At 40.5% G+C, this 130514-nt stretch overlaps 10 protein-coding genes across 17 annotated transcripts in view; 9 read left to right on the forward strand and 1 right to left on the reverse strand.

Moving 5' to 3' along the window:
• Positions 1 to 40703, forward strand: part of dlg1a (discs large MAGUK scaffold protein 1a) — a 135385-nt gene extending 94682 nt beyond the window's left edge. For 4 of the 7 annotated variants that reach the window (XM_050054917.1, XM_050054919.1, XM_050054922.1 and 1 more), the window contains 12 exons: positions 323 to 425; positions 14465 to 14579; positions 23775 to 23957; positions 28600 to 28663; positions 30096 to 30111; positions 31731 to 31772; positions 32270 to 32320; positions 32566 to 32667; positions 33465 to 33637; positions 33729 to 33838; positions 34696 to 34787; positions 35892 to 40703. In XM_050054917.1, coding sequence (XP_049910874.1) covers positions 323 to 425; positions 14465 to 14579; positions 23775 to 23957; positions 28600 to 28663; positions 30096 to 30111; positions 31731 to 31772; positions 32270 to 32320; positions 32566 to 32667; positions 33465 to 33637; positions 33729 to 33838; positions 34696 to 34787; positions 35892 to 35998 — 1158 coding nt within the window. In that variant the 3' untranslated portion in view covers positions 35999 to 40703. Of the gene's footprint in view, positions 1 to 322; positions 426 to 9622; positions 10034 to 14464; positions 14584 to 23774; positions 23958 to 28599; positions 28664 to 30095; positions 30112 to 31730; positions 31773 to 32269; positions 32321 to 32565; positions 32668 to 33464; positions 33638 to 33728; positions 33839 to 34695; positions 34788 to 35891 lie in introns of those variants that run through there. The other 3 variants (XM_050054923.1, XM_050054918.1, XM_050054920.1) reach the window with 3 other exon arrangements.
• A 6595-nt stretch (positions 40704 to 47298) lies between these two features.
• On the forward strand, positions 47299 to 61190 carry meltf (melanotransferrin). Its single transcript, XM_050054806.1, has 16 exons — positions 47299 to 47539; positions 48221 to 48375; positions 50164 to 50263; positions 51159 to 51344; positions 51434 to 51590; positions 51857 to 51924; positions 52045 to 52229; positions 52375 to 52540; positions 52705 to 52847; positions 53660 to 53756; positions 53859 to 54053; positions 55127 to 55280; positions 55643 to 55710; positions 55805 to 55992; positions 56749 to 56941; positions 58779 to 61190. Exons 1-16 carry the CDS (start codon positions 47491 to 47493, stop codon positions 58844 to 58846), a joined length of 2172 nt encoding a protein of 723 aa, XP_049910763.1. The 5' UTR covers positions 47299 to 47490; the 3' UTR covers positions 58847 to 61190.
• Positions 61191 to 62988: 1798 nt separating this feature from the next.
• LOC126396553 (protein NCBP2AS2-like) lies at positions 62989 to 63986 on the reverse strand. Its single transcript, XM_050054737.1, has 2 exons — positions 63835 to 63986; positions 62989 to 63710 (listed from the first exon to the last, which is right to left on the reverse strand). The coding sequence occupies exon 2, from the start codon at positions 63624 to 63626 to the stop codon at positions 63321 to 63323; it is 306 nt and encodes a 101-aa protein (XP_049910694.1). The 5' UTR covers positions 63627 to 63710; positions 63835 to 63986; the 3' UTR covers positions 62989 to 63320.
• A 2603-nt stretch (positions 63987 to 66589) lies between these two features.
• On the forward strand, positions 66590 to 68609 carry fkbp2 (FKBP prolyl isomerase 2). Its single transcript, XM_050055621.1, has 2 exons — positions 66590 to 67185; positions 68153 to 68609. The coding sequence occupies exon 1, from the start codon at positions 66733 to 66735 to the stop codon at positions 67147 to 67149; it is 417 nt and encodes a 138-aa protein (XP_049911578.1). The 5' UTR covers positions 66590 to 66732; the 3' UTR covers positions 67150 to 67185; positions 68153 to 68609.
• Positions 68610 to 69012: 403 nt separating this feature from the next.
• On the forward strand, positions 69013 to 71748 carry ncbp2 (nuclear cap binding protein subunit 2). The gene is made up of 5 exons (XM_050054733.1): positions 69013 to 69388; positions 70063 to 70149; positions 70533 to 70627; positions 70813 to 70951; positions 71115 to 71748. Exons 1-5 carry the CDS (start codon positions 69314 to 69316, stop codon positions 71211 to 71213), a joined length of 495 nt encoding a protein of 164 aa, XP_049910690.1. The 5' UTR covers positions 69013 to 69313; the 3' UTR covers positions 71214 to 71748.
• Positions 71749 to 72685: 937 nt separating this feature from the next.
• dohh (deoxyhypusine hydroxylase/monooxygenase) lies at positions 72686 to 80223 on the forward strand. Its single transcript, XM_050055086.1, has 6 exons — positions 72686 to 72801; positions 74773 to 74882; positions 75050 to 75217; positions 77096 to 77172; positions 78353 to 78608; positions 78918 to 80223. Exons 2-6 carry the CDS (start codon positions 74777 to 74779, stop codon positions 79226 to 79228), a joined length of 918 nt encoding a protein of 305 aa, XP_049911043.1. The 5' UTR covers positions 72686 to 72801; positions 74773 to 74776; the 3' UTR covers positions 79229 to 80223.
• Positions 80224 to 80360: 137 nt separating this feature from the next.
• On the forward strand, positions 80361 to 85656 carry rsph4a (radial spoke head component 4A). The gene is made up of 7 exons (XM_050055085.1): positions 80361 to 81140; positions 82699 to 82921; positions 83107 to 83376; positions 83631 to 84080; positions 84179 to 84323; positions 85074 to 85191; positions 85298 to 85656. Exons 1-7 carry the CDS (start codon positions 81034 to 81036, stop codon positions 85527 to 85529), a joined length of 1545 nt encoding a protein of 514 aa, XP_049911042.1. The 5' UTR covers positions 80361 to 81033; the 3' UTR covers positions 85530 to 85656.
• Positions 85657 to 87684: 2028 nt separating this feature from the next.
• On the forward strand, positions 87685 to 105182 carry lonp1 (lon peptidase 1, mitochondrial). The gene is made up of 21 exons (XM_050055379.1): positions 87685 to 88233; positions 89246 to 89334; positions 89785 to 89904; positions 90044 to 90212; positions 90763 to 90876; positions 91036 to 91097; positions 92532 to 92661; positions 93182 to 93265; positions 93357 to 93425; positions 94871 to 95022; positions 96338 to 96476; positions 96641 to 96819; positions 97112 to 97199; positions 98019 to 98141; positions 98289 to 98405; positions 98700 to 98840; positions 101180 to 101345; positions 101471 to 101557; positions 101692 to 101819; positions 102066 to 102230; positions 104489 to 105182. The coding sequence occupies exons 1-21, from the start codon at positions 87733 to 87735 to the stop codon at positions 104642 to 104644; spliced, it is 2979 nt and encodes a 992-aa protein (XP_049911336.1). The 5' UTR covers positions 87685 to 87732; the 3' UTR covers positions 104645 to 105182.
• Positions 105183 to 106680: 1498 nt separating this feature from the next.
• LOC126396628 (leucine-rich repeat-containing protein 24-like) lies at positions 106681 to 121462 on the forward strand. Of its 2 annotated transcripts, none has more exons than XM_050054855.1 (8): positions 106681 to 107075; positions 111114 to 111298; positions 111436 to 111522; positions 112411 to 112602; positions 112722 to 112890; positions 113336 to 113598; positions 116134 to 116709; positions 119230 to 121462. In XM_050054855.1, exons 2-8 carry the CDS (start codon positions 111131 to 111133, stop codon positions 119638 to 119640), a joined length of 1866 nt encoding a protein of 621 aa, XP_049910812.1. In that variant the 5' UTR covers positions 106681 to 107075; positions 111114 to 111130; the 3' UTR covers positions 119641 to 121462. The 2 variants fall into 2 exon arrangements, with proteins under 2 accessions (XP_049910812.1, XP_049910813.1); XM_050054856.1 differs by having other exon boundaries at positions 119287 to 121462.
• Positions 121463 to 125994: 4532 nt separating this feature from the next.
• On the forward strand, positions 125995 to 130423 carry ahsg1 (alpha-2-HS-glycoprotein 1). Its single transcript, XM_050055936.1, has 6 exons — positions 125995 to 126227; positions 126958 to 127068; positions 127235 to 127319; positions 128569 to 128738; positions 129039 to 129155; positions 130181 to 130423. Exons 1-6 carry the CDS (start codon positions 126027 to 126029, stop codon positions 130406 to 130408), a joined length of 912 nt encoding a protein of 303 aa, XP_049911893.1. The 5' UTR covers positions 125995 to 126026; the 3' UTR covers positions 130409 to 130423.
• Positions 130424 to 130514: the final 91 nt, after the last annotated feature.

Below are 130514 nucleotides of genomic sequence, written 5' to 3' on the forward strand. Positions count from 1 at the left end.
TATGGCTTTAATTTTCTTCAGACAGGATTCAAACAGGATTTAGTCCTCAGACTGTAGAAGCACCAATAATCCCTGCAGAATGACTTTGAGTGTATTATGATGAAAGCTCTGGCATGGAACGATTTTATGCATCAAACAAGCCCTCACAAAGTACACACATACAACACATGTGCACAGTTTACACGACTGGTCACCTGTGAGTTATTGACCCAGCAGGATGTACAGTGTTCTTCATGGCGTGCTCATTTCACTTTACATTTATTACTATTGATCCAAGGCATGGGCTCTAATGTTCTGTGTGTGTGTTTGTGTTTGTGTGTAGGTGAACGGTGTGGATCTGTCCAGTGCAACACATGAGCAGGCAGCAGCAGCTCTGAAGAACGCAGGACAGACCGTTACCATAGTAGCGCAGTACAGACCTGAGGGTGAGTACTGCAGATGAACACAGCACATTAGCATCGATCTCATGTACAGATTAATGCTTGGAACGTCTGGATGGCATTGCTACAGAACAGAACAGAAGTTTTAAATCAAACAGTGAATGACCGCCCCCAGAAAATCTTGTATTTACTGACCTCTAGTGGTTTATTTTTTTACCTTGCTGCAGTGATGTACAGGTGTATTTCAGGACCCTGTGACATCACTGTTAGGTGTGGTTAAAGGTGCAAGGGGTACACCTCTGACCATACTCATCAGTATAGCTGGGTGTTGTTGGAGCTGAAACAGGCCCCTTTAAACAGAGGGGGCAGCAAAACAGTCTGGTGTTAAAGGAAGACGTCACCCACAAAATGACCATTCGTGTATCAATTGCTCACTCCGTGTTACCTTGAATTTGTGACAAAAATTTTGTTTTTCTTGCATGCTCTACGGTGAAAGAAGAATCCAAAAACAGCAAAGGTTCTTGATTAATTGAAGTAAATGGGGGCCACTTCTACCATCAGTAAAACTATACCAAAATAGAGGTTACAAACTCTCATACAACACGTACAGTGCAATCAGTTCTTCACTTTGATTCGTTGTCAAGGAATGCAAGACAAAAAAGTTTTCTTCACAAATTCAGTGTAACGAGGGGTGCGTTATTGATATAGAGATGATCAGTTTGTGGGTGGAGTATTCCTGTAAGACATGTTTTAATGATGATGTTGTGGCCTTACCTGTTTTAATTTCTGGCAGTGTACTGTAGACACAGCAACCAGTGTGTCGCTGCCACACACAGTTACAGCTCCCAGCTGTGCAGAAAAACCCAAAAGTTAATAAAATGTGTTTATTTTTAATAGATGTTGACAAAACAAGCTTTGTGGGCATGAGAAGAAATAATAATGCGAACATAAATGCATTTTAAATGTAAGGCAGTGATAACGTATCATAGTAAACAAGATTTTATTTTTAGTTATATACTGCAGTTTGGAAATTCACTATTTGTATAATATAAAAACACACACAGACACACACAGAGTGAGGTTTCCCAACAAGCACCATCCTGGATATATATGTCTGCTGGGAGTGACTGAGAAGGCTGTAACCTAGGAAACCAGGTTATAACTGCTGATTGGCTCATCTAATGGGATGCTGTCATGTTGGGGGACCTCAGTATAACACCTACACAAACACACACGCACATACACACACACTAACAGTAGCATCAGGTCCCCTGGTCCCTTTCTGGTTATCAGCCATGTATTATTCACTCAGAGAGGTGTTCCAGGAGCAAGTTGTTATCGGCAGGTCCAGAGTATAACACACAGGTCCTTTACAGGTCTCAGGAGAAATTAATTTAAACTCATAAAATGAATTTAATTTCCAGCCTTAGAGAACGACTGAATACTCCTGCATATGTTTAGTATGTTTTTTAATCGTGTTGATTTAAATTCTGGGGAGCATAGTATAACATTTTGAAATCCTGTAGATACTCTGCATATACTGTATGTATGGATTCTTATCTTCAGAGGCCAGTTGATGCGTTTCAAGTTTGTTTGAAAAGTTAGAAACATGCCAGGGTACCCACTAGTATCCAGGTATTATGTAGTCATGGCAGGACTGGGCTTCAGCTGAGGACCAGTAAGAGGACCTGGGGGAGGTCAGACTGCTAAAGGGGAAAATATAAATGCTATCACTGATGAAACAGTTAGCATGTAATTGGAAGGGTTTGGAGATCATGTAAAAAAAACAAACAGGCTTCCTAGGATATACAAATCCAGTCAACAATTGGGATTTTACTGGAACATTTGAGGAGGGAAGTGCTACCATCAACACAAGACTTTTATTTTAGTGGATCTGTAGAGAGCAAGAATATTTTGGGGCAAACAGTTGAGGAGTTTAAGCTAGAAATATCACCTAGAAATGGGACAGAGTAATTAGAGTTTAGGTAAATGGATCGTAGGAAGGTCTTCCCAGATATGGATGCAAATGGATGTTAGCCCAACTCATTAAGATGTGGAAGGCACTGTCAGAGCATAATGAGGTTTCCCAGCAGCCACAGAATGCAAATGTATTGGAAGCTTATGGAAATAGCATGGAGATATAAGCCATACATCAAGCTGAAAACCACGATGTATGGATTATGAATTCTGAAACGTTGTACAAGCATGATATATGGACTATGAATTCCAATTTGAAAAGAGAAAGTACGTTTAAATAAAGTTCCTCAATAAAGTTTGAGGCTGCAGAGGTTAAACTTATACTGCAAAAATGCAGTAGGTCCATTGGTTTTCAGTTATGATCTGACATTTAAGCAAAAAAGGGAGTTTTTTCCGGCCCCACTAGAGATTAAATAGCTCCAACCAGTTCATGAAAGCTTGTTGCTGTTCTCAACAGTAACTTCAGAGCTTTGCAGTTAAAATATGATGCAACAGTAGACTGAAAATGAACCACTGAGGAGAACATGTTAAGATGGTAAACTGTCCCTTTTTCCACTTGTCACTGGGAAAGTGTTCGGTTTTATGAAGGACATCTGTGAGTTAAAAAGCCGTCAAAAGTTTGGAATTCACTTCAGTCTTAGCTGTGAGTGTAACCACAGACAAGGAGGACCCAAGGGCATAAGATAATAAGCTAGACAGACATTTGAAAACTGACTGCATAAACTTGACACACTGCTATTTTAAACTCAGGGGAAGTTCACTGGTGTTGTCTCTCCAGCAGCGATTCTCAAAACTAAGCAGTCTGTAGAGAGCACAGCGCTTCTGTTGGGTGCACACAGGTGGATTATGGTGATATGTCATGTTAGCCTGGTGTTAGGTTGTACCTGGTTACTCCTTTGGCAGAAATACCAGCAAGAACATCAAATCATTTCATAGGAGTTTGTTTGTGTCCGCTCTAGAATGTCAAGTCAGATCAGCACCACGGACAGCGCCCTCAGCTCTTAAAGGGGTACCTCACCACAAATCTTTTAAGTATCATAAACTCACAGCCTCGAGGCTTCAAAGTCCAACTGAAGTCACATTTTGTTATATCTTTCTTCAGTTGTTGTGTTTTGTTAATGTGTTGTTGATTCATTATTAAAAGGATGAAAGGTCTTTTGGGAGATATCAGAAATGTTCCTTTTCATCTCAGCAGTGTTTCTGTGTTTGATTGGCAGTAGCTAGCAGGCTAACCTCTGGCAGGAAAACAAAAGACAAAGTAAACAAACTTTCAGTGTAGTCAACAAGTCGTGGGTAGACAGCATGTTGTCAGCGATTTTGAAGAGTAAGGACCAAACCAGCATGTAACCAAACTTTATATGCTGATGAATGTCAGCTCAGCCGCTAATTAGCGATCTAATCTGCAAACTGATGCTAGCATTGTCCTTTTTCCTGGTGAATATTTGTATTGTTGCTTATTCAACAAGCAGGACAAGATGTGTGTTTATGTCTGAAAGGTAGATAAGAAGAGGACTTTTGCAGGAAACCTAATATGAACATTAACATTACTTTATAATCTTTATGCAAAGATTTGATTGACTCCTTAGATGCAGACAATAACCTAATGGTATTCTGACAAATTAATGCAAAACAAGGGAGCAACATCATGAAACCCAAAACATATTAAATTCAAATTCCTCCGGTTAGGTCCGTGATTTCTTTGTCTTTGTTTTTTTAAATGAGATCACAGGACATTTGATGGACAGGGAAGATATGTTTGCTGTAGCAGACAAAAATGAAATGCTGTTTACAGGGTTCCCAAAGTTCCTGGAAACCCTTGAAAATTTGTGAATTTGATGAATTGTTGAAAATAGACATAAATAAACATGGACCATTAAAGGTGCTTGAATCAATATTTTTGTGCAAGAATAGAAATTAAAGTTTTGTGGGGGGGGTTTTGACTGTCTGCCATCACTGTGACACAGCACAATTGAAAAGTTTTGACACATTGAAGCATCACTCTCTTTTTTTATTCATTGCTCTTTCTACTTATGAAAATTCTTAGTGTTGTAACATTAATTAACCTTTGACAAGTACCTTGTCAAGTCCTTAAATTTGAGGGAATTGGACCTGGAAAGTCCTTGAAAAGTCATTGAATTGTCTTTGATGGAGTTGAGTACCAAAACCCTGTAGGAGTAGTACCTACCGGACCAAATCATGACATGGATTTCAGTGCCTTATTTTGGAGAGAGATAGAGAGTGTGTGTATGAAGTTGACATATGACAGTGAAGCTGCTGTGAGTGGAGCAAGGAGTATGAAGTTAAACGTTGCAGTGCAGTGTGTATACAGTTTAGACTATTTGTCAGTGAATAAATGATGCAACTCCTCAAGACCCAAGACAAGTTACTATGTTTTGCTGGCCACCTGCTGATAAAAGTGATGGGGGTTAGCCCTGAAGTTAGCGAGCAAAGTCAGCCTCACAATAGAAACTGACTAGGTTGTTCTGAGGTGGACTGTTATAAGGCATATCAGCTATTCTCAGTAGTGACAATCTCAGCCACTCCTAAACAGATAATGGCGAAATGTCTGGCTGCTGAGTCTCAACTGAGACAGGAAGTGAATTGCTGATCCTAACTCAAACCTTATTTTACTGTTATTAGTACTGTAACTGTTATTTAGTGTTAGATTATTGTTTTTATTTATTATATGATTGTGTTAGGTAAATTTGTGTATAGTTTATTGTATTAATTCATATTCATATATCTAAGTGAACCAGTTCAAACAAGGCTGTTCTTTCAAGTGGCAGACTGTCGTTCGGTGTTATATTTTGAAAAAAAGTATCAGTTTAGGCACCATTTAGGCACTGGTACTGTATTAAAAGTATTGTTTTGGCACCGTTATCAGAAAAACCCCAACGATAGGCAGCCCTAGTCTTTGAAATGTTTAAGGTGTGGGAACCCTGCATTTCATTTTAGTTGTACTCCTCTCAGATGTTGGCCACTGTAGTCAGCTTGGATTGATAGCAATAACAGCTGATGCTGAATGTGAAGCAGAGAAACAGCTGCAAAATGTGTCAAAACAAAAACAATCGAAACAACTGTGTAAATGTAACTCTAACCCCTCACTTCAGGGGTGTAATCCATTTCTCTGCTATTGATCTGTATGTTCAGTATGTTCGAGACTGACATATTAATCAGGTATTAGCCTTTTTCAGTCCACCTTTTAAGACTATCTTTCACTTATGTTCACGATTTTTTGTGTTATTCATTTGAAAAACTGTCCTTTGAAGTCCTGCTGATCGCCTGATAAAGTGTCAGAGTGGTTCGACAGTCTGCTGGTTTGGCATAGTTTGGTGTTACAGTATATTGGGCAACTTACAGTGTCAACACTCAGCAGGTATCAGAGGTGGTCCAGCTGGCCTCACTAAGAGCCGACTGTGCTGTAGCCTGATTTTAAAGGTTTTTCCTGCTCAACAGGCAAGAAACTAGGTGAACGTTAACGTTTAATGATTTAGCTCACGCTGGCCCCTTAAAAATGATAGGTTAGTCTAAGATCTGTGTGTGTGTGTGTGTGTGTGTGTGTGTGTGTGTGCGTGTGCGTGTGTGTGTGTCAGTGTGTCGTGACTCTTGTTAGTGACTGCTGAATGAACTTTATATCAAACCTTCTGTCCATGCTGGGCTTTGGTCAGCATTGTGGGCGTATGTGTGTGTGTGTGTGTGTGTGTGTTTATCCGAGGTCCATGTTTGTCCCATTCCCGTGGCGATAGCATGCGGTAACCAGCAGTGCTCCCTCTGTTTCACACACACACTTCCTGCCAATGTGAGAGGAACTCATAATGACCTCCACCAGGAGTGGAAAAGTGTCTCTCTCACCGTGTGTGCGCAGGTCTCCTCCTGTTATTTATATTAAATATGGTACCCGGTGTACCCAAACACAACACAGCTCTGTGTGTGCGTGTGCGTGTGCGTGCTAGCTTGGGCAGAGACACGGCTGATTTAAGCTGATGCAGCAGATATAGATCTGTGTTTATTTGAAGAACAGCAGATGGAGAGTGTTTGTCTGTGAAAAGTCCTCATGCTGCATTAGTTCTGCTGACATCCCCCATCACTTTTCAGGCTATTTTAAGCCAATTTTATGTATCAGACCAGTGGCTCCAAAATGTGTTGTACCCCAAATTCATACCCATTTTGCCAGGCAAAGCTGCTTGACTGGATACTCACCCAAGATCTCCATCTGTAGGATTTTTTATAAGATATTATTGGGTGCAGAATACACTTCACTTGGATTGCACTGCTGAGGATAGGGAGCAGTTTATGAGCATATTAGATTGACATATTAAGATTTCTTACAAAACAATCATCAGATAACCACGAAAAAAATACTTTTTCGTAAACATTGGCCCTCATTTATGAAACCAACGTACAACAGAAAATTGGGCGTACAGACATTTTCGTGCAAAGCTCAACATTTATCAATGTGGATGTGAGAGGAGGCAACGATCGAATCTCACGTCAGGTCTTAATATATGAAAGAAGTTTTGCTGCTTCAATTCCCAGTTCTCAAGTACGTGATACAGCTGATCGGAAACATTTCCAGATGTCCATTTAAAAAACAAAAACAAACTTGACCTTTTAACATGATCTCCCCCCGTGCCTTAAGTTTCCTGATGTGGGACTGGTAATGCTTGCAGGTTGACAGCAGTATTAGTCACCAGGATTACACACAACTGTCACAAACACACTGTCACACTCATACTGTACACACACATGACACACACACAGAGGCGGTGTCTGTCAGCAGTAATACTGAGGTGATGCAGAGAGGATTATCTTCACTTCTGTTAGCCTGCTTATTACACTTTGTGTGCATGTGAGTGTGCGTGTGTGTGTGGTGCACCAGTTGTTAAGTAGAAGATTAACAGCGGCTCTATATCCCAGCTTTCAGACACAAAGTTGTGGGAATATTATGTGCTGAATATGTACAGTAGGCTGCTCTCCTTTCTTTTCCTACATCACTTTATCGCTGTTCCTTCTTTTCTGCTCACTTTCCTCCCTCTCCTTTGTCCCTCTCCTTCCTTCCCACCTGTCAGCGCCCCCTCCTCTCCTTCCCAGTGTTACTGGTGTCTGTGGTAATGGTCTGACTCACCACTCACACAGTGTGGTTTGGGGGATTGGAGGCGTCACTTGTAACAGGAAGGTGACTGATATGAGATTTGCAGCGTGCCGCAGCGTCACCATCATGCTGAGGCTTTTATTAGCTGCCAGAGATGAAACACATTTTTCAGTCTTGACATTTTAACTTCAGTTTGGTACATCAGTATAAGACATCTCTCTCTCTTTTTTATTTTCCCTTTCCTGGTCTCTCCTCTCATCTCGTCTGCAATCTGATCTGGTAATCAATACCAGTATAGATTACTGTACTGAATCATATTAATTATAGATGAGCCTCCTCCAGCAATGCTATTTTTAGAGCCAGAGCCTCATTCAATCGATTCTGGTATGCTTTAAAAACAGACTTACCAGATGAAGGATTATATTGCATTAATCTGATGTGATATAAGAGGTATGCATGTACAAACGCAAGAAGGATGTTTCACAAGAAGATTTTGATGACTTGCCTGCTCCTTTTAATACATCTCGTGTCTTGTAGTCTATCCACTAAATAATTAAAATCTAAGTATAGCCCACATAATGTCTTGGAAATGTAGATAATTAAACTTAATTCATCCCCTTGGAGGAATTAGATATTTGCAGCAGCAGAAGTAAAATGATGCACACAGGAAAAATATAATAAAAATATAAAAATACTTTAAGTTAAAGGTGCACTCTGGCGTTCTCTTGCAAACAAAGTTAGTATTACTCACATCATCTGCAACATCTGCAAACCTGATTACAAACCCACATTGCTATACTTTACTGAATGTTACCGCCACCAACTGTCCATCAGTGGAATAGCAGGAAAACAGGGGTTAAAAAAACCCCACATGGTACCTTTAAATGTAACATAAGCAATAAAAAGTGAAACATGTTAAAGCAATAATGACATGAAATAGGACATAAAAGCCATGCTCTTTCCTGCAGTAAAGTAGATAGCAGGACAGACCTTTGATTATTTACAGTACATATATGCTTCTACAAATAGAGCTCTGATTCAATATTAGAAAGGGTGATCCGAAAGGAAAACATTGGTGCAATGCACACAGCCCTAAAGACGGGAACTGCCCGTCTCCAGCGGTTCTCTGTTGGATAGCACTGAAGCTGCACAATGCAGAGAAGGTCTCTGCCAGCTGCTGAATGGAGGAACAATGCTCCTCTGGGGAGCGGAGAGGAGAGGTAAATGAAGGAAAGAGGGAATATGAGCCCCAGAGCCATTAGTCTCTGTCACCACCCCTCCCCCCACCTCTTCCTCTCTGTATCCTCTCCTCCTCCTCCTCCTCCTCTCCTCTCTGTCTCCCTCTCCATTATGTCTTGTTTCCTCCCTCCATCTCTCTCTCCCTGTGTCTCCTTAATCTAATAATGCTGCATTGAGGTGATGTGTTTTGACAGAGACAGTTAGATGCTGATCACGCAGAACTTCATGTGTGGTGATTTCGGTGTGTTCTTGGGGAGTTCGATGTCCAGAGAGAGAGGCAGAGAAGTGTGTGTTTGCTTGATGAAACTATGGATGCCTTTAGCATAACCTGCTGAATTTGACATGATAAAAAAGTCACTTCTTTCATACATATGTAGACAAAGTTTCTTATAACCCTGGTAAAAATGAAATACAGATAGAGAAAAAACATTCAAAAATAGAGAGACAGAAAGTGGAGATAGAGGGAGAATAAGAGACAGATGGAGACACAGACAGACATAAATCATGCAGAGCAGAAAGAGTTCTTATACGTACGAAGGCAGATGCTAGTCTTTTTTTTGCCGTTTCCATATAAAGCGAATGGCAAAATCAATTTAAGGAAAATGAATTGCGCTTTTAATTAAGCTTCCCAAAAATCAATATTCAAAATGCTTGGTCAAGCTTTACCGTGTGTGTGTGTTGCGTGTAGACCGATTCCCTGGGCCAAAGTAGGGCAGGAGAGCCTGGCAACGACTCAGCTTCCTGCATGAGTGACCTGAGGAAACAGTGTGTGTGTGTGTCGGAAACAGTGTGTGTGTGTGTCTTTTAGTCAGTGTGTGTGTGGGTGCGTGCATGTGTGTGTGTGTGTGTCTCCGCCCTACAGCAAGCTGCTGTCAAAGAGGGGGAGGAGCAAAACGAACGCAACCAGCGGACGAGAGATAGAGAAAGAGAGGAGTGTAGTAGAGAGAGAGTTAGCATCTGTTGTTTCCGTGGCAGCTGAGCAACACTGGACTGATTTTAAACACACTCACACACACACATCATCTGTGTGCCACACAGTGCTGCATACCTACACACAATTCTTTTCACACAAACACACACATTCACATCTTTCTGCTCCGGCTCGCTCACATGCTGGATCCAATGTGGAGCTGGCGTTAGATTTTTTTATTATCACACACACACACACACACACACACACAGGCACACACATCTGCTCTCTCTCTGTTTTTCCATCTCATTCACATCCCGGGACTGTAAGCAGTAAAACCTCACTCTCACACGCACACACGCACTCAACCGAAAGCCACCATACCAGCATTGTATCGTGCGGACGTTGTTGAGCCTGCCTGTCTGCCAGCAGCACGTGAGTACAGCTGAGCAGGAGTTGGGAGAGACGGACCTGAACTGATTTACTTGTTAACATCCTGCCTCGACTAACACCCTGGCATCACTGTTGATGGGTAACACTGTCAGAGAATGTTTTGGGGAATGATGTTAAAAGTAATATTGGACTTAAAAAGACAGATGATGTGGTGACACTGTTATCCCTCTGATGACCAGTGATGCTGCATTAAAATGTTGGCTCCTACGCTGTCTTTGGTCTAATGACTGTCACAGTGTAAGAAATTATCAGTGATGTAGAAACATTGGTGGCTTAGTAAAAGTCTTTTTTGTCTTATTTTCTCTCATACTTCAACTGAAAATGCTGAATATAGTTTTTAAGAAGACGATCAAAGCTGCTGCTCTGACTTCTCAGCAGTGGCTTTGGTCATGATCAGAGCTGCAGCTTTGACCGTGCTGGTTTTGTCTTTCTCCTCAGGACTCAGGACTCTAATATCGTAGCTCTAACACTGCCTATAGATCACACTACTGTCTTTGTCTCTGTTTTTTCAACACTTCCTCTCTTAGGTAAACTTTTTCCTGTATTCTTTATCCCACTGTATCAGATGTAATTTTGCTGCAATACATCCGAGCTCAGTCACAGTCAGTCTGCTCCCTCTCCTCCTCTTCATTCTGTCTCGTTGTATCTCTTCCTCTCTGTCTCTCTCTCCACCTCTTAATCCCATGATGCTGCACTGAGGCGATGTATGTTGACAGAGACAGTTAAAGGTGATAATGCCGGTGAAAGTTCATACAGTATCTGGTGATGTCGGTGTGTGTGATCACTCTGTGGTGTACTCCAGTGAGACGAACAGGAATAGAAGTGTTAATCCGTCAATTTGTAATGGATTACAGCTGAGATTGAAAATGCCGTACCGGGGTCAGCGATGAAAATATTTAAGGTTAAAGCAAGAAATTAAAATTCTCAGAAAAAGGGTATTTCAATCCTGAGATTGGAGGCAGTTGTGCTTGCACGTGAAGTGTTGCCTTGTTGTCTGCATCTATAATTTAGCAGTACATGTAGCTATAGTTAAATACTGAGAACATCAATCTTCTTGTCAACAAATCCATTTAAGTTGTTTTTTCAGAACATCAGTGTCTAAAAAAGCACGAGAGATCACGTTACTTCAGTATTTCAGTGATTTCAGATGTGTGTAGCTTTGAGCGGTTTTAGTACAGTTCAGTTGTTTGCGTCTGTGAGCATCAATGTGTCAGATTAATGGACGCCTGGGGGGAAATCAGAGTTGAGATCTGGGTGTTGTAGGCTGGTTCTTGACAATGTTGAGAAGCAGAGTGTGTATGCAGAGAGGTAAACAAGGAAATGAAAACAGAAATGGGGAGAAATACTGGAAAAGTCGGGAGATACTGCAGATTCTGTGTGTGTGTGTGTGTGTGTGTGTGTGTGTGTGTTTTTGTGTATGTGTGTGACCGTGTGTACCTCGAGTATGATTGAATTACTCAGGGTTAATTAGATTCTGTAGTCCACAGTAATGGTTCAGACACACACACATACACACACATGCGCACACACACAGACAGCGACATCCTTCAGAAGGGCTTTTGCAGGCTTATTGCCAGCGGCGTTGTCATCCGTGTGTTAGTTCAGAGGTTTCTGGGAAACTGTGTGGTTTTAAGGAGACCAGAGGACAGTCAGTAAGGATTTATTACAGACTTATTTGCTGTTTGTTCAGCCGCTTTGAATCAAAACAATCTCAATTTACAGTCATTTAGAGACAGCAAACTGCTGGTTAAAAGTTTTTTTGTTTTTTTACTTCAGTTTTCCTGTTGGAAGGATCCCCTAAAAGCCACGAATGCACATTCAAGAATGCATAATCTCATTTGTTTTTCCACTCTGTGCATTTCCATAAATAATGTACATTTATAATTAAAGAGGCACAATGACATTTTTATGACCACTTGAAAACAAAAATGGGTCAGAAACTAAAGTGTTTTTGCTGCATGTAGCAGGAGGATACTAAAGCTCAGGGCTGCTCAGCTGAGTGTGTGAGCAAATCATTGCACTTTGCATTGATTGGCCAACCGGTTGCTCTCTCGCAATTTACTACTTGTCATTCAAGTGAGACGGGGAAACAGTTGTTCCTGGCAATAAAAACTGAAAGTTCTGTTGGAAAATTCATTGTTGTATTTGTGTAACACCAGCAAATACATTATGAAAGTAGAATTAAGACAGGTTTGAGGGAAATAAATCGATTAGCATGTGTAGGTAGAAGTGTGACAGTTGCTGTGTTTTGATTCCAGCTTTGTGTGTTCCCAGTGGGTTAGTTTCATTCCAGTCAATGAGCAAATATGAGCTTACTGACTAATAACTGCTGCTCCAATGATGCCATGTCACACCACCGCTGAGCCACTTGAACGTCACTGTGTGAACTCAGTTGCATGTATAATGTGACACTTGTGTTCAGAGCAGACTCCCATGTTTCCCACCTACAGCACAACATGTATGACGGATTTACATGGGTTAACGGTATGTATCTGGTATTGAGCCCATTGACATCAGGTAGGACAGACACAGGCACGGTTCCTGCCTGTTCTGACCCAAGTAGTTTTGTGCACCTGGCTTCTTTGTTTCAGGAAGCTCCCAGTCAACTAAACTATGTAAAAAAGTAGATGTAGCCTTCGGGTGTAAAAAATGACTCCATGCGGAAGTGCCTTAAACCGGCATTGTTTCTAATAGCCAGCTGGGGGTGACTCCACTGGTTGCCAAAACAAGTCAGAATGTGTAGAAGTCATTTAGCAAATGATCCTACTTCCTGCTTAATTTATTACCTCAGTAGACATTTTCCTAATGAATCTATGGTCTCAATTTCTAGTTTTATTGTCCTAGATATTCATGTTGTAAATAAAATCCCATGTAGAGTAAAGCAGACCATAAAGCAGGGTATGATTTAAGGTGTGGCTACCTTGTAACTGACAAGCTGCTATGGCAACCTGTCAGAACAGAGGCTAGCAAAGCTCCACCCTCTCGTTCAAATGCGGTCACTTCTGGCTCCAAAAAGACAAGATGGTAACAACCAAAATTCCAAACTTGAGACTTCAGAACGGTAGCCAACAAACCAATGGGTGACATCACAGTGGCTACACCCGTTAATCCAGACAGCCCGCACAAGAGTTGCAGTAGTGAAGCCGGTATACCGTGGTATGAAAATCAAAGGTTATACAGTGTACATCTCTCACACATGTCTTTTCCTGTTGAAAAAATGGTTTCAGTGAAGTGTTTGTTAAACCAAAAAAACCCTGTTTTCATTCCTTTAAGGGTCATTATATACTGATATAGCTGTATAATACAGTGCACAGTGAGTCTTTTCTGAGACAGTTAATGCATCGTGAAAATCTACCTACACAATTGCAACCTCAGTCTATGCTAATTCCTCCTATCCAATTAGTGACACCTGATCCACTTATAAAAGACCATATTTCCATGGACACTGCAGGATGAATCTATCTTAATAAATTAAAAAATAAATAAAAATGTAATACCTGTATTTATGCATAACAAAACATCCAGCATGAAGAGATTTGTAAACACAGATTTTAAAAGTTTAGGTAATGTATCTGAGTCAGACTGGCTGTGTGTGTGTGTGTGTGTGTGTGTGTGTGTGTGTGTGTGTGTGTGTGTGCGTGTGTGTGTGTGTGTGTTTATGATGATATTGACATGGACCGCGTCTGATGTAACAGGAGTTAATATTCAGATCAAACAGACTATTAGATTATGGCTGTAGAGAATCTGTCGGCAGCTCAGTGCTTTCGTCTGCACCTCTGTGAGTTTGTGTGTGTCTGTAGCAAAGCAGGAGAGTCCAGCTAGGGCGATGTATTGGCAAGAATCTGACACGAATCACAATACAGGGGTTACGATTCAATATATTGCGATGTGCAGCGATACTGTAAGCAAGTTGATATATTGCGATATTTTACATCTATTTCTTCACAGTATCCACAGAACATAATATTGCAATACTCAGGAGTATCGATATTTTCTTACACCCATGAGTCAGACACTTAGAGAATCCTTTCTGCACTTGAGCATGGAAAACAAACTTCTTGCAAATTTAACCACATCTCAGAATGCATCTTGTACTTGTTGCACTAAAGCCATTTGTAGGAAATGAGGTTAACACAGCGTATAAACCCTCCACCACCATTAAAGCCGTGTTTGTTCATGCATCTGCTCCTCTCTTTGATCTACGAACTGAAATGTGGTTTCTGAACTACTGAGCAAAGATGATTGAAGCATAAAAAATCAGTATGGCTCAGCTGCCTCTGATGTGGAGTAACAGGTAGCTTGTAAATTAGATTCTCTATAGACATTCCAATTATTTGTTCAAGCATTATTTCTTAAACTGTCACCTGAAGTCTGCTGGGTCTAACAACATGTGTTGTCTTTGTGTGTGTGTAGAGTACAGTCGTTTCGAGGCGAAGATCCATGACCTGAGGGAACAGATGATGACCAGCAGTGTCAGCTCCAGCTCCACGTCGCTCCGCTCCACACAGAAACGCACACTTTACGTCAGGTAACACACACGCAGCAGTCAGAGGTGACTGATTGTCTAGTGTCCTTCAGTGTGGCACAACTATTATAAAGTCTTATCTCAGCTGTCTGCTCCACGTTTTGTGTGCGTGATATGCTGAAAGAGAGGTTATCACATTTGAAATCACAGTTAGATTTGTCTGGAGAGTACTGTCGAACACACAAACACAAACACATCCATCGCCCTGTCAACTCTCTCCATTTTCTCTGCGTGTGTTTGTGTGTTCCTCTGTCCTCTTGTCCTTGCCTGTCCTGGTTGTTTAGTCTTCTCTGAATCACCCCATCCATCCTTGCTTTCTTCTGCAGAGCCACGAACGAGTGTCAGTCCTAATCTAATACACTTTCAAGAGCCTTTCTTCACAAGAATCAAAGCATTTGAAATATTGATTAAACGCTCGGTCGCTGGGTCCAGATGAGTCACATTGGAGCTCTTGGGAGATCAATACAATGGAAAACAAAGACGAGAAAAGCAGCCCTAATGATCACATTAATGAATACATCCACCGGTTTGGCTTCAAGGAGAATATCAGCTGCAGTTTCTGTCAGTAATTTGAATTAAATTTGTATTCATATTAGTATTTCACTCGTAGAGGAAAAAAGTTTTTTTGTTATTCAAAAGATAACATGAGCAGTCAAAGAGAGAGAAGGTACGAATACAGGCAGACTGTGGGAGGTGTGTGAAGGGTTAAACCTTTAACATTGTTTGGGACGACATGTAATTGAATCCTCATTGAACTACAATCAATACATGATTCAGAAACACAAAGCCCTACAATTATATCGGTGTAAAACACATGAGCATCCCACTATCCCTCTGACAACAGTTACATACAAAACAGAGTAGTTTTAAAGAAAGGCTGAGGAGAAATCTTACATTTTTACTATGTTAGATTCTCTGTAGGTTTGCGCCATTATCATTTTGAGTAATTCTGACTATTTGGTCGTGAACTCAATAGAGTGCCCTTTGCGGGGGGCGCGCACAGCAGGGGGGCTGCAGGCTGGAATCGAGCCCACAGCCACTGCAGCAAGGTTATTGCCTTTGTACATGGGACTCCTGCTCCACCCACTGAGCTACTGGATGCCCCCCAGTGTCTTTTTTGATGATGCTACATTAACAGATGAATGCCTACACAGCTAATATGCTTGAACAAGATGTCACCGTATCAGTGTGGTGATAAAAGCAAAACACTCTGCTCCCACGAATGAGCTGTCTCTGTAATGACAGTTTTTGTCCAACATACCACATATCTCAAAAAAACACGGCCAGAACAAGCTTCTCGTCCGTTTTCTTGATAACAAAGGTGACAAGTCCCGCCCTCTGTGATTGGTTTCCTGAAAAGGAGCGACAATGATGAGACCAGTGCCTTTCTGAAAAACTTAAAAGAGATTTTCAGCTTGAAGCGCTCGGAGCGGCAGTCAAAAAAAAAGTGGAGTGCTGGGTGCAGCACCTTTTCTGGAGGTGGCCGCAGCTGCATACACTCTCTCCTTGTTGGGAACAGTTGAAAAACGACTGGCACTCAGAAAGAGATGCTCTGTAGACACAGGCCCTTAGATGTTTTGATGAGATGATTTCATGATATTTAATTTTTCATATAAGTCATTATATTATCTATGTATACTAAATAGTAAACAACTTGACAGGAGCAAACTATAAAGAGTGTCTCAGCCATGACTAATAAACCTAAGCTGGCACTCGGTAGACGTTATGACTCCTGTGCTGGTAACATCACCTTAGGTTTGAGACATGAGCACCTAAACATGTAGCGTTTCACTTTCTTCCATGTTTGTTTTCCTATCTGGTCAAAAAAGACTAAAAATACAAAGCTCAGAGGAAACTACAGCTGACAAGTTCTGTGCACGAAAGGAACATCTGACCTGAACTGTGCAAGTGGCCTGGAAGGAAAAGGCAGCAGCAGCAGCAGCAGCAGCAGCAGCCGGAACAGAGTCACCTTGAACTACTCGCACTCTCTCACACACTGACTCACACACAGAGCAGGGCTGGGGTCAGACTATGTACAGGCAGCTAGAGGCCAAAGGTCACATTGAGCCCTCTGGGAGCTGTAGTCCAACAAGTGTCAGAGATTTATCAGACTGACTGAGAAACACCACGATTGATTAACTCAGACTCGCTGATTTATTTAATACATGACAGAAATGTGATTTTAGTTTTTATATCCACAATGCAATGCTGGTAAAACCTTGAATGACCTACTTGGCTTACCCACAATTAAAACAAATGATCCTGTTTGTGAACTGTAGATTTAATAGGAAAATATGAGGAAACATGACATTGCAGCTGCTTGGCGTCACCCTTGTTAAATCTTTAAGTAGTCACCCATGGGCATGACTATCATTAGCATAAATTAACTGTGCACTCACTGTCTGAAAGTGAGGAGAAACGGCCTGTCCACTGCTCATTTGATTAAATCCGAAGATTAGCATTAGCATGTTTATGCATGGGTTGTTTTGATGTCCTGAAATGCTTCAAATTTATTAGTTAATATTTAGAGATGCAACTTCCTGCAAAAAGAGGAGGGTCATAGTACAGTGTTTTAAAACTAATTACTGGAAGCCACAATGTCCCAATGGGTGGTGGTGTTTTCATCTTGTGAACGTGTTTGTGTCATCAAGGCAAGATGACCTGGCTTAGAGAGCAGCTGCAGACACATGGTTGCAGAAAAATATTTAACGGAACATTAAGCAAAACACAATCAATGTCAAATATCATAACAGACCAGAACAAAATGGACTCCTTATTGAGACTCCTGCATGCACTTTTAAGCTGTAAATCCTTTTGCAGCTAGTTTCATAGACAGCCAGCAGAGTGCATGAAGGCAGTTTTTTAATTCAGTCCTAACCAAACAGATAATAACAGGAATAAAAGTCTATAGCCACACTAACATCTGTGAGTTCATCCACTCTGTGGCACAGCAGGGCTTTGAGTTAAACGCTAACCTGCTTACAGTGACAATGCTAACATGCTGATGTTACGCAATCAGAACGTTTACCAGTGATTAATGTGATGCAGATGCCTACACTGTCATCTCTTGAGCTTTCCTGCTAGCGTTTTTTAATTTAATAAAACAGAGGCCGCTGTGCTCGACTGTATAATTGTAGATTTAATAAGGAAATATGCATGTGTCAGACAATCATCATGACACCCCCATGTGAGTTAATCAGTTTACATGATGAATTTTAATGATGTTCCCCCAAATCCAGGCCAGGCTCATTTCAAGGTTACAGAATATTGTAGTAACCCCCCCAACAACCCACATCATAAATCACTGTCACATAAGTACTTCCTGTATCTGGTTATTGCACATAAATGACCAGTCAGCATCAAATATTAAAAAGGAGCGCTCACACTGGCAACTGATTGGTTGAAGTGAGGCTGTCGGTGCGTGACAGACTGGGGGTGTCTGGTGCTCTGGGCTGCTGTGTGTGTTCATGCATCTACATACATTATGTGTGTATGTGTGTGTGTGTGTGTGTGTGTGTGTGTGTGTGTGTGTGTGCGTGCAGAGGGGTGTTTGGAGTATATGGTGTGTATAACGAGTAAGAAGAATAACCTTTTCTCAGAGGAAATGTCACTGAAGCAAGGTGACATATGTACGACTGTCCTTTGTGTGGGAAGGGGTGTGTGTGAGTGTGTGTGTGTGTGTGTGTGTGTGCGTCCGTCCGTCCTCATCTCTTCTCATTTTACACCCTAAATGTCCTATTTTAAACCCACCGTATGGCTCGATACCTTGACATTGTAATTGTATTCAGACTGTGCAAAGATCAAACTGAAAAGGCAGGAATAGCTACAACGTAATGATAACAAAATAAAGTCTTTTTATTATTGAGGAGCGGTTAATCTTACATGTCAGGATTTCTTTGCTATCAGAGCAGTGGAATATAAAGATTCAAAGTGCTAACGGGTACATTTTTATGGTCTATGAGGATTTGTTCAATGAATTTCTAACAGAACACTGATGCATTGATTGGGGTTCGAGGGCCGTATGAAGGCGTAGACTGGTGTCTCCCGAGCACTGAAAAATGATACCAATCCCTTCTGTTCTCTGGTGCAGATATCAGTTTCGAAGCATTTTAGTAACCTAAATTCTCAGGGAAATTTGCTCCTTGAAACTGAACATTATATTATGGTTTCATATTGTTCGCAGGCTTTTATGAGTAATTGTATGACTGACTTTTATTCTGAGAATATATCATATTTTATCAACTCTACAGTTTGGTAATAGCAAAAGAACATTTAAGAAATTCCTGCATATTAATCACTTACTGTTTTGAAGAGATGGGACCGAGACATTGTTTCAGTCTCAGGTCTTTCCAGTCAAGTCCCAAGTCAAGACTGACAAGTCATAATGAGCTCTTTACCAAATGTCGTTACATTCGCTATTTTAATAACAGAGTAATCATACATTAAATGTACAAAACTCATGAATACTTTTAAAATTTGCACTTATTTTTGCCAAAGTTGTTGCGTCACTATCTGTAATTTTCAGCCCACGTTTTGTATACTGTGTGAATTGTTTTTCTAGTCTTCCAACCACTCAAAGCACTTTTACACTGCATGTCACATTCACCCATACACACACAGTCACACACTGGTGGCCGTGGCTACCATACATGTTGCCACCTGCTACTCACTAACCAATAACACACACACTGGAAGCAATTACAATTAAATACTTTCACATGCAGACTGGAGAAGCCAGGGATCTAGCTGCCGGTTTAACGATAAGTGGACAACCCGCTCTACCTCTGAGCCACAGTCACCCCGACTTAAGTCCACACCTCTGCTGCTATTCGGCAGCACTATCACACAGTCCTATTCCAGTGAATCACCCTGCATATTCACCTCTGGACTAAAGTGCATGTATGCAGTAATCTTATATGAGTATTCAGTGAAAAGTTAAACCGCTTGGACAATAGGTTGCTGGCTGTGCAGAAAAAAACGAACATAGTGTTGAAAATTTCCTCGGCACTCAGTGGGACAAGGTGTGAAAGATGAACAGGTGTTCCTGTTACACTCTGCAGTAATTACTGTGTGTTCCTTCACTCGGGTAATTGGATTTCTGGGGTTCCCACTATGGAATTAAAGCGACTGTAATACTGGGAGCTGGTAATTGATTTAGAGTCACACCAACATGTGGCCGTAATAATAAATAACCTGCTTGTTAAAAAATCTATTTGGGATTTGCGGAACTCTTTTTTCTTACTGTACGTTATATTTCTTTCTTGATGAAATAATGAAGGAAGGAAAGTTATTCATGTGCTTTCAGCTGACAGCTGCCCTTTACTGTATGTGTGCATCCACTAATGTAAATACAGCCCTGCCCCTCATGCTTACAGTATTTCTTGTAACCTTACACATGCTGCCTTTTTAGAGCATTTCACATTATTGTACATACATAATAAATCTTTATGAATTCAAAGGGCAAAGGTAAATTGCAGTACACTTTGGCTGTCGGTTGTGCAAACACAGCAAACATATATGATATAAATTACCACAGGTATATTTCCACAGGTTAACACACACAAAGGGATAAGACCCATTCAAACAATCACACTGCAGCACATGCTGTGTGTTCGTTCACTTGAGTAATTACATTTTAGAAGTTCCCACATAGGAATTAAACTGACTGTAGTACTGAGAGCAGGTAATTGATTTAGAGTCACATTTAAATAGCTGTGGCCCTAATAATACTACACACCATCCATCAGTGTAACCTGGTTGCTGCAAAATCATTTGGTATGTGTGGAATTCTCAAAATGAGAGCAGTTTGTTTTTTATTCTATATTTTCTGCTATAAGGTTATTTATACACTCACATGTGACAGCTGCCCTTTACTTACTGTTGCATGCGTCTGTGGACCCACTAATGCAAATGCGATCCTGCACTTCACATGTCCAGTATATCCCGTAACCTTTCACATGCCGTCTCCCTCTCTGATGTCCATTACTATTTTAAATCATTTTAATTTCTTATGATGGTATGGAAACATCTCTAAATGTCTCAGTAAGTTGTGCAGCTGCTATAGAGCTACCACTGTTACCATTTGATATTCTAGCTCATGGCAGAATACATTTTCTTTTTACACATTTTCACTCATATATTATATTTATAAATTTTAAGAAGCCACGACAATTGTAGATTAAGATTCAATTTATTTTGTTAACACTAATTAATTTCCAAATAATTTTCCCAGAAGCTTCCTGGATAGATGCATGTACTCTGCAGTGTTGTAACTATAGTAGTTACATTCATTAAAGTAAATTACAAAATAAATGTAATTGTTGTTACAGTTACTGAGAGAAAAAAAGTGATTAAATTACAGTTACCAGTTAAAATATTGGTTACTACAAAGGGGTTAAATTAAAAGATGTTCTTTTTGGTACAATGTTGATATAACATTCATTCTGTTTCTTTCAGTCATGCAGGAACACCTTTTTTTTTGGCTATTTCTGGGAATATTTCAGGTTTAAAGTTTAAAACATTTGTTAAAAAAATCAGAAAGCAATCAGATATAAAAATGTACATTACTTTGATTAAGTTATTAAGTAATGGTTGTATGACTTATTCAATTTTTAACAGAAGGCCCGCCTCTCAAATCATCTGATTGGACAATGGGAAAATGAGATGAGAAAAAAGACAATGGATGGGGCACTCTTTCACTGTTTGTTGAAGTTTTTTCAACTGGAGGAGTTCAAAAATGCCAGGTGCCTAGAGTGTAGAAATTCCAGGTGTGTCGCAACACAAAAACCACAAGCAAAAAGCTTAATTCTCATTAAAAACAATTACAGAAAGCCACCTCCAGCTGCTAAATTGCTTTCTGTGTGATCGGGGCCTAAATTGTAATATGTAACCTATTACATTTCAAAACTCTACTCAACTCAACTCAACTTTATTTATATAGCACTTAACACACAACACCGTTGATCCAAAGGGCTCAACATCATACACAGAGGAAAACAAAAAGTAAAGGAAGAGAACAAACAAGAGAAAAATAATATTATAATCGAAGATAATAGTACAGTTAGAATAAGGTGCAATAAAAACCTGATAAGGATAATAGTATTAATAAAAGCACAAATAAGGCACAGACTTCAGTTTAAAAACTTGGGGTGGTTGGCTTAGGCACAATCAAAGGCGGCGGAATACAGGTAAGTTTTTAAATGACTTTTAAAAATCTCAATGGTGGGGGAGAACCAGATGGGAGGAGGAGGAGAATTCCACAATTTTGAGGCAGCGATAGAGAAACTCCTGTCCTAGATCTCGGGACTGATAAATACCTTTGATCGGAGCATCTTAGCTCTCTGGCTGTAGGAGGGGGCGAGACCCCTAAAGTAACCCTCCAAGTGCTGGTTATTTGGTACTAATAGAGACTTAGCTCACAGTACCTTAAGACTTTTTGCCAGAGGACAGCGGGGATACTGAACATGGAAAATGTGTCTACAAGCAAACATACAATTTAAACAGATGTAAAGAAGTTCCCAATGATGAATTATTGATTAATGAATATTTACTTGGATATAAAAAGAGCATTTCTTTCAAGGAAATTTCTCTTAAAAATCAATTTTAAACTCAACACAACTAACTTAAGTACAGTCTGCAGTTTCATAACTTTCAGCAAGTTTCAGCAAGTGCCCCAAAACAGAATATGTTCATGTTTAAGTGACAAAATCGAAGTTTGGCAATATCACCAAGCATGTCTCAAAGGGCTGTACAAATAATAATTTTAATTTTAAATTCAAATTCCAATAACACAAATCACAATTTGCTTCAGAGGGCTTTAAAACACATGACGTATAGAGGGAAGTCTGTGTTCAGTTCAGAGTTGATAGATGGGTAAACAAAACACAGGACTTCATGGAAACCACTGTTTGTTTCCTGTTTCCAACCAATGGTCAGTGTTGTTTTTAAGCAAGCAAGACCACAATCATTCCATAACCTTGACTACAAGGTTTTTATTGTTACCATGACAACAAAGCTCCCCAAACCTCGGGGAAGTCGTCAGTTTCGCCCAAACCACAATCTTACCCTAACCCTATACCAAGTTGTTTTTCTGTCCAAACCAAATCTTAACCACAGTGGTGTCACATTCAACAGTGATGTGTGACGGTTTTGAAAGGCACAGATAAACAAACATCATATTTTGTTGTGAAATTTTGAGAACTTGTTGCTATTATTTCCATGTAATTAGTTCCAAATACATTTTTTCCAGCAATCTTTAAAGGAATTATAGGAAACAATATCCCTGTAAAATAAATGTTGCCATGGTGGTCCTGGTGCTACATGCAAATACGTCAGATGAGTTTCCACCACTTTGAAAGTAACATTTTAGCAGCCAGCTAAATATATAATGCCGTGTGTGGAAGTCTTTGTTTTATCATCTTAAATCTAACATCAATAAAACATGTGGTGGTGTTTTTTGGTTCTGATGTTAGACTCTGCGTCTACCTCTCTGTCTGATTTTCTCTCAGTTTCTCCTTCACTGTCTATGTTCTGTTTTATTGATGAAGGCAGTAGGGACTTTAGGGGATGCCGGTTATTTCAGCTCTAGTTCCTTTGCACACACACACACACACACACACACACACTCACACTTTGCTGGCCTACTTTCCCAGGTCTTTTCCCTCTGGACGGATTTGGAACTCTGTGGTCACCGTTCAGACACACACACACAACATACACACACAAATAGACTGACATGCATGCAGACAGATGTGTACGATTGCACACACACACACACACACACACAGGCAGGCACAGACAAGGTCATAAATGAATAGTGGAGAAAAGCAGTCCTCAGCTGTTTTGGCTCTTATTTACTACAACTGTCTGTCTGTCTGTCTGTCTCTTTGTCTTGTTTTGTCAGTTTAGTGTGTTTGTTGTGTGGATGCCGAGCTCTTGTCAAAAGTATTTTTTTTTTCTAAATTGGAATGAAGAACAAATTTTAGGGAGAATATTTTATTATTTCTAACTGCAAAATGTGTGTTAGTTTCATATTTAAGAGAATGCAAAATAAGAAGCATTTAATCATCCGTGTCACTAAATGAATGACTCATCAGTCTGATTCTGTCCCCTCTAGCAGATCGTAATATAACACTGTAATTGTGTTTTTAACTAAATGTTTGTAAAATGAAATTGTTTCTGTTCTCTGTCCGTCTGCAGAGCGTTGTTCGACTACGATGGAAGTGCATCAGATCTGAGCGCGCCCAATCAGGCCCTGCCATTTCATTTCGGGGATGTCCTGCATGTTAGCAGCGCCGGCGAAGAGGAATGGTGGCCCGCCCGTCACCTCAGCCCCCCGCCTCCAAACTGCCCTGAAGTCGGAGTCATCCCCAGCCGTAGGAGGTCAGACTTCAAAGGGTTTGGGTCGGGAGTGGGCAGCTCATTTTATTGATTGGAGTCTGTGAAGCTAGTTCAGTCAGTCGACTCCAGCCTGACTCCTCTCACTGCATCAAAGAGTTTACCTGCTGTACCTGTTAATCATGACTGAGGCTGTCATGGCGCTGCTTACTGTCACTCACCGCTACTGCTGCTGCTCTTCATAAAGTTTATTAAGTAGCTCCACCTCCACCCTAGAACCCACCTGTAGGGCAGTTTACTATCCTTCTTCCTCACTTCCTGCCATCCTGAGCTCAGTGAGGGATCAACAAGGTCAGAGCCTCGATGCCAAACATCAGTGCTGTACATTCTCTTTAGTCACATGATTAATTTTACACGAGTTGCTCTTCATCTCCTCCAGTTAATCTTTCCCTTTTCATCCTTTTCCTCCTTCTCTCCTCCTTGTGTCCCTTTCTTCACCTCCTCTCCCCTACTCCCCTCCTCTCATCCTCATCCACTCCCAATTTTTCTGCTCCTTCACTTTCTCTACTTCTCCTCATCTCTTCCTGTCTTTCCTCCTTGTCTAGTCTTCCTTTTTCTCTTCCTCTTTCTGTTTCACCTGCTCCTCCTGACCCGTCTCTACTCTTCACTCCTCGTTACATTCTTCTCCCTCTCTTCTTTTTGTCTTCTCCTGTTCTTGCCTCCTCGTCCCCTTTTTCCTCTCCTTCCCTCATGCCCATCCTGTCTTCTCCTTGTTCTCTCTTCTCCTCGTATCTCCCTGTCCTCTCCTCATCATCTTCCTTCTTGACCTTCTCTTCATTTTACCTGCCCCCCCACTCCCTTTCTCTTCTCCTTGTACTCTCCTTCATCTTTTTTTCTCTTCTTGTCATCTTCACCTGTCCTTGCCTCCTCGTCCCTTCTTCCTTCTCCTCTCTTCAATGGTTTCACCTGCGCCTCTTACTCTCCTTCCCTCATCCCCATCCTCTCCTCTCATAATTTTCTCTTCTCCTTTTCTCCTCTTTATACTTGTTTCCTCCTGTCCTCTCCTCCTTATCTCCTCTTATCTCCTCCTCCTTTTTCTCTTTCTGTTTCACCTGTCCCTCCTCCCCCTCCTCTACACCTTTTCTCTCCTCCATGTGTCATCTCCTCCTTTCCTCATCTTCGCCTGTCCTTATCTGCTCATCCCTTTTCCCTTCTCCTCTGCTCCTGTTCCTCTCCTTCCCTCATCCTCTCCTCTCCTTATCTTCTCTTCTCCTTCTTTTCTCTTCTTCTTTTCCTCTTCCTTTCATATCCTCCTGCCCTCTTTTCCTGGTCCCCTCGTCCTCCTCTCTCTGTTTCACCAGCCTTTCCTCCTCTCCTTCCCTCCTCCCCCTCCTCTACTCTCTTTCTCCCTCCTTGTACTCTTCTCCCTTTACTCACCTCATGTCCTCCTGTTCTTGCGTCCTTGTCCCCTCTTCCTTCTCCTCCCTCTCCCCCCTGCTGTCTCATCCATCCCTCACGCCCACCCTCTTCTTTTTTCCTGTTTTCTCCCCCTCTTCGTGTTTCTTCCCATCTTCTCTTCCTCTTTCTTCTTCTCTCCTTGTCTCCCCTGTCCTCTCACCTTCTCTCCTCTTCCTTTATCTCCTTTTTCTCCTGTTTCACCTGCTCCTCCTCCTCTCCTTCCATCCTCTCCCTCCTCTGCTCCCGTTTTGTCATCTTTGTTCTCTTCCTCCTCTTCTCTTCATCTCCTCCTCCTTCTTCTCTGTCTGTTTCACCTGCCCCTCCTCCCCTTGCCTCCTGCCCTCCCTCTGCTCCTCTTTTTCCAGTCCAGCACAGCTATCAGCAGTGGAGAGTTTCATATTGGTTTCAGCTTACGTCGGTGTGTCATTTTGCTGCTGGCTCATAACACTGCAAACATCATCATTATGTAGAATCTGCTGAATGTAAACCTGTGGGCCAAACTCCTTCCTCTCGCCTCCTCTTTGTCTCCCAGTGGAGGAGGTGGCAGACAGATGTTGATAGGTTTCCAAGGTGGGAAGGGGAGACAATATAGAAGTCTTGTTACCATCTCTGACAGAGCGAGAGAGGTGACGAGGATGGAGGGGTGTGGGAAGTGAGGGAGTGTTAAGATGACAGTGAATGAGTGAAAGAGGGATTAGGGCTGTAAGGATGAGTGGGAGTGAGCAAATGAAACATAGGATGGATGGATGTAGAGATTGTCACACAGCTTTAGATGGTGGGGTATTAATAGTTGCAGGTGTTAGAATAGAGGCTGGGTGTTAGAGGCTGGTGCATTAGGGGTAATAGAATAACTGAGTTGTAGAGAAAAACTAATCTAACTTTACTTATCACAGAAAAGTATTAAAGAGGATTTTCGAGTGCAGCCACCAGAGGTTTGGATATTAGTAGAGGGAGCATTAAATACAGAATATTATAATATAGGTTTGAAAGTTGTGGGAGGAGAGTGTTGATCAATTATTGATTTTTAGAGGCTGGTGTGATATGAGGTCTAATATGTGAAGTTAATTAGGATAAGAAGCAGCTTTTTTGATAAGGGCTGTCGTCTGATCTCAACACGTGTCCTGTCTGGCCCTCCTCCTCCTCGTCCTGTCCTCCTTCTTCCTTGCCTTCTCCCCCTTTTCTCCTCTCATAATCTCCTCCCGTGTATCCTCTCCTCCTCCTTTCTCCCTCAGTCTCACTGCCTTCTTCTTCTGCTACTCTTTCTGGTCCACCTACTCCTCTTCCTCTCCACCGTTTCTCTGCCTCCTCTCTCACTCCACCACTTCTCTATTCCTTCTCTGCCTCTCCCCCACCTTTACTCCTTCCTCTTTCTCTCTTCTTCCTCTCCTCCTCTCCCACACCTTTTATCCCTCCTCTCCCTCTCTCTTCTGCCTCTCTTCATCTCCTCTTTTCTCCTCTCCTCATCATCTACTCTTTCTCTCCTCCTCCTTTCTCCCCCCGCCTCCTCTCTTGTCTCACAGTTGTTTTCTCCCCTGTCCTCCACTTATTCTAATCCTCCCATTCCCCTTCTTTCTTCTCTCCTCATCTTCTCTTCCTCTCTTCCTCCTTTCTCCTCCCACTCCTCTTCGTCTCACAGTTGCCTTCTCCCCTATCTGCTCCTCCTCCTAATCCTCTCATGGCCTTCTTCATTCCTCTCCTCCTTTTCTCCTCTTCCTCTCCTTCTCCTCCCCCTCTGCTCTCCTCTACTACTCTCTCGGTTGCCTTCTCCCCCATCCTCTTCTTCTCCTAATCTTCCTTCTCCCCCTTTTTCTTGTCCTTTCCCTTCTTTTCTTTCTCACTCACCTGCTCCTCGTATTTTCCTTCCCACTTCTTCCTTCTCTCCTCTCCTCCGCTCACCTCACCTCCCCTCCCCTCCCCTCTCCTGTCCTTCTCAAGTAATACCCACTGAGTTTTGCTGTAAAATCACATTGTAATCATGTTATTTGAAGAAATAAAAAAAGAGGAGAGAGAGGAGGAGACTATAGAAACACAGCTCATGTGCCAATGTACTAATGTAAACATGCTCACGTGAAGTTATTGTTGGGTGTTAAGGCCTTTCAGAGCCGAGCTGTCATCAAGGATTAAAACCGAAGAAAAGCCTGCGGTCTAACATTGTTCCTTTAGTTGTTATTGTAATTTCTGCTGAGGACCTTGATGCTGCTGGTCTGTTTTCGATGACGGTTCTTTGGCTGTTTACAGACATTAGGAGGGTAAAAGCTGCATTATTCAAGATGTTGTATAAAAACACATCTGGCTCTTCAGCCTAAATTATAAAAATGAGGCTTCAACAGAGAAACAGGTCCCTGAGCTGAGACGCTGGAGGTTCACCTTATTTGAAATTCTAGTGTTGAATGTGATCACCAGCAGGAAATGGCCCTGCACAGGAAGTGACAAATCTAAATTTAAACTAAGCAGACAAAAAGTGTCTCAGCAAGCAGAACCTCTATGAGGAGAAAGTGTCTTTTCTTCCCCGAAACTGAAGTATTTTGGTTTTGTCTTACTCTTATCCTTTTGTATTTGTTATAAGGTAATCACTTTCAGATCAGTGCACATGAAGCTATCTTCTTTTTACTATCAAGTTACATAATACCTGGATGTTAAAGTCAACACAATTCAATCTGCTCACTACTATTCAAAAATCCCATAATCTCATAGTGCTGCACAAACAAGATACATCCAAAAATACTTGAAATATAGTAATCTACCAAACTAACTTTTTAAAAAATGAATGCATTCATTGTGTAAGTTCTAAATGTGAAAAGATCTGAGTGCGATATTAAAGTGATTCTACAGTTTCAGGGTAGTGTGAAGATGATGATACTGTGATAACAGGTTTGATCTCCCAGACATGAGAGGAGATCAAATAGAGTTCACATTCTTTTGGTTAAAGCTTCATTATTTCACCCTGAACAATTACTATTTATTAGGCTGTATCTCACTAAATGCAATGAAGTAATAAATACTGTCTGACATGCTGGAAGAAAGTCTCATAATTGATGCCTGATTTGTTTCTGAAATATCCTTCACAAGGAATCTTTCCCTGTTTCCCTACTAAACACCATCTCCTGTGTGAAAGAATATATTTTTAAACTTAGTCTGAAAAGAGAGAGATTCAAACCGAGGGTACAGAAAGTCCTGTCCTCTCTCAGCATTTCACTTAATGTTTTTCCCCTGTCCTTCAATCTCACAGGGCAGAGAAGAAGGAGAGGTCGAGGTTAAAGACGGTCAGAGTGACAAGGTCTCAGGACAGATCGGTGAGTAGCAACAGTTTTTATATAAAGTATATATGTTTGGTACATAAAAACGTAATCTTGGTGTTGATGCACTAACCACCATTAGGTTCATTATTAAAGGTTGTTGCCGAGATTAAACTATTTATAAGAGATGCTCCTATTCCCCTGTGTGTCAGACATTCTCTAAAACAGCAATATAACAATATAAAGCATGAACACAGTGTGAAACTCTTAAAAACAGCTTTCCAATGAGCTCCAGTCCTCAAATATAAACTCAAATGACAATGTGTTGAGTTGCTGTTGGACCAGGTGCTGAACAAGTTTTGACTTTGTGTTATTCGAGGAGCAAAGTGTTTTTCCACCTGTCCACTCAATTGTGTATATTTGTGCTGTTAATAAAATCGGATTAGAAACAATACTTCCACACAGAAATGTTAAACCTGTTTACCATTTATTATCTAACTGACAAAACAACTAAAGAAGTGGAAAATTAATTTAACAGGTTTAAAAGAAACTTACATTTCAATAGTTGGGTAAGGCAACATTACTGTATATCACATTTCATATGTAGGTGAGTGCTTTGTGTAAGTCATTGAGACTAAATATTGAAAAAATTGACTAAAAATTGATGAGTCAAAGAAAGAGTCGACCTAATATGTTTTGTCAGTGACAGCCAGAACACCTGTTAATAAGAAAAGCGTAGACAGGTTAACTATCAATTAGAGGCTAATTAAAAGTACACAAACTAGCTTCGTAGTTTGATATTTGTGATTTAGAAAGTTTGCAGTCTGAGTTCACAGGCAAGACCACGACGAGACTTTAATCACACTTCACACAGCGTGATGATGAGGGCTGACACACGAGTCTAACACAAGCTATTGATATCACTGTGTTGTCAGCTCGCTCTCTGTTTTCCTCGCACTGTGTGAATCAGCAAGTCTGCACGGTGAAGAGCTGATAATTAAAAATGTTCACACAAACACACACACATACTGTATCCCCTGGCTTCATGCTTTGAAAAAGACTGCAAATTAGTCTTGCGTGTGGCGTCGGTGGCTTAGTGGTAGAGCAGGTGCCCCATGTACAAGGCTGTTGCCGCAGTGGCCCGGGTTCGACTCCAGCCTGTGGCCCTTTGCTGCATGTCACTCCCACTCTTTCTCTCTCTCCCCCTTTCACACGTGTCTGTAAAGGCTAAAAAATGCCCCAAAAAATATCTTTAAAAAAAAAATTTGTCTTGCGTACTCAAACTGTGTGTGTGTGTGTGTGTGTGTGTGTATGTGTATGTACATGTATTAATCATGTTGTGGGGACATAAATCTGTTTACACAGCCACATTGTGGGGACTTGCATTCCTTATGGGGACAAAAGGTTGGGGCTCCTGCTGATAAGCCAAGATACTGTTATGATCATCTTCAGTATGAATAATGGTCTGTCTTTCTCTTTCTCTCTGCAGGATCAGGATGATAAAGGTAGGTATTCTCTCCATCAGTGACACCTGCTGGTCAGTATATGTAACTTCAGCTTAGACGCTACTGTACCTTTCACTTCCAGAGTGAGAAAACAGGGGTTTTGAAATGGACAGTAACATTATTTGAATCCATAAGGCAAGTAAAGTTATAATACCATAGTTTAAAAATACTTTGTTACGTAAAAGTCCTGTATTAGCAACTGGAGGTGTGGAGTTTATATAAGTAGGCATTTACATGGGTGTTGGTTCAACAAAAGTCAAGGTATGGCAATGTCACATTACCTCATGGAATTATGGTGCTACTGAAAAATGTTTTAAACACCCAGATAGCTCTCTCTGATATCCACAATGCAAAATGTTTGCATGTAATGTGAGAGTTAGAGAGAGTAGTGAAAACACCTTTGTTCGTATCTTTTCTTGCACATATTCCAGCACCATGGACAGAGAACGGAGATGTTATTATCATTAGAAATGCATTGAATTGCGTGCTTATTTTTTGTAGGCAACTAAGGGGTGTTCAAACCATAGCAGAACCTAAGGCTAATTTGGCACAAAATAGACAAATTAATTACAGTTTTAAAGTATAGGACCTGACTACATTTGAATTAATTGGTTAAAGAAAAGAAAAAAAAATCGCAGACATCATTAGTATAGGCTGTTGGGTACTTATCTAAAGCAGCTGGGAAGGTTTTATTCCATCACACAACTTCATAAATTACATGGAACCAACATTATTCACTGACACTTATTTTCACTATTATCAACCTATCAGAGATCTATAGACAAATAGTCCGCATTAGTGTGCATATAGTAGATTGTACTAATACATGCACACAATGACCATAACGAACACATAATGTGATCACAACCACACACACACATTCAAACACTCAAAACTTGTAATAGGCTATGTGTCTTAATTTACCCACTTTACAATAAAATTAGTTTCTTATTTTATTTGATTTATTTATTTATTTATTTATTTTTAAACGTGATACCAGGGTAAGGCAGCTGCCATGTCTTGCCATACACAGTTGAAGCTTGTGGGAATGTAGGAGGCAAGAGGTCTAATGAGAGATCGTATTTAGATACATTATGGTACCTGTGCTGCTTTGATTTTGACCATACTGTTTTCTCTCACAAGTCCCCAAACTCAGTTTAATAGGAAATTAGTGAAGTAACCCTTCAAAATTTCTCCTTTATTTATTTTAGGAAAATAATATTTCAAGCCCAAATGGGCTGTATTTCAGAGGAATTCTCTTGACTTTGCTTTACCATTATTAATGTGAGTACACTGAAAATTTAAAGGTAGCTACATTTAACTGTGTTGTCGTTTGGAAGCTGTTATTTTCAGGTGTCTGCATACTTTTGGCCATGCCCTGTAGGATTTGCTAGAGATTGTATAATGCTGGTATAGGCTCCGGCCTGCTGCTCACCCCAACAGGATAAGCAAATATAGAAAATGGATGGATAGAATGATACCGTGTGGCGGATGGTTTCTGTTATAAGTGAAGGTGTGTCGTCGGTTGTTTGACATTGAAACTTTGCAAGTTTGTGTGTGTGTGCGTGTGTGTTTGTATGTGTGTGTGTTGCTGACTCTGACCTGTCTTGTCCTTCCAGAGCTGGTAACCTCTGGCACCAGCGATAGTGAGAGTAGTTCCTGTAAGTCTAGACCCTCCTCTGTCTCTTTCTCTCTGTCCTTCCTTCTTTCTTTCGTTCTCTCTCCAACAGTCTTTTTACTCTCTCTCTCTCTCTCTCTCTCTGTCTCTCTCTCTCTCTCTCTGTCTCTCTCTCTCTCTTTCGCTCTCTCTCTCTCTCTCTCCTTTCTTTGCTCGTTCTTGTTCAGTTTTATTTTGATTTGTGTGAGTGTGTTTCTCTGTGTGTGCTTGTGTTTTTGTGTGTTGTGATTCTCGTGTTCGTATGTGCACGTGAGTGTTTGTGTGTGTGTGTGCGTGCGTGCGTGCGTGCGTGCGTGCGTGCGTGCGTGCGTGTGTGTGAGTGAGTGTACAAGTTACCTTTCTCTGCTTCTCCAGCCTGCTTTTCCAGAGCTGTTGAAGAAGTTAAGCCCAAAAGTAGAAAAGGGTTGGTTGTGTTTTGTTGTCAGTAATCCCACCCGCTGTGCCTCTAAACGTGTCCATCATTTCTCTTTGTGCGATCAGCTGGCCAAGAGGAGACCCTCCTCACCTACCAACCTGTCATGCAGCAGGAAGGTCAGTGCTTAACGTCATGTCATCTTTTAATTCTAGTTTCCTCAAGGTTCATTCATTTTCTTTTTTATGTCATTTTGTCTTGTGAAATTTGGTTATTGGAGGTATTCATCAGCATAAACACAAATTATTAGTTTAATATAAGTTTTGTAATTTGTATTATTTTCAAGTTTAGGCAATGCATAATTGAAATTACTTAGTGTGTCTTGTGTGTTTGTATCAACCTGGTTCTGTTTGTTATATCCCAGTTAATTACACGCGGCCAGTCATTGTGCTTGGACCAATGAAAGATCGGGTCAATGATGACCTCATCTCAGAGTTCCCTGACAAGTTTGGCTCCTGTGTCCCACGTGAGTGTTTTAATTTTGTGATAAATCTCACCAGGGTCCTCTTAAATAATAATTAGATAATGGAACTTTGTACACAAGGCAAAAACAGATTATGAAAATTATAAATTATCATGTTAATGATCCTGTCAAAGCTGCCATAAAATAAAGTGTACATTTTTTTGTAATATACTTTTCACTACATTTTTATGTACTCACTAGAGAAAGTTAACTAAAACTAAATGTTACAGTTGGTTATGCAGGGCAACAAGTATAGGACCCAAACACAGACAGAGGAGGTAGCTGAATGACTTTGTTGATTTTATTGGTGAATTAACTTACAAGCATATAAGTTAGACAAGCAAGTAACAGGCACACAGGTAGGTACAGGTAAACATACAGATAATAGATGCTTGAACTTAAAAACGCAAAGCAGGAAACCAACAGAACAACTAGGATGCAAGGGGTGAATGAAAATGGGCTGGTTAAATATCAAATAGTTTGAATCCTCAAAACTGGTTTGACCTCAAATGTTCTTTCATCCAATCTGCAAAAAAAATCTAAGGTGTAAATATGTAATAAAACATGTACTTGATGTGGCTATAAAGTTGTATGTTTGGTTCAAATACCTCAACATTTAAAGCCTAACCTAATTTTTGACCCTTATCAATAAATGGATCTTTTGCAAATCCATACAGCTTGACACATACATAACAGCAAATGCAAAATGTTATAAAACAAACTAACAAAAGGGACCTGATCATGTGCAATTATTTATTATTAAATAATACCTTAATCTGTGTAAAATCTATGACCCTCAGACACAACACGGCCGCGGCGAGACTACGAGGTAGACGGCAGAGATTACCACTTCATGTCCTCCAGAGAACTCATGGAGCGAGAGATTCAGGAACATAAGTTCATAGAGGCTGGACAGTACAACAACCACCTGTATGGAACCAGCATACAGTCTGTCAAAGAAGTCGCTGACAAGGTGAGTTAAAAAAAAAAAAGAGCGATAGAAGAGAGGAGATAAGGTACAAAGGACACAGGACACAGAAACAACTCTTATGTCTCTCTTGCAGGGTAAACACTGTATACTGGATGTATCAGGGAATGCGATAAAGCGTCTCCAGTTGGCAGGCCTCCATCCCATCGCTATCTTCATTAGACCACGCAACGTTGACAACATCCTGTAAGTGACGTAAATATTACCTCACCAAAATGTTGGCTGTGTTGCTTGTTTTTAAGCTTTTGACCATATCGCATGTTCCTATGAGCCTAATTCAGTTAACATGGAACTGGAGATGTTCAAATACTCCGGTCCTCTGAGCACTTTTAAGAGCACTCCGTCATGTTGGCCTAAATGTTGAGCATTAACGTTCTTTCTTGTCAAAAACAGTCTGACCACATAGTCCATTTACTAGCCTGTTTTGAAGCTTTTGGCCGTATCACATGGTCCTCGTCAGTCGCTTGGCTCTTGAGCTTAACTTTGCAGCACAACATGGATGACAGATCCTAAAAGGGCTCAGGGAATGAACACCTCTAGTTTCATTACAACTGAACAGGCTCCTATCTGCTGATCGGGACAATGTCATATGGTTGAAAGCTCCATAACAAGCTACTAAATGGACCTTGTGGTGAGATTGTTTTGTCAACTGCTGTTTCAAGCTCAAAATTCTGTATGTGATATTGAAAATATCCTTTAAATGATATATTATCATGCACTTTAAGCATTATCCTGTAAGCATTATTGGCAGTAGCATTAACAATGTTCTATAAGTATAATGCAAATCTGTTTTGAAGATGGATAATATACATTAAGATCACTAGTTCATACACTGTGGTGAATAAATGAGAATAAACTCATTTATTCACCACAGTGTTGGTGCAGTTACAGTGTAATATAAGCTTCTTATCATCATGTCATTTGATCACCACTGAATTTAACAGTGAGGTCAAAGAGGCTGCTGAGGGTTTCATTTCATGTAAAAGATGTTTTAAATTTTTGTAAAGTATCTTGATATTTGAAACTTTTGTCGGTCTCTCCAGAGAGATGAACAAGCGTTTCACTGAGGAGCAGGCGAGGAAGACCTTCGACAGAGCTGTCAAACTGGAGCAGGAGTTCACAGAGTTCTTTACCGGTTAGTTACCAGCACACAAACACATATGTTTGGAGGGTATTTTTAGCCTTTATTTGACAGTCGAGGTGTTGAGAGAGATGTGAAACAGGAGAGACAGAGTTTGGCAACAAAGGTCCCCCAGCTGTAATCAAACTGTGATGTTACAGTTATGTAATATACGCCTTAACCATTAGGCTATCTTGTGTGTTTAATCCATAGAAAAGCAAAAATTTAAACAAATTGCAGTTTTATGTGGAGTTATGTGCTGTGACTCTTGGCAAACAACGGCTAGGCACAGTGACTTCCTGGAGCCTTGTTGTCACAGTGAGACAACCAGCAGAGATGCTGCATTGAAGTCGTGGGCGGGTGGAGGTACTGTTGTTTCTTAAGAAACAGTTGCAGCAGGGAGCTTCTTCCAAACTTTGAACAGAAAAATAAAACATATTAATCATAAGGGGTGTAACAATATCGATCTGAATCAGTATATTTATGCAATGATCAATAATCCAATGTCACTGATAAAAAGTGAAAACGTTGATACATAGCATCATCTTTAAAGGTCCAGTGTGTAGGATTTAGGGGGATATATTGGCAGAAGTGGAATATAATATAATAGGTGTTTTCTTCAGTTTATAATCAGCTGAAAATAAGAATCGTGTTTTTGTTACCCTAGAATGAGCTGTTTATATCTACATAGGGAGCAAGTCAACTTCCACAGAGATCACCATGTTGCACCATGTTTATGCAGTAGCCTAGAACTGACAGACCAAACACTGGCTCTAGATAGAGCCATTCGCGTTTTTGTTTTGGCCACCGTAGTTCGCAGCTCCTCCACAACAAGCCAAACAGTGTCGGAAAAACACTGATCTTTAACATGAAACTTTTATTCAGTGTTTCTATTGGTTTAAATCACTGGGGTCCATTTGTTTTGGATCATCACTTTTTTCCCATATAGGAAGCCTGTGTGTAAAGAACAAACACACACTCTAATATACAGGAGTTGACCTTTAAAGGTTACTTCTTCTTTAATGGAGATTTTAATTGCACACACGGTGGGGTAGTGGTGATACTTTTTAGTAAATGTTGTGTTAGGATATTAATTTTTTGCTCCCTCTCTGTTTGCAGCTATCGTCCAAGGCTCGTCTCTAGAGGAAGTGTACTCGCAGGTGAAGCAGATCATTGAGGAGCAGTCTGGTCCTTACATCTGGGTGCCCACCAAAGAGCGACTCTGAATAAACATACTACATGATCACACACATCACTCCTTCAACACTTCCTACATCTCTAATTTTCTATTATCAGCCTGCTTCCTCTTTCTCTTGTACACACATTACCACACACACACACACACACACTCACACACGCACACACACACATTTACACAAGCACATAAAGTCGGACGAGGCTGGGACTATCTGGGACTGCGACTTCCTGAAGTGGGAGGGGCTAATGTCTGTCCAGCAGCCTATTGGTGGATCTTCCTACAGCTCAGTTCCTTAATGTTTAAGGAGGTGGTTCAAATCAAGGCGACACGTACCATTATCTGATTTGATTTCATTATTGTTCTTCTTATTGTTGTTGTCGTTGTTGTTTTCATATTAACGAAGGGTAATGCATTCATGTATGGGTTTGTAATGATAGTATTGTCACCAAGAGGCAGACTTTTGCACGCTGTAGCTTTAAGAGCATGTTTTTGGGACAAAATCTTGATCTCCCTCCCGGTCTGTCTGTCTGTCTGTCTTTCCTCACGGCATTGCTCCCGTTTAGTCTTTTTCTATCTTTCTCTCATATCTCATCCTTTCCTCCTCCTTTCCCATTTAGACTACAGACTATAGGTATGAGGTGAAAACTTAACGTGCCCCAGCATTTTGGTATCAAGGGCCAAAATTAAACAATTACTGTTGAGAGACGTAGCACCAAAATAGTCATATGTAAGACGGGAATTCTATGATTGAGACTCTTGTTGATATTATTTGTAACAAGCAGAAATTCTCAATCAGAACTCAAGTAGAAATCTAAATTAGATAGCTTTAAAATAAATAAAGTACAAAGCCTCATAAAGTTTTTGAGTCCATTTGGAGCCCTGAGCCTGTATTTCTCAAATTTCTGAAAATAATGCTAGGTTCTTTGCAAAAGGTAAAGTTTAAGACATCATTATCAAGCGTCTCACTCTTATTTACAGCAAAGCAAAGAGCAGCTATCAAGTGATCATATGATTAAATAGACATATGCTCAAAGTCTTAACAGCCAATCAGAGATAAGGATTTGCCGAACAGCTTCCCTATTCATTGTTTTTAAAAAATACTTGCATTTCAGTCATTGGTATGTTATTCTCCAGGAACTTGTCATTTTAATTATGAAAAGGTTATTTTTATTTGTGTGAAATCCTCAATATATCCAGGTGAAATGAACAGCAATCAATTAAGGGATGAGAATCAAGAACTGGTTCCAATTAAGGACCAGTTCCAACTTGTCTGATCCATCAGAATCGTAAGCCTTTGAGCTTATTAATTCAGTGCCGGCATGTTTTTCATCAATCTTGTGTCTGCGTTGCTGGAAACATGCAACAAAGAGGAGTCATGGCGGAGAGAGAGAAACAGTCCAAAATGTGGCTTCATTTCACAAAGACAGACGACAACAGTGCTGCTATAATTTCTGTAGTTTATTATTATTATTTCAAGGAAATAAAGGGTGGAAACACCTGCAGCATGCTGAAACATCTGTCTACATAACATGGGATTAAATTCCAGAAATGCAATGTATTTGAGACTCTACACACAAGTGCCACTGGTTCCCAACCAAGAAACACGTCTGTTACTGAGTGTAATCAATAAAAAATCAGCAGAATTGATAATGGTGTTGCTATTAATAGAATTGTATCAATTCCCATCCCTAAATCAGTACATTTAGAATGTATGAATATTCAAATATGGATTAAATAACTGGCTAAAATGTAAACAAAAGGAAAACCAAACAGGAGCAGGAAAGACATTTTGCTGTTGGTACACCAGAGATAACAAGTGTAATTTAGTGCCACGTTGACAAGTACAGATAATGAGGATGCATGGAAGGTAACTGCAAACAAAATCAGTGACAGGTTTATCTTTGTTGTTTGCACCCTAATAAACACAGAAACAAAGAGAAGAAAACATGGCGTAGAATTCTATTACATGTTTAAATCCAATGCAGATAATACATGTAAATTCCCCAGTTGAGGAGTATTATATGTCAAAGGAAATTGATAATAGTTTTCATAACTGAAAAAAGTGAAGGTTTTCAAGTCTAATATTTTATTTTAAGCTGTTTGATAAATACGGGCTCAGATCCTCCGTTTAAAAAAAAAAAAATCTATTACGCAAGTCTTTGTCCAACATGGGCTTCTCTGCCTCCTCTCCCCCTCTTCTTCCTCTTCGTCCTCTCTGTCTCATGCCTTCATCTCTCTCCTCCTCTCGTTCTCCACATTCACAGTGTGACATTAGTCGAGCACTCCGGCATCGAACAGTGTATCATCTTCTTCATCAACACTATCATCGCAATCATAATCATCAGCATCATCGTTATAGCTTTCCTTCTTACTGTAGTTGCACTAATGAGGGCTGGTTTCTTAAAAGCATCTTAGCGTGACAGAATGGATCCCAGTGTTTCGGGTATTTGGATGTGTGATATACTTACTTTTCTTTAAGCTGTCAGTGATTATTATACTGGTTTCAGAGAGGTCCGGGAACTCTTTATGGTCATATGCGGTATGTCATGCTACTGTTGCATAGGTAAAGACATCAGGTGAACTCCTCTGGTAAATGCTATTGTAAAGACTAACTAATCAACAACATTAGCTCTTTTTCTTACAGTTTTTTTTTTTGTCATGCTGGATTTACAAGTTTGAGCCTTTAGTCCCAGTGTGCATGAATAACACCTGAAACTGCTCCATTTGTGACCTTAGTGCTCCGGACGCCACTCCATAGATACAGGCACATGGTGGACAATCAAAGCGTTATATTTTTACCTGTTATCCAGCAGTGGGTGTGTTGTAAATGATGATGCAGGTGTCTACAGTCTGCCCAGAGAAATCCAATTTACTATTCTTTATTTCTTTATTTTGGAGGCACCATTTCTGGCTTTATAGGCAACACAGCATGCAACTTTACAGTGCTGTCTCTTGCTTTGCACATCTGTTGACTGAGGTGAACAGAAGTCACAGAATATTTTAAGCTTTACTTGAACAGAACATAAAAGAGAGAAAACAAATCCCATCGTATTGTGTGAAGGAAAGCACAGGCCTGGGTTAAAACCTAGCTTGAAAATGACTTTTATTCTCTTTTTCAGCACTGCAGCTGTTTTGTTGTCCTGTTCTTCTTTATCAGGCCAATTTACATGTGCTTAACTGTTTTAGTAGCCTGAATATTACTGTGTGTTTTTTCAAGTGGGCCCCTGTTTAGTTTGTACCATGCATGAGCACAAGGGCAGCATTATTCACATTTTGCCACACTGTGCTATGGCACTGATTGTCTGTGGGAAAAAAAACATTTAAAGGTCGAGCGTGTAGGATTTATGGGCATCTAAAGGCTGAGGTTGCAGATTGCAACCAACTGTAACCAGTGTCCCAAGCATGTAGGAGAACAAGGTGGCCGATGCAAACAATGCGAACCTATCTAGAGCCAGTGGTTTGTCCATTCTGGACTACTGTAGAAACATGACGGTGCAACATGAGCGGATTTCATGGACAAGGACCTGCTCCTTATGGCTCATTAGTTAGTTCAAGCTAATTAAAAGGTATTTTCAGGTGATTATACACTTTTCTGCCACTGTATTCCCCTAAATCCTACACACTGGACCTTTAAATGTTGGTTTAGCTGTGGGCAAACATTTTAACTTTATGGGCAGATAGCTAAAATATGTTGCATCACAAAAATACCATTGAAATCTCAACTGTCAGCTGGATAGCAGGTAAAAAATAACAATTTGGCTTTCCCCTTAAAGCAACTATATTCAATATTTTTATAACAATGTATGAAATGACAATGTGAAAACAATGTGACAATGTGAACAGAGAATTATCAGCCAAATCTACAGCTCACCTCGGCTTTACAGAGCTTTATACCAAGTTTTCAGTTCATTGCTTAGCTGGTTTACTCTCAGCACTAACAGTGTTGGTTTTGGCTGCAGCAGGCAGCTGTTTTCAGTTTAAAAAGTTATAAAATCCCACTGTACGCTGCCTGCTCAGCCTGCTCAGAAATAGTGAGCGACTAACTGGTAAATATAGTGGAGCATTTAGCAGCTAAAGAGCCAGATGTTTTGTTCAGGTGTTGGTGGAGACCAAGAACAGAGCTAGAAGAGTGAAGTCACAAATAGGGCTTACCTGAAACATGACCTCTGGTGTCGAGTGTGACATTTGAAATATCGAGATGCTTTTGGTAACACAGCCCCTGTATGGACCTTGTCAGCCACCCACTTCCCATCTCCATCCTCAACCCCCGAGGCGAATCCTCCAAGCTGACTGGAGACCAGAGACACACAGAAAGACCGTTCTGTCAACAGAGTAGCTCTTAGATCCAAATAATAAATAGTTTTGACCATACGTGTTTTGAAAGCTTTAATATTTCCTCACAGAATGTCCAGCTAAATTATTTCTTTCCATCTATAATCCTCTATGAATCCTGTAAACCAGTGTTGTTGTCAGTTAACAGAACCGGACTCTCTGTGTGACTCTGGCTGTGTGTTTTAGCCAGGGGACCATGCCACTGTCTGTTAGAGTAAAGCACCGATGCAAAGAATCTATTACAGAGATGGATCTACAGTATATCTAACATATTATAATATTTATCCCTGCTCTAACTGCCTATTTTGGTACAAAAAAAATAAAAGTCTTTATTGAGATTTACTGAAATCCCTCGACCGATGACCACAGATGATGATTATTTTTGCATTGTGGAATGTGTATGAATGTGAATATGATATAATACCTGCAAATATGAATATATTTTCCTTTATTTCACCTCTACTGCAGGTTTGTAATGGTCTATTGATGTCTTCAGCTTCTTGGTTGGGAAGGTGAAGCATCTGCTGACTCTTTAATGATTTTAAAAATGTCGCTTTATTTTTTTCTCTGCTATGCAATTCATTTTTTGACAATCCTTAGCTAGATAGCAGACAACATTTTTTCCATGAGTACAGCATGCTAACACTCTCAGCTAGTACCTTTTCACTCTCTGCTAATAGCTTCTTGCATATGACATCATACATTGGTGCATTGTCCAGATGGAGGGCAGGCACCTGAAGGAAGAGACGACCAACACTGCACAAATGCTCATGATTTTTTACGGCTGTTCCAGTTGACCATATTGGGAAAAACAAAGACCACCTTAAACTTTAAATTGTATGGCATAAAGGGGAGAAATAAAAGATTAAAATAAAGAAAAATCTCACTGAAAAATAGCAGCACATGTGGATCAAAAGCCTCCATTTTCAGTCTGGATGGGCAGAGTAGACTAACATCAAACATAAACAGTAAAGCGTCTCTAGAGCACAAATGTCTTGTGTTTATTTGAACTAACAACAATCCTTTCCACACCTGGTATATCACCCAAGTTGTGGGAAAATAATTATTATTATTATTATTTTTCATTTTGTGCAGCTCACATCCAACATGAGTTTCAGTGATCTGAAGATACCTTCTGCCTGCAGGCTCATCCAGCCATTTTATGTTGTCACTTTGCTCTGTATCCAGTACACACACATGGATTTATCACTTCCTGCCCTCCATCTGAATTTTCATCGCCATAATAGTCGGGTATTTGCAAACAAGCTATTAGCATTAAACACAAAGTACAGCTGAGGCTGATGTGAATGTCATTAGTTTTGCAGGTGTTTGGTCAAAAAAGTTTGGACAAATTTTGACCTGATGATGGTGCTGGAGGAAAAGTCAGATGACCACCAGAGTTTTTACAATTTATCTTTAAGGGGAAGATGAATATCTGTTCCAGATTTTATGGGAATCCATCCATGAGGTTTGTCACATTTCATTGAAAACCACAAATAAGGACCTCATGGTGGCGCAGGAGGTTAAGTCAGATCATCAAGTCATTAGGGTTCATTCTCTGAGGAACATGAATATCTGTAAAGAATGTCATAGCAATCCATTAGTGGATATTTCTCTCTGGAACAAAGTGCTGGACCAACTAAGCAGTGTCTCCATTCCTGGAGCCAAACCTGCAGCATGGCTAAACATGGCTCCTGACCACTGTAGTGGTTTTGGTTTTAATTCTCAGAAGGATCTGTCAATTTACTATTTAAAGTGACTTTCCAAAGATCCTCATCCACTAAATAGAGTGTTATTCATAAGTGCCAGATTTAACACACAGATCTTTTATGTATTCATATATTCAACTGTCTCTCTCTTCTCAATTCTTTGCCCTTTTTCACAGATTCTCTCTCTCATACATAACACACTCTCACTCACAGTTGCTCAACTTAATCAGTCACTATGCTGCAACAGTTTGTCGGTCAGTTTCTGGGAAAGCGGTCACACCTGATAGCAGTGGCGTAAAAAAGAGATGACATCATGTTCGACGTCTTGTGCTGTACTCAGTCTTACTAAGTTCATGCTAGTGGAGAAACAAAAAGTTTCACTTGTATTTAACTTTAAAATGGTAAAGAAATTTAAAATATTACAAGTAATCCTTTGTTGATTCTATAACATAATAATAACAAGAGTTTTTCATGATCAAAAAATATCAATGCAGTCAAATCGTGTAATGGGTTTCCTAGAAAGAACTTATTTGGTATTACTTATGAAGAAAATATGTACTGTAAGAAAAGCCCCATTTAAACCCAACTAAATATTTATTCATTTATGATAGAAAACTGTATTATATGTTGATTCATGTGTAAACAAATATAATATTTTTGCATGTTCAGCTTGACCTGCCGAGAAGTTTACACTCTCTTGGTTTCCCTGGCACATGATCCAAAGTGTATCTTTATTTTTCATCTAATAAGTACTAAATTACATAGGTCTTTCCAGGAAAGAAAATTATTATTAGAAATTATTAGGAAATTACAGGTCTGTAAAAAAATAAATAAATAATAAGCACAGAAGTTGTCCCAACTGTAGAGATTAAAACAATAATAAAGCAAAAGGAAAGGGGCATAAATAAAAGGCAAAGATTATAGAAAGGTAACATTTTGAGAGGAACATGCTGCTGAAGTGATTTGCTGGATGTCAAGATGTTTTAGTTGTTTTAAGAAAATTATGATCAAGGTCTTTTCTCCAATATATCTATTCATAATCATCTTTACAGATCTCACTTGAAGCTTTCCTCGTTCAAAAGCAGGAGGTCTAAAGTTCACAGTTTCACTCTCCTTGAGTTCATCCGGTCCTTTGGTACAAGTAGCCATAATCTGGTAATCAGGGTTTAATTTCCTGCAGTAAACTACAGAGTGAACAGAGATATAAGTCATCATGAATTATAAAACTGTGTTCACAGGTACTTTGGATGCACGCAGAGCCGGCTGTACGTGAATATAAGAAGACCTCAGTTTTATTGTGAAACACGTGAGAGACAGCGAGATCTGCTGTGCTTAAAAAAAGGATTCTTTGCATGTCAATTATGTAGCGTGAAACAGCTCATAAATGTTCTATTTAAGAGAGAAAGTCTTGACAGCATATTCTCAGGTCAGCTGACGTTAGGTGCCTGTCACCCCCGTGTCATCCTCACTTTGTCACATTGTGTCTTATGNGAGATCTGCTGTGCTTAAAAAAAGGATTCTTTGCATGTCAATTATGTAGCGTGAAACAGCTCATAAATGTTCTATTTAAGAGAGAAAATCTTGACAGCAGATTCTCAGGTCAGCTGACGTTAGGTGCTGAAGGTTGGAAAGGAAAAATAGCAGCGTACTGACACATGACTCAGCCTGTCACCCCCGTGTCATCCTCACTTTGTCACATTGTGTCTTATGAATGTAGCGGTGACATACACGTAATCGGACTCCCCAAATAACTGTAGTGTCAGTTTCTGCAGTCAAATTTACAGTAACCTAACAATAACTGCAACACTGTTCCAACCTGTAACCACTGGATGTGTCCACTTTATGCTTTACTTTAGAGATATTAGCTGATATTGCTGCCTTTATTCATTATACATCATTTTTTAAGCATTGCTATTCCTATCAGCTATGTTTTAGTGATGTTGTTTGTTGGCCTGCGACCAGAGTATGACCACAGCGGAACAATCAGAGCAATTACAGATTTTTATGATTAGGCTGCCTTCCTGTGTTTGACCAGATGTTGGCAGAAAAATTTTATTATGATAACATAATGTCCTCCAAGCTGGCTTTGGCTTTTATTTGCCAGCTTCATAGTTTGCAGAAAGGGACAGAACCTGTTGAAGCTGTGATTGAGGTAGCCAAAACACTTCAACTGCATTGTCTTATCAAACAAGGGAAAAGGGAGCTCAGGTCCCAAATGCCATAAAGCTGTTGTGTCTAGTAACACTCACCCTGTTTTCTTTGTCTATAACTCTCCTGGAACTAATTTAATTTGAAGCAGCTACTTGCTACAAATACACTCCCATCTTTACTGAGGAGAGTCAGAGATTTAATTTTGATCTATGACACTCCCGCAAACTCTTTGGCCTCAAAGTAATTAAGATTTAATGACATTTATAGAGAGTCAGTTAGCCTTGCACATGAGACCTTTTTTAATTAGGAAAGAAGCAGCGGTGGAAGAAGTATTCAGATCCTTTAATGAAAGTAGCAATACCACAATGTAAAGTTATTCCATTACACAGCAAAGTCAGCATATTAACTTTGATTTCAACACTTTTGAAGTGTCTATATGGGTCCACACCACAAAGAGTTAATCGTTTTGGAGAGCTGGTACCTTAACACTAACCAAGTGTAATTATTAACTCTTTTTGGAGTTAAAATGTAACACTTCTTAACACTACCCAGTGTTAGTTTTTCTCAATACTTGTATTTAGTGTTGAGAAATTGTTTGTTTACGATATAAGTATAACCTCCATATTAACACTGTAAGGTGTAAAAATAGCTCTTCTAAATAACTAAAAAATGACGCTTGCTAAAATAAAGAGGTCTTGTTTGGTTCAACCACATTTATTTTAAAACATCTACACCATAAACATGTTAAAATATATAGTAATATGAAACAATGTATGCTCTTACTCTCATTGCTTGTTTTTTTCCTCTATACACTATGCATGAAAATGTTCATCAAAGTACAGTGTGTCAACAGCACAACCTGTTGTGAAAGCATTGCAGATCCCCTTGAACACAGGTACGTTGTTGGATGTTCCAGTGCATATAAATAGATCAATCTGGTACTTAGTGCCATCATTTCTGACCCAATTTGTAGTTGAAACATCAGCACACGAATCTAAATTTCATGTTTGACATAGTAATTTTCCATCTATTAATTGTTTTAATTTTAAGAGGACTAACCTAAAACTTATTAAAACAATAATTTTCATAGTATAAGCCAGTTGACACTGATGTTGCCCTACTAGAGATTTTGTAAGGTTTTTGAAATTTTTTACAGACTTTTTAAAAAAATTGCGTCTTGCTTCGAATTGCATACATCACATATGAATATGACGGCCATGTTTTTTAAAAATACATCTTGGACAGTGTATCATTAGGTAGTGTTTGAGAATTATTTTTTTCAACATGTTATGGTGGTCACAGATCAAGTGTTTTTGGAAACATATCAAGCCATCAGTAAGGATAGGGGAAAAACAATATATTAATAATCTGTACAAGAGGAGCACAAAGTTCCAGTGATTATTGTCCTACTTTTGTCCTATTGTTTTACTCGTGACAAGTAAAAGTAAACAACAAGTAAGTAACGAGTCAGATTTTCAATTGTCTTTGTAAAGCCCAATCACAATTTGCCTAAGAGGGCTTTACACCCTCTGTCCCTCCCTGGATCCTCAATAAGAACACCTCCTGCCCCCCTAATAATAGAAATATGAATACTTATAGTAGTACATGATAGTATATATATATATATATGACAATAATAGCCTACTCATATGTGAATAATAATTGTAGAACTATGACTAATAATAATAGGCATCAGGCAAGACCAAGGCAGTAGCACACCTGTGACTTGCAATCTAGGCGCAACCCCAATCCATGCAAACCTGCAACGTGGGAAAGCACAAAAGCCAAGGGGGGAAGAAGCCAAGTTAGTAACATGCATTAATGAGACATTAATGTTTGCAGATGGAGAGAGAGGACAGAGGAGCTCTGTGTATCATAGGAAGTCCCCCGGCACTCTAGGCCGATATCAACCTAACTAGGGGCTGGTCCAAGGCGGGCCTGAGCCAGCCCTAACTATAGGCTTTATCAAAGAGGAAAGTCATAGGCTGACTCTTAAATGTGGAGACGGTGTCAGCCTCGTGGACCAATAAAAAGTACTCAATGTGGAAAAATGGTTCAGGTTAATCTTATAACTGATATTTTTAGATTATTATTGTTGATGCATTAATGTGTAAGCAGCATTTTTATTTTGATTTTTGAAGCTAACAATTTTATGTACTCCATCCATCCATTTTCGTAACCGCTTATCCTCTTGAGGGTCGCGGGGGGCTGGAGTCCCAGCTGACATTTGGCAAAGAGGCACCCTCGACAGACAACCATTCACACTCACATTCACACCTACAGACAATTTAGAGTCACCAATTAACCTGTTCCCAACCTGCATGTCTTTGGACTGTGGGAGTACCTGGAGAAAACCCACAGAGAGAACATACAAACTCCACACAGAAGGGCTCCCTCCTGGGATTGAACCAGGAACCCTCTTGCTGTGAGGCGACAGTGCTAACCACTATACTACTGTGCCGCCCGTCATATGTTATTATGTAAGCTCTTTAAAGTGATTAGCCATCAAATAAATGTAGTGGAGTTAAAAATGCATTAAAATGGAAATACTTGAATGAAGTACAAGTACCTCAAATTTGTATTTCAGTACTACATGAGTAAATTTATGTCATTGCGTTCCACCCCTGGTAATAACTGATTTTGTTTATAATTTTGGAGCAGGATGACATACCAGGCCCCAGCCCAGATCAGACCCAGAACATCAGCAGTGGAGCACATGTGCATCATTAGCCCCCTGAGCCACCAGAGAACCCACGTCATGGTCAAAGCCTCAGTTCACAGTGTCTGCAATTTGGAATAATTGACTTTCTCTGCATATTCTGCACAGGATAAACTTCTAAAACTCAGAGACAAGGTCAAAGTTAGCAACCAAGGCAGGTAAACAGACTCTTTGTCTCCATGTTGTTCCTCTCAGTGACCAGAGTAGTGAGTCAGTGACCAATCCCTTCTTTCCTTTTTCCCAACAGTGGAAAAGCACCACGCAGAAAAAGCAAAGGAGGGGTTTACTGTAAAAAGACCTCTCTGTGCAGACTTTGGCCTGCAGCCAAGCAGCAGCAGCAGCAGAGACGTGTCAGGCCAGGTATACCAGAGAGGCGCACTTCATAAACTCCACACTACTCGAACTGATAGTCTTGTGACTCCTAAATGACATGTTGATGTAGAGTTGTAAATCACTAAATACAGCCTCCTCTGAGCTTTCTTCGTGGACTTTAAGCTAGGTCTTGAAGATAGAGGCTGAACTTTGACTCAGGAGTCATCGTATATAAAATAGAGGAGAAGGTAAAAGAGGTTGTTTTACCTACCGGAGAGAGGAAGAGAGGACGAGGCCATGGCCATGTGGAGGACAGCGGGAGCTCTACTGCTAATACTACAAACTGGTAAAACTATATACACTAAAAACTACTTTTAAAACTATATGCACTTTAAAGTTACATACAATGTCATAGTTACATATAATGTTTGAATAATTAAAGATTTTGTGTCTTATTCTGTGCCATATTGTGATGCCATGCAAAACCAATTGTCTTAGAGGTTAACTAAAATGAATTTAACATGGTTTGATGATTTGATGTTTTGCTGGTTGTGCCAGAGGTGAAGATACACACAACGATAAATGCTTTAAAGGCAAGAGTGAGGCAACAATTCCAACATAAAGTATCCTTAATCTGAAACAGAAAGAGTAGATATATTGTTTGCTATTCATCAGACACTGGTTCATAACCTTTATTGCTTGACTAGCAACATCTACTCATGATCCCTCGTCACAGGTTGCATATGAGCTTTAAGCACTTCAACCAAGAAGTGATTTTGAGTAAAATCAGAAAGCACAATTTCAACCTATTTCTCACATCTTATTATTCATCAAATTGATAGTGTGGTCCTTTGAAGGATCCTAGTTGGGAAGCTGTCCTGTACTGCTGCAAAGATGCAGTGATAAAGGCATAATATAATCATAGTTGTTGGATAGTTGAGATCACAAGATGTCTTTATGAATCATTTGGTGGAATAGCTTAATAAAAGAATGATGAGTGGTCTCTGTGTGTCTCTTTCTCTCTCAGTGTCTGGCCAGAGCAACATCAGATGGTGCACCATCTCAGACGCAGAGCAGAGGAAATGTCAGGCCATGTCGCAGTCTTTCGCCGCCGTCTCCATCCGTCCGACCCTAGACTGCGTCAAAGGACTGACGGTTGAGGGCTGCGTTCAGAAACTACAGGTCGGTTTTTGAATGAACTCAGCATGTTTAAATAACTTGCGATTACAGTTGTTACTTTATAATCATACAGTCTCCTGTATTGTAAAACATCTTATTAATATCATCATCTATTCATTTATCAATCAGGACATCAGATGACTTATTAAGAGCTAATAAAATTTTGAATGGCAGAACACACAATCAGGCATCAGATAACAAGATAGGAACAAGGCCTGCGTGGAAGGTTGCAGTAAACTTGTTCATGGGCAATAGGTTACAGTTATCAGGCAGCACAAAGCACACTGGGTTTATGACACCCACAAAGATTTCAGAATCAGGATGTCCTATATATCAGAAGCTGAACTATGGGTGAAACACAAGAGTGGTAAATTACAGGGGAGACCGGGGATGGTTGGCACACTTTTCACTATCTGCTAAACCTTTCTGGCATGAGTTACGTAGAATATTCTGACCAGCAGCAAATTAAGGCCTCAGCTATAAATACATGTGTTTTAATGTACACAAATGTTTTCTAAATTAGTAGAAACAATTCGACCATTTGCTTCAAAGAAGAACCAGAAAACATCAACATTTAATAGAATATCTGCCCAATTTCAAACTTTTTAGGAAACTCATCAGTGGGAATGTGTAATTACTTTTGCCAATGGCCATTCAAAATGCTAATAATTAACTAACAATATAAACATTGCTTAAAACTCACAAAATAGTTTTAATCTCTCAAAATACAGTCACAGTTAAGACTAGTGCATTTTTAAATTTTCAGTTGCCAACCAACCCTACTCACATTTGACCCAACTCTGTGATGAAATTATGTCAGCCAGCTACCATCATTGTTAAATCTTGTATCAAAATGTAGATGATTCATTTGTCTATTAACCATAAGTTACACATTTACAATATCTCTAACAGAGATTTATTATACATTCAGTCCATAGACCACTTTTTTTAACAGATTTATTTATTCATCTTATAAGTACAGTACACTGAAATTAAGTGAACATAGATAACATTTTTTTCCCCTTTTTCTTTTACACAACTCCCCCACCCCCACCCCGCAGGTCCTGCAAAAAATAAAAAATAAATGAATAAATAAAGATAAAGAAAATAAGTAAATAGATAAATCTTTTTTAAATAAAATAAATTTAAATAAAAATAAATATGAATTTTTTTTAATTTAATAAAATAAAATAAAAATAAATAAACAAAATTAAGTTACATTAAATTAAAAAATAAGAATACACACACACCTTCTTCCGTCTTGACATTATGGTTAAATCTGTGACAATATAGAGGGAAATGTAAATGGAAAGTAATCCGAAACAATTTCTAGGTAGATAAAATGTCAACAAGTATTGATAGACCACTTTTTTTACTTTCAATATTATAAATGTAATCCTCACCAAAAGTAGGGCTTAGTGGGGCTCAGTGGCTTTCAGGGGTTTTAACAAAGGAGATGAGTGCAGGTGATGAAAGCAAACATTTTGATGATACATTTTTGTTCCTGTGACCTTCAAAGGACCAAAAAATAGCTGTGTGCCAAGTTGCCAACCACCCCATGTAGCCAACCAACCCTGATCATTTTCCTATCTAGCCTATGGTATAAGGAAATATGTACAAAAAACTATTAAGTATTTTCACCAGTCCAAAACATTTTCTCTTGCACTGCAATTTCAAAATCATCCCAAAGCCACAGAGACTCTCATTGTTCTAAGTTGTTGCCGTCATGAGTCTAAGTTTTAACTCCCTGATATTTGAACACTACTCTTTTTGTTTGGTGCGTCTCGGCAGAAAAAAGAAGCAGACGCCTTGTCCATGTTCGCATCTGACATCTACAATCTGGGGAAGACCGCGTCCTTCAAGATAGCTGCCGCTGAATCAAAAGCTGATCGTAAGATGTGTTTTTTCTTCATGTAAGAGAGATTCAAACAGAAAGACGTGGAAGGAAAGAGACGGAGGTAGTGATTCAGAGAGAAAGACAGGTGTGAAAAGTGATTTATTTGAGTTAAACTTTTGCTCCTCAGTCAGCTTTGCACCTCAGAAAGACAGGTTAGCTTATTCAGCTTGCTGTTTTAATGTTTAAAGAAATAGTTTGACATTTTATAGAGTGCAAGTTTGCTTTCTTGCCCAGAATTAGAGAAGAATAGTGATGCTACTTTCATGTCTTTACACTAAATGTGATGGTGAGCCAGCTGGCCATTAGCTTAGCTTAGCATAAAGACACAGAAGGAATGAGGGAAACAGCTAGCATGGCTCAGTCTAAAGGTTAAATAGCTCACCTAGAAGCACCTTTAAAGATAAGCAATTAACACTTGACTTGCCATTTGTTTATAAAAAATGTAATATAGAAATAATAATTTGTCTTTATATGAGAAGTTACATCCTGGACTATTTCTTGGATGGAGCCAGGCTAGCTGTTTCCCTCTATTTCCATTCCTTGTGCTAAGCTAAACTAAGCTAACCATGTGCTGCCTGTCGCTCAAATTTATCGTACAGACATGAGAGCGGTATCTTCTTGACAAAAAAGTGAGCAAACATATTTCCCAAACTGTTTAGTTCTTTATCATGGATAACCTGGAGTAAGTTGATTCAGTTATCACACCTGTTACCCTGATTATAATCTCTGTCCTGGGTGTGGGATAGGCCTAAAACAGGAGTGGTAGTCTACACTTTGACCTCCTAGACCTTAGATCACAGAGCCAGAATGTCATAGCCAATAGTACATTGCTGCCTTACAGAACTTACTGTCATTATGTATGTTAACAACTGTGCTATTGTTACCTCAGGTACTGGTGCCTCCTACTATGCAGTTGCTGTGGTGAAGAAAGCAAATTCTGGCATCAACATCAACAACCTGAAAGGAAAAAAAAGCTGCCACACCGGGAAAGGCCGCACAGCTGGCTGGAAAATGCCTTTAGGATATTTCATCGACCAGGGCTACATGTCTGTGATGGGCTGCAACATCCCACAGGGTAGGAAACATTCACTATACATACATATCTATACCTATAGAGACTGTACATACAGAAAGCTGGAGAGACCTGTGTGTTTGTTTTGTCAGGTGTGGCACATTTCTTCAATGCCAGCTGTGTCCCTGGAGCAAACCAGCTCGGTGACCCTGCGTCTCTGTGTCAGCTGTGCGTAGGAGACAGTGCTGGACAGCACAAATGTGAGATGAGTGACAAAGAGAGATACTACAGCTATGAAGGAGCTTTCAGGTAATACACATTCATACTCTGCTTACAATACGCAGAACTGTACATGTGGAGTGGATGTCTTTTTGTTTTTACTCCACGATATATCTAGAGGCCTTCCTTTGATATTAACAGTATTAGTACAGATTTGAAATATGACTCTTTTTTATTTTATTTACTTATTTGACATTGGATTTGAGGAACGCTTTCAAAGCAGCTGCGGTGGAATTCTGCAGGTAGCGTGCACCTTTGATTATAACCTTTTTCTCCCTTTTGTTTGGTGTCTGCAGGTGTATGGCTGAAGGTGCAGGAGAGGTGGCCTTCATCAAACACACAACTGTCCAGGAAAACACTGATGGTAATGCTTTAGTTAGCTGGATAGTCAGTCATTAGTTGGTTGTTTCAGTAACTAGTGACACATGCAACTTCTTTGTTGTGAGCTTGTCAGCTTTTAGCTAACTGTTCATTTTTTCACCAGGTCACGGCCCAGCCTGGGCACAAAAACTGGTGTCATCAGACTATGAGCTGTTGTGTCGTGACGGCACCAGAGCTCCTGTCTCTGATTGGAAAAGATGCCATCTGGTCCGCATCCCGTTCCGTGGGATTGTGGTCGGCGATCACGTCACTCCCTCTGTGGTGTTCAACATGCTGACTGAGGGCCTGGTACGTCCAAACAGGACCGCTGCTCACAATTCAGTTTTTGGTGTAAAAGTGTTTAAGACAAAGTAAAGCAGTCACATATGCACTATGCCACATTACTGTGAGATTCTATTTGTGAGATTAACTGAGTGTACCTTGCTGTCTGCAGGAGAAGTCGGGCTTCAGCATGTTTTCATCTACTGATTATGGAGGAGGAACTGTGCTCTTCTCGGAGTCATCCATCATATTCCAGGGGGCCGAGTCAGATGACCCCAAGAAGTGGATGGGTCGTTTCTATTACAACGCTCTGAGAGCCATGGACTGTAAACCTGAAGGTGAAACAAAAATAGCACTCATGGCTTTCCCGGTAGCCTCTGTGTGAAATGTATTGATAAATAAATATTAGTTTAATCCTGTCTGGTTAACTGGGCTACCTATCTACCTACCTAGCCATTAACCTTTCTTTCTTCCTTCACTACCCACCCACCAAATATGCCAGATTCGCTGCGGTGGTGTGTGTTGTCCAGCGGTGAGCAGAAGAAGTGTGCTGAAATGAGTGTGGCCTTCCAAAGTAAAGGTCTGACTCCATCTATTAAGTGTATCTACGGAGAGTCCGTGACTGACTGCATGAAGAAAATAAAGGTAACAGACGCTAGTTTGTGAAGAATTGCTACAGTGGTATTCATTCACTTCAACTTAAATCATTTAACACTAGAATCTAGTGGAGACTGGATTTTTTTAGACTGATTTGAGATGTTTATTTTGTAACATAAACATTTGTGATATTGATCATCACTTAGATTTGGTTGATAAAGATGTGTGACTAAGATTGTACTCAACAGGACATTTAACAGTCTTTGGTAGAAAAACTACAAAATAAAGACACTGATTCTAAACCAGAGGTGTGAACCTGAGTCATAAGACTTAGACTAGAGTCAGACTTGACTTAAGGATGTGACGACTTTAGACTTGACTTGACAAATTAAAAAAAAGACTCGAAATTCGATCATGCTGTGCGAGCAGGAGGGAAAGGTGCATTTACCTGTGAAGACAGACAACATAACCACAAATGTCAACCTGCTGGTGGAACAAAGGTCAGGGTATCATCAACATCAGCAGGATTCATCCTCTGGGGACAATGAATATCTGTACAAAATTCCATCACAATCAGCGCAGAGATTGTTCAGATATTTCAATCTGAAACGTGGTGGACTGACCGACAGACAGTGCCATCTATACAGCCATGCTGCAGACATTTTTATTTCTATACATGCATTTCTCTGTCAGTATATACTCTGGTAAAACTTTAAATGTAGTAAAAGGGACATAATGACTTCTTTAGAACTTGAAACACAAAGTGTACGACTTGGAGTTGGAAATTTCTAACACCAACTGATGGCTTTTTTATTTTTAGTCATTCTGGCATCTCAATCTCTGCTCTCTCCTTCATGTAGAACAACGAGGCTGATGCCATCACTCTGGACGGAGGTTACATCTACACAGCAGGCAAAGACTACGGCTTGGTCCCTGCCACTGCCGAGAGCTACACAGGTAAAAACACAAACACACAGAGACTCACACAAACAGTGTGTCACAAATTCTTGTCTCAAAGGCGACAGATACAGGTGGTTGTTTTTTGTTCTTTCTCCGCAGACGACCGCGATGGTTCCATGTACTATGCAGTCGCAGTGGTGAAAAAGAGTAGCGTTGACATCCGTAACCTTGACAACCTGCGTGGCCGTCGCTCCTGTCACACCGGATACGGTCGCACGGCTGGCTGGAACGTTCCCGTAGCAACGCTGATGGAGAGAGGCCTGATCACACCTCAGCAGTGTCAGATACCCCAAGGTCAGTGGGGTGTTTTTGTGTGTGTGTCGCAAAGGTGTGAGCTGAAGGAGTCAGAACTCAGAGAGATCCAGTGCACAAATACTGAAACTCGATAAAATGTAAGACTGCATGAAATATGCCCATTGCCGTTTACATTTATATAAAACAGAGATATCTTGACATTTACACACAAAGCTCAGCATTGTTACTTGATGACTCAAATGATTATCTGTCGATTCACTAATGTTTCAGCCATAGTTTTTATTTTCCTACAGCAGATGGATTTTATATGTGATATGTTTTTGTTATCAAAACAATAGACCTGACACTGACACATTAAAAGACTTAAAGCCTGGAAGGAATGTGGTGTATTGTTGCTGACCATGCATTCACTATCCATTCATTTCCAATAGTAAACATGGCTTTTTACAGTCATGTTTGGCTTTGTAAATTTTGTAATCAGTCAACAGCTAAGTAATAATCACACAAGCTTAGGAATTAAGGCATATGTAAATTTGTGTCACTTAAACACCATTTAGCATTGCACTTCAATTAAGTTGGAGGTCTTGCATAATGGAGTTAGCATAATTATGAGTTTTATACTGTGTAAACTGCACTTGTGCCAACACCCAAGTAGTAATTACAACTGGGACACGATGCCTCATGTCAACCATAGTCCATTGCAATTAAACTCAGATTTAATGGTTATAGTTTTATATTGTCAAAGCAAAGTAAATCAACCCTCACGACCAACTCTGCAATCATACAAGTGTCTGGAGCTATCTGATGACATGCCTGCAGATCCACACCTTCAGTTTGTTTCACATCCTTTCTGTTAAAAATCTGTAGTTTGTAGCCCAATCCAAGATTACATGATTTGTTGAGACTTGACAAAGCTCCTCAAAAGCCACAGAGAACATTATATGACTGTGGTTACAGGCCGAGTAGTAGGCCTACTAAACTATGAAACTCAACTTCATGTATAATTGATGGAATGAGCCTTTTTTGTATTTTTTGGTACAGCAGGTTATAAAACAGATCTAGTCCAAAAGCCTGAATTTTCCTTCTGTTTTCCTGTTTCCCATGATGCTCAGCGGTCGGAGGGTTCTTCAAGCAGAGCTGCGTACCGGGTGCCAACCAGCCCGGTTTCCCCAGCAACCTGTGTGGTCTGTGTGTGGGCGACAGCTCAGGACAGAACAAATGTGAGAAGGGAAAAGACCTGTATGATGGATACGATGGTGCCTTCAGGTAACAACATGTTACACACAAGGTTTTCCCCACTCTGTATTTACATTCTAGAATTTTCTCCTCTTGGTGTCCTCAATGTTACTTACAGTGTAACATAGTTTGGGAGTTGAGTGTAGTTGAAGTTTTTAGTGGCTATACAGACTTCAACTTTTTATGAAAGAACCACATATTTTCAGGCAGCATCTTTGGCACTGATGATTCAAGTTGTAGAAGTGCTCTAGCTGTCAGCTGTCTACAGAAAATTTATTGTGACTTTTACTTTTGAAAACAGGGGAGCCAAAATAGCCTCTCCAATTTAGCAGCTTTGCCACCTTCAACAACTTGACAATTTATGTCACACGTGTGTCTATGTGTCCATTCAGGTGTCTGGCGAAGGGAGAGGGAGATGTGGCTTTCGTGAAGCATTCTACTGTCTTCCAAAACACTGATGGTAAGACAAGAAACCCCACTATACAAAATGTCCCCCTTCTAAGAGTCTTATTGTTTTACGGGACATAATTAACCACCTCACTTTGTGCGTTCAGGTAACTCTGGTGAATCTTGGGCAGTAGATCTCCTGTCTACAGACTTCCAGCTGCTCTGTTCTCAGGACACTAAAGCTGAGGTCTCACAGTACAGACACTGTCACCTGGCCAGAGTCCCCTCCCACGCTGTAATGGTTCGGCCCAGCACCAACATCCACGCCGTCTATGGACTCCTGGACCGCGCACAGGTACAGTAAGAGTGTGAATGAGTCAGACGCTATGAGCCACCAACATGTAAAGACCTCAAACTGGATTAAGACGGGTAATCCTTTACAGTAAAGGACTCACTGATATACATTTTCTGTGCTACATTTAAGGATGCTCTGACATCTGAGAATTCGAACTTTGCTGCCCAAGATCATCACAGCAAGTTATTTTGTTGGACAATCAAATCCAAAAGATAAACTCTTTTGGTGATTAAATGTTTGTTTGTTTTTTACATTTTGGTAGATAGATAAATGCACCAAGAAACTATAAATAGTGGTTTTAACTCTGTTGTGTTTAAATTTGTGTTGTGTTAGTGCACAAGAACCACATTTTCCAGGTTTATCTTTCAGCATAACTTCCCTCTTCAGGGAAAAGTTGAGAACAAAGAGGAAGTAAAGTTAGTATAAGATTGTGATATAAAATCAGTGCTAAACACAAGGAAACTATAGTAGTATATTAGAGTTTCCATGTTAAAAAACAGAACATCTCCTTCCTTGAATGTGTTCTACATTAGTTCATTCTATACTCCCACAAAAATATGTACAATTTAAAAAGTGTATGAAAGAAATATAATAAAAACTGTGTAAACACAGTGTTAACGTTTAACCATCAAAAACAAAAGTGCTCCACTTGATCCACACAGGAATTGATTTCACAGGAGTGGCTGACTGGAATTTAGGTAATTAATTATGTTGGTCAGTTTCGGTGTTTATTCCGTGTCTCTCTGTTCCCTGTAGGAATTTTTCAGCAGTGACACAGGTACTGGTTTCAGGATGTTTGACTCACAGGCCTATGAGGGCACAGATCTCATCTTCAAAGACTCCACTGTTCGCCTGGTGGGTGTCGGTGACAGAAAGACCTACCAAGAGTGGCTGGGCCAGGGCTACATGGACTCACTGGTCAACATGGAGTGTAACTCATCGAATGCAGGTAACCACAAATAAATCATTCCTTACAATCCAATGTCAGTCAAAATGATCGATGTTTTTAATGTTTGAAATATAAAGTAACTAAAGCTGAATTAGAAACCCAAATTTTTGTTGCCATCACAATAGCAGTATGAACCACAGCCACTTACACATTTCTAATTTAACTGAATACACCAACTGCACAGCAAGTGATGAATTTTTTTTTTGATCAACGTTAACGGAATAGTTGGATATTTTGGGAAAAACATTTATTAAATTTCTTGCTAAATATTAGATGATAAGATTGATACCACCCTTATATCTGTACACTAAATATGAAACTACAGCCAGCATCTGGTAAGCTTAGCTTAGCTTAGCATAAAGACTGGAAACACAGGTAAACAACAGTTGGCCCGCTCTGTCCGGTGTAATATTACACACTCAAGATATGTGTTTATTAGCGAGCTTATAAGATGTTAGTAGGCAAATTCTTACACTGTGGAACACGGCTGTAATCAAGACCAACTTAACTGAGTCCAAGTCAAGTCCAAGACCAGGTCCGGTCGAGTCTGAGTCAAGACTAAGTTCAAAGTCCAGAGTAAATCGAGTCCTGTTTAAGAAACCAGATTTAATTATGGTGGAATTTGCAGACATTTTTCTGTCTAACGTTAGTGAAGGTTGAAGAATAGTTAGGAATTTAGGAAAGCCTGGTTCAAGGACCTGCAGGCTTGCAGACTTGCACATGCAGAAGGTTCCATTTCACTCTTTTATTTTAAGGAGGTTTGAGCTGGTTTGAGATTTCATGTACTCAAGTTCAGGAGGGATGAGGCAGATCAACATGCTCCTTTGTGCTCCAGGGGAAAAGGACTGCCACCTGTGAGCTGTTGCTACATATAGGCTCTGCCCCTTCAGGAAGGGGGAGACAAGTAGAGGGGTGCTTGAGGATTTTCCACAAAGGTAGTTTGATGGTGACTTGCTTGTCCATAAGAGCCATTGGGACCAAACACCATCACTTCTGTTTTCTTTTCATTAAAATGTAACAAGTTCAGGGCCATCCAGGCTTTAATGTCTTCGAGACATAACAGAAGTGGTTTAAGCGAGAAAGCATCTTTCTTCTTCAGCGGCACATATATCTGACTATTGTCAGCATAACAGTGGAAAGAAATACCATGCTTTCTAAGGATGGAACCCAGAGGCAGTAAATACAGTGAGAAAAGCAGGGGCCCTAAAATTGAACCCTGTGGAACCTCATACGACACAGGAGCAGAGCAGGACTCAGAACCACCAATGCTTACACACATAGTTCTGTCTGCCAGATAACAACTCTATACAACCCTGCTTTGGACTAGCTGTTTCCCCCTTTTTCAAGTCACTGAGCTAAGCCAACCTGCCTGTCTCCTGGCTCCAGCTTCACCCTTCAGACATAAGAATGGTATCAATCTAACTCTTGAGGTGAAAGCAATTAGGGGTTTTTTTCCCCAAAAAAGTCAAGCTCTGATAAGAAGCTCATCACTGTTTAATATTCAGCCGGCCTATGTTACAGCACAGGCTAATGTTTAAGCCGACTGTGTGGACAGCACAATCAATTACATATATGTCAACTTGTTTCAATGTAAATATCTCTTTCTAATCTCTTTGTTTCATCAAAATACAGCCAGGGGTGTCTGAGATACAGACATGTAATTGAAAAATGGATGAACAATGAAACAGCCTCTTGGGCTTACTGGTATAATTTTGAAAATGTTGGAGTGAAGAGATGGGATGAATCATTCTTAATCATCAAAAATTATGGACAGATCGATGAAGGTTTTTTCCTATGTAAAAATGATAATAATTCCAAATGTCTCTTCTTCTTACAGTGATGTCCTCCTCATGGCTACTGCTGCTGGCCCTGTTCAGCCTCATGCTGACCAACCTGTGGATGTAATGTGACACAGGCCCCCCGACGTCCTCTATTGTTCACCGCTTACCTCTTTAGTCTTCCTGTTTCCACTCCTGCGTCCTCCCTCTCTTCATGTCTGGCCCCTTTTCTGTCTTTTTTTTCTCCGATTCTCACACAGAAATCTTTAGATTTGAACCTTCACCCATCTTAGCCTTACTCAAGTCCAGTTTAGCCCTGCTGTCCAGACACCTTTTTATACCTGAATCTGTGTTTTTCTCCTAAAATTGCATAATTTTTACCTGATTGTGTGTTATTTTAATACATGAGAGAACGGCATGTTGGAGCTGCCTTTGGATTTAAATAGTGCCGGTGTTGAATTGAAGCACATTGTCTCCTTTTTTTATGGCAGATAAGAGAGTTAAGTTGCCAAAGGACTTTTAGCCCGTGAGAATTAGACATGGTGAGAGAAGGTGTTGCTGCCACTTTGTTTACTGAGGGTGAGCTGCCATATCAGTGTGTATGCTGCCACCTGTTACATTGATCTAATGGGTTGTGTATGCCTGTCTCTCTAAAGTTAGTTTTACAAAGAACAGATATTCTGATTTTTGACCTCACATGAGCTGTGGTAAATCAGAAATTAAAAGATTATCTGCAGTCTTTAGACTTAGATCACTTTACCTTTACTATCTATTTTGTGTGAGTGAGAGATCAGTGACCAGGCCCTCTTCTTTATTAGATAAGGATTTTTAATTTGGGTAAATATGCTTATTAACTTTTTTGCCAAGATTAGACAATTGATATGTCCCTCAGGAGCTGGAGCCCGAGGGTGATTAGCTTAGCTTAGCCTAACCTTAAAGCCCCTACCCAGCTCATCATTTCTAAAAAAAATAATTTTTCATGTGAATATAAAAATCAGATTGCTGTTCTTTCTCTGCTGCCTCTTGCTCTGTGTGCACTACTAAACAACACAACCCTCCCTTACTTTAGGCTGTGTTTCTACAATAAGCTAATGCCATATCAGTGAATATGCACTAGTGTGACCTCCACACAGAGCTGTGCTGGGGATAGTGTGATGATGAGTGACTGAAAGTTTGTCCATAGGTCTGTCTGCTTCATGTGTTCTCCTCAAACACTGAAAAATCAAGAAGATAAATAATTTAGTTAATCTGCATTAACTCTTTTTATTCTCGATTATTGATGAGAACTGCTCTGGTAACAGATAGTCAGCTTACGTTCCGCCTGCAGCCATTTTTCACTCCTTTTTTTTATCTAAGCATTTGGACACAAATGGAGTGGGTAACTCTGACACATTGGTCAGGTTCCATCAGATTTGGGGAGAACATAAAGAAAACATCCTGTGGTTTGTGCTGGGGAGTGAACAAATATTTGTTTGACTGGATGGTTTGAGTCAAGGATGTTGTTTAACTTGCATTTTGTTGGATTTGTAGTAAGAAAATTAACTCCATTTCAATTTTAGAAGAGATTTGGTGTAATATCTTTTGTCATGCAAGGATGTCAAGGGAATATAATATGGTTAAAGGAAATTAATTGTTTATAGTTAACTATTCTGCATCAAATACTTTGCTCTCATTGCTTCTAACTCACTGGTTTTCAACTATTTTTGTGTTAAGGAACCGTACGTTGATACACATTAGGTCGCAGACCTCCACATGATAAGATTTCACTTCAGGGACTGAAAATATTTTGGTTGTTAGACATGATTAAGCCCAGAATTCTACAGTTCGACCACAGTTGAGGAGATAATTGTGGATGAAGTGAAACTTATGATCAGAATAGTCACTCTTAGGACTCTTACTCACACTGGGCTCACTTCTTCACTTCTGGGGAACCCCCTGGGACTCCCTCAAAGACCCCTGGGGATCTCCAGACTCCTGGTTGAGAACCACTGCTCTGACCCAAACAACTCACTCCAGAAATGTCTCTTTCTGACTCAAACCTACCTGTTCTGGTCATATCTACTGTACTTCCAGCTGCCTGATGCTGCTTCCTGCTTTAAAATGTTGATTGGATGTGTATTTTCCTACATTGAGAGATTTATTTTTATATGAAGCTCAGATGCCATATCAGTGTATATGTACTGACTCATGCTGTCAGAAATTAATGCCTTCTCTTCCTCCGATAGAGATTTATTTCTATGTGAAATGATGTCACATGTAACTAATATTTAGTTGCCAGGCCAGTGAGTCTGCACAAGTATTGCTACATAAAGCTGCTGACTTGAGCTGTTTTCTGTGCTTGTTCAAATAAAATAAAGCTATATAAAATGCATACTGTTGAGCTATTCTTTATGAGAATGTGCCATTATTATTATTAAGGTGGGACCAAATCATGGTTTAACAAGTCATCGGGTCGATCCCCATCTCCTCCTGTCTGCATGACAAAGTATACTTGGGCAAGATGCTGAACACCAAATTGCTAAAAGAAATTAAGTGTGTTTAAACTGGGTAGCAGGTGGCACCTTGTACATTATAACCTTGCCCAGTGTGTGAATGTGTGTGAATGGGTGATGATGACTCTGTAATGTAAAAAAAAAAAGTAGTATTCAAGTATTTTCAAGACAAAAGGCTCAAATCCAAGTGAAGTCCTGAGTCATTGGTGTTAAAGTCCAAGTGAAGTTGCAAGTTTCTTTTGATTTATCAAGTAGTCTAAAGTCAACAAATTTGTGACTCACGTCTGCTTTGGGTCAAAGTCGTGTGACTCGAGTCCACACCTCCTGGTTATTGATGTTAATTTTCTGCAGATGTTCCAAACTGTGTCACATAAACACCCTCATCATGTGGCAGTTCTGTAAAAAGTCTTAAACCAAAGCTACTAGAAACATGTTATTTCCATCAGAATAAGTACATTTGGAATTTGGTTTCATCATTTAAATAACCAAATGATGAGGTCAGCAGTAAAATGTGTTAAAAATTTTTTTTTTTTTTTTTTTATGTCTTTACACCGTGCAGCAACGTTATTTTTTCGGGTTGTCCGCCTGTTCGTCCCATTCTCGTCAATGCAATATCTAAAAAAATGCAATTAAAACATTTTATTAAATTTCTTTGAAATCTTCCCTACGTATATTATATGAGTCTGGCCAGATGTGGATGTAAACTGCAAGTTGACTGGTCCAAAACTCGAAGATATTATATTGTATAAGACCATAAGGCAAATAGAAGCAGCAAATCCTCACATTTGAAAAGCTCAACTCATCTAATGACTTAAGAATCATCAAAATAGTTGCATAATAATTTTCGGCTAATTGGATTATCATTGCATCTCTACATGACAGTACAGTATACAGTAACTGGCTCATGGTTTTGTCAGGGTCAAAAGATAGATGGAAAATATGAGGGTACATGATGGAGCCAGGTATTAAAGTTGTTGTACATGCTCTGACCAGGCCACTGCTGTTTATGTATGCAGGTGTTTGACATTGCTCTTTAAAGCGAGTCAGAAATTCTCTCCAACGTTCTTATATCTCTGTTGTTGGAGTTGTGAAAGCAAATAGACTTTGAGTTACAACTTGACGGCCGTAAACTATGAAGTTCACTCTGTGACTCTGCAGGTCTGACACTGTGTTTCTAGGTCAGTACGTGACAATAATCCACAGGTCAGTTGTTGCATTTACACATACAAAACTGTTTTGGAAAATTGGAAAATGTTATTCTTTGTTATTTACACTTCAAGCTTTAAGTCCTGAGATTATATCAATTGTAAGTAATATCAACTGACACGGTCCATCAAAGTGCAGTGTTATAAATTATAATATTTATTATACACTCAGCAAAAACAGTGAATTCATTGTCTATACATATCATCACATCGGTCTCTAATGTAGATTTTTTGACCAATAAAAATACTGACCAAGACAATCTCATGCACAGATTTGTGAAAGCAGCAAGATTTGTGCCTTGGCTGGAGGGAAATGGTAAAAAACTAACAAACAAAATTAAAGGGCATCATTTGCTGAACTACCAGTGTGTGGTTTTGTTTCAGAAATTGTTGTGAAGAGGCCATGGCTGATAGGCAGTGTAAGGAATCAGTTTTTAATGAAATAACTCTGAACTGTCAACTTATTCTGGAAAAGTGCACTTAACATTTCCACATTATCACAAACTTCCACTTAATCTCCAAGACAGGTTCTACATTTCCACTAACAGGTAAAAAGAACACGTCCAGGTGTGTGCAGAGATGTGAATACAGTGCATTTATTTAGTTTAACATAAAATATCTGGCCATAAATTGCAGGTCGGTGTGGACCTCTTCGCATTATTAACAACCACCATTTCTGATTGTGAAATGACCACTGTCCAGCATGAAGCCACTTTGTGATGGCTGCAGATAACCATTAGTCTGCTGTAGTGTTTCTGAGGCAGATTGTTTATACATCAGCTCTCCTTTGACCTCCTTCAGTCACTGATGGTTACATAGAAACATGAAAACTTGTCGGCTATCAATAACCAGTCACAGAAGTTATCAGTGGCTTCTCAGTCTCTTCACAGCCAGTCTGTCCTCTTTACTTCTTGATCTGCCTGGAGCCGTCTTTCCATCCCTCCTTCACTTCATTCACAAATGTCTCTCCGACCTTCCTGAGGCGACTGCCCACCTCTCCCATGTCCCCGGGGACTCTGCCGGCCTCGTCCCGGACCTGCCGCAGCGTCTGTGACCTCAGGACCCGCTCTGAAGCGTCCCGGCCGGCTATCTGAGCCTTGGTGATGGCGTAGGCTGTGATCTGGGCCGCCCTGCGAATCGGACGAGACTCTGCCAGCTTCTCAACTACATGGAGGTTGTTGAGGAGGTTAAATAGCATACGAGCTAGCATTTTGTCGACTGGTTTCCAAAGACCCTTGACGCGTTAGCTTAGCTAGCTAACTTAGCTGTCCCGTTCAACTTTTGTATTTCCGCCCTGTAAGAGACACCAAATGTTTACTGTCAGTTAGCTGGAGATACATATCGTCGGTAGCTCATAATGTCATGTATGTAGAGGGTTCTGTAATTATTAGTAACTATACATAAAGATGTTGACTTACTTCAGATGATCCAGGTGACCGGTAGCTTATAATGGATGACATAAGAATCTGAGAGGAGCGAGGCTGAAGTCAGTTTCAGATTCGATTTTTTTCAAACGTCCCCTGAACGCACCAATCCTAGGGTGCATTACATCATGCTAAAGTGTCTCCTCACTTCCTGTCCTCGCGTTAGTCCCACCCACGAAGATGCTAGAGTGGGAGGTGAGGAAGAGGATGGAGCCAAATGAGAGATCCTTGTTGGACATAATCAGTCTTTAGCAACATCATTTACATATGACCTGCCAGACAAGTGTATCACCTTTCAATGCAACACAGGACCCCTTATTCAACAACAATTTCAAAACCTCACAGTATCTTTCATAGGAAAAGCTCTTATTGGCCTATGAAAGCCTTTCGTATAGCTACAGGAAGCCTTTATTCACTCATGTAAACTGTTAAACACAGCCAATTCAGGGATGTAAATATGGACAGTGCAGGCAGTGTGTTTGCACTGGGGCTTGTGAGGTGGGGGGCCTCCAACAGTCAGTACATTTACATGGACAGTTTAATTCCACTTTTAATCGGAATGAGAGGCCATTCCGATTAAAAGTGGTCACGTAAACGGTCATTCCGATTGAAAATTAAATCCGATTAAAGGGGGTGGTTTATTCCGTTTGTCATTCCGAATGAAAGAATTTTGTGTGCATGTAAACGCTCATTCCTCTTAAAGTTCATTCCAGTCTTTCTGCACATGCTCGTATCCTTGCCCTTCTGGTGCGATGACGTATATAGCGCGCATAGCAACGTGCTGAGATAGAGCAGTCGGACTTGTTGCACTCACCGGTTTCCATTTGCCAAAGCACGGTCTTCTATCTCCCTTCTTTGACCTTCTACCTCCCTTCTCCTCCACAACAGACGAAGCATTAGCAGAACAAGGTTGTTGTCGTACTGCTGCTTCAAGAATATAAGCAAAACAAGCCCGAAAAAGGCACTAAGAACAGCATCGTCAAGCATCATGTTATCCAGAGCGAGGACTACAGTGTTTTCTTCCGGTAAGCGTAAACACGTAACATCCGCCCCGCCCCCTATCCAATCAGAAACCTTCCCTGCCCCAAACCTTGTGCAGACCTGAATAAAGGCGATTAAACTGATCTCCCGTGTAAACCCTCATTCAGAATGAATATTTCTCATGTAAACTACCTGGAAAGACTTTAATTCCGAATGATTTCATTCAGATTTATTTCATTCTGAATGAGAAGCCATCATGTAACTGTAGCCAGTGTGTCGGGTGGAGAATGGACCTTTATGAGTGATTGCCACCTTGGAAATATGCCTGTGTTCGAAAAGGAACTCTCATTAAATTAAAATTAGTGCCATTTGTTATATGTACCCTTTAAAAAGGCAAACCCATCTCTGTCATGTTTCTTTTTTTGTAAAATACTCAAAAGCATCTATAACAAAAGTATATGCTTATTCTTTAGCTTTAAATAAACTATTTTATAAATTAAGTAATCTATAACTATAAATTAACTATTCTATATTAAACTATTAAAAATTGTACATTGAATTAATTATTTCTTATTTTCTCTGATATTTTTGTTATGTGCAGATATGAAATTGATGACTGGTGGGTAATATGTATGTTGATATTATCCAATGTCAAGTCTCTGATCATGTGACGAGACGATATGTGCATGATAGTGTGCACTAGGGCCCATCATAACTACCTTATGCCACTGAGCTGATTATTAGTAGAAAGCTATAATTACTGTTGTGGATTTTAATAACCATTTAATATTTCCTTCAATCTTCTCATTTTTGTAGAGATCAGTGTTATTTGTTATGATTAGTTAGGTATTCCATTCATTTGCATTATTGTTATCTGCACAATAAAACACCACATAGCTGCGTAATAATGTATGTATGTCAATTGTATTGTAAAATAAAAAAACAAACTGCTGCTTTGTGTGATGCCACCACACTTTACTATTAAATTATCCCATATTTTAAAGTGTTACCTTTACCAAGTTGATGGCGTATTATATTGCATCTCATGTGATTGTGTTGTATGATATTATCTGTAGATCCCTTTACACACACTACAGGGTGAGCAGTGTGAGAATCAACTGTGTGAATAAAGAATCGTGGAGGTGAGGCGTTGTACATCACAGCATGTTGGTGAAGATCCTCAGTCATCAAGGTCATGGTCACCCTAAGTGCTATATCATAGGCAACTGGACTTGCTTGAGTGTCTTGGAGACGTTTCAACTCACATCCGAGAGGCTTCTTCAGTTCTAAACAAATGTTAACCTTCAGTTCAGTCAGAACTGCAGAAGCCTCTTGGATGAAAGGTGAAACATCTTCAAGACACTTAAGCAAGTCCAGTTGCTCACGATGTAACACTTGGAATACACCAAGGTACGCAAAAAAAACCCCCAAATCTCGTCATGACCCTTGGGGAGCTCTGTAGTCACGTCATTTGATAAAAGACTTCTCTGTAGGATTCATTAGTGTTTCCTTGCTCTAAGCTCCTCTAGACAGCTCCTCTAGATGGCTCCTCTCTCCCTTCTCCTCGTCTCTTCAAGGTGCATTTAAGGGATTGGAATATCCTTCATGATAGCAGAGGGGGTGATTTCCAGGTCACATGAGGAGAGAGGAGGCGAGGTGTGTGTGATGTAAAGGAGACCTAACCTACGAATCTGAAGCTATCTTCAGCCTTGTGGCAAACAGGTCTCCGGACACTTTTGCTGGTAACACAGTTGAAGAAATACGTCCGGGTCTACCATACGTACATCCGATTTCGGTAACAGATTTCCCAGCCCATTTCCCCTTATTCATCCCTACAAAATTTGCACACGGAGCTTTCAGCTTCTCCAAACTAATCCCTTCAATACGTGGAAACAGAAGTGGACTGCAGCCATGCGGGTGATTCTGCTGTTCGCCGTGACCGTGCTGTCTCTGAGCCCGACGGCTGTGAGCGGAGCCGAGAAGAAGAAGCTTCAGATCGGCATCAAGAAGCGAGTGGACAACTGCCCCATCAAGTCCCGGAAAGGAGATGTGCTGAACATGCACTACACAGGCAAACTGGAGGACGGCACTGAGTTTGACAGCAGCATTCCCCGCGACAGGCCCTTCACCTTCACCCTGGGCACCGGCCAGGTGATCAAAGGCTGGGACCAGGGTCTGCTGGGCATGTGTGAGGGCGAAAAGAGGAAGCTGGTCATCCCCGCCGAGCTGGGCTACGGAGACAGAGGAGCTCCCCCAAAGATCCCCGGAGGATCGACGCTCATCTTTGAAGTGGAGCTGCTCAGCATCGAGAGGAAATCCGAGCTTTGATGAAGAGGAGCGGGAAAATAAGGCAACTTTCAAAACGTAAGTTAATATAAATGTATAGTTTGTGCTGCTTTGGATGCCCAGTTCATCACCTTCTCTATGCATCGTGTAAGCCTCCATTATTCCTGGCCTCGGGTTTCCTGTGTGGTCATTTGATTAAATGCAAATTCAGTTAGGAGCATGCACCATGCAAGCTCAAGATCAAATGAAAAATCAAGGCCTTTGAACTGTAATTATAGTCTAAGCACATACATCAAGATTAGGTAATGAATCAAAACCCACATTAAAGCTCCACTGTAAGATTTTCATGAAAACAAACCACATTTTTGGTACAATTCGTGGTCTAAATTTTCAATTAAAGCCATTCAGTGCAATGTAAATACCTCTCTGTGTAGCAGATTTTATTGTTAGTGGCGGGGTCCGCCATTGCAGCACTGGATTTAAATTTGACTTCACATTCTGTAGTGCTTCAAGTGCATTTAATCCAGAGTTATATTATTCTACCAAACTGACACTTGCCTCCTCATTTCCTGTTCACTGTCGCTGCGTCATATTTGAAGCATTCAACTTGCCAAAAATGTGTCTACAAAGCAAAACCTGTTCATTTTTGGCATGTTTTGACAGAGGATCAGTTTTGAATATTGTCGGGAATAATATAACAAGGAGCAGCCACAGTGAGCTGAAGAGCTGCAGGTGACAGAAAGTGGGGAAAAAAGGACTATTGATTCACTGTTAATCCTGAGTTTTGTATTCTAAGAAAATCAGCATGCATGTTTTAAAGGTTGAGGTGTTCTTCACTCTCAAAGCCCTCCTGACATAAAGCATCTGCTCTACTGTAACGTTCTTCAGCAACACACTGAATCCCTACCAACCCCACCTGCTACTCAAACCTGACCTCTGACCTCTGTGGGGGACAACAGTTTTTTCCCAAAGATGAATCCAAAAACAATCAGATTGTATACACTTGCTGTTCTCTTATTTAATAAATGTTATATTTTTCTTTCAGGTTCCAGGAGCTGCTGTAGCATTACATGGAGACCTCTGATGAAGACTACATGGAAGATCTGGGAGTAGAGTTGACAACCCCCAGCAGAGCCACTGTTTACCTTACTCTGGCTTTGCTTATTGTGCTCTGATTTATTGGTCAGAAGTTTATATGATACAAGTAGTGCTGTATGCCCCTGCTAAACATTTGAAGAACCAACAGTGAGCAACTACACCCAGTATTTGGCAGCGGGTTAATGATAAAGTCATATATAAAGTCATCTCATTTTTGTTTTTAATTGTCTGTGATTTATAAGCAGGTTCATTCATATCTCTACATTCTTTTGACAAAATCATTTAGGTTGTTGATTTAGTGAGAACTCAGGAGGGGACAGATTGTGATAAATGTTTTCTGTTTTTTTTTTCTCTTACTTTACATGTTTGAATTAAAAAAAATAAAATGTTGATTTGTGGGAAAATTTGTAGTCTAAAGTGGTTTTGTTGGACAAGGAGACACAGGTTTTTACACATTCACATACGTGTGTTTCACAGATCTTATTTGTGACAAATGCCTCCTGACAAGCCCTGTGCACATAAATAATAAAGCAGACACAAATGCACTAATAGGAGTTAAATCAAAAGCAAGTAAAAAATGCATATTTTAAATATCCCTAAATTATTAAACTATTATCCCGAAAATATTTAAAAATATCTGAAAGACAAGACTCAGGATAAAAACAAAAGGACCAGTCTTTCAGTAGCCAATGGCATTAAATGAAAGGGCAACAGCCAATAGTGCTGCACCACATCTAACAGTGCTGTCAGCTTCAACTGTCATGTGACTTTGGACAGTTTGGGAGAGACTTGGACATTTTGGATTTATTCGACACAAGTTATTGTTGATCCCGAAATCTGAGTTCCGGTTAAGTGTTGTTAGTTTAAGTAAAAGCGCAGCATGCGTTTGTGGAGAGAGATCTAAAAAACACACCTTTTATTTTAAATATAATGTACATTAAACAGAATTAGGAAATGAAAACCATACCAACAGGCGGCGCCATGCCGGTAATGTAGACATCTCATATCAACATGTTCCACCCGGAGCTCTTCAGAGGACCGACACATAAACCGGAACCTATCGTAATACTTGAATACCTGCGGAGCGACTTTCTGCGAGTTTTTCACAATGTCTGTGAAGTTAAATGCGTTGATTAGCGACTCTTACGTTGATATAAGTCAATACAGAGACCAGCATTTTAAGGTGAGTGGGGAAATATATAAGGAACGCAGACGTCAACGGCAAGGTTTATCTTGTTAGCAACCGTTAGCAAACAACAGAGCGGGCAGCCCATGCTTTGTGATGTTAGGGGTCCTTTTACTTCTTTGTAAGATTAGATTTAAGACATCTCAGAGGTGCTTTCTTTGCCTTGCTTATTGTCCGGCACTGTGCTGCAGGTATGAGCTTCAAGCGTTTCGACTATTAGCCTCAACGTGGTGTGTAGTATCGTTAGCTTAACGTTACGTCCAGTTCGCGTTTAAACAAGGCAGCTTACTGGAGTTGCGCTGGTCGGCGTTTTTTAAAGATCCCACTGCGAGACCACTAAATGATCTCTAAAAGGGCGATCCGCACAGAGGCTTTAGATAAAGTTTTATTAGATAGATAACTACAGATAGACAGATCAGAAGGCAACGTTGAACTTGCTGATAAACAAAACATCTTCTGCTGAAAGCCTCAAATATCAAATGATTTTTTTTGCTTTGTATCAGTGTGTGTGCTGCATGTGTGAAGACATCTAGGCATATACAGAATTTGCTGAGTTTATTTTTTGTACGACATAGGGAGTAGCCAATAGGTTAGGGTTTATTATCATAAAATCGCTTCAGTTTTCTAGGAGTGGTGCTTACTCATATTTTCAACGTTACTTGTGTTTTCAGGGTAATCGCTATGAACAGGAGAAGCTGCTGAAGCAGAGCCACACTTTATATGTTGGGAATCTCTCCTTCTACACCACCGAGGACCAGGTAGGATACAGTACCGTGATTCCTGATTCACCATTAGTTAAAGTCCTGCACAGATGTCTGTCAATTATTGTAATTCTCATTATGTTCTTTTATGACAAATGGTTTTTCCTTCTTTTAATGGCCTGTGACTTTTTTGTCAGCTCCCCAAAGTCTTTTGACTCTTATTAGTGAGTTGTTATGTGAATTTGAGCATGATTTACCTTTGCAGTCTGTCTTCAAAATCAGAGACAGGGCTTCTGATGGTCTATGTTGAAATGATGATAAGTTTTAAATCTATTTTATATGTGTCAGAGGTCAAAGTATCTCCAGGATAGTCTTCTAAGGTTCAACAGATATGTCTTACAATCTTAATTCTCACTTTTGTCTTTGTAACTGATGAGCAGGTACACGAGCTGTTTTCTAAAAGTGGAGATGTGAAGCGCATCATCATCGGACTGGATAAAGTCAAGAAGACAGCCTGTGGATTCTGCTTCGTAGAGTATCCTTAAAATTAGGAGACCAAACACAAAACACACTTCAATACCAAGTCAACAATCTGCCTTCCTGGCCACTAACCATAGTACTATACATTGTTATAAGCTCATGTTTTATTGCTATCGCTTAAAGTGTGCATGTTGTGCAAGTTTAGGAGCCTGCGACAGACCTTAACCCCTGATGTAACAGGTACTACACACGTGCAGGCGCAGAAAATGCGATGCGCTTCATTAATGGCACACGGCTGGATGACCGTATCATCAGGACAGACTGGGACGCCGGCTTCAAGGAGGGACGGCAGTACGGACGTGGCAAATCTGGAGGACAGGTGAAGATCCTTACAGTTGTTCGTTATAAGTATGAATGTGTAATTATCCTACTGTGGCAGCTGACAGGGTTTTGAAAGTAAAAATGTAAGTGGAAGGCACTGGCTCTCTAATTTTTCTGATGTTACAGATCTTAATCTGGCTGCGTTTCTGTTTCTCGTGTAGGTGAGAGATGAGTACAGGCAGGACTACGACCCAGCCAGAGGCGGCTATGGTAAGCTGGCTCAGCAGCATCGACCAACAGAGGGACGCAATAGTTTTTAGACTGAACCCCACCACAGCAGTCTGCCTGGACTACACAAAGCCCCACCTTCAGTCCTGAACCAGATGGATTCTCAAACAATGCCACTTTATGCCATCACAGACTGTTTGTCCCAAATCTACCATCAAAACTCTACAGCAGGTCTGCATGGACCATTGGACCCGAGAAATTAGCAGCTGTTATTTATTTCCTTTGTTTTCTTTTCTGACTGCCTCTCTGACCTTTCATACCTGCTATCAGTCGACATGGTATCATGGGCCAAACCCCAAAGTTTTTGTGAAGAATAGAAATACCATCAATTCTGCTGTTGACTGGAAAGGTTATACAGTAGTAACATGTAGTGTCTGGGTTGATGATGTATCAGATATCAAGTAAAAATGAACATGTTGAGTCTCTTTGTCAGGTTAAAATAATACTCTGCTGAAGAAATAGAAGCTCTGTTCAAGGAAGCATTCTCATGTTACCTTACTGATTTACTTTGTGTCACAAATTAGGTATATGCTTTTTTTAAATAAAGATTTTTTTTTTTCTTTTTAACATTCCTGGTGAGTGGTGTTTTTCTTCTGATCACATTGCCTGAGGCCTAGTAATCCAATGGTCTGTGCTTGATTTTGTGAATGTCATTCAACTCTGGCTTTTTTGGGTGGAAAAAAATTACATATTACATAAATACACTATTCTATTTATGTGTGTATTTAGCAAATGAAGCGAAAAAGTGTATTATGGTAGCTGTTATGGTAGCGTTAACAGATTTGTTTGGCCTCTTTGGGGAAATGGGAACTGGCTGCGAACATATCACTGACATCACCTTTCATGTTGACATTTGTTTATTTAAACTTCCAGCAGACATGGAGCACATATTACACACCATTATCCATTGAAATTTAAGGGTAAAGTTACATTAAATCAATTGGAATCAATGGTTGCATTTCAATATTTCAATACTCTGTGAGGGTGCCGGTGGTTTGATGCCAAATATTTTTTTCCAAGCACTGGGGAGGGACTGTGTATTCTATTTTGGCTTAGGGGAGGGGTATACAGATTTAAATGTTTGTATTTTTTATTTATTTTACAGCTAATTTGTAAAGAAATATCCCTTCCAAGCCAAAACTACTCCATTTATCACAGCCAGAAAGTGTAAAAACAAATTATTGATGGGAGTTTCAAATTTCCAACGGTCTTTGGACACATCATGTGTGACGAACGCTTCCGTCAGAAAAAAACAACCAAAGCTAAGCGTAAAATAGTGATATTTCATCAGAATCACTTTATTCTATGTCTCATTTAAAATGTGGCCAAAAATGAACAGTTTGCACGAGCTAAGCAGCATGCAGGACAAGAATGACCAACCTAGGCTTTTTTCCTCCAAGAGTACCAAGGTATTCGTCCTCCTTTTTTAGATTTTTGTTTCAATCCAGTAGATGGCGGTAGTGCAACTGTTTGGATGACAACCGCCATTAAAATCCAGAGAAGAAGAAAATGAGGTCGACTTGCCAGCGGAAGTTGTAGACGCCACATGCAGCTGCAGCATTGAGTTGTCTGTTCCAGCCCAGAGTCCTGTTGAGTATCAACTGGCTGTAGACCCTTCAGGTGAGTACGTTTGGCTGTGAACGTGTGCTACCTTCGTGTCTGTTTGTTCTGTATTATGTAGCTATCTGTGTGAGAAATGTTTTGCAGGAGTTGTGTGTAGGTTTAATGCAGCAGATGCTAATAGTTAGCTTTAGCCGGGTCAGCCTTTCATAACCTCAGCTGGTAACGTAACAACCCTTCTGTAACTTCAGCCTGAAACGTGGCTGGTAGCCCTGGTAATGGTAATGGAGCTGGAGCTGTGGGCTACTATTGACAGGTACTGACGATATGTTTTACCCAGTTCTTCCTCTTCAATGTTATGTTACAGTAGAATACAACACAATAAGTGCCAGCCAGGCATGGCAGCTTGGTGTAGCTGTACCATTGAACTTTTAATGAGCTCTTAAAGTCTGAGTCCTCCTATTTTATTTTGTATTTATAGTATTATATATATAATTTAATATTATGTCTAACATTTCGTCATATGTGTTGAGTTTTGTCTGATGTTACTAATGTACACCAGTGAAATAACTTAAATTGATTTCAGCATTCATTTGATTATTTTAGGGTTAGCTTTATTTTTTATTTGTCACATCGTGATCATATTGAAATGTTAGAATATCCTAGTTCATTTGAGTTGATTGGTTAGTTGATATAAATTTACTTACTTTGTGTGACTGTCCGCCCACAACTCTCAAAAGGATGACATTCTCAATGATATGCAGCTGGGAAAAGTAACAAATATTCTCATATGAGAGATATGGTATGTTTGAATTGCTGTGTTCCTTTAAGGGTTACCACTTAAGAAGTTTCACCAGCTATTGTCTATTAGCTCAGTTCATTTTATTAAGTAACCCCTGTACACTGTATTGCAGGCTTTATCATTTTATATGCATTTCTACTAGTGTTGTTGATACTCTGAATTCCTTTTGGATACAAACCTTTAGAACAATAAATAGTAGGGGTGTAACAGTACCAAAAAAATCATGGTTTGGTAAGTACCTCAGTACAGACGTCACGGTTTGGTTGCTCAAATGTTTCACTAAGTTGGTGTTGTCTCCCTTTGCGAGACAGACTTTCTCTTGGGCCAGCTGCGAATGTTGATACAGGTGTTATCATACACACCACTTGCACAATCTGTGCTCCAATAGGAACAAGAAAGGCGTTTGTGTTCATAAATGAGTAAAATAAATTAACTAAATTAATGAATTGAATCAATTTCAAAGTACCGGTATTTTCCAAATGCAGTATAGTACCGTTTGGAATACTCTAGTACCGCGGTACTATTTTAGTACCGGTATACCGTGCAACACTAATTTCTACTGTGGTCTCACAGATTGGGATAACAACGCTGACGTGCCATTTAACAGTACTGATTGGGAGCAAAGCTATTCTGTGATTGTTTGAACCATTAAAATTCCCTTCACATCAGTCCAGCACCAAATATAATCAATTTAGTATCATGTTAAGACGAGGAAAAGCAGCAAATTGTCACATTTGAGAAGCATAAACAAGAGCATGTTTTTGATGTTAGTGATTGATTTTTTTTTTCATCTTGAAAATGACAATTTATCAAATATCTAAATTGCTGCTGCTTAATTTTCTGTTGCTTTATAGATTCTAAGGCAAGGCAAATTTATTTAAATAGCATATTTCATACGCAAATACAACCTGAAGTGCTGTACAGATTAGTCAGGTCAGGTGTAAGTTCATTATAACCCAATTACAAAGCATGCCTCAAAGGGCTGTACCAACAATACTTTCAAATCAGTTTCAGTTTAAATTTTATCCACCAAGCCCAATATCACAAATCCTAATTTGCCTCGTTGGGCTTAACAGCGTACGACATCCCTCCGTCCTTGGACCCTCTAAGACTCAACTTTGCAGCTTTACATTTTTGAGCACATCAGTTTGAAATATTTAAATAAAGGAAGTGAAGTGGTTTGCACATCATAAAACCTAAAACATAAAGCTGTCTGTCTCCCTTTGCAGCAATATGACCAGTGTGGAACAGGTGTCAGCAGTAGGACAGGTTCTGACAGACTCGGGACTGGATCTAACACGGCGGTTCAGAGCCTTATTCACCTTGAGGAACTTGGGAGGTAACACATGTCTACAAAACATACACACATACATGAAAATGTTGAGTATTTGAAAATGAGAAATTGTGTAAACAAAAAGACTCTTGCACAAGTTACAGCATGTGCACATACAGCTGTGTTATATCTTGTATTGTGTGAACTGATTTATGCTGTAACCTGTGTGTCAGGTGCTGAAGCTATAGAATGGATCAGTAAGGCCTTCACTGACGAGTCGGCCCTGTTGAAGCATGAGCTGGCTTACTGCCTGGGACAGATGCAGGACAAACGGGCCATACCCACTTTGATTGCAGTACTCAAAGATACACAGCAGGAACCAATGGTCAGGCATGAAGCAGGTAAACATGCACGCAGGCATACACTATGTTGGGGGAAGAGTCAGCTCACTACAAACACATGTACGTTTGTGCATGAACTAAAAGTACACTTGCACGCCACTAAGACTGCAGCCAACAGCCAACTAGCACGAACGTTCTGCTCCTGCGTTAGAGGAAACAACTCTCCATACGAGCAGGTAGTGGTAGTTTGGAAACCAGAAGTCTGACAGGATGGATTCAAGTCATTAGTCAGCCAGTTAGCACATTAACAGCATATTCTGATGTTAAAAGAACAAAGGATATTTGCTGTGCACCAGTGAACAATAACAGAAACGATTAAAAACAATTTCTGCTTAAGAGCTCAATGCCTTAAAAAAAAAACCTCTTACCTAATGTAATAAGTTTGTTTGAGAGGGTTGACTTTAGACGTTTGTGTGCTTTGCTCACGTCCTTTTCTCTTCTCGTGCACTGAGCTGAACTACCAGTCAGAGTGATTTCAATCACAGACGGGCTCTGCTGTCTCTGTCGATGGTTCAGCATGCTGAATCGGCCCACAAAAAGGGACAAGGGTTGACTAGTGTTAACAGTGCAAGACACACTGCAAAAACTAGGGCAACAGACCATCAACTTGGTGTGTGAATAGAGAAAGACATAAGGCAGACATACTCAGTGAGTTTGGCTTTTGTTTGGCATTTCCAATCATGCATTTTATTTAATCTGTATAAGGCAATAGCTTTTTGTATTATGTATATAAAAATCATAGAGGTTAAAGCTGCAGTAGGTTGAAAGCCTGAAAACGGTTGATTTTTGAGTCACATCTGAGTTAGGTTTCGTTCGTCTCCGCCCTGAGCCCCTCCTACCAGACGAGCCCGCGCGTATTTTATCCTACTTGGTTCTATTTCTCCCTCTCTGGGAGCCTCGGCTCTCCCTCACCGCGCAGCAGCCCTCCTCATCCCTCCCTCACGGCCCTGCACATACTCCCGAGCCTCGCTCTCCCTCACCGCGCATATGCTGTAGAACAACCAATATGAACGCAGTGGTCTGAGCTGACCTTTGATTGGTTGATGCACATCAGCACGATACTGTTTCTTTAGAGGCTGAACACAGAGCCATGGTGAGGTGCAGAAACCTATTGTTTGTCTCAGACCACTTGATTTACATTATGCTTAGAGGATATTATAAAATTTTTACTCAGTTATACCAAAGCAATGTTGCCTACTGGAGCTTTAAAGTTTTAAATGTATGCTTTAAAGTTATTGCTGATTATCTTCACTGTATACTGGCGCTGGTAGAGACTGTAGGTATATGTGCCAGATGGGAAAGCAGTGTCGAGAGTCAAAGAGAAGGCACAGGTTGGGTGTCACCTCTGCTGCTGGAATCTGCTCCGCCTGAGACTCCTTTTATTGTCCATTAGCCTGATACACGTTAGGCGAGAGTTGTGGAACTTGTTAGGTTGCTACTAAATATCAGATCTCTAAAAAAATGTCCTGCTTGACTGATGTGGCTCATTTATTCATCACACTTTACATTTGCTGGCTTTCATCCTTTGATTCACCGCCATCAAAATTTTAACAGCCTGTAATGTTTTTTAAGTAAATACATGTATTGAAACGCACATGCTAAAAGTGCACATGTGTTAGCACATTTGTTTGGTAGTGAACTGACTCTTCACCCCTCCATATGCACCCTCAAATTACTCTCCTGACACAAGCTACACAGCCTCTGTCAGCAGCAGAAAAGTTTCGGATGATAACGATATATAACAGCGTCTCATTACATAACATGTATTGCCTCCTCAGTTACACAGGATACAAATACTTGAGCTGCATGAGAGCTAGAGGCAACAGTGTTGTATCTGTGTCTGCATGTCTGTCACTCTGACTGTGTGTCTGTCTATAGGGGAGGCTCTGGGAGCAATTGGTGATCCTGTGGTTCTGGACCTGCTGAAGGAGTACAGTCAGGATCCTGTCATAGAGGTAGGAACATGACACTTAGCCTGTAACTAAAAAGGCAGTGGTATCAGGCCGATAAACACACAGAACACTGGATCAGATTCTTATTTCACAGCATAAAGTAAATATGAAAAAGATGACAAAAATCCAGGTTGATATTTAATATTTAATTTCAAGTAATCTAAATTTATGTTACTTTGTTGATTAACCATAAGCAAATGAAAACACAATTGAGTTCCCTGAAACAGTTTGAGGCACATTTATATAACCAGTCAGAGAGTTTGTTAGTGCTGAATGCTGATAGAGAGTAATGATCCCTCACTAAAGAGACAATCTTTGACAAAAGAGTCCAAATATCTCAGACACCAGATGCCTCCCATTTGGGGACGACTTCTTGGAATCTGTGTTACACCTAATGAGTGAAATTGTCATTTTCACACCCCATCAAAGTTAATCAACCATTACCTCATTAAAGACTCAATACCTCATCAAAAAATGAATCGAGAGAAAATAGGGAGGGAGTTGGAGAGAGGGGCGAACCTAAAACCAAAACAACTTAATGCAATCTATATTTTATATTTTGGCCATCTTACAGACGTTGGAGTCTAAATGGAGGTCCATTAGAGTAATAGTAGTGGAAAGTTTGAATATTTACCAAAATTTCAAATTTTTAAATAAATACACATTGTTTCACTGAACACAGAGATGCTGTCTGATATTCTCATGAAGTTTGAGCACTCATTTGTCAAGGTAGTACATGTTTGTACAGTGCATGTTACACTAAGACATTTATTGTCATTGCGTCCTCAGTTTATTTCATGTAAAATATTTCAAAAAGTTTTTTTACACTATTTCATCTTCAGAATGTTAACACAAACTGAATTAGTTTTGGTAGCCTTTGGACCTGTCCTTAAGGGGTTAAGTACATGGACTCCTAATGAAAATCACAGCTTGCGGTGTGATTTATTTTTGCCCCCAAATCACAATTCATTGTATTGTCAGTGAAATAGCCAAATGGATGTCATTACATGTGTTTCTACCATGCCTCAACAAACACAACTTGTGTTTCATCCTCCTTGGGGTTGTGTTGTGACTTTCCTACAGTCTTGGGTCCATATCAACAAAGACCCATGTCTGAAATGTGGAAACAAACTTGTGCATGAGGCATACAACCTGTTGTAAATGTCATGTCCGCTGCCTTCAGGTTGCAGAGACGTGTCAGCTGGCTGTTCGTCGGCTGGAGTGGCTGCAGAGTGGAGGCGAGAGGCAGCTGAATGATGGAAACACGGATAAGAACCCCTACTGCTCAGTAGACCCAGCTCCTCCAGCAGTGAGGAAGAGTGTGTCGGAGCTGCGCACTATCTTGTTGGATGAAAGTCTGCCGCTCTTTGAACGCTACCGTGCCATGTTTGCCCTGCGGAACCTGGGCAATGAGGAGGCTGTGCTGGCACTGGGAGAAGGTAGGATACTACACTATAGTTTAATGTTTTATCTATGCATCACTGTGTGTGACCACACTACTGCAGCTCTACATCTGATAATGTTTGGTCCTTTCCATGTTGACCTCAATTTAAACCTTGGATCTCTCTGTGAATTGAAATATGTGTGCAGTCATCAGTCTGTGGAACTGTTTCAATGCAAATTTGGGAAAAAAACAATCCTACATGTCATACATGCAGCCTGCCTCTCAGTGAAGCAGCCATGTGATGATAAGAGCAGCGTTTGGCGTGCTTGACAAACATCCTCTCTTCCACTGTCTTTGTCTCCAGGCCTGCAGTGCTCTAGTGCTCTGTTCCGTCACGAGATTGGCTATGTCCTGGGTCAGATGCAGCACCCGGCCGCAGTCCCAGCCCTGCGCGCAGCTCTGGAGCGTTCCAGTGAGAACCCCATGGTCCGACACGAGGCGGCAGAGGCTCTCGGGTCCATCGGCAAAGAGGAGTGTCTGACTGTGCTGCAGCAATACCGTGGAGATGGAGAACGTGTCGTCAAGGAGAGCTGTGAGGTCGCTCTGGATATGCTGGAGTATGAAAACAGTGATCAGTTCCAGTATGCAGATGGACTCGTCAGGTTACAGGGTTAAAGGTCTATGTTCCCGCTTCACTGAAATCGCTTTTTTAACGCATTTACTCCTCTCTGTACTATATAATATCTTATACAGCAGAGGTGCCAGGACAACTCAGTGCATCAGTAAAACTATTGGGTCCTCTAGGATCAAGCTCCACAGTATGAAAGATACTTGGCGCTTAAAACCAAAAAATGAAACTGTAAAGCATGGTGTGGGTGTTGCTGTGTGGGGGGGACAGAAAGGAAAAGTGTCCCCTGTGTTGTTTCCCCCTTCAAGATGCAACTGCACACATCTTCACTGCTGTCATTTGGAGTTTTGTGGAAACTACAGCACCTCCACTATGCTCACACTCCCTGGTCAGCTTTGGGCTGAAGGTTGAAAGCCTGTGGGATTGATGTGATGATTTTAAGGGACAGTCTGACAGAATGGAAATGAGACAGGGCTATATGACTTGTTTTGAGTTTATGGCATTGGTTGTGATCCAGGCTGCACTACGTGGTGTTAGGTCATTTTGCTATAGCCTCATATAGCCAGACCTACCGCCACACTCTGTGTTAGCGCCATGCCATCGCTGGATATAGGTCTGGCTGAACCCCATCATAATTCTACAATAAGGAAAAAAACACAGAGTTGTTTGTATGTTTTTTTTAAAAAACCAATCACAATCACCCGGGGCGGCGCTAAGCACAGGATGCAACGATGGTGCCTTTGCAACATAGGGAGCTTCCGTCTGAAATAGGCAGCCAGTGGCAGACTTGTACACACAGGCTACATCCTGTGAGCCAGACTAATTTTGCTATAAGAAATTATATAAGATCTATCAGTCTCTCTGTTGTAGAGTTACAGTATGGTGGGGAATACACATCCTTCATTGAAGGGATAAAAGAAATTGTGAAATAAAACCTCATTCTCTCATGCTGCTCTGGTTGCTTTGGAACACAGGTTTCGGTTTGTGTCTTCTATCCACATGTGTACTGTGTGTAAAATTAAAATAATTCTGTACACATTTATTTTATTGTCGAGCCTTTTTATCTGTTCAGTCCTACAGCACAAGTTCTCTGCACAGCAATGCGGTGTCAATCTTTGTGTTCAATTCCATTCAGTTGATGTTTTTTTCTACCTGTTGTTTCCACTATTATTGTTTTTGTGTATACTTAGAGACAAGAGACACATTAAAGCGAATCCCTGAATTAATGAGTGAAGAAACATTACAGCATTTTACTATTGTTAATCAAAGTGTGACTGGAACTAGCAAAACAGTAGCTTAGGTGGACAGCTGAGGTGATGCCATGATTTTTTTTTTCTCCAGTTCATGTGCAATCTGTGGTAGCTGTCTAAACCAAAGCCCACCACTGCTGCTGTTCTCAGTCCATAAGAGAACTGAAACATTTTGAACCACAGCTTGAGAAATTCTCATTCATCTTGAATGATCCACTTTTATTTCACACCAGTGTATCAAATGTCAGCACCTGTAAACACATGGTGCTGATGGCATGATCAATCTTCTTGTCATGTTTTATTTACATGAGACTAGTGGACATAAAAAGGTGATGAGGTCAAAGGAGACACCTGATTTAGCTCAGTGGGCCCGCGGTGCTCTCGCGAGCCTAGGAACCCCTCTGTTACAGTAACCATAGCAACCGGTGAAGTTTGGCTCTACGGGCACTCTTAATACACTGTGAATACAAGCTAACTAGAAGTTTTAAACGTTTTTCTCCAGTCCTGTAGCTACCGTTATTCTATCTTTATCTAAAACTGACAGTCGGTGTGTTGTAAGGTACTAGTTCAGAGACACATGACTGAAACTGAGGTGAAGAACGATGGAAACAGCGGATGAAAACCGAGACAAAACTCAGCAGACGCTGCAGTCAGCTGCCTCGCTCAAAGCTTTCATGATGAAAAACAGCACGGAAAGCAACCTGAACCTGTAAGTAACGTTTGAATTATAGTTTTATGTCGTTATCTCGTGACTGCATAGTCACGTTTGCGGTCGAGTGAGCCGGTGTTAGCAAAACACGGACACGGTAGCAACCGCCGTTGACTTTTTCGCGTCTGCTCATGACATTACGCTACCGGTGCTTGAACCAGTCAAAACAGACTTCCAAATAATCTCAATAAATTCATAGGCTACATTTAACACAAGCCCACCTAGTAAATTAAACTATATGTTACACATCAAGTATGAAATGTTTCTTGTTTCAAATCATAGGCCACTCAAAACATCCTATGTTATCTATATGTATTCACTTTTAACTGTGGGAGTGACTTTCCCTTTATTTTTTCTCAAAAACTGCGCAGTAAAATAACATCACTTTTACATTGTGATAGGGTCATCCTGAACAGGACTCTGCTGAATTTTCAACAAACTTCTAAAGGAGAAGTTGTAATGAGAGTTCAAATTGTCTATGTGTTATAATGTCCATGAAAGTGACTTTTCCAGTGCAGTAATGTAAAAATTCAAATTGTATATGGTTATATTATATACAATGTAACATTGATTAGCAGGTGCAGTCTACATTTTTCCACCATTTTAGTTCATTTTTAGTAACTCATGATGTCCTTATCTAACTTCTGTGTTACTCTATGGGGCACTAGTTTTTGCCTTTGCTCCTTCAACACTTTATATCTGGTATATTTTGAATATTTTTGACTGATATTTAATACTCTACTGTTTTAAAAACTGGGCTCAATGTGTAACCCTGGCCTGGGGAACCCACTGGTTGTTCTGGTTGTTACTGGTTTGTGACCATTAATTATTGTTGCTGTATTTTGTGTTACTGTAATTGAGCCAGTCTCTGGCACAAAAATTTCCTGCAGGATAAACAACGTTCTATTGAATTAAATTTAATTAAGTTGTCATAGTCGAGAAATTTTTTTGCAGAAATCCATTGCTATTAAGGAAATAGCTCTATCATATTTCTTGGTGATGTCACATATTCAACAGAACCTATTTAAATTATGTGATGTGTAATATAATGCTGCTTTTATTTGTTAATATATATAACATGAGAAATGCTAAATACTGGAATATAAGTAATTCTTTGTCCTTTTGTGCCACTCCAAGCACTAATACTATAACAGCACTAGTAGACACTTGACAGGGTTTTCGCAAACAGTGGCTCACTTGACTGCAGTACACAAAGGAGTAGTCCATAAGCAAATAAATCAGGAAACCTGCTGCTGAGATATACACAAAATGATGACTGACATCAGTGCAGGGAAACATTTTCAATTACATGTGCAATGTATGTGTAAGTGTATTTTTAAAACAGAGAAAGAGTGGCTGTCACTATCAGTTTGTGGTCATAATACAAAAGAACAAACACATGTTCTCCAAGGTAAATGTCTGTGTTTTGCACAAAGGTAAATTTGTAATGTAGGTGCTTGCGTGTGTGAATTATATTTCTGGGTAGATGTCTAAAATGACCAACAGATGGTCAAAAACATTAAAGAAGCCTTCATTGATTTTATTCTTTATGTTCCAGCTATGACCACCTCACTTTGTTGCTGATGAAGGTGATGGATGAGCAACCACAAAATGCGGTTGATGTGATTGAGGATATGAGTCGGGATGTGAAGCGGGGTTTATTTAAAGACAAGCAAAGCACCTTGCGAGACCTTCCGCAGACTACAGCTGCTGAGCTGCTGGCTGAGCAGCAGCGCGTGCTGTTTTCACGACCAGAAGAGGCTGACCAGGAGGAGGAACTGGTATTGGCAACTTAAACCTACACTGTACATTAGTCTTGGTGATTTGAAGAGGAAAGGGCATATAAAGGGCAATTTGGTTTCCTGTGTAACATTAATATAGTGTGCTGAATCATTATTTATTGAGTGTCACTCATTATATGAAGCTGAATTTATGTCATTTAATACTGTCCACTGGTCTTCATCAGATTGAAACACCACTTCCTAATGTGCGTGAGATTGGCTTCTACTTGGAGCAGGCTGGAGTGGGTCTGGGCAGAGAGGAGATGCAGAGGATCTTCCTTGCACTCAAGCAGCTTGTTGAGACGCAGGTGCTGCTACACTGCCGACTGTGGGGCAAGATTCTGGGAACAGAGGGCAGCTATATCGTTGCTGAAGTTGAGTACAGAGAGGGGGAGGAAGGGGAGGAGGAGAGCACTGAGGAAGAGGAGAGAGAGGCAGAGACTGAAGAGAATGAGGTGAGGAAGGTGAAAGTACTCGATCAATGTACCAGACAATCTTCATTTATTCCCAAACTGTGACAGAGGCCTTTATTTACAGCATCTTCAAAGAGAACCAGGCCTTTTTTTATTACAATGTTCCTGCTTTAGTTAAAAGCCTCCCTGTTTCTTAATTCCTTTACTTCTGGTACTTTGTTTGGAAAGGATATTCCTACAGTGTCCCTTAATCTCAAGGAAAAGAAGTGAAATGAATTGTGCGGCTTTGTTTTCAGATTGATCCACTTCCTCAGTCAACCTATAAACCCCAACCAGCAGTGCCGAAGGAGCCCCTTGGAACTGGTGCTAACAAGTATGTTTATTACGTGTGCAAAGAGCCTGGTCTTCCTTGGGTAAAACTCCCTTCAGTCAGTCCTGCGCAGATCACTGTCGCTCGCCAGATTCGCAAATTCTTCACTGGGAGGCTGGACAGCCCAATTATCAGCTACCCGCCTTTCCCCGGGAATGAAGCCAACTACCTAAGAGCACAGATCGCTCGCATCTCTGCTGGCACACAGGTGAGCCCCCAGGGCTTCTTCCAGACTGGGGAGGAGGAAGGTGATGAGGAAGATGAGTCGCCCCGGGACAGCTGTGAAGTGAATCCTGACTTTGAGGGCGTTCCAGTTGCTGAGATGGCTGAGTCTTTGTCCGCCTGGGTGCATCATGTGCAGCACATCCTGCAGCAGGTACAAGTCTGATCGAAACAGGTGCATGGACCATTTTCTCAGCTGATTTTAGTTTTAGTGAGTGCATGTATTTAATGTGTGACTGTGGCCTGCTCTAGGGCCGCTGTACTTGGGTAAAACTGGCTGTGAAACCAGAAGACGACTCCAATGAGGAAGGGGAGGCTGAGGAGAAGGAAGAGGAGCCTGATGAGCCTGAGCCAGAAGTTGGACCCCCTCTGCTCACCCCTCTCTCCCAAGATGCAGGTCAGTCTTTGACTTTGGACATTTTGCTGCCAAAACAGGAGGAAAGGTTACCGAGGATCTACTTTCCACTGGGGATTGGGTGACTTGTTGCCTTACTGTTATAAAATACTTTCTAAATCCAGTTTCAGGTAGATTTGCTCAGTAAAATCTCTCAAACAGCGTCCTTTGACTGTCAAACTGCTGTATTCCCCATAAAGGTCAGGACGGGATTAAAATGTTGATAAACTCAACATGATTTCAGAACCAAAATACAATCATGCAGTTCACATTGTTTCAGGCTTCATGCAATTAAAGTTGCATGTTTCACCTATCTACATTAAAGGTGTGCCCTGCTGCTGCCTGCTCACCTACACTAGTCTCACCATGCAGCCAAATATAGAAGTTGTTAGCTTAGAGTAGTGAAAATGGGTAACAGTATGATACAATTAAGATTGAAAGTTTAGTGGTATATAATTTTAAAATTATCCCGGTCTACCTCCATGTAGTGTCTGCAGCAAAAGTGCCCTCTTGGATGCCCCTAAGATAGATAAAACATGATTAAGTGCCTACCAGGGTGGCCTTAAAGTTGAGAAGGAGTGATGCAGTGCCATATAGGCTGCTCTATATGCTAGAAAACCTTCTGCGCACTAGAATGGCATGCACAGTTTCTTTTTTTTTGGTTTTGCTTGGTGAACCCATGGGCCTCCTCTTCTGAAACCAAACCTATGTCCTTGAAGGCAACTAAATCTTTTTAATATTCATGTCTCTCAGAATTGTTCAACACTCCTCCCTGGACCTCCAAGGTGTCCTCCACTCTCACCGCTCAGCATGCTGTAGCTGTGCTGCGTTCCAACCTCTGGCCAGGGGCTCATGCATATGCATGTGGAAAGTAAGTGGAAAGATAAGGACATTCTGACTTCCTGTGTTTGATTTCGCACCGTATCCTCAAGGCAATGTTGCAATTTACAACCACCATGTGCTGTCTCCTACTTCAGGAAGTTTGAGAACATATATGTTGGATGGGGTTTGAAGTATGCAGGGGAAGGGTACGGCCCACCCGTCCCCCCGCTGCCACAGAAAGAATATCCCAGTGGACCACAGATCACAGAGGCCCTGGACCCATCACTGGAGGACGAGCAGATACTGAAGGACGCTTTAGAGGAGCAGCAAGATGCCCAGGAAGAGATGGAGGCCTCAGATGAAGAGGATGAGGAAGATGACGATTAAAAAAAAGTTACTTATTTTAAATTTCTGTTTATCTTTATGCATTTCATTTTTATGCATTGTGTTTTTATGTTTATGTTTAAGAATTTATACGCAAGTCAATGGCCAAATAAACCATTTTACTCACCAACATGACATGATGTTATAAATTCAGGCAGATAAAGTTCAATATATATATATATATAATATATATACAGGGCAGTAGTGTAAAGATGAGGCCAATGTACACACATTTTGTTGAAGGTACCCTGTGGAGATTTTGACCACCAGTAGCACTATGGAGCAATGCTTTACATGTGGGTCCCCCTCTTGTTTGTTCTTGTGCACATGCAGGCGGATGCACCATAGGTGGATTATGAGACAATGGGCCCCTGGGCACAGATATGCAAAAGGCCCCAGCACCTCTCCTCCATGGGAGCAAGACACACAGCCTTTGTAGTGGTTTTGCATCTCTTTGTTGTCATCATGCATCTTTTTGTGCTTTTGTGCCTCCTTGTGGTTGCTTGGTGTGTCTTTGAGGTTAACTCTGTCTTTTATAGTCATGTTGTGTCTGAGGTCATTTAATGTCTCTCTGTAATTGTTTTGTATCTGTTTGTTGTCTTTTGGGTCTCTTTAATGTAATTTTGTGTCTTTTTTGGTCCTTTTTTGTTGCTTTGTCATTTTGTTTATCTTTGGGGTTCCTTTGCATCTCTGTGTGGTCTTTATTTGGTTATTCCGAGTCTGTTCCCCATCAGTATGTGTTTATTGGGGTGACATTTTGCAAGTGAAGGCTGGGGTTTCACCTGACACTGTGGGCCCGAGGGCCTGTGCCCGGTAAACCCATTCAGTAAACCACCCATAAGGTGCACATTCACACACACAGCAATGGTTTCACACTGTTCTACCGATGCATAGTGAGGGGTTCATGTGCCAAGAAATGCAGCAGTGTACCAACACAGGCAGTGAAAAAGAAGACTGTTAGCAAATAATAAGGGCATCAATTATGGCTTTCCAATTTTTTTTCTAAGTCAACACTCCCATTTTTGCCATCAGTGTAATAAGAATATGAAAGAGGGGGACAACAACTTCATGAGGTAGATCCACCAACTGCAGCCCTTACACAAGATTTGTGTACATGGGCAAGTATCCTGGAACTGAACGCTGCTCACATTAGGCAAGAGGCAGGGTACACCTTGGAAAGGTCACCAGACTATCACAGCGCTGATACATAGAGACAGACAACCATGATTTTTTAAAGCAAACAATGAACCTGTGTGTCTCATGACTTTGTGAGGAAGCCAGAGCCCAATAAAAAGCCACATTGACACAAGGAGAACATGCAAACTCCACACAGAGGGGCCCAAACTGGCCAGCAGGTTTGAACCTGAAATTCTCTTGCTGGCTGCCCTGATACTCTTAATGTGTACTATTAAGTCTTTAATAAAGGAAATACAAATAGACAGAACAAGAACAATAAGGAAAAAATTAATTAAATAAAGCACCATAAATAAATTATTACTTTTTTAAGAAGAAAAAAGGGAACAAGTATTTTCAAACATGCATTCAATTGTGTATATATTCTTTTTGCTTTTTATGAAATTATAGAGGGTTGGTAAAGTATCACATCATAATAAAGTTAATCTTTAGTGATTAGCGGGCATTCGCTTTAACAGAGAGCATAAAATGTTGTTTATGTTGGAAATGACAAAATTGGACCAGAATCTGATGATGAAGTTACAGTTGAAAAGCGTTTTCAACAAAGAGTTAACTGGAACATCAGAAAAGCATGACCATAGACTGTATCAAGGAATATTAACCCTTTTAATAGCAATCATTAACCTACAGTCTAAAAGAAAGACAGCTTATGTCTTTTTCAAATAATAAAAAAATAACATCCCTGTTCTGTAAGTTAATCATATATTTAACATCAATCCAGAAGAATTCAACGTAAATGCATTCATAATATGAATGTTTAACTTTTTCTTACCACTGTTACAGAACACACAGGATTCAGGGTTCTTTTGTTTTTTAAGTTTTTTAGAAAGCATTTATTGGATTGCTTCAGTCTTGACATACACTTCAATACTGTATTTTTGACAAACTATGAAAACAAATTATATTTTTTATTTTATCTAATCGCCTGACGCAATGTTATGTGATTAGGGCTACGTCATCAAACGTTGACGGAAGTAGGTGGTTCACATGCTGTAGAAAGCTCCAGATCAACATGGCGACATGCATGAAGATGTTCGGCGCAGCCAAACAGCTGCACAGAAATTCGGCTCTTGTGGGGAAACTAAACTGGCCCGGTGTGTTCAGGACCGGTAGCAGCCGCTGCCTCCTGACCGACACATCCGCCCAGAGCCGTCACATCCCGGTCAGCACAGCGATGACAGCTGGCTGCAGACTGACCCCCAGACCTCACAGGTGGATGCGGGTCGGAGCGGTTCTCCGCGGCCGAACCGAGCTCCTCACCCCGACCCCTCGGCCCTACATGCTTCAGGAGAGGATGTTCGGGAACCGGTCCAGTGCTGGCTTCTCCGGGGAGGACGGCGGGGACAGTGCAGGCTCTGGGGGAGAGGAAGCAGGGGGAGATGGGGGAGCGCCGTACAACGGTCCCCAGATGACAGCTCTCACCCCCATGATGGTCCCGGAGGTGTTTCCTAATGTGCCGCTGATCGCTGTGAGCAGGAACCCGGTGTTCCCCCGCTTCATCAAGATCATAGAGGTGAGGATGATGTTGTCATTGGCTTTTCTACTCTTCATTGGCTTCAAGGACACTGGGATGATGCAATCACCCATCACACTCTTGTAAGAGAGGCTGTTGTCTCTCATACAGGGGTTAACAGGATCTGCTTCAAATTGAGTTAACTGTGGAAAACGACTCCCTTCTGAATGTGTTGTACTGTCCCTTCAGAGACTGGACACTTTTACAGCAGTCAGGCAAACATATAGCCACTGTGAAGTTCTGCAGTCATACAGCTGGAACATATTGTTCAATAGAGCATCTGTTTTAAAGTTAAAGGGGAACTAAAGCCATTTTTTAATCTAATACATGGTTTCACTGTGGTCTAATACAGTCCAAAAATATAAATTTGTGATGTTATGAGGTATAAAGTCCGGAGCTGCTCCATAGACAATGAATTGGGAAAGATGTTACAGATGATACTAACAACAGTTGATCACGTAACAAGTTTTCATACCTCTCTGGTTTCTGGCTTTGACAGAAAGTAGCTCAAGTTCACAAACACTGATTAAACTTTCCTCAACCATGGAAATAACATATTGGAATTTTTCATTCAGGCGCTGTTCCCCTTTAAAGGGACACTCCACTGATGTTACATATCAAAATGAAAGTGGCTGTAATTTCCTCTGTGGCTCCGGATGACCTTGGTCAAGGCTTAGAAAATAGTCCTGATGATGTCACAGTGATGCCATGCGGGTTATAACAGCTCAGACTTGGAGACTTCAAATTTCTAACAGAAAGCTTGAGATACAGGCTTGCATCTTGTCTGACACAATGTCATCATCTTTTATCTGGACAGATTGATAAATGTACCAACTCCATTAGGTGTTTCAACAGATTAGAAATTCCCATACTTGTGTTTTATTGTTTCCCAGACGATCACTGGAATGACAGGGAATGATTACCAAACTTTTTGTTCAAGGTTTTTGCTCACACTTCTTATTCATGTGCTGTCAGATGCTGAGTGTGTGTGATGTGTCTTTCTTCCTGCCAGGTAAAGAACAAAGAACTGATGGAGCTGTTGAGGAGGAAGGTTCGTCTTGCTCAGCCGTATGCTGGAGTCTTCATGAAGAGAGATGATAAGTAAGTCTGATAAGTCGCTCCTTTGCTCCACTCACTGATGGTTGGGTTGACACAGGCCTGAGAAGGAGAGCATTACCCCTTGACCATGTGCTTTGCAGGCTTTTGCCTGATTCATAAAATGTCATGTAAATGGGACAGCTAGTTTCCTTTAATGTAAGGCAAGCTGAGCATTTACTGTTGCTGCTGCTTCCTGTTAAAAGCTTTCCATGGGTTTGCCAGTGGAAGACCTTTATTTTGAAGCAGCTTCAGGAAATGAATGTAATGATCACTGACATTATGGGACTTTGGATCTGCGGATCAGTTTTTAATATCTCAGCCACCATTTGCATGTGATGTGATCTACTTTATATCACAGTGTGTCAGTCAGTGACTGCAGTAATAAGTGACGTGCTAAGAACTTGACATACTGCTGTGTGTGTTGGTTTCAATGAGTGTTTCTCTCTCTTGCAGTAATGAGTCAGATGTGGTGGAGTCTCTAGATGCCATCTATTCTACAGGGACCTTTGTTCAGATTCATGAGATGCAGGACCTGGGAGACAAGCTGAGGATGATCGTCATGGGACACCGCAGGTTAGACACACTACTGCTGCTTTTGGGTAAAAGGCGTAGTGGTTGGTTGGAAAGGAAATCTGTAGCCTCTGCTCCCCATGGCACACTGTTACCTCTACCTTGTGTAGATCTCAGCTATATGTATATTTTGGTCTGTCAGGATCCGGATTACAAAACAGCTGGAGGTGGAGCCTGAGGAAGCAGCAGCGACATCCCCTGTGTGGTCAGAGTCCGACTCAGAGTCTCAACCTAAACCTCAACCGAGACGCAAAACCAAACGCAGCCGCAAGGACCAACCGGGTACCCTGACGGAGCAGCTCGAGGACAAGGTCTGTAGCACGACCCTTACATGCCTCAGTGCCCCTCAATGTATAGTCCGCTCAGCTGTGTGTACTCAATAGAGTCTTGGAGGCAACAAGCTGCATACAAAATGCCATGAGGTAGGGAGGCGTGGTTGGGTTGTTATTTTGGGCCCAGCAGCTATTTTCTTCCCCTGGGGCCCAAACAGGATAATCCAACCATGTTGTCTTACCTCCCCGAGCATTGTAGCTCACAGTGTAGATGGACAAATAATGAACTTCAGATAAGAGCAGTAAATGTTTTAGCATTTAACAGTACCTTCATATGTTAATGATATTTGTAAATGCAGTTTGGTTTGTTATGTTTCACATTTGCACCACTGTGCATGTCATGTGTACTTTATCATTACAACCCAAGATGAAAAAAGATAAGCTATAACCGTAGTTATCCAGAGGGAAATAATTTAACTGTCTCACTAACTATATCGTTAGTTCATTAGTGTTGGTAGAAGAAGTATTTGTAGAGTATATTAATATTCATACTGCTGTAAGTGATGTTCCCTCTGTTAATGTTGTGTAGATTTCAGAAGCAGACCTGAGTCCAGAGATTCAGCCTCTGCCCTCCTCCAACATCCTGATGGTCGAAGTGGACAACATTCAACATGAACAGTTCACTGTCACAGAGGAGGTCAAGGTACAAAACACACATTACATGTCATGAGCAGCTGGGGAAGTGATTTCCACTGTGGAATTGAAGTTATTCCTGATTCTGTGGCAGAGTTATAAAACAGATGATAATACTGAAAAGGAAACATGTAAACACTAGAGTCCCTGTGATGTGTGTGTCGTGTAGGCGCTGACAGCAGAGATAGTGAAGACCATCAGGGACATCATCGCACTGAACCCTCTCTACAGGTCAGTCCTCACTCTTATTTAGTTACTCAGTCATCTGACACAATCTGTCCCGACCACGTTTTATCATCCGGTTTTTGTTTGTGTTTTTATTTACATTGTACAGCTTGCAGTTCACACTTAGCCTACAGGCCTGCTTTAATGTTTGTAAAGCAGTTAAGATATGTTTGACAGCTGCTAGCTTTCTGTTAACAAATATAACCTGCACCACGAGTTCCCTCTTGATTTCCTCTATCATTTTAGTGCTCTATAGGTTTTTGCATCTGCTTGAGAAATTAATACTTCAGACTAATTTCACTTTGATTTCAGGGATTTTTCATTCTATATTTCTTTAAGTGGTTAAGCACTACATGACTGAAGTTCAGGATGAACCTGTGCACATGCATGCATCCTGGTCACGCGTCTCCTAGTTTTGGGCCATATTATGCTATGATGATGGATGGAACATTGTGCATAGTTTGGTGTATGTAGTAGGTATATTAATATTTAAATACAGCATTGGACATCATTTTAAAAAAATGTTTCAAGTAGATTGTGCACCTGAAATTCATTACAGATTGGCTTCCTCCCTTTTGGCACCCCTCAAGCTAGTGGCAATTTAGGCACCATCTAAAGGCAGGGACACACATTAGGACTGTTGAGTTTATTACAAATATGGTTTGGTCTGTTTCAGTTCAGGTCAGTTGATGTTGACAGTCGGCAGATAAAATCATTTAGTGTGTGACATGTAAAGTTTCTAATCTGAGGCCTTCAGATTCAGTCGCTGACTGTCGCTCTCACAAAGATTTTTATAAACATGTTTGATGTTTGCAGCTGGCATAGGCAACTGATGGGAGTGTGTTGCCTTATAGGAACATAGCACTAAATAAACAGTATTACCTGAAGTTAACTTTGTTTCGCAAAGTTCACTCACCTCAAGTTCCCTCTGTTGGCTCCAGTCCTACACACCTCTACCATCCAAACTCTGAGCTTTTCCCCTCTGACTTACTTTATAAGTTGCTCTGCAGAATTAATTCTGTTTGTGCTCAGCATCTGCTGAAAGGTGAAGTGATTCATTAAGGCAGCAGTTGGATAAGCAGTCGTGACTAAAAGACATCATTTACAAAAACAGATATGAGCCAATTCCTGAAATTATATTCCTTAAATGCACAAAAAACATGATTTATTAAAGTAAAAAAACTTTGAGATATTTTATTAAAGAAATCCATACAAGTTTGATATTCCCTCGCTTGCACAAACAGGATTAAGTAAAGACAATGAAAACCAGAGATCTGCAAATAAGGCCTTCTTCTTCTGTGACTGTGGAGAACTTTTTGAATTTAATTTATAATCAGTGTTCGAATTAGTTTCAAACCAGCAGGCTCAGGAAGAAATCCAGGTGTAGTGATGCTGAAATCGAAGTGCTCTGAAATGTGCTTGTTTTTATGTGTTTGATAGAGAGTCCGTCCTCCAGATGATGCAGGCTGGGCAGAGAGTGGTGGATAATCCCATCTACCTAAGTGACATGGGAGCAGCTCTGACAGGAGCAGAGTCACAGGAACTACAGGACGTCCTGGAGGAGACCAACGTGAGCAGTGTGCATGCTTAAAGGCTTGTTTGGGACTGTCTTATCCATTCTGTGGGAGACAGTCCTGGATGATTCCTATTTGAAAGCTCAGGGAAGCGGCTGTGTGCTGCTCTTAAATGGGTGGAGAAGTTGATCATTTGCCAAACCAACCAGTTAGTCCTCATCCTTCAAGTCTTTGCTCTTAAACTGAAACATACTGTTTGAAAACTGTTGAGATAAAGCATTAACTTCCCCTGAGGCAGATGAGAAAAGAAACACCCACAGTTACTACAGTTGGTGTGAACCACAGTCAGAGTGGATGTTTTTATTTAGCCCATCAGCCAAAAGGGTCCATAATAAGCCCATACCATGATTAAAACAAAAACAAATCTGGCAACATTAAGCTTAGAGTTAGTGTTTGGTCACAAAGATGAGGACTAAGTGGTTGATTTGGCAAACAGACTTCTAGTCTTTTACTAAAGAACAGCAAACAGATGCTTCCCCAAACTCCTTCTTAACCCGTTGCTGTGTGTCTCTGCAGATCCCGAAGCGTCTCTACAAGGCTTTGTCTCTGCTGAAGAAGGAGTTCGAGCTTAGTAAACTGCAGCAGCGACTGGGCAGAGAGGTCAGAGGTCATCTCCAAACACGTGCGATCTTTAGCGGCTGCTCTGTTCATCATCCTCAGTCACTCATCTGTCTCCCTGCTCTGCTCACAGGTGGAAGAGAAAATCAAACAGACCCACAGGAAGTACCTGCTACAGGAGCAGCTCAAGATCATTAAGAAGGTAAATTGTGATGTCCGCCTGTCTGTCATTGTGTCTCAGTATTTAAGCTCGACTTACTTTTCCTGTATGTCACACCAGTATAATAATGTCTAAGTCCACCACAGCCGACATCTGGACAGCCACGTTCCATCAAACAATCCTGCCTCGGGTAGTATTTATTGCAGGGCTATTGTACTGGATTGCATAAGATGGTAACTGTGTTTGCCATATTGCATCCCTCTCCAGAATGTGTCAGGTTTTTATACTATTTTCAGACTGTTAGACTGATGCACGTGATGCGAAACCAAACTTCACAGGTGCGAGTTACGCCTGGAAACTTCATGCCGTACACCATGATCAACATGTGCTGAGGTTAGCACGAGCGGATCGATCAGACCAACATTATGTCAATGCCGAGACCAAGCCCCCTTTTGGGGAAGGAAATTATAGTGTCAAATATCGCAAGGAGAAAAACAGGAAAATGCCTAAAAGCTGTTGTGTAGCAGGTTAACCAAGGCTGTCACAGTGAGATTGGAGTCACATAAGATACGTCAGTATTCACTGTCAGTGTGGTAAATGACTAAGTGATGCTGGTGACGGTAGAGCTGCTTGAGTGGGAGGCTGCTGCAGTAAAGTCAGACAGTATAACAGCATCAGAGTGTTGTCTCCAACTGTCTCATCCTAGATCAAACAGTTGGCTGTTAACAGCTTGTTTTTTTACAACACTTCGCCCAATGATACCTGCTGATTCAATCATATATTTATAGTAGTTCCTTGGAGATAAGGTATTGTGAATTTTCAGGTTCAGACAAGGTAGCAAAATATTTATTAGAGGTATCTACAAGTAAACGTTTGTATAACAAGAAATAAATGCATACAGACAAGTCAAGTTATAATCCAAACACATGTCAGATTGCATTTAGCATTTATAGGGTCTACTGTCCTCCAAAAGGGGGCCCAGACTTGACGTTTTGTGAAGTACCCATATGTGTCAGTCTTGTCTATCAGCATGCAAGTCAGTCACACTTGACAATGGTGATAAATCATACGGTGGATCTGTAAGACCCGGCCTGCAGGTTCCAGGCCAGCTACAACAGCAACAGAGAGAGAGTTGTGAATAAGACAAAGACAGTGTGTTGCCATTAACTCACCATTGTAGGGTATGTGAATGGCAACACATTGAACATAGTAATGCACATTTGACAGCATCACACAAATGTGCTGATCACCAGGATGATAAATATTTTTGAAAGAAACATAAGCTTATTCATTTGGGTTGTTTTTCTGTTTTTGTTTTTTTGCTGTACCGAACTCGCACCAAACTGTGACTGTCAAATTGTGATTTCCAACACTGACACTGATCCCAGAACAGAGCCTAGTTTTCAGTACCTGCTCCAGCAGCTCTGAGGGACAGTCCTGTGGACTTGATCCCATTAAAACAATGTGTGTGTGCCGTGTGTTTTCAGGAGCTGGGTCTGGAAAAAGAGGACAAAGAAGCTATCGAGGAGAAGTTCAGAGAGAGACTCAAAGAGAGGACTGTCCCACAGCACATAATGGACGTCATCAGTGAAGAACTCAACAAACTGGGACTGCTGGACAACCACTCCTCAGAGTTCAAGTAAGTCTTGTGCAATTTTTGTCCCACTAACCTGAGAGGGCCTTTAACTTATGATGTCACTTGGTTGGCTTGAGGAACACTTACGTCTAGAACAAGTTACCTTGACAACTACTGAGCAGAGCAGCATGACATGGAGTTTAGGTATTTATGAGCTCTGGAAAATGATGCCTGATGTCATAATGACTCCCGGACCGTTTTTCTCTCTAGTGCTATATTCAGGCTCACTTATCTCCACTTTTGTAATCTAATCTATTTAATGCAACAGCATTTACTTAGGGCATCCATGCTTCAGTGAAAACTGTACTCTCTTTTCCTGTACATGGTGCATGTCATCTGTTCAGCCTGCAGATCTGTTGCAATTAGATGATTATGAGTCTTGTTTCATGTGGTTGGTATCAGTTGTACTCTCACTGCTTTCCCACCAACAGGGAATAGATTCTTTTGTGGTTTGCGCACCTAATTTTGAACCATTTGGGGCATTTCGACTTTATTTAAATGGTTTGGAGCCTGAAAAACCAAATTCTACAGATTGGAAGGCTGGAGTCTTGCATGTACACCCTCTGTTGACAACACAACCTTGAATACAATGATTCCACTTAGAATTGGTGGAAACACAGGCTGGTTGTGACAAAGCACCAAGGTTTCCAAGAATCCTGAATGGAACTGCTTTTAAGAGTTAGAGCTAGTTTGGTGAAAAAGGGCCGTCTGTGTCAAGTGCCAAGTTAAACTCTTGTCTGCTCTGGGTGACTGACCCTACTGTCCAAAGTTAAAGGTAGTGGACTTTGTGACCACCAGTAGCAATGTCTTTTCTAGTGGGCCCTTGTTTTGTTTGTGTTGTATTCTCACACACAGGTGATGAGATACAGATTTCTGCCAATGGTTTCACACTCTTCCAGTGGTTGTGATGGTAAGATGCCAAGAAAAAAAGTAACAATATGCCAGCAAACGGCAGTGAAGAGAAAGACTGGTAGCTGGCAGGGTTTAAATCATTCCAAAAAATTGCGTTTTGCAAATGTTTTCTGAGGAGGTAGATGAATTAAGCAGGTTTGTTTAGACCTAAAAGATACACACACTGAGCTTTGATGAGAAATGCTGAATGTAAACAGAGCGTGGATGGATTTTAAAAAATTGTGTTCAGAAGAAAAGTCCACAGGAAGGCTTTAATCTTTCCGCAGCTAAGCTCCGTCTGTTGTTTGCACTGGTAGTTCTGTTAATACAACAGACACATTTCACACTGAGGATACTAAAATCATCTCTGCTCTGTTTTACACTGCAACAAACAGAAACAAACAACAATAACAACTGTGTGTTTCAGTGTAACCCGTAATTACCTGGACTGGCTGACCAGCATGCCGTGGGGCACCAACAGTGAAGAGAACTTATCACTGGAGAGAGCCAAAGAGGTTCTGGAAGAAGATCATTATGGAATGGACGATGTTAAGAAGCGCATATTGGTGAGCAAACACACACACAAACACACACAGCATTTAAAAACACAAGGAAGGAAAACATATTTTTTTACTTGGAAAGCAGTTGTTCAGATATAGCTATTCACTCATCAGCTGCAGAGTTTTTTCTTTTTGGAAATGAACATGACTTACTCTCTGTGTTTGTGCAGGAATTCATAGCAGTGAGCCAGCTGCGTGGCTCCACCCAGGGGAAGATCTTATGTTTCTACGGTCCTCCAGGTGTAGGAAAGACCTCCATCGCCCGCTCCATAGCCAGAGCCCTCAACAGAGAGTACTTCAGGTTCAGCGTGGGAGGCATGACCGATGTGGCAGAGATTAAAGGACACAGGTCTGGAAGTCTGTACTACCATTGTCACCTCTGTTTGAGTCTAAATATTTTTTTAAAGAAAAATCCTGCATAGTATATCTTAAATGTTCTGCTTTTTCAATAGGTGTTGTATAAACTGTTCTTACTGGTGAATTAATACAACACCGTGTTGTGGAACAATAACAGTAATTAAATGTTCTGATTTATTGGCCGATACAAAATTGGCCAGATACAGTATGCCATTCATCCCTAGTTACAACTTGATTTAATATAGAGACATGGTTTTCTGAAATGCGATTGTGTGTGTGTCCAGGAGAACATATGTTGGAGCAATGCCAGGGAAGATTATCCAGTGCCTGAAGAAAACCAAGACAGAGAACCCTCTGGTGCTCATAGACGAGGTCAGTATGGTGATGCTGCTCCTGTAGTTGTGCCTTTTACGTGCAATAGAAACCATCAGTGCAACACTAATATAACTGTCAGACTCTTTCTTGTTACTAGTTTTAGCTTCAGTTACCTGTAGGTGACTTGGTTCATACAACCAGGGGTGGACTTCCTGAGATTGTTTTACATGTTTACTGTGGGTGACACAGAGTGAGATGTGGAAAACCAGTATTTATATGGAAATAACTTCAATCATAGCATTAAAATTATGCTCTCACATATAACATTCTGTTTAACCACTGCCCTTCTGCCACCTAAACAATACTTAAACTCACACACTTTGTATATAAACAAGCTGTTAAGGTCTTGGACAATTAACTTAAAAGCTACTATCACTTAATTATACTTTGTAGGGATGTTCTCCTTAGCTGGCAAAACATATTAAATTCCACATGGTTTTGGTTATTTGTTTGTACCTCCCCCACTTAGCACATTCATAATTCATAAAAATGTTGAGGATGGATTTCAGATCAACAGTGTTGTCCCAAGATGGACACAACACTGAAGCCCTATTCGCACAGGACTATTTTTAGCTGGGGACTTCTAGTAATTTGTAGTAATTGCAGAGGTCGTCTGAGATCTTTGTCCTGTGCCAATCTGCCATGTTCTTATTTTGTCAAGTAAAAGTTCCACTACAATATATATTTTGCGAGATACAGAGGTCATGTTATAATATTAGTACCATGTAAATTGGCATGTATGTACAGTATGTAGGTATGTGTGGGTATATTTATACATACATATTCATGTACTGTGTTTCTCTAACCTGTCATCAGGTGGATAAGATGGGTCGTGGTTACCAGGGTGATCCATCCTCCGCACTGCTGGAGCTTCTGGATCCTGAGCAGAACGCCAACTTTCTCGACCACTACCTGGATGTTCCTGTAGATCTGTCAAAGGTAGGAGTGTGTAAACAGTGCGACCAGTAAAGCTTTCTTGTAGCGTTTTCTTCCAGAAAAAAGTTCTTTTTACATTAAGTCAAGTGGAAAATTACACATAAAGCACAGTTTATTTTAGCTCTGCACATCTGTGTCTGCTCCAAAAAGGTTTTGTTTATCTGCACGGCCAATGTGACTGACACCATCCCAGAGCCTCTCAGAGACAGGATGGAGATGATCAATGTGTCTGGATATGTGGCCCAGGAGAAACTGGCTATTGCTCAGGTAACACCAGTGTCAACCTCTGCAATTATGTGATTGTGGGGGAATATACATATATATACTAAAACTTAAATACTGTGTACAGTTAACAATGTTGTGTTGTCAAACTTTTTACATAGTTTTTGCCCTGTAAATGATGCTGTATATCAAAGTGTTGCTCCTATAATTGTTGTTGTACAGTTTAATGATAGTGGTATATTTTTCCTCACAGTTTGGGTAACAAGTTGTAAGTAAAAAATTGATATGCTTTGCTATTATCTCATTTCTATGTCTCTGTCTGTCTGTCTGTCTATCCAGCAATACCTGGTCCCTCAGCTGCGCACTCTGTGTGGTTTGACTGAGGAAAAGGCCTCAATCTCATCTGACGCCCTCGGTCTGCTCATCAAGCAGTACTGCAGGGAGTCTGGAGTCAGGAACTTGCAGAAACAAGTTGAAAAGGTAAAATACTGCAAAGCTTTGTTCTGGCTGCACTAAACCAGAGCTCACGTGCATTAGGCTACACAGAACAAAGATTTCTGTCTTAATCGGCAGCACAATCTGCATATACACTACCGGTCAAATGTTAAAGAAAACCCTCATCTTTTTTTACTCACGTTTAAGCAGTTAAAGTCCAATGACTAAACTAAATTGAGACAAAGGTAAGCTGTAAACTGCCAGAGGTTTAAAAAAAAAAGTTTAGGTTTCAAAAAATAGTAATAATAATGAAAATTTTGGGGATATATAAAAAGTTCCTTTTCAGGGAACAAGTTATGAATTAACAACTCCCAGCAGTTCTGCACCAATGGGTATAAATTTATCTTTGAAAGTTGATGCTCCCACTTTTGTGACTACTGACAATCCCTCTGTCTGTATAACAGCGGTGCTCAAACAGTCTTAACTGCACCCTGTGAAACATTATTTGGACAATACCGCACAGCAGGAAGTCATATATTGCTATCAAGAAAGCCAAGAAAAAGGCAATTAACAAAGGCAGCCAGACAGACAATTAGAACCCTTAAAAGTGTAAAGGCCCAAATGCACTGAAAGTGATAATTGATGCGGCTCATTTGATGTGTGTTAATTGATGCTCCTATGGCACACTGCAGGCATCACATTTCAAATTGCAGCCCCACAGAACCAGCAGTATTTGGAAAAAAGTCACTATATATACACAGGCAGGAACCAGCCGCGTCTTATAATTTTTTTCTTCTAGGTAGGTGAAAATCATATAGCTGATCATAACTCTGTACTAAGTTGATTATGTTCTTAGGTGTATGTTGGAAATTAAGTTATATGACCAGTAGATGTCAGAAAACCTAGATGATATGAGGTGGGTCTGTTATGCCAATGTAGTTACAACTGTATTATTCATAATGCTTTAAGCAAACAGAGCTTACATCAACTGTTGCCCCAAACCGATATGCAGTCTGGCTGCACGTCCACTTCTCTGTCTCTCCTCTCTGCTTCACTGACTTTGATCACTGGGACCTCATTTGACACTCCAAAATCGAAACAAGCTCAGAATAGAAGTTTCAAAGCAGATAGACGCACCTCATAACACTTCTGGTGTGTGTTTAGGCATTTAAAACAATAGGTGTACATAGACTTAGACACATGCATCAGATGCTTTCAGTGCATTTGAGCTGTATGTGTTTCTTTGAGAGAGTCAGTGAGTACACTTTACTGCACCATCAAAAGGCACTCGGAAATTGGAGGAGACTTTTGTACGAAGAGGTTTGGCAGAACTAAAAAGTAATCATTAAGATAAGAAGAAAATGCCTGGGCCATAAAGCACTGCCAGTGGACTACTGAAGACTGGAGGAAGAAAGTCTCATGAATCAAAATTGAAATTGTCTGTTTATCTTATCTTATCTTATCTTATCTTATCTTATCTTCACATGGGTTTTTGTATGCCGTTGAGTAGGCAAAATGTTCCTCCTCGGTGTGTGACACCCACAGTCAAACTCGGAGAAAGAAGGGTGATGGTCTCAGGCTCTTATGCTAGATCCAGTGTTGGCGACTCACACAGGATGACAGTGTACTCACTGAGGCTGAACCAAAAGAGCTACCACACCATGCAGTACCCTCTGGTCTATGCCTGTTGGTCAGGGGTTCATGACAAAAACTTCCTCCAAGCTATGTCAGAACTACCTTATAAGAACAAGACAGTAGGCTCCAAATCACGGCCAACGCAGTCTCTAGAATTAAACCCCATCAAGCTGGTTTGAGATGAAAACAACAGAGGGTGAAAGCAAAGCATTTCACAAGTGCAACACATTTGTAGGAACTTCTGCAACAATGTTGCAAAGAACTTTCCAAACAATACTTGATTTCCATTGGAGAGGAAATGCTGCGAGTGTGTTTGGCTGCTAAACTCTTTTTAAAGTTACAATTGATCGTGCTTGAATTTCAGAGTACATCAAAACTTTAAATTGGGTACAGTTCAATAAAAACTGAAAAATGGTTTTAAAACATTTGATTGGCAGTGTACTTTCTGCAACTACAACATCCTTTAGGACCAGCAGGAATTGTTGGTGTTTGCAGTGGGTGGGACGTAGGATGCAGGAGTAGGATGGTTCAGAAAGCAACAGAACAACACCTGCTTAACTAATCTTGAAGTCACATTTATTTATTTGGAAAGTGATAACTCTGCAGATGGACTGTGGCTCTGTGGGACAAAAACAATATAATTTCTAATTTTAGTGGCACATTGACACCAGAAAGTAGCACATCCTTCAGTGTTTGTTTGGTGTGTGTTTGTGTGTGTGTGTGTAATCCCTTTTCCATCTGTCTGTCAGGTTTTCCGTAAGGTGGCATTCTCTATTGTCAGCGGCGAGAAAACCTCAGTGACTGTTGCACCTGACAACCTGCAGGACTATGTGGGTAAACCTATTTTCACAGTGGATCGAATGTACGACATCACCCCACCAGGAGTGGTTATGGGGCTGGCATGGACTGCTATGGGTGAGAGAGACATACACACACACACACACACACACACACACACACACACACTCATACATAAAAACCCAGTATCAGTGTAAGATGTAAAATGCTGAAAGTCCGCCCGCATTCTGTCCTCTGTGTAGGAGGCTCAACGTTGTTTATTGAGACTTCACTGCGCCGTCCTTCTGGAGGAGCGGACACTAAAGGAGAGGGGTCACTGGAGGTTACAGGTCAGTCACAAAGGGCCACCAACAGAGTCACTCTGCAGGGTTTAGATTAAATCAAACACTGCCAAGCACCAGTCTGATATCTTCACCACATACTGAACAGAGAACACATTAACAGTGTCGCTGCTCCTCTGCAGGTCAGCTGGGTGATGTTATGAAGGAAAGTGCAAAGATTGCTTCAACCTTCGCCAGAGCCTTCCTGATGACCCAGGAACCAGAAAATCACTTTCTGGTCAACTCCCACCTACACCTGCATGTTCCTGAGGTAACCAGGAAGATTACTATCGCTTAATCTTTTTTTATTCTTTTCACTTAACCTTCACTAAATAGTAGTCACGAGAAATTACATTTCATTTGTGTTGCATTTTATACAAACTTAAGTGCTTCAAGCTGCTGTGTGTGGATTTGAAAATGTCCTGTTTCGACGCCCCCATGATACAATCAATAATACACTGTGGCCGGCAGCAATGCTACTTCCTATCTCTTTGTTTAAAATGTCACTTGATTCTAGGGGGCAACTCCCAAGGACGGACCAAGCGCTGGCTGCACCATTGTTACAGCACTGTTGTCCCTGGCAACCAACTGGCCGGTGCGTCAGAATGTAGCCATGACTGGTGAAGTGTCACTGACCGGCAAAATACTGCCAGTAGGAGGAATCAAAGAGAAAACTATCGCTGTAAGTACAAGACACACACATACACACACACACACACACACACACACAATATATAAATGGTTCCCAAACACTTTTTCTGGGTGGAGAAAGTTTTCATTCAGTGTAAAGCAGCTGTGAACAACTGACACTATAAGAGCTACTCATTAATTTATGGATAAATAAAGGCTGATTTACAGAGGTTTGTGCTTTAACCACATTCAGCATTCATTTCTGATTCTGATTTAAATGTATCTATTGATTAGAGAATGATTAAATAAATGGTTTATTTATTTAACTCAGTGCTGCTGTATTTAAACGAACCTCCCACTGGTACAGTGTGTGCTCTTTGCTGGGCACCAAAAATACCATACAGAGTGGAACAGCAAATTTTAAGGTCAGGAAAATACCAAAGTGTCAGAGTGCTGCTTGTGCTGGTCATTGTGCCCTCACAAAAATAAGGGCTCTGAAACTTGTTAACATTAATCTTGTTAATAATGGTGTTGAGCTGCTTTGGGGAGGCACATGTGAAAACTAAAATCTAGCAAAACCACGTAGACAAAATACAAAAAAGGAACATAACTAGTCAGATTTCCACAATTTCAAAATACATGTCGTAGCAATTATCATGCTGTACACCAAGGTTGGACATAGCCACTGTGACGTCACCCATTGGTTTGCGGACTCCTGTTTTGAAACCTCATGTTTGGCATTTTGTCTGTCGCCATCTTGGATTTTGGAGCCAGAAGTGACCATGTTTGGACGAGAGGGTGGAGATATTTTAGTACAACAGTACACTGAACAAGAGTTTTTTAGGCCACCAAAACTTAACTATTAACTCTCATTAACTGAAAACACACTGAAATAGTGACAGCTACATATTCTGTGATTCTGGTGTTGTACCATGGTTACGTTACCTAACCAACACTGTTGCTCTGGTAGTGACTTGTCAACAGATGACACCCACTTATCACTCAAGTCAGCCATGCTTTTAAGTACACATTACTTTAAAGTGAATATTTCAGGTTGGGGGTCACTATGAGTCAGTGTGTAGGAAAATGGTGTAGGAACTTGATTGTCATTAAAAAAATTTAAAAATATACACAACTGCAACTTTGGGAGTTGTATTTGCTACTTCCTTATTTATAAAATCGCTAAACCAGAAGTGACGTAGCATGGGGGAGTCCTGTATTCCAAGTACAGTAGAAGTACAGTAAAACAACGAGATAATGACTAGCTTTGACAGTGAGGAGGTTGTAAATGTTTATGCCGGGACATATGACGGGCCTCAACCCTACAACTTTGAGCCAGCCAGACGGCAAAGGGAGCCAGAGCAGCCTAGGGTTAGGAGAAATGATGGTCAGAGGAGAGATATAGAGTTGTGGTGTGAGGAGAATGAATGGAGAGCTAGGCAGGTGTCCTGGTGAGTGGCCAGGCTAGCTAGTACTAGCTAGCAATATCTAACGCTGTGTTCACATCTTAACAATCAATAGGGGCCACCAACATTGACCATTTATATTAACAGTGGAAGGAAATAATATAATTAGGAGGATAATCCATATAGTCAATAACAGTGTATTACCCTTCCGTTTCATGTGCATGATCACTGGCGCCTGAGCAAGTGCAGCTTGCCACTGACTTCAGAGAGCAAACGTGACTTTGCATCCCCATTATGCAAAACTGAAAGGACTGAGACAACCCGGAGTAATGTGGTAATAGTGCAGACTCAAGCCGAGGTGGTGTATGAGGAAGAACTAGACACTAAACACTCGTTTTGTCGCAGACCGAATGGCACGCCAAAGGGAGTCACTCTTGGAACCATCCTCAAGTGGCCATTAGACGAACTGCAGTTTTCGGCACTTCCACGTTGGCTTCATTTTTCAGCCGCTGGAGGGTGCATCTTGGGCTGTGTGGGTGCCTCAGTCTATGTTCTTCACAACTGTGGAGTACCCATGTAAAGCGGTGTCATGGTCAGGGATAAAGTAGTTTTAAGGAAAGTAGAGTACGACTTGAATATGAGAGACCAATAATCCTGAAATTTTGGGCATGTCCAAAAATGGTGAGTAGGAGTGTCCTCAGCACCTGGCATTAGCAGTAGTTGTTTAGAGGTTTCTGTTGGTCAACATGTTGGATGAATTCATAAAGTGACAATACAAGCCTTAGTCCCCACTGCTGTCAGGACAAAGGTATCTAGTTGTTTTTGTAGAACATTTTGAAATATATTTCAAACCAGTGTGCACATTTACTTCAGAATTTGAGCTAGATTTTCTTGTCCCCATCAGGCTCGTCGTGCTGGTGTGACCTGCATCATCCTGCCAAGTGAGAACAGGAAAGACTTCTCTGACCTCCCGGACTACATCAGCCAGGGCCTGGAGGTCCACTTTGTGGATCACTACAGCCAAATCTACCCCATCGTTTTCCCAAAGGACCAGTCTTAACCTGCTTTCAACTGCAGCTTTAAAACCAAGGCAAGGTGGACCAAGACTTCTTTTCACGGCACTTCAGAATCCAGAACCTGTTTGTTACCACCTAACACTAATTATCATTCAGGTTGTAGTTGCAGTAAATATGCAGTTTGGACTCTGGGGTCCCGCTGTGGAGAATGGCACTAGATTATCTGTTCCAAAACCACTGACAGGAACAGCTGGCTCGATGATCACTCACATATAATTCAGTTTCAGTCACCACAGGAAGCCTGAATGTAGGAGGACTGTCATGCGAATGAGACAGCATCACTGAACTGAAACCATGCAACACACTGTGCTGAAGATGGACATACACAGTAACATGGTAACTATGGTGATGATGAGCACTGGATGAGTATCCCAGGATATGATGTCATCGACATTGCTGCCAGGCAGCCTGTTTACCCACAGCTCTCATTACAGGGCCTGTGGATGGACTCTTTCATAGATTTGTTATATTATTTTATTTTATTATTGGCCAGATGTGATGTTGAAATAAATTAAATCATAAATGCAACTCTGCCTGCTGCTGTTTTCTTTACTGATCCACCTGTGAACCTGTGAATGGATTATTAATTGACGCTACTGAGATTCAATCAAACTGTGTAGTTTATCAGTTATTTTTATCCTTAAAAAAGTTATTTACAACCAAAAACAAGAAGATGTCAAAGATACATACCACATTTACATAACACAACATAACAAATGTCACAAATAATTAATAATGAAAGATAAACAGGAAAAGTAGGTATGTGTGTTAGTGTGGTATGTGTGCATTTACACCTGCAATGTGGAGACCAAAATTTAAATGCCTCAAATGAATGTTGGAAGTTTTTCACGAGCGTCCACTTGAACTCAAGAATGAAGTGATCACATTTTGGTGGTCAAAGGTCACTCTGACCTCACAGAACATATTTTTGGCCAGAACTTAAGAATTCATACACTAATCATGACAAAATTTCACATAAATGTCAAATAGGATAAGATGATGAAATGATGACATTTTATAGCCAAAAGGTCAGCTTCACTGTGATGATATAATATTCTGCAGAAACACCTTTCTGGCTATTATTCAGTGTCATAACTCAGGAACAGAAGGGGAGACATTTGTTCAGATACTGTATTGGTGACTCTAATCTTGGGTGTCCACCTTGAAGCTGTGCCAGATTTATAGATATCCTGTGTTGTCTGGTTGAAGATGTGTGTGAAGCAGCCAGAATACTTATAATTTTAGAATACACAGCTTCATTGTAGCAGCATTTAAAGCATTGTCAGCTGTCATGGCTTCAAATGACTCTGGACAGACATGGATGTAAACTGAAACTGCAGCTTGACTGGTTCGTGAAGGCATACAACGGCAGATTTTTGTCAGTGTGTGAAAAACTAATCTCAACTTTTTGGACCCAAAGTCAAATATATAAATACATACATACAACAAATAAAGGCATGGCAGCACATGAACAGGCACTTAGTACAAGATCAATAGGCTGGGCTTAAAATTAAAAAAAAGGGAGCTTTAAGTATTTTTAAAATGTATGTGATTATTTCACAATTTCGTGACAAAATTGTGTATGTTATTTGTATTTCTTCTAATTATTATTTTTCTCCTAATGTCTTATTTATTTATTTATTTAGCATTGACACTTTTCGGTTTCTAAAATTTAGGGATTACCTTATTAGCTTTTTGGGGGGCAGTCAGTCGCATCAAGTTCACATTATTTAGTCACGCAGAAACTAAAATAGCTACCATGACAAGTTTATTACAAAATAAAAATAAATTATTATCAATATCTAGTGATGGATGCATTGATTTTATTACAGTTAGAATATGTCTGACTGCACAGCTGCAGTGTTTGGTTGAGGGTGTGACAGCAGCTGGCTCTTTAGTCACTGAATAGCAGCAGATATAGATGTGATATATTTTGTGATGAGGCTTTTATTGTGAATAACTGTGGGCGGAAGTGCTTGTCCTGATGCTGGCGGAGCCTGACTTGACTGTGGTCCCCAGGAGCAGCGGCGTGGACTAATTGGATGAGAGGGTGCACTGGGAGAGCCGAGTGAGTGAACAGCTGGATGCTGGATTTAACAGAGACGCCTGATCCGTTTCACCACGGTTAACACACCGTGCCGCAGATTGTCCCGTCCGGCCTGCCGTTGTTGTTTGAGGCTCCACCTGATCTCCTTCTGTCTCCATCGGCTCCTCTGAGCGGAGGATGCGACGGGCCCGCGGTGCTCTGCGCACTGTGGAAACATCCATCAGCTGCTGTTCTGCTTTCAGGTGCCCGGAGCTGCATCCCCAGCAACGAAAATAAACCTGTATAATTAGGATCGTACAAGTCAGAGGGAATAAGAAGGCGTCGTGCAGGGCAGGCTGTCGGAGTCTCCTCCATCCTTTCTTACTGAGGTATGAAACAAGAATAAAACGTCGTTGGAAATATTCCTCCTGATGTGTGTGTACAGATGCATCTGAAAGGCTGTTGTTCTGCTGTTTGTGTTTCCTGCCCTGAGATCATGTATGTACAGATGGGCATGTTCAAAGCTGGGATCAGATATCATTTACTGTTATTGTCTGTTGTGGGCTCATCTGTCAAGGTGGCCTGCAGCACCGCTGGACAGTCAGCTGCTCCAGCTCTCAGGATGACATGACTACAGTACTGCATTTTAACTGAGATCCAAACACACATGGCTTTATTGTGCTGCATGTTCATATCAGTCAGTGCCAGTGATGGCTGTGTTTATTCTACCTGCAGGGCTGCACCTAGCCTTTACAGGGCCCTGCCCAGAATTAGATTCTTTAAACATTTGAGGAACTATAAATTAATGCCAAAAATATAAATAATGTAGAAACACAGAATAAGATAAGCAAAAATTAGCAGATGATCCCAAACATCAGAGTTAATATTTGCAATAATTACATTAGTTAACTCCAAATTCAAAAGACATTAAAACTGCATACACTCAATAGCCACTTTATTAGGTAGCTACACCTGTGCAATCTATTGCAATTCAATACAACTACTCTGCCAAAAATTCTACCTTTGTACCTTTATTCTGCTATAAATATTTTATAGAGCAGTGGTGTTGTAGGCTACTGGACTACATTATATTGAAAGGTGTTTCTAATTTTGTGTCTTAATTATTTACATACATCGAGGAGCAGAATATTAGGAACTCAGTCTAGTACACCACTGCCCCTAACTATAATGTCAGTACTATAACAATAAATAAATAAAAAACATTAAAAGACATGATAAAAGTAGAGTTTGTGGCAATGCTGTTGGGTTGCATTAGACTGTGCAGGTGTACCTAATAAAGTGGTCACTGTATTTGGCATGCAGATAAATTAGCAAAATAAGAAAACTAAAATGAGTAGAAATAAAGCAATAACAAATTTAAAATAATTTATAAAACTATATATATTTTTTTTTAATTTCATATTTATTGATTTTTTTAAATTATTCAATTTACAAAACACCTAATTTCTCTCATAGTCTGTCCATTTATCCTAGCACTGCACATGTGTCCTTGCTTTAGTCCTCAGGTGAAAGGTCACTTTTTCCATTTTTCCATTGAAAATAGTTCCTCTGCCAGTGTAAGGATTTTGAACAGATAAGTGTCCTTCTCATGAATATTATCCTCAGGTATTAATCCTGAGTACACAATTCGTGGGTCCCTTGGGGTCTTGTGACCTAAAACTCTGTCAAGAATCAGAATGATCCCATCCCAGAATGTTTGTAGTTTTATACGTGACCAGAATATATATGTGTGGTAGGCATTCACCTGCCCATAGAGTCTCCAGCAGTGCCGTTGTTTACCTGATTGTTTGTATTTTGTATATGGTGTGATAAAAAAATCAAATTATATCCTTCCAGCCAAATTCTCTCCATCTTTTAGAGCTGGTGGAAGTTTGCTGCGTGCTACAGATGGAATGCCACTCATCTCCTGACAGATTAATATTCAGCTCTGCTTCCCATTTCGATTACACATACAAAGTATTCCTTCCATTACATTTTTGTAAACTCTTAAACAATTTGGAGACTATTTTGGAGGGCGTAAGTTTGTATGCCCCTGTCAATACTTGTATCACATCGTTACCTTCTTTTTTTTTTTCAAATGAGACCTTTCCTTTGTTTCTGCTGTTGTGATTCAGGAATGTTTTAGTGCTTTTATGATTAATGACACAGTATTTCATATTGCTCATCGAGCTTTATGTTTTATTTGTAGGGGGCATCCTGTTTAGAGCTACTGCTGCGCATCAGTCCGACTTTAGACATAACTGAAAGTAATCAAATGCCATTGATTTGTTGAAAGGATGCCGTAGGTTTGAGCACTCACTTGAATCAAATAATAACAGCCCCTATAGAGAAATGTGTCTCAGGCAGTCAGCAGCAGAACCCTTTAGTGAGAGACGCTGTGCAGGCGTCCAACTCCAAAAGAAACAAAGAAAAGGCCTTGGTGACGAAAGTCAATACCTCTTGGCATGGATGGTTCCTATGGTGACAGTGATTCAATGAGATTCTTTTGGATATTCACTGAGATGAATATCCAGAAGAGCTTTAACTTGTAGTGGTGTGTCATCGGTACCTGGATTGTTACAACGAGTGCATTCCTCTTTAAAGACATAATCCTCTGTGGAGCTGCTGTTACACACACTTCACTTCGAGCTTGATAGGATTCATTCTTTCACAGACAGGGAGGAATTTTCTGCACCCTGATACTAAAATCTCACTGCACTGTTTACCGAGCTTGAGCCCTGTCAGATCTGTGTGTGTATTGTCTAAGGGTTTCCAGACAGAGCTATATTTTACATGTATTTAAAAAAGACTTAAGTATATGCAAATATGTTCAAAGTAACGAACCAGATCTGTGAACCTTTGTGTTAATTTAAATCCCATTAAGGGAGAAATTAGTGGATATATGACAGGATGACATTTGCCCTCTGACAAAGTGAAACTGTCTCAGTTATTTAGTCAATGATGATTTCAACATGGACACAATGCTGCTGTAGTCTTACACCTGACATGAACAGATCCACAGTGTAGAGCACCTACAGTCATTTAAATCCGGTTTCTCTTCTCGTGCAAACATTTGACTGATTTTCACATCACTGCTCCTGATAAGACTGTATGAACATAAGTGTGTGGTTTCGAGGGGCTCCTTCCAATTTTTTGATTTCTGCTAGATCTCATAAAATACTCTTCACTGAGTCTTGGCTGCATTTCACTCTGGTCTCCCTGAGCAGGCACAAAACATTTCCACTGAAAACAGGTTTGATTTCAGCCGGGAAGAAAATGTCAGCATGAATGTACATTTTTCTGCAAACCACAGATATGTAACATTTATATGTGTCAATACGTGTCATATCAACACTTGTGTTTTGGTGTTTTTTAGCAAGACATTGCAGCATTTCTAGCTCAGATAGTGCTGCCAAATTCGGGTATTTTAAGCCCAAACATGATCTTTCCCTAACTGTAATCAAGTTGTTCTTTTGCCATAGTCACACATTAACCACAGCAATTTGGTTGTTGATATTTTGACTCATTAATAACCTTGACATAACCTTGCACACTGTAAAGATAAATGGTTTAAACCTAATGTTCTTCCTGGGCAGAATAAGCTTCTGAAAAAGGACTGTGCAGAAAAGCTGGACAGCAGCTGAATGCAAACAGACAGCATGTTTCCATTAATTCAACAAACACTCTGGCAGAACACCAGCATTTAGTCAAAGGTGCAGAGTCAGCCTGTGTATAACAGCAGTGCTAATGAGAGTTTCAGCTGAGACATTTATGTCAGCCTTTTCACTAAAAGTTTCCGTACACTTTTGCAAAACAAAGCAAAAAGCAACATTAGGGTTGCTTCACCCAAATGTTACCTTTACCTCAAGAGGTATTTATCCAGTCAGATAGCTTTGACGACGTTTTTGTGCAGATTTCCATTGAAATGAGTCAGTTCCACGAGCTAAACAAAGTTTGTATTGTCCAGTATTCAGAATATTCACATAGAAACATAGCAGAACATTGCTGATAAGGCTCCCTCCTATATTATGTACTGCACTGAGATGCAGTTGTACGGCTCAAGACTTCAAAGGTAACTCAAATTTGCTGTTTGCAAACATGTGCCTGTGGGTTCAAATACAGACAACTTGTTCAGGGAGATCTATAGTTATTATTTAAGTGGTTTTTCTAAGTATGGATATATTGAGTAGTCAAAACAACTCATACAATGGATAGTTGTCAAGCTATGTTTTTGTAGGAGAGACTGGCTGTTTCCTCTCTAAGCTGCTACACTCATGATTTCATGATCACATGCGCAGTCTTGTCTTTGGATCAACCACTCTGCTTGTTCTTTAGCCTCAATCAGTGAAAATAGCTGAGCTCAGTTTTTAATGCACAGCGTTGATCATGACTGACCTGTGTATTTGCTGTTCTCTCCTCATCCTCAGTCCCATCTGTTGGTGTGATGGCTGTGTTTTTGGTGCTTCTTCTCTCCGTGCTCTTCCTGTCCCTCCACACTCCTTGTCGAGCATCTCCTTCCTGCCCTGTGAGCTGTCGCTGCTACAGCCTCACCGTGGAGTGTGGCTCCACCGGCCTGAGGGACATCCCCAAACACGTTCCTCCATCCACACAGGTAGCGTCATGGAAGAACCAGGACATTACTGCACATCAGTCTTGATTGATACTAGAATTAAAGAACCAATAATAAACAGTCATAATTCACTTATACTGCCCAAAACTCTCCCTTCATCTTGTCTTCTCTTGCTCCAGACCATCTTCCTCCAGGACAACGTGATTGGTCAGATTCGTCGACAGGACCTCACTATGCTGAGGCACCTGCACTACTTGTATCTGCAGGTAACACACACATATACATACACACACCAACATGTTTGGATATAAAGAATTGGTTCTAAATTGACTAATGAATTGTTACTGATTCCTTAAAAGTTTGGACCAACTGTCACCAGTTAAACCATGTATGCATTTATATATTGTATTTATTATATATTATGTACTCACAAGGGTGACTCAGTCACAGATAACACAGTGTAATTATGGCCAAAAAAGTGTTTCAATGCAACAGAGGAAGTTTCTCTGACATGACAAAGTGTTTGATGCAGCAAGTGATCCATAAGCATGCAGCATGTTTGATGTCTCACACACAGAATGTCCCTGAATCAGCTAATAATAGGGCGTAATAATATTGATATCATTAAGAATATTTATTTATCTGTCGTAATTAACAATATAATCTAAAAATATGCCGAGAATTAAGTTGTAATATTATAATATTAGTATACCGTGAACCAAAAATGTTATTATTTTGGGAAATTAATATTTTAAAAATACCCCAAAAACAAAAAAAAACCCATATGCTTACTCAAGGTGTTACCGAATGAAATAAAATAAAATAAAAACATATTAGCAGATAATTGCATTGATCACCAGTAAGACCATATATTATAACATTATAACACTTAATTAACACTCAGTCCAGGCAGCCCACTCTGCAAAGCCTGTGTACCCACTAGTCCACAGTGGGTGAAAAATATATACTAAGCACAATATAACAAATTAAAATGTCTGTTCAGACAGGAAATGAACAAAACAGAAGAAACAGCACCAAAAGCTCATTTTAATATAGTGCAAAATCAGTATCAGCAGTAGAAGCTGCAGTTCCTGGACAATAACAAGCGGTGAAGGTTTTTGTTTGGTCACCCTCTCGTCTTCCTCTCCTTCTAGAACAACACAATCTCAGCAGTGGAGCCTGGATCTTTCCAGCACCAGGGACAGTTGCTGGAGCTGGCTCTGAACGGGAACCGGGTCCACCTGGTGACAGCTGACATGTTTCAGGGACTCGAACATCTCCGCATTCTTTACCTGGCGGGAAATGACATCACACGCCTGCAGGACTACACCTTCCGTGGCTTACAGGTAAGGCACGTTAGAGCACTTTAACACATCTCAACAAACTTAATATAGAGCTCAATTTTCTTGGTCCTTATATAAGGCTCCATAGATGATATGTATGCATTCCCTCTGTGTCTCTGCAGCGTCTGCAGGAGCTCCATCTGCAGCACAACAGTATAGAGATGTTAGCAGACCAGGCTCTAGTTGGTTTGACTTCTCTGGCTCTGCTGGACTTGAGCAGGAATAATCTTCACACCATCGGCCCTGCATCCCTGCGACCTCTGGTCAGCCTGCAGGTGCTGCGCATCACAGGTGAGACTGGGTTACTGGCAGACATGTTGCCATCCTGAGGAACGTTTGTCATATTTGTGTTTCTACGTTTCTCAAAACTGCAAACTGTTGTTTTTGCATAATCACATACAGTATATTGAGTTATAAGTCAGCTGCTCCTAAAGGAGCTAGTTACCACGGTAACCTCCACATCCCACCAATTTAAGGGTTAAATTAAAGAAATGTGGTTCATATAAACTCAACCAGGCAGGCAGACTTCTCTGGACTGAACACTGGTTATGTAATCTTTTTAAAAATTAATTTTATGAAAGTCAGTCCAAAACCAAAACCAACTCCTGTCAAATACATAAATATTTTCCCTATACCTTATACACACACCTTATTTTCTCATCACAAAACATTGTATTTTAGTACTCTGTAATGTCAAAGGGGTCAACCTAACCTCCTGTCCTCTGCTCTGCTCTAGACAACCCATGGCGCTGTGACTGTGCTCTCCACTGGCTGAGGAGCTGGATTGACGAGGAAGGCCAGCGTCTGCTCAGCTCTGCAGAGCGTCGACTGGTCTGTACCGAGCCGCCGCGTCTCTCCCACCTCAGCCTGGTGGAGGTACCCCTCAACAGCTTGGTGTGTATCCCTCCACTGGTGCAGCTGGAGCCCAGGAGGCTGGCTGTGCGCCTGGGAGAGAGCCTCAGGGTGTCCTGCCACGCCTCTGGTTACCCTCGGCCACAGGTAGGGGTACTTTAAGTGAATAAGAATAACTTCCAGCTGTTTCTGCGACATTGGTGTGCTTCGGCATCCAAAATAATCTAGCAGCAGTCTGTCATCACCAAAAGATTACTCACTCGCTTCAGAGTGATGGATGTGAAAGAACTCCTATATCAACTCACCTCAACTTTATTTATATAGCACATTTCATACAAATGTCCAGCCCAAAGAGCTTCACATGGCAGACATTCAGATATCAATCAAAGGCTGAAATACGCCAAACCCATTTATTAAACCAGATGATTTTGAACTGTGTTAGTTATGACTCCATCACTGTCACCAAATGAGTTCCAGATGGCTGGGTGACAAATGAAAGTAAAACCCAACATAGTCTGTAGGTAAGATGCTACACCATGAGCCTCCAGAGCAGCTTTAGTGCTTCTCGTCATAGACTCTCTGTGGAGCTGTACAGGAGGGATCAACAACTATCTCCCAAGAGATAATCCCTCATTAGGTGTTTAAGTGGCGGTGATAGAGAGCACTGTCTCACAGAATCCCCCACAGGTGATCAGCTGGGTTGAGATCTGGTGACTGTGAAGACCACAGCATAGGCAGAGATAGCGTTATTGTCAACGTAATCAAAAGTCCACATTTAGATCATTTAGATCATGATGATGACACCTGAGCCAGCTCCATTCACTTAAAAAAGACCTTGAAATGTGATTGAAAACTGAGTGGACTTTGAGCTTACAACATCTTTGTCATATGATGAAATCCAAATTTAAAAAAAAAAAACTGAATCTATCACAGTCAGTCGTCATTAAGATGCAGCAAATATGCAGTTGTGTTGGAAATTAGTGATGTAGAAAGAAAATGTGGCCTTTAACAGCACCTGTTATTTCTGTGTGGGAAGATTTGATTGTGCTTCATTTTATGCATACTTTTAAATTGCAGAGAGGCTTCTCTAAATAGAAGAGAAATGTGTTTAACAGCAGCAGTTCCCTCTGTCAAGGTTCCATCTTCAGTTTATCAAAAACTCTACCATCCACTCTAAAGCAATAGTCTGAAAAGAAAAACACACCGCCTCCAGCCTTGCCTCCCTTCACCGGCTCCCTGCAGCTTTTAGAATTGATTTGGAGGTTCTGATGATAACTTCTGACGTCTCATGTGTTCACGCTCCCTGCTATTTCATATATGTTGATATGCCCATAAACCACAATGAAATCCTCGTATCCCTGAGCCAGGCATGGTGGGGTCATCTAGGGGGCCGGTTGGACCATGACTTTTTTAAGCTTCTTAAGTAGTGGTATCTTGGTACCAACCATGCTGGCATTGCTTGTGGGTAAGGGGGCTAAATAATGATCCAGAGTTAGGCTAAGTTTTGGCTATAGAACGACTGTCATAACCATTTTCAAAGGTGTCCCTGGAATTCTGACCTCAAAATGTTTAAATGAAAATGGGTTCCTCCCTAAACTTGAGGAGCTTGTTCCTAGTAAAAGTTTTGTTCCTTACAATCAGTGTATTAAAGCTGTTTATTTGTCTTTTTAAGGAAAAGAACAACCAGCCTATTTAAAGTTCAATGAATTGCCGAACACATGTTGGTATTAGTCTATTAACATCAGATAAACAGACTTTATCCTGTGATTCCTTAATTCCTATATTGGCATAGCTTTCATTTAGTCTATAAACCCTATAAAGTTATGGCTCTTGGTTTTGGTGTGCCACCCGAAGACTTTGTGGGGGTGCCAGGGCCCCCACCAGGTGTCTCCTGACTGGTCCATAAACACCCATTTCTCTGCAGCCGTCCACTTGGCTCCTTATCTATACTGAAGTACACCCATACAGCTTATTTTCACTTAAAGCATTCTGAATGCAAGCAGACTGTCAGTCTTTATAATATGAAGGACAAATCTTCCTTCCACTTTCTCTTGAGTTCTGTATGAGCTCATGCTGCGTCAAAATGTCGCTTTTTATTCTGCTCGAAGGCAGTTTTCACTTCACTTTCTGTGGAGTGAAGTAGAGAATAGAGATTTTGAAGAGCAGCTGAGAGTAGGATGATTGCACAGTGCTCTGAGTGCAGAGCTAACTCTGCTCAGGATTGTTTCCAGTTCACAAAGATGGCTTTCAGTCGCTTGCTATGTTTGGGAAGTCTCACTGATTTTATACAGGTACTGTTTGCAAAATAGGTAGCCTTCAAATTTGTTAAGTTCATGATGATATTCATTTCTTCAGTTCTTAAACATGATCAGATCTCTCTCAGGTTTAGAGCAAGCAGTTTTGCCTCCTCAGAGACCCAACCTTGCCCCACTCAGCATCTTTATTTCAAATAGTGACTATCAATAGAGACTATACACAGTAAACACAGCTACCTGATGAGCCGAAGCTCTGCTGTTCCTCTGTATTTCAACAATCCCACGCACTGCTCTCTTGCTACTAATTTAATGGCTCAGGTTTACGATCCCAAACATGTCCTCCCTCTGTCAGATTTTTTAAATTATTTATGCAATGTTAACCTTGTTAGCAAACCAACTGATCATAACACAATGAATGCCCTTCCAGGTGACCTGGAGGAAGGCATCCCAGGGCAAAGTGGTGCTCTCTCCCAGAGGCTTGGTTCAGGAGCTAGGTGCTGCAGGAGGTGGAGTGGGTGGAGCAGAGGAGCCTTCAGGGGAAGGCAGAGTCAGTCTGCAGAAGAATGAGGGTGAGCGCTTTGACCCCGACACCGGCAGTGGCATGCTGTTCCTCAGTAATGTGACTGTGGCTCACGCAGGTTTTTATGAGTGCGAAGCCTGGAACGCAGGCGGCGTGGCCAGGGTGACCTTTCAGCTCGCCATCAACTCATCCACTTCCTCTTCCTCATCTTCCTCCTCCATCTGGGCCTCGTGGTCCCAAGTGTCCTCGCCATACTCGCCTGCTTGGCCCAGGCTGAGGAGCCATGGTCCTGCTATGGGCTCAGATGTGAGCCGGGAGCCCCTGTACGCTCTGGGCAGCATGGCCTTCAGTGCTCTGGGAGCTGCCACTCAGACTGCCATCGCTGTGGGCATCTCCCTGCTGGCTCTGACCGCTCTGCTGCTGGTCGCCATGATCTACAGCCGACATCATCAACGAGAGAAGGAAGCGGATGGAGCTGAGAAGGTGTGTGTCTTTTTGTCTGCATAAATAAATGGTGCGTTTTTTGAATTAGCAACAAATAATGTTTAAATGTCCGACCTGAAGAGGAACTGTTTGAGGTGGATATGTGTTTTGGAACAGCACACCAGCAGCACACCAAACAATTGTTTCCTGACATGATCATTTCTATATTACACACCCCATGTGGCATTGAATTTGTGAAGAAAACTGTAAAAAAACAGTAATTTTACATGCTAAAAACGGGAGCTGCTGGTCTACTGCTGCCTCCACATGTCAACTTTTTGTGTCATCTTGTGAAGCTGCTGAATCTGAAGTCACCCTTTTAAACACCAAAGTCACACAAAACACAAACTACCAATTGAGGCAATGGTAGACCCGCAGCTCTTGTGTTCAGCTAGGTCAGCCATCAGAGATAAGTTTCACTGTCAGTTCAGTTCCCCATTGGAGAGGGCTGTCTGTTTGGGAAGTACTGAACATACGACTGGATAAATAAGACATGGATACAACTAAGTTGTGTGAGTGTTTGTAAATGGATGTTTTGCTGTTGTTAAGCGTGGTCCCCTATGACTTCAATTCATTAAGAATCTTCTCAGCATTAAGTAAGTGATTCATATAAGTGGTCATTTGGAGGTAAAATAATCCTGTAAATTAAAACTCTAAACCTCTCATTTGGAGCTAATGTATCTGACAATAAACTGCTGCGAAGTAGAAGTCCGTAAAGTAAAAAAAAAACTTACAGATTTCAAAAAACAATAAGTAATATGGACCCTTTGGTAACATCTAATGGCAGCCAGTACAAACTACAACACCAGTCTGTGTGTGGCTGAATTCAAATGCCCACCCTATACATTTGCAGACTAGTAAGTACGTGAAACTTTATTTAGCACTTTTCAAAACCAAGGTTACAAAGTGATTCAGTTACAGAAACAAACAGAAAAAGTCAATAACAAGTAGTTAAATAATCATTTAAATCCAAGACGAATAAGGATTGTTAAAAGAATAAGAACAAATCAGAGCAAGGAGAGAATAATAAGTCAGAGTTAGTCTTGTGTATGCAGAATCTGTACGCAGCAGGACAAGGTTTTGGTATTGGAAGTGTTGTGGTTTCCAATTATAGTCCGTTTGTAGTCTGAGTACTATTGACCAATCAAGTTAGAGTGGCAGGTCCGAGTGGAGAGCAAAAGAGGCAGAACACTGTGGTTGAAATGCAATCTCAGAACGTCTCCCACGGCTATCGCCTGCCAACGATTTAGCTTTTTATTAGCTTTTTTTAAAAATGTTTGTATCTGTTTATAGAGATTAGCTGAAATGACTGGTGCACAGAAGAGAAAGCTTGGCCCAGATACCCAGTGGTTACACTAAAATCCTCGAAATATTGGCCATTGCCCTCAGAGGTTTATTGTTGTCAGACCAATAGTGGATGGGTTCCAAGATTGTGAGCAATAAATGATAAGCTGAACTGAAAATTAGACTCAGTATTTAACCTTGAGAAGTGCCACGGATTAGAGAAGCACAATCAGAAACTTTTTCAGCAGTGGATTAAAAAAAATATGATGAGATGAATTGAGAAAAAAAACACTCAAGTGCTTTAACAGAGCACTTTAAGCCCTTGTCGATCTCTGTTCTGGGCTGCCAGGGGATAAAAAAGACAGGGAGACAGAATTCAAGACCAATAGTACAAGCTGAAGTGGTGAAAGCTGAATCTCGATAACGTTAAAGACAGTTTGCAGATTGGCCACAGTCTCTGTTATTGTTGAGCCAGCACAATATGTCACTGTGTCGTCGACATATACAGTAAATGATATAATGATATGTCATATAATGGAAAATAACAGCGGACGTAACACAGAACCCTGAGGTACACCATTACAAATACTGTATGGTTAGTGAAATAACTTGATGTATGTATGCATTGCATGAACTTTTTACCACAAAACTCTTCATGGATTAGCACCTCCTGACTTGGCATTGCAATGTAATTCGAGCATCTTACCTCCAGAATCAAAATCAGTTTTGTTGGCCAAGTATTTGACAGAAGTATGTGTATAGCATCAGTTCATCCATTTCATTGCTCAGAGAGTGGACATGCAGCAGATATATTGACAAGAGTGGAGTTTGAAATTCCTACTTTTGAAGTTCAGCTGCACTCCGGCACATTTCCCCAGTTGGTGTCTCTCACCAATCCCAGTGAGAGCTGCTGCACTTTCAACTAAAAGCTCTGCAAAACTTCTGGTTGGGGGAAAATAGGTGAAAAGTTTGACAAGTGAATTGTCAGATGTTCAGAAAATCCCCTCAGCTTAATGTAACCAGAGGGGGAGAGCTGAACAAACAAATGAACAAAAACAGGAGTAGTCACAGGGAATGCTACACAGAGGCTGTCAACCATGGCGCCATCTTGCTCCTCTGATTACACTCAAAATGTGTGCCATTCAGTACAGTTGTGAAAAATTAAAACCTCTAATTTATCTATGACATTGTATATGCTGTACCCTGAAAGTGATGAAGGTGAATTTTAACATGCAGGAGGAGAGCATCCTGTACGTGAATGACTATTCTGACGGCCCCACTACCTTTGCCCAGCTGGAGGAGTACCGTGACGAGCGTGGCCATGAGATGTACGTCCTCAACAGGGCCAAGCCTGTGCTGCCTCCGGCTCCACCCACAGCTGTCTCCACCACTAACCTGGGTTGCCCTGCTCCATCTGACACCTCCAGCCACACCCTCTCCTCGGGGCCGGGCCAGACCATGAGTCCCACTCTGGCCCCCAACAAAAAGCAGCAACAGCAGCAGGAGGGCGACATACGGACCATGAGGAGAATGGCAGGGGAGGGAGGGGAGGCCGAGCCTGTGATCACATCAGAGGCAGAGGGGATGTTTCTTAATCACACAGGCCTGTTCATGGACTCGCAGATCGCTTACGAGATCCACTGCTGAAGGGGGGAGAGTATCCATTGCAGCACAGAGGGTTTGTGTGTGAAGCAGTGGTTTACAGCAAAGCCTGACACATCTTATTTGAAAAAGGCCAAGGTCACTGCTGACAGTAGCGCTCATCCCTGTGGAAGGATATACTTTATACAAGATTCATCCACAGTGAGGGACTCTCATTGGAGAAGGCTTACATACCTGGCACAGCTCACAGTCTGGTTTATTGAATCAATAGCGCTTGAGACTTCCCATGGACATACTGTGACCTTGCACGCCACAACAACTGTAATGAGTAGATTGATGGGTAGATTGCCATTCAGATAAAGACAATTTTAACTGGACTCAGGTTGAGCTGCACACAACTGAACTGTCCTGTACACAAACATCTGGGTCAGCATTTAACAGAGCTACTTTCATACCAGAAAACTTTCACCATCAGTGCTGTGCAAGAGTTAACATCTGTCCTCAAGAACTCTTATTGGTTATTTGGAGGGTGAGTATAACAAAAGGGGGAAATCATGGAATCTTTCATTTCATGAGCATGTAGTAACCCTAACGTGTTTTATAACTGTTGTTAATGTCTCGACATGTTTTAATTTAATCTCAGACTGTGCAGGCTGAAGGCAGTACAGCGAGGGTGGGACAGCAACAGTTGAATTGTTGTATTTATTTAAAAAGTTTGGGAACATGTTAAATCATTACAGAGAATTGATCTTAAAGGAAATTGCTGTTTACCTTCAATTTAAGTCGTAATCTTCCATCATGAAACTGTAACACAGCGGGACTGTTGCAGCGGAAGGAAGCAATGATCAGCACAGTAAACAATATTAAATATAATAACACAACTGAAACAGAAAAAGAATCTGCATAAAGCAATATAACTTCAATATTAAAAGTGAGGCCAATATGAATTGTTTGGATTACTAAGTATCGCTGTGGGTCTGAGAGCTCAATGCATGCAAATAGTTAAACACATGCAAATTAGAAAACACATCTTTATCAATATGACAAAGCACGTACAGTGTGTTTTTATATTGATTGTTTCAATGTGGTGTGTTTTCTCTACTTGCAGTGTGTTTAGCTCTCAGGGCCACTGTAATAGAAGCCTTATTAAAATAGTCAGCAACATGTTACACAAACTATTAAGAATGAAAAATTCACTTTGAAACCGACTGAAAATTTGTGTGATGCAAGGCTTGAAGAATAAAAGACAAATGAATGCCCACTGAGGTCTATCTGACTGAACTGTTGCACTTATAAATCACTGTGAGTGTAGATGATTTTTTCCAATAACAAGGCAGCAGGCATATGTTTCAGTCAAAATCACAAACACATCAGTGATTATAAAAATATTTATATTCTAAATGTGGCTCTTCCATTAACTTAAATGTACAACAAAGGAGTTTATGTCCCTGGCAGGCTCCTGTAGGAATGATGACTCGATTTTACTGGTAATCTCATTGGTCCCCAGACGGGCTGCAGATTTTGATCTGATTGTATGATTTTTGTTTTGTTTGTTTATTTCTCTCCTATTCTATTTGAACAGGACTTATTCACAACAAACTGGGATAAGCTCCAGCTTCTAGCGACCCTGAATAGGATAAGCGGTTACGGATACTGAATGAATTAATGAATAAAGTAATTAAACTATGTGCATATACCATATTTAACAAAAATATGTTTCATTTCCTTCGTATTTTTATGCCATATTCAGACAGACCATGAAAAAAGTGTCAAAACAATTGGAGTCAGTGCATTTCTTTTTATGTATGTGAAATTTCCCCATTATTAAAACCAGTTGTACAAAGAAAATAAAAAATCTTTGTCCATCTCATTGTTTTCAAAACAAAGAAAATGTATGTCTTCTTTTCATTTATGTGCTCAGTCCTCCTCCGTATATAATGTCCAATGTCTGTCCAGAATATTTTTATGTAGACAGAATCCACATAAATCACAATAATTATTCAATATCCAGTCGAAATATTGGGTTCCAGTCTGATTATAAGATTAAGTCGACTGCATAACTAATGTTAGTTTACTGTAACTTAACCTGAGTTGCAGCTGTTGGTTAGCCATGAACAATATGTTTTGCACTCACTAGCTAGCCAGCTAATGATTAATATCAGTGTAGCTAATGCTAACAGCAGATTAGTGCTGATTAATATGCATTTTTAGCCAAAAGAAAGACATGACAGTGGTGTTACACAACTTGCTAACACACAATGTATGTACCTGGTCTTTAAAGTGCATGGAGAAATGAATGCTGTTTAGAACATGGGTTATTAGTGCGCTTCAGCCTCCTGTGGTCGAAATGAGTTCTCAAATTTTTGATGACTGAGTAGAATTTTAGGGAGTCAGCATATGATTGAGGGCTGCACAGGAAACGTCAACATACTGACTTTTTATGAGATACGATGACATTTTTTGAACACTTTTTAAATGACTATACTATGACTTTTTTTTTTATTACACACTATACTTTTTTATAACATACTGTGACTTTTTTATTACATACTTTTTTTTTTAACTTTTTGATGACATTTTACAAATTACTATTTGACTTTTCATGACATACTATTCCATGACTTTTTATTACTTTTTGGGTCATATTTTATACCATACTGTACAATGCCTTTTTATATGATAAATTATACTTTGACTTTTTAGTGTACAACATAATATACTATGACTCTTTATGACTTTTTTTTGTCATACTATATGTTTTATGACTCTATACTTTTTTTTAGTTTATTTTAATGACATAGTATACTATGACTTTTTATGACATGCTACACTATGGCTTTTATGTGACTTACTTTTTTACTTTTTAATGTCATGTTTTATAGCATACCATGCTCTGATTTTAAGTACATTTTTATGACTTGTTTATGACATATTATAATATGACTTTTAGTGACTATTTTTGTTATACTATACAACACTATGACTTCTTTGATATGTTTTATAACATACTGTACTATGTTTTATATTTTTTGTACAACATGCTCTACTATGACTTTTTTACGATGTTTGTTTTTATTTTTATGAGCGATACTATACCATATGGCTTTTAATGACTTATGTAATATAATACCATGATTTTTTGTCATGTTTTAGAACATACTATACTTTGACTTTTTCAGTACATTATTATGACTTTTTACTGACATACTTTTTATGACACTCTACTATGAACTTCTTATTAATTAAAAAAAAAAAGTTTTATGATATACTATACTCTGGCATAGTGTACTATACGATGTACGATTCTTTTAATGACAAATGACATTTGGTTTTACTTTGTTGTTTCATATTATGCTATGACTAATAATAATAATAAGAATAATAATAACAATAATAATAATTAGTATTATTGCAATTATTATTGCTATTGTTATTATCATTAGAATAATAATAATAATAATATCATAATTTTTTTTAAGTTTTACAGTATGACAAAAAGTCTTAATATAGTATGTCATAAAAATGTAAAAAGCAGAAAGTCATAAATAAAGTCATAAATAAAGTCATAGTGCAGTAAGACAAAAAAGCCATAAAAAGTTATAGTATTTTTATTTATGTAAAAACTTTTTTACTGTATGACATTTTTAATGCATTAACTTAACGATGACTTTTTATAACCTACTTTTTTACAAGAGTTCGGTTACACATGCAAAATCAAATGACCAGAAAATGGACCCAGATAAGGCAGCTGCCAAAACCAACAACAAGAAGTCCTCAAAGGATGCCGTGGGTTCATGTCCCAGAAACACCTCCCATTTTGGACATTTTTCAGGGTCACTCACAGTTGATCTGTGTGTTTTGGACACCTGTGTCCAACCCTCCAGCACTCTTCAAGACAACTCTTTTAAAATCTGTTTTTGCACAGTCCCTGCCTGCCTACATAATTTAAATCGTTGTATTCCTTCAGGTGAACATATACATAGTCTCTTTATCATTTCAGACATGCTGGCTGGAAGTGTGATACGGATGCTGTTTGTTCTTCATGTTCAGTGTTGGCGTTCTGTTGACATTATGTGCTTAATCTTTAATCCCTCACCCAGAAAAAACATACCAGCGTTTCTTGCTTATTTGGACATTTCAGAAATCAGATACCTGCGTAAGTGTGTGCACTGATGTTTAAGTGTTTGGGTTGGAGTGTGTTTGTGCAGGTTTGTGCTGAGTGTGGTACTCTGGCTCCATATGCATTTTTCTTTTATCAAGATGATGTTTCAGCACTCAGGCCTTCTTCAAGATCAACAATTACACTTAGACACAGGCACACTGATCTGTTACATAGTCACACAGCTGATAGTGATGCCATCAGCTCAATAGGAGTCAACTAGGAAGCCCATTTCTTAACCATCAAACTCCAACTGCTTTTAAGCTGCAGCTGCTGTTTCATCTCCTCTCATATAATTACAGTCAATCAGAACTTAATGTCTCATCAGATTGGACTGTGAGTGTAAAAACGGTCTCAAAAGCCCTACTTGGAGGATGTAGTCATGTGAATATTATGAGCATGCTTGAACATCTTACCAGCTTTTGAAAGATTAACATCATCTCTCAAAACCCTTCACGGTCGTCACCCTCTCCTTCCTGATAAAAAGGAAAGCTCAGAAATGACTGTGTTTCTAAGGAAAGTTAAAAGGGCAAAATTCCTCTGCCAAGTCCTTAGAAAGCCTTCTGACTGGAACCATTAAACTAACATGGGATGTGCACAGCCCAGGACAGGGAGGCTCTGCAACAACTGATTAAAACCACTCACAACACTGTTGGTACCCATCGACTGAGCATCAGTGATATTTAGGTGCCTGTGTAGAGTCCAAAAGGTATTTAAAGATAATACACACTCCAGTCACAGTCTGTTCATCCTGCTGCCGTCATGCAAGTGACACACCTCCACCTAATCCTCTTCACTCAGTTACATGGAACTCTCTGGTTTTGCACATTACCATAACTCTACCTTTTGCACTCCCCCTCATTTCCACAAAGTTTTCCATATACACTATAACACTACTATTGTCTGTCACATTCAGTTTGGTACAAAACAAGCATATATTAACGTTGTACATGAGCTTAATAGCTCAGCAGACTATAATTTGCAACAGAGATAAAAGATTCTGGGGCCGTATTCACACAGCTTTCAATTGCCAAGTGTTGCTCCCAGTGAAATTCCCCTTGGAGTTAAGACTAGGTCCTTGTAAAGATAAACGTTATTCACAGAGCATCTTAGACCTTAAAAGAGCTCCAACGGTGAAAAACTGTTAAGAGTAGGGAGGAGGTCTTTTAAGAGGCTTAAGAGTTTATTTAGCAGAGGAGAAAATGGTGGAAAGACACCATAATGCCAGAGATAAAATAATCTCAACACTAAGATATTTGGGTCTGTCTCAACCTTTTATCAGCAGAGTGATCACACAAACAACAACAGTCAGCAGTTCATTTCATTTCCGGTGTCCACACCTTGCAGGCCCACAAAGGGCGTGTCTGCGACAACCAATCACATCTGTTAAAAGAATGCATCACACCTAGCAACAGGTCAACCACACCTTCTCACTAAGGTAAAACTTTCTGTCCCTTCCTTGCTCAGAGTAGCTCTGAGAACCTTTCTAAATCGCTCTTAAACTAGGACTCCTAACTAAAAGTTTTAGGCTAAGTTAGGAGCTCTCTGAGAGTTTCCTCAGAATGTTTGTGAACATGGCCCCCGGTGTTTTTCACCTATCAAAGTAGTACATTTTTTCTGCAGTCACCAAACCTTTGGCATGGTTTAAAAAAGACGAGACATACTTTAAGTTCCCCTGTGTTGTCAGCAGTTAAAATAAAGACACAGTTCTGCAGCCATTGTAAAGTTTACCGTGCCTTTGCCTCTTGGTCCCATTGGCAGAAACCAACCTGAGGTCTGGATCTGAGGAGGTCTGAAATTGAGCAAGTCTCCTTCCAGCATTAGAATTTGGCATACAAATGCAATTAAAAGCAACAATGTCAAGAAAAATGTTTTTGAGATTTTAGTCTTGTCTAGTCTAGCCCCAAATGACTAAGGTGCACTTATATAAAGCATGTTCAACATGAATTATGAAGCTGTGATGCAGCAAACAATTCTTGTAATTAAACTTGTCTGTATCATGAAAGAAAAAGGCTGACAGTATAAAAACTGTGTTTCAAAGGATGTTTTGAAATCTGTTGCTCTGTTCTGGTTAAAGTCTCTGTTTGTTCTATATCGTGGGCAGCTCTGTTGGTCTGTCCTCACCCCACCTATGATGCATCGCATTTATTATCATTTTATTTATCTCTCCTCCTGTTTGACGGTCTCTCTCCCGCCCTCCCTCTCTAATCTGTTGTCCATGTCTATATAAAGTCCCTGGCTGCAGCTGTCTGCTGTATCTCTCCTCTGCACTATGGAGGGATTATCCATCCTGCTGCTGCTGCTGGCCTCAGCAGTGCAGCTCTACAGCGCTGCTCCAGCTTTGGAGGCAGTGACATGCAACGAGGATAGTGGTGCCGCAGCTGCACGTCTGGCAACGCATCACATCGACGAGCACCATGATCACGGCTACAAGTTCAGACTCCTTGAAATTTTAAGCAACAAAATGGAAAAGGTATGGGAACCGGAAGTGAGCAGTAACTGTGCACATTTCCTCTACTAATAAGTCCAACTTTGAGTATTTCCATGTTGGGAGACTTTAAACATTTTTTCAAACTACAGCTCATGGGAAAATATGTGTGTGAATTAAACGTAGAATATAAAATATAATATTATATATAAATATGTATATATTATATATATATACATATCATATAATATAAATATAATAAAGAATAGTATAAAATAATACATAGTATAATATATAATAAAATATATTATTGAAATATGTGATCAAATAAACAAAACAACTGTAAAAATAAATTTTTCAGTGATCTGTGATGAACAAAAATGACCTTAAACATATCTGTGACATTTTTGTACTGCAGTCTCTTATTGTAACCTTTTTTTCAGTTGCTATAATTCATCTGTAATAAGATAATATCTGCCTTATAATATTGGACAAGGCAATGTAAAAAGGGGACAATAGCCCTTTCCCCAGCCTTACACCTGTAAAGTTTCATAACTGCATCTTACATGGTTGCAAGTTGTGACGCGGTGGCGTTGACAACAGCTCTCCACTAGCTCTCCCCAGACAGACAGACAGACACATAAACACCTGCAAAAACAAACACACAGATGCCTGTTTTGCCAAAGCAAGATACTGTTGAGGGTGGCATAGGGAAATTAAAAATGTCTTAACACCGCAATAATTGAGATTTACACTCTTTCTCTGTTGTTCCCAGGTTGACGGAGGCTGTGACATTGAGCTGAATTTGAACCTTGGGGAGACGGTCTGCCACACTGTCAACCCCAAACACTTTGAGGACTGCGAGTACCGTGACCAGGCAGCCGGGGTAAATGCCGAACAAATGTTTGCCTAATCCAGTTCCTCTTCTTCAGCCCTGTGTTACATTTATCTACAGCCAGATGGTGGACTTAGTGGTTTTGATTTCACTCTCCTGTAATGGAGATGTGAGGTATTTACAGGAAAATGTCATCTCTGTCTCTGTTTCTCTGTAGGCGGTGGGGGCTCACTGTAACGTATCGATGACTGTAAGGAACAGTGACGCCAAAGTCACCAAGTATGCTTGCGACACGCATAGAGGTGGGCTTCTCTGTCATGTATCCAACCCTGTTTCCAAACAGAACATTGATACTGGACAGTTTGGCAAAAACCCAGGAAGGGAAGAGGGGGGATGACGCACAGTGGAGGGCTGCAAGCCGGAGTCAAACCCAGGCCGCTGCAGCAAGGACAGGGTCTTTGTACAAGTGCCTGCTCTAGCCACTCAGCCACCGACGCCCCCTTTTTAAAAAAAATTTAAAATTATTTTTTTGGTGAATGGCACCATTTTTAATTTAATGTGAGTTCTTCTTTGAACAAAGGAGAAGTTCCGAGGTGGCATTCTGAATCATTCACAAGGGCCCCAGTGCAACCACACTACCTGCACTGTCTATACGCCCCTGATTCACACCAAATCAGGTGTTAGCCAGCCACAGGGCTGTGCAGCGGTGGGAGCGTCACCTCAGTGGCCCATTAGTGAGGGAGTGGGGGGTGGAGACAAACTACAGAAAGCCAATCTCCCTATCAGGATATTACACACAATGTGTTAATACATACTTTGTTATGTCTTTTACTTGCTATTACCTTTAACACTAGACAATACTTGCTTACTACTTACATCAAGTGACGTTGATTTGGGTCTCTCCAAAAATGTATTCTTTCAACTTTTTGCTGCCAGCTGCTGCTTTTTCCCCAGCATTTTATCCTGCACCTCCCACCACTGCAGCCTAGATGCACTACCCACATTAAAATGAATGGAAGGACTGGTGTTTTTGTCGCAACGCATGATCCGGAGTGAGCGCACTTCACTTCTTCAAATTAAAAAGAGTCAAATATGTTGCTATTTTTAAGTTACATTACATAATTAGGGTAGGAATTTGGCATAAACAGTAGATGTGGTCTTCAATAGCAGAACATTTACTCAAATATATTGGATTTATTTGGGTGATAGCACAGATTCGTGTCTTTTGAGATCCCCTCCCTGGCGTGCCCCTGTCCAACAAAAAAGTTAAAGGCATACTTCAATTTTTTTGTTAGATGTTTAAACGTTTGCAACACATACCTTGTCATATCTGATCAAAGGAGTTTTAAAATGTCCTGGTATATGGTGAGTTGTGACTGTCTGCTGTATTGTTGTATTTGAGTAGAGTTTAAGTAATACCATGTTGATGAACGATTCTGAGTGGACAGAAAGCTTTAAAATGCTAAACTGTCTTGGTTTGGATTGTTATTTACTACACTGTGGAAACATCAAAAAGCAGGCGCTCGTAACAATAACTCTCTCTGTGTGTAGAATTAAGTGACCATGAGTTGATGATGAACTGCCCCGACTGTCCCAAGCTGATTGAACTTACCAGCCCTGAAGGTCTCATGTCTGTTAATCAAGCTGTGAAAAAATTCAACACAAACACCACCAACCAGCACGAATACATCCTGCAGGAAGTGGGACGGCTAAGAATTGGGGTACAGAGAATCTCTCTTTAACACACACACACACACACACACACACACACACACACACACACACACACACACACAGATGCATGCATGGCTCAGGCTTTACAATTTCTTCTTTTTTTATTTTATCACATACAGAGGGGTTGAATATTTAAGCAGCTAAAATATAACCAAATGAATGTTTGTGTTTGTATTGCTCAGTAATGTATGTGTCCATATATGAAGCTGTTTAAAATAACATCCTGCAGTAGAACATCTGTATGCCATCCTTTTATACCCTGCATCGTCTCTTTCCTCCCCTTTTAGTATGTCATGTCGGTGGGCACGTTCTTCTATTCTGAGTTTGTTGTGGTGGAGACTCATTGCCCAAGGGACTCCAGAATCCTTCAAGATGCGTGCAAACCCCTCTGCCCTGACAGAGCTGTAAGTACAACTCATACCAACTCGTTCTCATTCACAGGTCACGAAATACCAACGCTTTGTCACACCCCCTTGGTGTCTGATACTGACAAACAACGTACCCTGTAGCATCATAGCTGAAGCACATTGTAACATGGTTAATGTTGTGACCATGTAACGATCATGGTTAAGTTTGAACAACTACTCACTCGGTTCAGTGTCTCACTAGCGTTTCCTGTGTGAGTGTCTTCAACCGGTGAACCAAAACTTTAAAGGATAAATCTGGTGTTATTCCGTATTTTCCTTACTGTCAAAAAATCCCATTAAAAAATCCATAATTTTCAATACTTTCTGATGTCCCGACCCTGACTGTGGCAAACGCCCCTGATCTCATCGCCTCCTGCCTAAAACTGGCCCACATATGTATTATTGTATTTTGAAAAACCGCTCCACTCCAAAACAGCTGGTCACTTTACTTTTTAGCAAACAGACAGGAGGAAATAGTGCATTTGTTGGGGACTATTTTCAACAGTGGATTAATCCATATTTAGTGTGGCTAGTATTTGGGGCAGCAGGACGGTGTTTGTGAGAGTGAGTCAAAATAAACAACAGTGTGTGTGTTCATGGTAATGAAGGAACATGTCACCCGGTGCAACAGTGCGGCTCACTGACATGTTTGTAATGGAGCTTTGTGGCACAGAGGAAGAAGGTATCAGGCTTAGTTAGTATATTCACTGTGGATTTGGGTCTGGGTCATCTTTGATTTTACGTAGTTTATTGATGTTAATAAAATTCTAATACATAAAAAATTCGGGCAGCACAGTGGTGCAGTGGTTAGCATTGTCACCTCACAGCAAGAGAGTTCATCCTCCATCACATAGCTAGTTTTAAGGACTGCAGTCTGTACAGTAGAATGACCGCCCTGGATCAGAGCTGGGCAGTCTGTTGTGTTAAAGTTCGGTAACAATACGACTGCAACTGCAATGCTGAATTTTTCTGTCATATATTTTCCTACTTGATTTAATTGTCTCTCTTTTTTCCCTTTAAAGCATCATGCTCTCTGCCGTTCATCTTACTCAAGTAAAACATACGAGACCACATACGACTGTGATTTCTATCCCCCGAAGGTGAGTCCACCTTTTAAACATACACCATTCTTTACTCATAATTTGAAGGTGTGCAGTTACATGCAGATATACTATGACGCAGAGATGGGGACTCGAGTCATTGTGACTTGGACTCGAGTCGACTCGAGTCGCTGTTTTGATGACTTGTGACTTGACTTGACAAAAAATAAAAGACTTGAGACTTGACTTGGAAGTTAAAGACTCGGGACTTGACTTGAGACACGATGACTTGAATGACTTGAGTGTTATTCACATC

Source organism: Epinephelus moara, chromosome 10 (genome assembly GCF_006386435.1).
Source record: "Epinephelus moara isolate mb chromosome 10, YSFRI_EMoa_1.0, whole genome shotgun sequence".
NCBI classification, from domain to species: Eukaryota; Metazoa; Chordata; class Actinopteri; order Perciformes; family Serranidae; genus Epinephelus; species Epinephelus moara.

Excerpts from the sequence above, each read along its gene's own strand:
- fkbp2 (XM_050055621.1), top strand. The coding sequence starts at position 66,733 with ATGCGGGTGATTCTGCTGTTCGCCGTGACCGTGCTGTCTCTGAGCCCG.
- ahsg1 (XM_050055936.1), top strand. The coding sequence starts at position 126,027 with ATGGAGGGATTATCCATCCTGCTGCTGCTGCTGGCCTCAGCAGTGCAG. Across the intron at positions 127,069-127,234 it reads ACCGTGACCAGGCAGCCGGG|GCGGTGGGGGCTCACTGTAA; the intron begins GTAAATGCCGAA and ends GTTTCTCTGTAG. Across the intron at positions 128,739-129,038 it reads TGGGACGGCTAAGAATTGGG|TATGTCATGTCGGTGGGCAC; the intron begins GTACAGAGAATC and ends CTCCCCTTTTAG.
- rsph4a (XM_050055085.1), top strand. The coding sequence starts at position 81,034 with ATGGAAACAGCGGATGAAAACCGAGACAAAACTCAGCAGACGCTGCAG. Across the intron at positions 84,324-85,073 it reads CCCTCTCTCCCAAGATGCAG|AATTGTTCAACACTCCTCCC; the intron begins GTCAGTCTTTGA and ends CATGTCTCTCAG. Across the intron at positions 85,192-85,297 it reads CATGCATATGCATGTGGAAA|GAAGTTTGAGAACATATATG; the intron begins GTAAGTGGAAAG and ends CTCCTACTTCAG.
- LOC126396553 (XM_050054737.1), bottom strand. The coding sequence starts at position 63,626 with ATGCTAGCTCGTATGCTATTTAACCTCCTCAACAACCTCCATGTAGTT.
- ncbp2 (XM_050054733.1), top strand. The coding sequence starts at position 69,314 with ATGTCTGTGAAGTTAAATGCGTTGATTAGCGACTCTTACGTTGATATA. Across the intron at positions 69,389-70,062 it reads ACAGAGACCAGCATTTTAAG|GGTAATCGCTATGAACAGGA; the intron begins GTGAGTGGGGAA and ends TTGTGTTTTCAG. Across the intron at positions 70,150-70,532 it reads TCTACACCACCGAGGACCAG|GTACACGAGCTGTTTTCTAA; the intron begins GTAGGATACAGT and ends ACTGATGAGCAG.
- dohh (XM_050055086.1), top strand. The coding sequence starts at position 74,777 with ATGACCAGTGTGGAACAGGTGTCAGCAGTAGGACAGGTTCTGACAGAC. Across the intron at positions 74,883-75,049 it reads CACCTTGAGGAACTTGGGAG|GTGCTGAAGCTATAGAATGG; the intron begins GTAACACATGTC and ends CCTGTGTGTCAG. Across the intron at positions 77,173-78,352 it reads GTCAGGATCCTGTCATAGAG|GTTGCAGAGACGTGTCAGCT; the intron begins GTAGGAACATGA and ends CGCTGCCTTCAG.
- LOC126396628 (XM_050054855.1), top strand. The coding sequence starts at position 111,131 with ATGGCTGTGTTTTTGGTGCTTCTTCTCTCCGTGCTCTTCCTGTCCCTC. Across the intron at positions 112,891-113,335 it reads GCAGGTGCTGCGCATCACAG|ACAACCCATGGCGCTGTGAC; the intron begins GTGAGACTGGGT and ends GCTCTGCTCTAG. Across the intron at positions 113,599-116,133 it reads CTGGTTACCCTCGGCCACAG|GTGACCTGGAGGAAGGCATC; the intron begins GTAGGGGTACTT and ends ATGCCCTTCCAG.
- meltf (XM_050054806.1), top strand. The coding sequence starts at position 47,491 with ATGGCCATGTGGAGGACAGCGGGAGCTCTACTGCTAATACTACAAACT. Across the intron at positions 52,230-52,374 it reads ACATGCTGACTGAGGGCCTG|GAGAAGTCGGGCTTCAGCAT; the intron begins GTACGTCCAAAC and ends TGCTGTCTGCAG. Across the intron at positions 55,993-56,748 it reads GACTCCTGGACCGCGCACAG|GAATTTTTCAGCAGTGACAC; the intron begins GTACAGTAAGAG and ends TGTTCCCTGTAG.
- lonp1 (XM_050055379.1), top strand. The coding sequence starts at position 87,733 with ATGGCGACATGCATGAAGATGTTCGGCGCAGCCAAACAGCTGCACAGA. Across the intron at positions 89,335-89,784 it reads TTCATGAAGAGAGATGATAA|TAATGAGTCAGATGTGGTGG; the intron begins GTAAGTCTGATA and ends TCTCTCTTGCAG. Across the intron at positions 97,200-98,018 it reads CTCTGGTGCTCATAGACGAG|GTGGATAAGATGGGTCGTGG; the intron begins GTCAGTATGGTG and ends ACCTGTCATCAG.